Source organism: Narcine bancroftii, chromosome 4 (assembly GCF_036971445.1).
Source record: "Narcine bancroftii isolate sNarBan1 chromosome 4, sNarBan1.hap1, whole genome shotgun sequence".
Lineage (NCBI taxonomy): Eukaryota > Metazoa > Chordata > Chondrichthyes > Torpediniformes > Narcinidae > Narcine > Narcine bancroftii.
In genome coordinates, this window is record NC_091472.1 from 270219961 (window position 1) to 270364139 (window position 144179).

The 144179-nt window shown below is 40.4% G+C and overlaps 2 long non-coding RNA genes across 5 annotated transcripts; one reads left to right on the forward strand and one right to left on the reverse strand.

Moving 5' to 3' along the window:
- The first annotated feature begins 32359 nt into the window (after nt 1-32359).
- Nucleotides 32360-73026, forward strand: LOC138760127 (uncharacterized). Its single transcript, XR_011355444.1, has 3 exons — nt 32360-32463; nt 67875-67944; nt 72416-73026. It is a non-coding gene; the product is annotated as an uncharacterized lncRNA (long non-coding RNA).
- LOC138760126 (uncharacterized) lies at nt 43139-73889 on the reverse strand. Of its 4 annotated transcripts, XR_011355440.1 has the most exons (5): nt 73547-73889; nt 72318-72471; nt 46584-46725; nt 44961-45201; nt 43139-43724 (listed from the first exon to the last, which is right to left on the reverse strand). It is a non-coding gene; the product is annotated as an uncharacterized lncRNA (long non-coding RNA). The 4 variants fall into 4 exon arrangements; XR_011355441.1 differs by lacking the exon at nt 72318-72471; XR_011355442.1 differs by lacking the exon at nt 46584-46725.
- Between the last annotated feature and the right edge of the window lie 70290 nt (nt 73890-144179).

Below are 144179 nucleotides of genomic sequence, written 5' to 3' on the forward strand. Positions count from 1 at the left end.
CTGACTATTGTCCACAGATTTTTTTTTTAAATAACCAGACTAATTTGAGTGACATTAATATACATTATGAAACAAAAAAAATCCATGTAAACTAAACCATTGGAGCTCTTAGCTTCCTGACAGACATTTGGAACCCATGGGACTGTTGGACCAATTTAACAGCTTTTATGATAATTTTCATTCTTAAGCCACAGTCCAGAAAGAAGCAGATTTATTTAAGTTACTTTTCACACCTTCCCAAATGTAATTTGAGCTTCTGGCCATTGGTTGATGGCTGAGTATCATAGCATTGCACAACTACATTTTTAAAAAATTACACTTCAACAATAAGCTTTAGACTATGAAATCTGACATGAATCTGATCACTGTTTATTCATGTCTGGCTCCCGAGATTCAAGCTGGCGAGGCTGATGAAATCAAAGTCTCTTTGTTCTGATTCCAACAGTTCAATGTGAAATAAAGATAAAGATGCAGCCAAGTTTTTAATACTCTTGCAATCACAGCAAGACCACTGGCTGCCACTTGGTGTAACTTGGCATCCAATTTGTGTAGCAATTTTAAAAACAATGCCAAAAAAAGACTTCCAAAGCTGACCCATCTGTAAAATGTGTAAAATGTTCTCTTTCCCATCCTCATATATTTCACTTTAGATACAAGACATGCACAACATAAAAAAATGATTTAGCAGAGTTATCTGAAATTCAGAAAATATAATTCCATTCATCAGTTAACTTTAAGTGGAAATCCATCTCAAAATTAAATTATGAAGAAATTCACAATTTTTACCTTGCAAAAATTTACCTTTACTATTGATACACTTGGCATATTTAAATTTAAGAGTTCAGATTTTTGCCAAAGTTTGCAAGATCTGTGAACATGCTGAAATATGTTTGGCCAGCTAAAAAAAGCTCTTGCACACTGGCGTAACTACGGGGGCGCAGACTGCAGCAGCGATACCATCAGAGGGGGTGACACCAAAATAACTGTATATAAATTTCTTGTGCAGTGTTTCAGTAGAAATTTATTAATTTTTTATAGAAGTGACCCTGTAGTTAGTTATAACAACAAAAACATGATTTGAAAGCCCAGCTTACATGTATCAATATACCTAAAAGGCTAAAATTTGATACTAATTTACTTTTTGAACATTCTAATGCACTCTGTCAGAGCTGTCATTATTACCCAATTATAATGCTGCTTTGAATCACCTGGTTTCATCTACGCGCGCTACAAGCAAGTACTGTTGTTTTCGTTGCTGTTGGTGTTTTATAGTTGCTGCTTTTGTCAAATTTTCTGGTGTTTTAACTACAATATTGTGGTAATTAGTATTTGTGAACCCATATTAATAACTTTTTTGAGAAAGAAGTAGCAATTAAAGGAAAAGAAGAATAAATTTTTTTTAAAAGCTTTCGCTCATTTGCTAATAATGTTGTAACTATTAATGTTGTAATTCAATGTATAAAGATTTTGCTAGTTGTTTATTTCACTACTAATCAGTGATTTATGGGAATTATGATTTACAAGTAACATTAGTACAAAAAACATTACTAAGGATTCTGTATGCTCTGTTATGGGAGGAGGTCCATATGTGTGTGTGTGTGTGTGTGTGTGTGTGTGTGTGTGTGTGTGTGTGTGTGTGTGTGTGTGTGTGTGTGTGTGTGTGTGTGTGTGTGTGTGTGTGTGTGTGTGTGTGGGGGGGGGGGGGGGAGGGTGGGAGGGTAACACCATGAGTTACCGCACTGGACGACACCAATACTAATGATGCCACTTCTCTTGCAAGCACATCTGTAACTGATTTGTTTATACCTGGATTTCCAAAAGGCCTTTGATAAGGTCCCACATAAATGACTGGCATGGAAAATCAAGGCTCATGGGATTGGGGGCAAGGTATTGATGTGGATTGAGAACTGGCTGGCAGATAGAAGACAGAGAGTTGGGATAAACGGCTCATTTTCTGAGTGGCAGGCGGTGACCAGTGGGGTGCCACAAGGATCAGTACTGGGACCCCAGCTGTTCACAATTTACATTAATGATCTAGATGAGGGGATTGGATGCAATATCTCCAAATTTGCAGACGACACTAAGCTAGGAGGGGTTGTGAGCACTGAAGAGGGGGTCAGGAAGCTCCAGTGTGATTTGGATAAATTGGGGAACTGGGCAGATACATGGCAAATGCACTACAATGTGGATAAATGTGAGGTTATCCACTTTGGTAATACAAACCGGAGGGCAGATTGCTATTTGAATGGCAATAGATTGGGAGATGGGGAAGTGCAGAGAGACCTAGGGGTTCTTGTGCATCAGTCACTGAAGGTGAGCATGCAGGTACAGCAGGCGGTTAAAAAGGCAAATGGTATGTTGGCCTTCATATCAAGAGGGTTTGAGTATAGGAATAAGGATACCTTACTGCAGCTGTACAGGGCCTTGGTGAGACCCCACCTGGAGTATTGTGTGCAGTTTTGGTCGCCTTATCTGAGGAAGGATGTTCTTGCAATGGAGGGAGTGCAAAGGTGATTCATCACCTGGAATGACAAGAATGACTTATGAGGAAAGATTGCGCAATTTGGGATTGTACTCGCTGGAGTTTAGAAGATTGAGAGGGGATCTCATAGAGACATATAAAATTCTGTCAGGACTGGACAGAATGGATGCGGAAGGGATGTTTCCAATGGTGGGGGAGTCCAGAACCCAGGGGCATGGTTCGAGGATAATAGGCAAACCATTTAGGACCGAGATGAAGAGGAATTTCTTTACCCAGAGGGTGGTGAATCTGTGGAATTAATTGCCACAGAGAGCAGTAGACGCAGGTTCATTGAATATATTTAAGAGGGAATTAGATATATTTCTTCAGTATAAGGGAATTAGGGGTTACGGAGAGAAGGCGGGGTCAGGGTACTGAACTTTAAGATCAGCCATGATCTCATTGAATGGCGGAGCTGGCTCGAAGGGTCGAATGACCTGCTCCTATCTTCTATGTTTCTATGTATCTCAATATTCGCTGCACCTGGCCTTATGGGGATGGAATCTCTAATGTTCTTATTAAAGAGCAGTCTTATGGAATAATGTAGACAAGCTTGGCTTATTGACTGCAATATGCTTTCTGAATCTGCTACAAAGAATTGACATTTTTCTTCTTTCATCATCAAGTTCAGAGACTCTTTGCCTCCCTTCCAATTATGATAATTCAGTGGTTGATAATGTCAATGACTTGGGGCATGAATTTAAAATTACCATTAAAAGAGAGAAAAGAGAGGTTAAGTATAATATCTTGGACGTGAACTATTCGAGGCAGAGTTTGCGACAGAGATCTTAGAATGCTTTGAAAAAACAAAAGATAACTATAATTCCAACAAGTTCAGAATTGTAATGAATGATTAGGTTTGTAGTGCTCGAGTATAGACATTGCATAGACATGTAGACCCGAATACTCCATATTTCCTTGTCACATCAAAGATGGTAATTTGACCTAGTGAGTCTATGCTGGCTCACAGAGCAATCTATTCCTCCACTATTTTTCCTCTCAAACTATTCTCATATTCTTGTAAAATTCCCCTAGGAGCAAGCAAGTTTCTGTGGCCATTTAACCCACTAATCTACCCACTGTATCCAAAGGCAATCTATTTGCCCACAGGAGGATTGTGCAACCTCCACAAAATGGGGGTCAGGAATTGAATGGGGGGGGGGGTTCACTGGGACTGTGAGACAGAGGCTCTCTGAGCTGCCCTTCTCATCCTCAGCTAAGCAGATTTCCAAGCAACTTCACTGTGCATTTCAGCTTAGTCAAAGTCAATAGCAGTATATTCCACTGAATTAGACCACCATTTGTGAGAGAATCATTTTGGAGAGAATAAAATGTGCCACAAATGATACACTGAGGGAGAAATTCACCTTTAGTGCTAAACAAGTGTGAGACATCAATTAACAGTACCTGCTACTGACATTTGGTTTGTTTAATTTCAATGGTGCTGAATGTGTGGGAAGTGAAAATAAATGACAGCAAATACTTTTACACAAGTTAATGACAGAAGACCATCTTTTGAACAGGCATTTCTCAGACAAATTCCTTAAGCATATACTCCAAAACCATTCCTAATTGTTCTCAGATGGAAAATATTCTTACCAATTTTAAGTGCATTTTTCTTTGGAAAATATTGAGATTACAATCAAAACAAAATCCAGCAGATGTTGGAAATATTGAACAAATTCTGGAAGCACTCCAGAAGGTGCTAATTGGACTAATGAAAATAGGTGTCTCTACAGAAGGTGAAAGTTGGAATAAAGGAGGTCAATGGAGGTGGAGATAGAGAATTAACATTCAGTCAGAAAATTCTGGAAACACTCAGGCTGGGCAACATAAAATGCAGAGTTACACTTTTCAGGTCAATAATCTCACATCAGAGTGATGGTGGCATTATGGTCCAGGGAAGATAAGAGAAGATATGATAGATCTGGCAGTCATCTTCTGTAGGCAGAGGTTCATTGGCCAAACGAAATCTTCAGAATCAGAATCATAATTTATTGTCACGAACATGTCACAAAATTTGTTGCTTTGCAGCACCATCTCAGTGCAAACATTATATAGACCACCATACAAAATTAATAAAAATAGAGCAAGAAAAAGAAAAAAAATCAAATAAAGGCACTGTCTGTGATTCATTATTCATTCAGGAATCCTCCTGTACCTTTTCCCAATGGTGGCTGAGTGGAGGGCATGATCTGGGTGGTGAAGGTCCTTGAGGATAGAGGCTGCTTTCTTAAGACACTGCCTTTTGTAGATGCCCTTCATGGAGTGAAGACTGATGCCTGTGATGTCACAGGACATTTTTCTTGTCCTGAGCGTTGGCACCTCCATGATGCAACTCGCCAGAAGGCTCTCCATGGTACACATGTAGAAGTTTTCAAGAGTCTTCAGTGACATACTGAATCACCAGTACTCCAGACATGGATGCCATCAACACTCGGCATCCAAATCAAATAGTCTTATTGCTAAAACAACAGATGAGTCAATAATGATTCTGAACAAGGGAACGGTGAAGCTGTGAGGTCTAATCATTGATCACTGAAGGCAGAAGTTGAGACCATATGCACAGCATACAAGGTTCATTGTGGTGTTTCCATGGCAATCATATTATTTTAAACTCCAAACTTATTACCAGCAGTCATGTGTATGTGTGTGTGTGTGTGTGTGTGTGTGTGTGTGTGTGTGTCCACACCATGATTCAGAGTTACACTACTTCATCAGGTTGTTAATACGTACAATCAGATGACAATAAACTTTCAACTTGACATATACAGTGTGCATGTGTGCATGTGCATGTGTGTGTGTGTGTGTGTGTGTGTGTGTGTGTGTTTGTGTGTATGTATAAATACACACACACACACACACACACAGTATATGTCAAGTTGAAAGTTTATTGTCACCTGATTGTACATATTAACAACCTGATGAAACAGTGTAACTCTGAACCATGGTGTGGACACACTCAAACACACACACACACACACACACACACACACACACACACACACACACACACACACACACACACACACACACACACACACACACACACACACACACACACACACACACACATATATACATAGCAACTCAAAATATACATAAAAAGCCCAGGTATCCTACAGGAATTGGTAGATGCCAGATATGTGAATTTTCTTGCTTGAAATTCAATTTTACAATGTCTAATATACCAGCATTAAGAATAAACAGTTTAAAAGACAAAAAAAGTGCAAAATGTAAGTATTTTGAAAAAAAAAATCATTATTAAAGTCCTTAATTATGTTAATTTCACTTTCATCAGGTAAATCTTCCCCAAAGATTTATGTGTTACTTCAGAGAACATTTTCAATTTTAAACTTCTATCTATTTATTTATTTATGTCCTCGATAATTTTTTTGTCGGTTGGATGAGGTTGCTGGTTGCTTGAATTCTGGATAATTGTGGATTTTACTGTATAAAAATAATTTAGGGGTTTCAAGTCTAACTTCCTGCGGGAAGAGGCTGTTTCCCAGCCTAGGACCCATGCTTTTTATTATTCCTGAACCTCTTTCTAGAACATAGCATCTCAAGGATACTGCAGGCTGAATGGTAAGGGTCTTCAAAGATTCTCTGAGCCCTCATTAAGCACTGCTCTTGAAAGATTTCATCGGTAGGGAGAATGGAGACCCAGTGATCTTTTCTGCAGTTTTAATCACCATCCAAACTGACCTCCTATCTGATGCTTTGCGGCCTTGAAGCAGCCAGCCAGGACACTCTTTATTGTGCTTTTGCAGAAAGGTGTTAGGATGGTAGCTGGTAGCTTTGCCCTTCTCATACTCTTGAGAAAGTGTAAGCACTGCTGCATCTCCCTGACTAATGAGAAGGTGTTGTGGGTCCAGGATGGGTAATTATTTAAATGGACACCAAGGAACCATGTGCTCCCAGTCTCTACAACTGAGCCATTGATATGTAATTGGGAGTAGTCCTTCAACCTCCTGAAGTCCACAATGGTCTCCTTTGTTTTGTCCACATTGAGACTCAGATTGATGCCAACCATCATTGTGTCATCCACTAACTGTTGGAACGGAACCTGTCACAACAGTCATGAATTAACAGCATGAACATTAATGGGGCTGAGCACGCTAAGCTATGCCAGTGCTCTGTATGATAAGGCTTGAGGTTTTGCTGCCAACCCAGAGAGCCTATGGTTTTTCAATCAGGAAGTCTAGGATTCAGATGCAGAGAAGGGTACTGCGCCCCAGTGATGTCAATTTATCCATCAGCCTGTGTTGAACGCTGAGCTGAAGTCAATGAACATCAGCCTAGCATATGAGGTATTGTTCTCTAGGTGGGTCAGGATGGAGTGAAGAGTTCTGTACTCCTATATATTGGAGATTGTCTCCAATAAAATATAAGTAGGTGTAGTATTTGAGCAGGTTACATTTAACAAGCGCTAAACATATTCAAGTGTTAACAGCACGGCTACTGTAACAGTTAGTGCCATGCTGTTACAGCGCCAGCGATCGGGACTGGGGTTCGAATCTTGCACTTTCTGTAAGGAGTTTGTACATTCTCCCTGTGTCTGTGTGGATTTCCTCTGGGGAATTCAGTTTACTCCTACTGTTCGAAATGAGCGTTAAATTGGTGTAATTAGATGGCACAACCCATGGGCTCAAATGGCCTGTTATTGTGCTGTATGTCTATGTCTAAATTTAAATTTAAATTTGTGTATGTTGAGGGCCAGGTGATTTAAATACCTAGATGTAATTTGGGCGCTGCTGGCCTTGAACACCCTGGGTAAGAAGATCTTATGATGGTTTATAAGATTATGAGCGGCACATAGTGAATGTTCACAGGCTATTTCCCAGGACAGGTGAGCTCACTGCAAATGTGTAAGGAGAAAGGGGTGAGATTTAAGAAGGACCTGAGGGTTAACTTATTTACTCAGAGGGTCATCTGATTCTGGAGTAAACTGCTGAGGATGCTATTGGAGTGCATTACAATTACAACATTCAAAAGGCACTCGGATGGATTTGTGGATAGGAAAGGCTCGGAAGAATATGGACCAAAAGCAGGTAAATTGGATTTTCCCAGATTTACAACCAGAATAGAATGGATGAGTTGGGCTGAAGAGCCTGTTCCATGCTTTATGACTCTATATGGTTATTGGCTGGCACCAAATAAAGGCCAGTCGAAAAGAGAGTCCACTGGCAGATTGGGGGAAATCCAAGACTGTAAAATCAAGCTACTGTAAAATCAAGCTACTCCTAAATACAAACTCACTTTTCTTGGCTCCATGGAAATGAGTGAGTTAAGTGCACTACATGTACCGTTTGCTGATCACGGAATCACCCCTTTGCCTGCAAAAAAAAATGCAATGGCTTTTCTTCTTAAACCTGTGAGGATTAGGGAGATTCTGCTGAGTATGTATTGTTTAAAATCATCCCACCATGTTAAATCCAATATTAAAATGATATGCCTTTCCATCCTCCTTCTTGACTCTGAGCATGGTTTACCGAATTAGTTTTAAACTAGATCACTCATGGTGATCCTATGGCAGCAGAAACAATAATTCTCTGCATTTAATACGAGGTTGTTCAAAGACTAATGGTTGATGAATAATTTATGTATTCTTGTACAAGGAAACTGGAGACTGTGCAGCCTGAAGCAAGAGGCTGCTCTTTTTCATCAAGGGTTTTGCACAAAATTGGGTTTATACTTCTGGTTTCATAAAGAGTTTAAAATCTGTTGTTCGACCAAAAGTCACAACCTGCAATTATGCTGCACGTCTAGTGACTCAAGAAATCAATGCTTATGAGCAAAATGGGAACTTAGAGAGCCATAATATGACACCGGGGAGTCTGTGAAGAATAGTTCAAGATAGATTAGCAAGAGTTGAACACATCTTGATATAATGCTCTCTTCCCCCATTAGCCCACTGGCTGCATTTGTCAAATGCACATTTACTGTTCACTTACAATGTGACAATTGCATAAAGGTTGAGCTTTCTTATTTTTCAAAGATCCTTATTTTGAAGTTTCTCCTGCAGCTTTCTGTATGCTTTACTTCACCCAGGTCGAGGGCTAGTGCTTAATGTTTTCCATCCTCCCATTTACCTACAGGACACAGCTTACATTGAGATAAACAAGAAAATCAGCAGATGCTGGATTGCAGTGCAGTACACAAAACTGCTGGAGAAACTCAGCAGGGCACGTAGCAGCTTGGAGATAGCTTCATTGAGCACCTTCGCTGTGTCCATGGCAACAGCAGGACATCCCAGTGAACAACCACTTCAATTCCATACCCCATTGCCACACATGTCTGTCCATGGTCTCATGTATCGCCAAGTTGAAGACACTCATAAATTGGAGGAACAACACCTTATAATCTGTCTCAGCAGTCTCCAACCAGATGGCATCAATATTTACTTCTAAGCCCCCAACCCTTTCTTTCTTTCTTTCCCTTGTCTCCCTCCCTCTAGATCCCTACTTTGCTTCTTTCTCCTATCAGGCAGCTATCTTTCTAACCCTCTGCCCTCTCCCCTATCTTCTCAGTTTCTTTCTCTTCTACACTCTCACCTGTATCCACCTATTATTTCTCACATGTTAGACCATGTTGCTTCCCTCCTTCCACCCCACAGTTTTATTTGGGCTTCTGTCTGATTTTTCAGCACTTTGGAAGAAGGGCTCAGGCTTGAAATCTTGACTCTCTTTTACTTCTAAGGGATGCTGCATTGTCGGCTGAGTTTCTCCAACACTTTTGTGTCTTAACTTACACTGATGTCCTGGGAGCCCTTACCAGCAATGTAAACCTAATTATTGATGAGCTGGATGGAATATTTCAGTCGTACATCCTTGCAGAGGTGCTGCCCATTAACCCAAAAATAGTATGCAGAGCCAATTGAAACCTTTTAGCTTCCTTCTGGCTATGTTAACTTAAAATAATTCTCACAGATTTTGTAAATGTTAATAATGCATAAATTATTGGAAATTCAGTGCAGGCCATTCTGCCCTTGTGGAGAGGAAACTAAAATGAGAAACATTTTCTCTACTGAGAAAGAGTTATTAATGGGGGGGGGAGGGGGATTCTTTATGAATCCAGAACATGCTCAAGAATATGTGGAATGGTTACCGGATGTGCATCAAGAGTTGACCCAAACTGTGGACACTTGAATATGGGGAATTGCTTTACTTTGGTTAATGTAATTTGGAAAAGGTTTTGTCATATTGTAGAGATGAGTTTTTTATGCTCAGATGCTACTGAACCTTGGATGTTGTTTTGTGAATTTAGTCGCAACCTGTTAAATGGAGGGTGGTAGCATTGTCTAGGGGTGGGGGGAACTTTTCTAAATTTCTTACATTTTTCTTCTATGTATGCAATCAAGTATTATATTTACCACTGGATTTTATTTTTCACAAGAGATTAGTGAGGAGCTAGAACCTGATGAAGGGGAAATATCTTGGAGATCCGAATTGAGAAGTCTGTAGCTTCCAAATTTCGAGTACTATTATAAAATGACCCATTTACAATCTCTTTCTTCTCCTTTTGTGGAAGGAGAAAATGTTGTTTGGGCTAATATAGAAATGAAAAAATAGGTGAGTAAACAAGAACGCCTTTGGTACAAAAGAAATTGACCCTGTTTATCTTGAATAATATAAATTTTATTAACTGGCCAAGAAAAAAAGGAATAAAATCTATTAAAGATTGTTATCAAGGCGGATATAATATGAAAAATATAACAAAGTTAGATACAATTGTTATATATTATCCTGCAAAAACTTAATAGATTGAAATCAGACAGTTCAGAAAAGTGCTTTTAGCTGTAAATGGAATATAAATACTTCACATGGACATGCCCTAAATCAAATTCCTTTTGGACCAATTAATAGATTTTGTTTTCAGCATACAGTACAGAAATGTGAAGTTGTATACCTTTGGAAAAGAATACATATAATTTAAAGAATAGATATAAATTTCTGAGTATTTGGTTTTCATGTAAAAAATTAGTGTTATAATTTTATAGATAACATGTCAATACATTAAAATATGATAAGTAGTTTATTACTCCCCAGCTCTATTTCATTTTATTTCACTTTATTTGATGTTATTTGCATTTTTTTTAATATATATCTCTCTATATATAGAGATATATAATTAAATTTTGAAATGTGTCATATTACATAGTGGTGTCTTGCTTTACTATGACTTATATATTTAAAAAAAATATAAATGTAGTTGCAGTTATTAGACAAAATTAAGCTGCAATTTATTAATTAGATTATATCCAGTATTATGATAAAACTTGTCTATCTTTTTCCCTTTTTTATTTCTTTGCTTATTCTTTTCTCTCTTTTGTCTCTTTGTTTCTTCCTAGGGGTTTTTCTAGGTTGGAGGGAATGGGTGGCAGTGGGAAGAAAATGATACAAAAATGTATTGATTTTGATATGTAAGATTTCTTAGCTTTGCATGTACTTTTGATACATGTGCTAATAAAATAAAAATTGAAAAAAAAAGAAAAGAGTTATTAACTAGATGGTGTGTGGAAGGCTAACAGAAGTTCATTTTTAATGCAAGGTCCACTGCTGTTAAGTTATATTGAACACAAATCTCAGGATATTGTGAATAATGGCATTCAAACACAATATGCTCCCTTCCGTATTCAATCATCACAGAGAGAGACTACTAAGGAAAAGATGTAAATTGTGGCATTAGTGGAATGTGCTGACCACAGGCCACACACACATGGACAAAGATCATGGAAATGATTTCCAGGGAACAGCGGATTGCCTTAGAACTGAGGAATGTGAGAATGCAGACAGATAATTCTTTGAAAGAGGTGTCACAAGTAGAGAGAGCCATAAAGAGAGTTTTTGACATATTTGTCCTTTATGTAGCAAAGGCAAAGATATGTATCCAGCATTTTGTGTTTTCACTCAGGGGGTGTGGCATGAGCTGCCTGTAGAAGTGTTGGATGTGTGCTCGATTTTGACATTTATGAGCTGTTTGGATCGATACAAGAATGGGAGAGGTATGGAGTGCTTTGGTCCAGTTGCAGATAAATGGGATGAGGCAGAATAATAGTTCTGGCATGGATTAGTTGGGCTGAATGGCCTGTTTTGGAGTGGTGGTGTTCTCTGGTTCTCTGGTTCAATTTTTGGGTATTCACATTTTTTCCATCGTGTTTTTGAATATGGATAGATGCCAAATTTTTATGGCACCTTTGCAAGCTGCAGTAAACACTTTATGTAATCAAGCTTGATAACTTATTCACTATCAAGACACCAGAAAGTGTTATTGCCCCTGCAGAGTCTGGTTTAGGGAACATGGTACTTAACAGCTGTTGTCATTGACAGGGTGCTCAGTAGCTAATGAAATGAGCGAGTTATGAACATCACAAGCTATCACCAATAACAGTTGGAAATGATGAACCAGAAAGTAACTGTTGAACATCTGCATAATGAAACAAATATGGCAAAGAGCTTTTTTCCTGTTGTATCATTTTTTTCTCACACATTCTATCTCCCACCCGTTAACATTCACACCTTGTGCATATGTGATACATAGTCATGTCCCATCTTGCTTTTACATCGTTGAAAGGCAGTTTGCTGATTTACTATTTTGATTGGATTATGTCATTCTTCAGATTTTAGGTGTTTGGGAGGAGGAAGTTGGCAAATAAATTGTGCAGCTACTTCTAGAGATCTCGGTGGAGGTAAATGCAGCAAAGTTGGGTTTCAGGAAATGTACTTAAAGATGAGCTAAGGTGAAATATCCTGCCTTTCAGGAATAGTCACAGGTTATTAGGAGAGCAGGTATGCCACAGACAGAAAAAGCTTGGCTGAATCTTTCTTTGGATTCAGTCAGTTGAGGTTGACCATGGGTACTGCACCTCTGGTAGTCACTGAGCAGTGGCCTCTCCAGGACACAAGCCAGGGCAGAGTTGATAAGGAGATCTGCCTATTGCCCATGCAGTGGGACACCCCTCTCCATGCCAATGATAGGTCCAAGGAATGACAAAGGTCAATACAATTTGGTACCAGCAGCATCACAGGAGTTGCTATGCCAGTGCTGGCACAGCAGTTGGCCACCTTCGGGACTCCAACTCTGGATTTTTCTTTGACGTTTACTCCCAAAGCCTTTTTCATGAGTGTATTTAACCACAAGGCAGTGGAGGTCTGAAATCACACTTTTCCCTCTCCTAGATGAGTTACCATCTGTGATTAACAAGCCCTGGTTTCAAGGTGCCACTAACCCTACTTTGCCCCTTCTCCTGCAGTGAGAACAGCTCCACTGGGCACAAGAACTATGTCACACGTGAAGCCAGCAGTAGGATTTGGTCATCAGAGGCTGTTTGAGTCACATGGCATGAAGAGCATTTGTGCTCATCCGCACTGCCATCCTTCCACCGTAACAACTTTTAGAGCCTTTTATGGAGGTCAAATCCTATCATTCTTGCTATTCTGCTCCAATAATTTACAGTAGATAATAATTTCAGTCTGATTTGCAAATACAGTCATCTTACAGATGGTATAACTTTTTCCATCTTTCTTTAGAGAATTCGTATGCACACATGCTTCGAGTTTCTCTTGTCACTTTGAATGTTGCATAAGAAGATTATGTGCATGCATTAAATTAAAATATCTAATCAAACATGTTCTTATGTTGACACCCAATTGCATTATTAATATTTTCAAGCTGCAGAAGAAATAATTTATAAAACTGGAAACTTGCAAACCAAATAATTAATCCATTGGAATACTTTGTAAACCATACAGATAAAATAAAGCACAGGAAATAAATTTAAATGAAACAATCTTATTTTATTACAATTGCAGTAATACAGTTGAATTCATCTTTTAAAAAAGCACATTTTTATGCTTTATATTAAAGCTGAATTAATTTTAAGAGTTAACCAAGAAAGTATGCAGACTCTGATTGTAGTGCAATACAGAAAATGTTGGAGAAAATCAACAGGTCACGTAGCATCTATAAGTAACGAGCATTTCAGCCCTGAGCCTTTTGTTAAGTTATGAGCAAAAAACAGGCAAGCACCTGAATAAAAATGATTGGGGAAGGCACAGAGGAATGAAGAGAAGGGAAGAATGGGCAGAGGGACGAGAACAGTCTAACAGGGAAAAGGTCATAGGTGGATATGGATGGGAGGGTAGAAGAGAAAAAGCTGAGAAATTTTAAGGGGAAATTTTAAAAGATCCGGTTTATGATTGGAGTAACAAGTTCTTCATTTGATTCACAACATTAGCTTTAGTTACAGGTAGGTTGTGTCAATTATTGTTCTGGAATCCCTTTCCCTAATTTGTCTTCTTCTACTGCAATACTTTGGGGTTAGCAATGACTTGCTTCCACGCTGGTTTTGTGGGATCTAAAGAAGCTAATGAGGCTGAACTATAACATCTTCCACAGATGGGCCAAGAGGTGGCTGATAGAATTGGGTTAGTGGGTCATTTGTAAGGTAGAGTGTTCTGCACAGAGCCACAAGGGGCTTTTGTGTGCAATGCCTTGAAGTTTTCAACAGCAATGCTCCTCCTCTATGGTCATGGGTCAGAGATTCCTCACAGTGGGTAGGGAAACTTTAAACATGTTCTTGGTCTCCTGATCAGCTTCCACGACAGAATCCAGAATACTCTGTTTTTATATCAGCCATGGTGTTTGCAAACTTTCAATTTTTACTCCAGAATATCATGTCAATTTTTGAAGTCTGATGTTGGGTCTGTCCAATCTCCCTGACTGTAGTTAACTAAGGTCTCAGTACTGGGAATGTTGGCCCAGGAATCATACTGAAAAATAGTTCACTTATTTTTTTCAGTGAATTTGGTGGATTTTGCTGGTACAATATTGTTGATACAGTATGTATCCACAGTTTTGTGATGCCTGGTGCAGTAGTTCATGCTCACTGGTATAAGGATTGACAGGGATCACTGCTGTCTGGTAGGCTTTTGTTATATAGTCAGGATAATGTGAACTATTTTTTAATTGCATAAGAAAACACCCTTCTCACTGTAGTAACTGTAGGGCACCTTGGCCATGAAGTCGTTGTTGCCAACACACTTGAGCAACTCTGTCCTGTAGATGCGGCAAAAAACCTTCCCGTCTTCTGCCAGGCACATGGCTCCTTCAAAGAGCAGCAGGTGACACCATGACCCCAGGCTATAGGCACTACTTCAATAGCCTCTGTAGTCAGTCAGCTCAGTTGATGAAACAAATGATTATGTCCCCAGAGGGACCAATGGCTGTCATCCCACATGACTTCCTACACAACGGGAAACAGCAGGCAATGGCAGAAACGCTATCCAGTCGGAGACCGGTGCTGTGATGATGTCACACCTGTCGTCAGAGTCAGGGAGTGAATATAAACAGAGCCGGCAGAGCAATAAATCAGTCTTCAACCTTGACTCGACCATGGGTGTGTCATTCTTACTCCACACTTCACATAGTTAGACCTGAAGATATCAGATCAAGCTGCTCTCCATGCGGTCTCGCTAAAGCTGCCAACATTTTGGGAGTCACAACCACACGAGTGGTTCAAACAGGCCGAGGCCCAGTTCACCTTCGACAGATCACCAACGATGACACCTGCTACCACTACATAGTGAGCTCGCTCAACCAGGACACGGCAGTGAGGGTATTCGATTTCCTACAGCAGCCTCCAGAGTAAGGCCGGTATCATTAACTTCTACCATCGATTTGTATTGGCAGGAGAACAGATCATGCATCCCCTCTTCATGCTCATGGCAGAGAAATATAAAGTAAGGCAAAGAGCTACTAACCCACATTCTTGGGCTATCATGGTGAGAGCGCGCTGCCTGTTTGCTGCACATGGACGGTTTGGGGGGAACAGGGCCCCATCCACCTTCATGAGCGAGATGCTTGCACTCGCCAATGGACACAGGCCTTGCCTGCTCTTTGAGCAGATTTTCCTGGAGCAGTTGCCTGAGGATATCCAACTCCTGCTTGCCGACGAGAACTTTAGCGACTCAAGGAAAGTTGCAGCCTGGGCGGACATGCTCTGGAGAGCAAAGAAAGAAAACGGCACCTCAGTTGAATAGATTACCAAGTTCTGCCCCAGCCACCAACAAGGCCACAGCAGACAGAGAAGCAGGTGGATCCATGTACCCAACCATATTGCTACTATCATCAATGATGGGGTGCAGGGGCCCATCGATGCTGCCCATCCTGCACGTTTCTGGGAAATGGCATGGCCAAACCACTGTTAATGGCTGGCCAATGTGACAGCTCTCCCACGTGTGGGACTCTCTGTCAGGAAGGCAGTTCCTTGTGGACACCAGGTTTGAAATAAGTGTCCTTCCTTCCACAGCCTACGACACCCAGAATGCCAAGCTGGGCAGTGAACAGCACCTCTATGCAAACTTATGGCCTGCACCATGCCTCTATAATTTGCTGGCCGCCAATTTAAGTGGACTTTTACTGTCTCAACAATAGTGCAAGCGCTTCTGGGAATCAATTTCCCATGCGCCCACTGCCTGCTGGTAGACTTAAAAGGGTAGCGCTTGGTGCATGCCAGAACTTTTAAAATTATACCATTGGGGGAAGCCCACCTTGATTCCATCATGTTGTCTGATGACGCCTACACAGGCATCTTGGCGGAGTTCCCTGCAATCGTGGCACCACAATACTCCTCCGCAGAACTAAAGCACGTGGTAAGGCACCACATCCTCACTGAGGGCCCCCCTTGCTCCATATCAGGCCACGCCGCCTCTCGTCTGAAAAATTTGTCCTTGCCAAAGAGGAATTTACGAAAATGGAGGAGTTCGGGATGGTGCGGTGGTCAGACAGCCCCGAGCCTCCTCCCCCCGCACATGGTCCCAAAAGCAGCAGGAGGGTGGAGGCCTTGAGGTGATTACTGACACCTCAATGAGGTCACCACACCAGACAGATATCCCATATCCAAGACAATACCGCCAACTGACATGGGGCATGGGTCTTTACAAAGGTCAATTTAATCAGGGGTTATCATCAAATCCAAGTGCACACCAAGGACATACCCAAAACTGCCATAATCACTCCCTTCAGCCTGTTTGAAATCATGAGGAGGCCTTTTGGTCTTAAGACTGCTACTCAGACTTTTCAGCAGTTGATGGATACGATGGGCTGGGACCTCCCATTCATGTTCATCTACCTGAATGATATCCTTATTGCAAGCTACATTCAGAGCACATGGCCCACCTCAGACAACTGTTCATCAACCTGCAGGGGTTCAGGCTGACCATCAACTCCACCAAGTGTCAGTTTGGGCAGGACACAATTATCTTCCTGGGGCATTGGATCAACAGGTACAGAGCGAAACCACTGCCCAAGAAGGTGGAGGCCATTCTGAAGTTCACGAAACCTCACACCATGAAGGGGCTGCAGGAGTTTGCCGGTATGATTAACTTCTACCATCGATTTGTACTGGCAGCAGAACAGATCATGCATCCCCTCTTCATGCTCATGGCAGGGAAAAATAAAGATATTGCCTGGGGCTGGGAGGCCTCAGAGGTTTTCCAGAAGGCAAAGAATGCTCTGGCCAATGCTATCCTTCTCGTTCACCCCAGGCTGGAGGTGCTGACCGCCTTCACAGTGGATGCCTCGAGCACAGTGGTCAGAGGGGGTCCTCGAACAGCTAATCAATGGCCTTTTTTAGCAGGCACCTCCGGCCACCTAAACTTAAATAGAGCGCCTTTGACCAGGAGCTATTGGCACTGTACTTGGCGGTCAGGCCCTTCCGATACTTTCTGGAAGGCAGACAATTCAAGATCTTCACAGAGCACAAACCACTGACTTTCAACTTCCATAAATTGTCTGACCAGTGGTCAGCAAGGCAGCAGAGGCACCTTTACTATGTATCTGAATTCACCACGCACATCCAACACATCACCAGCAAGAGCAACATGGTGCCCGATGCACTCTCCTGTCCTGCCATTGAATTCGTCCATGCCCTATCCCAGGGCATAGACTATTCAGCCCTAGCCAGGGCACAACATGATGAGCCTGAGATCCTGGCGTACAGGACGGTGCTTTCCAGGCTGCAGCTGGTGGATGTTGTCATCATCTCTGCCAACCAGACACTCCACTCTGAAGTCTCCACCAACAAACCCCGCCCCATCATGCTGGCAGCATGGTGACAACAGGTCTTCTACATAGTGCACAACTTGGCACATCTGGGCATCAGAAGCACGTTAAAGATGGTGGCCAGTAGGCTCATTGGGCAAAGGCTTCACAAGCAGATCAGTCAGTGGGCCAAGACCTGCACGCTCTGTCAGGCATCCAAGGTGCAAAGTTACACTGAAGCACTTCTCCAGACTATTGAGCCAGTGTCCACGTCAACATCATGGGGCCACTACTGGTTTCCTGTGGAGCGAGATACCTCCTGACCATGTTTGACAAATCCACAAGGTGGCTGGAGGCAGTCCTGATGGCTGAAACAACTACAGAGACCTACACCAGGGTACTAATCAACACCTGGGTGCCCAGGTTCAGAGTCCCAGAAGATCTCACCTCCGACAGGGGAGCACAGTTTGCCTTGGGGCTCTGGGTAGTGCTAGCCAAACTGTTGAGAACGCAACTCCACCATACCATGGCATATCACCTGCAGGCACTGTAAAGCAGCCCAAATGACCCGGCTCATGGCCAATCTGGGAGGATGAACTCCCTTGGGTCCTTCTGAGAATATGCACCGTGCCAATAGAGGACTTTAATGCCTCCGCAGCAGAAATGGTCTCTGGCACACCCTTGGTAATCCAGGGAGAGTTCTTGGCCACTACCAAGAATCAGGAAACCCCCATGGTTGAACTGAAACAGCTGAGGGAAAGACTGGGTAGCCAAGCCCCTCCACAGCCCCCGCCGCACGGCCAACCCAAATCTTCCATCCTCAAGGACTTGCACACCTGTGAATATGATTTTTTCTGAAGGGGAATGCACCGGGCACTCCAACAGCCATACAAAGGGCTGTACAGAGCCATAAGGCATAATTGGTCAATATATGTATTGGATATTGTTGGCAAAGAGAAATCCTTCACCCTTGACTGCCTGAGTCGAGATTCAAACCCGTGATGCAGAGGTAAGCCACCAAAAGTGGCAATGGACACTCCGATTACCAGTTCTGGGGGGGGGGGGGGGGGGTGGAGGGAGGGTCATGTAGCAGCTCCCAAAACGAGTTGCGACCCAGCTCACAAAATGGCTGGAGATAGCAGCAATCGCAAGGGCCCTACAGCGACCAATGACCTTCATCCTGCGTAACACCCGCATGGCGGGATCTCCGGTCAGTCTGAGGTCGGTGCTGTGATGATGCCACTCCTGTCATCAGAGGCAGGGATTGAATATAAACAGAGCCGGCAGAACAATAAATCAGTCTTCAACCACAGCTTGACTCTGTGTACATCATTCTCACTCTACATTTTGTGTAGTGCGCACGCTACATGTTTTCAGTGACACAGAGGAAAAGGGTGAGTAACATAGTCATTATTGATGCTAAAATATTGTTACTGTCACTTTGCTATACTTATTAGGAATGACACTTTGATTTTGAAGGTCATGATCCAGGATATGAGTGTGTGCAAGGTCCATAGAATGAGGTCAATAATTTCTGTTCCTTTTGCCTAGCTGTAGAGTTTTATTGGATTCAGCAAGAACACAATGATAAACAATTTACTGATTTAACTACATATTTTATATCTAGGAACAGAAATTTAAGAATTTTATAAATATGGAACAGTTACTTCCATAATATCTGGTGGGTACCATATAAACATAAGCATTATTCATTTCACTGCAATAATCCCAATGACATTGCGGATTGACATAGTTATTGGAATCCATATACACACATATGATTAAGGAACAGGAGTAATGAGTTTATCGTCACACACTTAACAACAATGGACATATGCACTGAAATTCTTCCTTGCTGCAGCCATACCAGTACATTTTGTTTCAAAAAAAGCAATTTAAACCAGACATTAAATTAGTCCAGTATGGAAAGAGGTAATAAATATAAAAGATAGATAGATAAATAAACGTTCACCATTACAATTAATGCAAGAATAAAAGTGGCATTTCAATAGCATTGGCTTGGATCCTCTAGCTTGCTCCACTATTCAGTAAGTTCATGGCTGTTGTGATCATAACAACTCCACTTTGTTGTCTGGTAATGACCCATCCCTCCATTCATTAAGTACAGTAATTGTCTAACTCTCCCCTTAACATATTCAAAGCCACTGCTTCCACTCTCCTTGAGCATGAGATTTCCAAGATTCAGACTCTCTCAGAGAAATAACATCATCTCCTCTACTTATTTTTAAATAACGAACCTAGTTTTAGATTCTCTCACAAGAGAAACCACTTCTTCATTTCCTCTGAGAATCTTAAAAATTTCAGTCTTACTCTTCTAAATACTAATGGGTGCAAGCCTAGCCTATCCAACTTTCCTTCATTTTTCCCGTGACTCTTTGATCCATTCCTTTCTCCCAACCCATTCCTCCAGGAGAGGTGAGAAAAATGGAACGAGGGTTGGCACTTCCTCTGCGACTGCATGAGCTGCCACACTCCTCCTTCCCTCACCAACCAGTGGGGGATCAAAACAGCCCTTCCTGGTGAGTTAAAGATTCATGTGCTTGTTCATGAACTTGCCAAGGTATCAGTTAAAGCCAAGGGATCAATTTAGTGAGCCTTACTCTACAAACAGCCTCCAATGTCTTTACATCTTTTTGTAAATATGGTGTGCAATCCTCTACTTAGTACTCCTGATGTGTTCTCACCAGTGCCTATATAAATGAAACATTAACCCCTATCTTTTGTTTAATCCTTCTCACAATGAATAGGCACATGCTGTTCATTGTCCTCATTACTTTCAGTCCTATGCCCTAGTATTTTGGGAATCCTGCAGTAGGACACACAGATCTCCCTGCACCTCAAAACCAAAATGGTGCAACATTTCACCATTCAGAATTTTTTAATTTTCCAGTTACCATATCTAATTTGTCTACATCTTTTTGCAGCCACCTTACATCCTCTTCATAACTGACTTTCATACTTTATTTTATGAGTTCAGCAAATTTTGCAATCATACCTTTGTGTTTTCATGCCATCCTACCTTCTTCTCTGATCAAGTCATGATCTCTGTGAGCCTTTATTTTTCACATGGTCCTTTGGTGTTGTATTTCATTAAATAACTATCAGGATATCAAAACCTGCACATTATCTCGACCTGTAGCTCATACTACTTCTTCAAAGAAGTGGGTCAAACCCAATTTTCCTTTCACTAAACTATTATGTTTGATTACCTTGATATTTTTTTTCCAAATGCGCTGCTATAAACATCTTTAATCATAGTTTCAAATGAGTCTGCCATTTCCTACTTTATGTTCCTTCCATTATGAATAAGGGAACTGCATTTGCTATTTTGCATTATAATGGAGATTTTCCTCAATCCAAGCAATATTGGATAATTAGAGTGGATACAGCAGCTTTCTCATTCGCCACAAAGATGGCAAGTGATTGAAGTTCCAGTCAGGATTGCTCTTTTTAATGTTGTGGTTTCCTTGCAGGATTCATGAAATGCCAGGGTAGACTTGGGACCAAAATTTAGTTAAGCACTCTTTACATTTGATATGTGGTGGAGTGGGATACACAGATATACCTGCAAATTTACATAAACCTCAGTTGAAAACATAGGGATGAGGTACTGTTAGAGAACATGAACAGGGAGCCCAGTTTAAGGAGTGCCACAACGTCCCACGCAACAAGTCTTTAATTGCTTTGGAACACGAGAGGAAACTGGAGCACCAGGAGGAAACCCCACAAGAAGAATGTACAAGCTCCTTAAATTCTGCAGCATTGTGCTAACTGCCTTGTGAATCATGCCACCCTTAGCTGATGAATCATTTACAGAGGTTAAAGGTATCATCTGTTCAAGCACAAAAATTATTGCTTGTTTCATTCACAAAAATATGACCAACACCCTCCCATTAATGATATGGCTTTTTCATCATTTGGAAAGTTTTATAACAAAGTTTGGTAAAGTCCACCGAAACTAGAGTAATTTCCCTAGTTCCACTTACTATGTGCAGATCATCTTTTAGTATCTTTTGCAACTTTATCAGCTTAACTTACAAAGTAAGTTCAGAAGTCATAACTCTCCAAGTTCACATGAATTAATCAAGTGAGGTGAGTCCTAAAAGGGTGCAAGAACAGACAATACAGGCTATCTTACTTCTCCTGCATTACAACTCGATTGTTTTCAATCCAATTATGCAGTTCTCTGCGAACCCTTTGAAGAATTTTCGATCTTTGCTATTGTATTTGGTGTTGGTTTAACTCCCAGCAACAGCCGAAAATAATGTAGGAAACTCAACAAAAAGAGCTAATGCATGAAGTAAATGCGACAAAATGTGATTACAATTGCAAAAGAAAAATTGTTTCACTGACTCAAACAGTAATCTCCCTTTAAAAGGATTACCTGAGCCAATCTGGTCCCAGGGCTCCCATTTATAAAATGGCAAAGGAATGCCTCAAGTTGTGAGAATTGGCATGGGATCCAATTCAGCATTGGTGAACATCTTTTAAATAGATTTTCCACCATTCATTCATTTATTTAACTGATTCTTTCAAGCTGATGGCAGGGTTCCACTGTGTCTCCTGAAATGCAATTCAGAATACAGTATATAGCATGCAATGATTTTATGCTATTTTATCATGCTTATCAAGGCTTTCTTTTCCCTCTGAAGTTTTGTACGATGTATTGCTTTGTGCCAGAACTTCCTGAGTGATACAATGTAATCACTGATTCACTGGTTTAATATCTGTCCACTTCAAAATTCCTCCTTTCAGAGCTAAATATCTCAGTAACAAAGATGAAAAAAAAGTCAAATATTGCATGACAAGTGATGTGACATGAAAAGGGAATTTAACCCCTATTTGGATGTGGAAATTAAATGTATTAAAAGTGATGGTCTGCCTGAAACCTGGCCCAAATAGGAGCTTGAGATTGCATCTGGGAAATTCCAAAAGGAAAGATGTGTTGCCAAATTTATTATGGATATCATTCATTAAAATTCAATTGGTATGAAGACATAAGAGACAGTAGCTGCTGGAATCTGTTATTAAATATTGATTGCTGGAAGAATGCAGCATGTCAGGCAGATGATGCAGGTCCATGTTTCAGGCCAAGATCACGCCTCAGGCCTGAGGGGGGAGAGGTAAGATTGCCAGTAAAGCATGCAAGCGTTGGCCAGGACATTGATTGATAGGTGGAACCAGGTGCAGAAGGGATGATAGGCTGATTCCACCTAATTGACACATTTTCCCTTTTTCAGGAATCTACGGACTAGGGGCCCTAGGTCACTGTGTTCATCAACATTTCTCGGTGACCCAAGATTTAAATTCCATTTAAATTCCATTACCACCATTTAAATTCTCAAATTACATAATCTTGGACTTGTCAGGATTAAATTCCTTCTGCCAATGCTCCATTCAACTTTCCATTTGATCTATATCAAGCTTGGCCTTAGTTGCTGTCCACAATGCTACTACTATGTTGTGCACTAACCTACTAATCTTTCCTCCTCTTTTCATATTCAAGTCATGTGTTACAAACAGCAAAGGCCAGATTACTAGTCACAGATTTCACTTTCAATATATTTAGCCATCTTATGGATGGGTAATAACATTGGGCGAGTCGACAATGCCTAGATCACCAATAAGTAAGTTAAAAGTCTTCATTTATTTATTATTTTTTCGCACCTCAAAATGCCTGAATAAACAATGATCAGCAGATATGGAAACAATGACGAAAAATACTGGGAACATTCAACAGTCAGATAGCATTTGCGTAGAAAGAAATAAGCAATATTTTTGGTTAATAACCCTATATCAGATTGTTGTTTTCAGCATTTTCTGCTTTATATTTAATTTTTTAAAAATAATCTCTTACCTACTATAATCTGTGCCTTTTTCTGTCTAAACTTAAGACAGTATCGCAGAAGTGTGTTGGTCCAAGTAATAAAGATTTCCATTACATTTTATGTGAAAATGCATCTTCAGATTTAACTCCAAAATGATTAGATATTGTTTTACAATTATCCATTTTGCTCTTCCATCAAAGGAAGCATTTCTTTATTTATTATATCATTTTTTTTATCAATCTCAATGCCTCAGCATATTTTAAAAGTTTTAATCCACAGATCTAGAAATATTCATTATTTAACTTTTTTAGGTGGTAAATCTCCTCAAGTTTTTTTGCAAACTTGCATCTACAAGTCTATGTATTTTTGTTTGTATTTTTTGTCTCTTTTTAATTCTACTTGGAATCCTATTCTTTTTTAGTTGTTTTATTTTAAATAGAGTAGATGTTTAGCTGCAGCAAGTAACATTTTAGTGCACATGTACATTGTACAGTAGGTATATACTGTACAATTTGTATATGTGTGTGTACATGTGGCAGCCCTTCAAAACTTCCCCACGGGGCCTCACAAAATGAAGGATGAACGAGACGATCCATCAGGCTGCATAAGGCCCACCGCGCTGCCCTCCAACTGGCCACAACCAAAAGAGCTTAACTAGCCTGCCCGGGAAAGTGGATCACAAATATATCAATCAGTGCTGAGAGGGTTTTGACCACGCCCCTCATCTTGGGAATAAAAGCAGAGCTGTGAGCCCAATAAAGCGGAGTGTGTTAACTACAGTCAACTGGGGTTTGTGTCATTCTTTCTGGGATCAGCGTGTTCTTTTTGAGCTAACCTGCATACAGCTCTAACTTCTCCTGTGCTATGGGCTCTGCAGAGCCATAGCTTGGAGCAGCTAGCTACACACACACACACACACACACACACACACACACACACACACACACACACACACACACACACACACACACACACACACACACACACACACACACACACACACACACACGTACAGGTAGAACCTCTTTAATCCAGTGTCTTTGTGACCTGGCCATTGGCGCACCACAGAAAATGTCAGAAAATAGGTATTAACCCCTAAGGGAACCCCTATGTAAACATATCAGAAATAGAACAAAGCTTAAAACAGGAAATAATACTGTGGGTGCCATGGTTAACGTAGCAGTTAGCACAACGTCTTTACAGTGCCAGTGATTGGGATGTTAGCACAACGTCTTTACAGTGCCAGTGATTGGGATGTTAGCACAAACTACTTACAGATAGCACGAAACTCGAACCCTGGTCCCAATTACAGAAGATTCAACCTTTACAGCGGTAGCAATTGGGACCGAGATCTGAGTCTTGCACTATCTGTAATGAGTTTGTACTAATGGCGGTAGATTCAAATATGACGGACCATGCGATCACAGAGCACTGGACAATAGAGTTTCATCCTATATATATATGAAAAAAAAATGTAAATATATATTAATTGTGTCCTTACATAACAAAAAAAAACAACAAAATGTTATTCAAGTGATAATATAAGCCAAATGAGACTACTCTGCAAATGACTGGCATGCCATTCCTGATGCTGAGACCATAATTTTCACCAGGTATTTGATCAGTATATTCATATGCAGATGAAAATTTAAAAAAATATAAAAAACTTCCTTCTAAGTATGTTTATACATCTTAGTATGTTGTTCACAGTGTGGGGGGTGGGGGGAGACGCAAAGATTATTAAGGTAATGGCTCAAGGATTAAAAACTGACATAAAATGTCACACCAACAGCTCTCAATGGACCATGAATGATAAACAAGCATCTCTAGTTATTTTTTGAAAGGCTCAATCTTCTTGAAGTAAGGATTCAAGATAAAAAATAATGTCTATTCAAGATTCAAGATTCTTTTATTGTCATGTAATAAAATAGATGTAATATTACCATCAGGACTTGAAACCTTGCTGAGCTTTGGGGTAATGGCCCCAAAACAAAGGAAATCCTGAAAGCTATCAAAAATATGATACACATAGAAGACTTCTCAACTTTTATTGGGAAATAGTGGGATGGGATTTCTACCTTCACATACGGGTACAATACTATTGTATTGATTGTCTACTTTTTTGCTCTTTTATACCATTAATTTAATACAGTTCCATAACAGACAGATGAAACTAAAACTTTAGGATGGATTTATTAAAGAATTTTGAAAAGAAATATAGATCTTAAAATAATGAGGAATATTGCCATTTAAAACTAAATTTTTCCCCTTTAAAGAAAAAAATCATTTTTCATCCTCAAATGTTATGACAAATCTCCAGCTAATCTGTATATGATAATGATAATAAGTTTATTGTGATATACACTGTGAAATGCACAAGCACATTAACATTTTTATTTACTACAGCTTAACAGGTACTTTGTTTAAAAAAAAACTACAGAAACAACTCAAAAACAACTGCAAAGTATACTTTATAAATATAATATATGATGTTGTTAGGTGAAGGAAGAATTTTATCAAAAGTAGAAAATAAGAATTCCAACTAGGGAATAAGAACGAATACAGGATATGGCTTTATCAAGCTCAATACAACTGAAGCAATACACCTCCACACTTTTGCTTTCAAGACCTCTTTCAATTAAGGTTAGCAAACAATTTGCTTTCCCAAATTCTTGCTGTTAACATTCTGCAATTTTTTTTTAAGGGTATTCATTATTTACAAGGACACCATTAAACAAATGTTCCACCTTTCTTTTCTACCAACAATGCAGCACTTGGCTGCCTAAACATTCATTTAATGGGTGCATGCCTTACTCTCAGAGTGTCTTCAGAGACATTCAGTCCGGATGCCTAAGCACAATCCTCACATGCAAAGAAAATCCTACTTGCTGCATTTTCCCAGCTACATGAAACACACTCATAGCAAGTAAGTATAATGAGCACATAAGAAGAGAAGAGAAGAAAATAAATAGAAAGGTAAAATATATTCACAGTTTGTCATTAGTGCAAAAAACTGCATTGTATTAGGAGTATTGGAGGAAATTGAATGATTGAAAAATCATGCGGGTCCCACGATAGATGTTCATCACTAATGAGAGAAAGTCACATTTTCTCTGCTGAACAAAGGAAAGCATCTTTTATACCTTTATGCCCTTCATTCCTAAATGGCTATAGGCCAATATTGTTAACAATTGATTACATACATTAATGCATTCCAAATCAGGTATCTGATAATCTATAAGGGGAAGGTTTAACCTTATAGACAGTTAATAGACAGCTCTGGGTCATGCCATGATGCTTAACAAATACCCTATTCGCTGTCTCTGTGCCAGGAAAAACGTAACCCTTAGGAATGCTTTAAATCATTCCCCTATCACGGGAAACCTATGTTCTATAATTTTAGACTACTCTTCGCTGGAAGGAGACTTTGTCTATCTACCTATCTCATAATTTTATAAGGTCATTCCTCATCTCTCTAGGGAAAACTGTACCAGTTAATCTCCTCTAATTAAATATCAGAGCAAGTAATAACATAAGAACGTAAGAAATGTTCCACGGCCCGGACCTAATGCTGATGGCTCCGTACAGGCCTGTTAAAAGAGATTATGACATTTTTAAGTGGAGATCTGTGCTCAAGATGGCAGCATCTCGGGCAGTGCAGCAGACTGGCACAGAGCACAAGAAACGGAGAACACCCAGTGATATGAAGGAGAAGCAGAAGAGATGACTCTACAGGACGATGACCATGGCAGCAAACCAGTGAGGGGCTCAGTGGCTGAATGTGAGCCAGATATTGAAGGCTGGATTCGAGATGGTGCTGAAGGCAAAATAGGTTCCTGAAGGGCTTCGTGTGCTGAAGATTTCCTGATCATAGTAGAGGTTTGGATCTTAATCTTGGTATGCTGATGGATCAAACAGGAGTCTGTGCAGCTGGAGAGGCTGCAGGAGCGCTGGTGGGGAATCCACAGACACTCAGTGATTCTGAAGAGACTTTCTTTTGTTTTTCTTTCCCTCTTACTCTAAGGGGTGCTGAACAGCACTAACGGTGACTCCTTGAAGGCAATTTTGTATAATATTTGTGGTGGTTCACCACCGGCCTACTGCAGGGGGCAACCTCTGTACCTGCTGGAGTGTAAGGGGGACAGACAACACCTGGCTGGCTGTCAATCAGTCGACCTGAATGGATCAAGCCCCACCTGGGCAGGTGTCAATCACCCTCCGGGATATAAGCCTGCGCTGGCCTCTGAAGTCTCACTCAGAGTTACTGCAGCAATAGCCAGCCTGGCTTTTTGGAAGTCTGTTGATTAAAGCCTGTTGTACAGTCTTTACCTTGTGTGTGTCTGGTTGTGTCTAACAGTGCACCACAATATTACCTGTTCCATATTATTACATGACAATAAAGGAATCATGAATCTTGAAATAGAGCAGGTGTGGGTTATCTGTCTTGCTCTGCTATTCAATAAGATCTGGCTTTGAATTTAGCATAATTGTTCTCCTGAATTCTTATACCATTCAAAAAAAGGGGCTTTCAAGGGAGCTATAAGCCCACTTCTGCCTTGTGCTCAAGTATTCTTATCAGGTTATGGTTAGGTTATAGGTTAAAAATGAAACAAAGTATTAGAGGGTGCTCCTTCTGCAGAGGGAATGGCAGGCAATACCAGCAGTTAAGTATGATTGACAGAAACCACTTATTTTGGGCCTGAGCAATATTAGCCACTAAGCCACAGAGATGCTCCCAGGCAAAGCAAAAGCACCGTGACATTGTTGTCAGCTGGTGCCAAACAAATCTGGTCTCTGTATGGATGCCATAGGAATTAATCAACCTATAAACTGCCATTGCGAATGCTACATCAGTAATTACTTCTAATCTCAGAGAATGAATAGGATAATTCACTAGATTCTGACAATGGAAAAACAAAAACAGAAAAGTTGGTAAAAGATCTTAAATCATTTATTATAATTTTACAAATTTAGGTCAAAGGTATCAATGATAGTTTTAGTTTGAAAATATACTTTTTTTTTAGTTTCCTTCATAATCCTTTATATTTCTGTTCTGCAGGTAGATGACTGATAATATATTTTCAAGGCTTGTGATGGATTCATATCTTCAAGGCAACACAGAATATAACTCAATGATTCAGAATGAACTCTCTTTTCCTTCTATTTCTCTTTTACTGTGACACTAACGGTGGCTCTCTCTGCCTTACGGCAGACAGAAGACAATTTTGTGATTTGTATGTGCTTGGAAAAATTTTATAACAAGAGAATTAATTTTGCTCAGATTTAAGAAATATGCTGAATGATTTTTGCTTTGAGCCATCTCTAAAGATTGTCACAGGGAGAACCTACAAACTCCTTGCAGACAGCACTCGGGTTCAAATCCAGCTCGCTGCCACTGTAATATCATCATGCTAACTGTTGCACTAACCATGCCGCCTTATGCGAGTTGGAGAATCAAATCGAAAAGGACAGGCTAATAGTGGAAGTAAAAGATAGGAGAGAAGATAAGTGTGTTACCTGTATTTGTTTTTTTGCACATTTTAAGGTCCATTTTGATAAGCTTAGAAAGAAATATCCTGAAATGAAATCATATGGTCAATTTTATTGCATCAAATGTGAAGCTATCAATGTGACTTGGCAAATAAGATCCCATTAATCTGAAGACAATTTTCTTTGTTATGTCTACAAAGTTAACAGCAAATATAATATGTTTGATACTACCTTATTTTTACTTGAGGATAAATGATATTTCTTGCTATCAAGTTCCAATGCATGCCCAAAGCTCTCTGAAAATGTCTACTTTTACTGTCAAGCAATTCATTCATCTTTTGAGGAAAATTATAATTATTGCTATAAATGTGACAAATTGCCAAAATTGTGCAACTGTACTTACAAATTCAATATTTTAAAGAATAATTAACCATCTTGCCGGCAAGCATTGATTTTACTGATTTCATATTTAAAAAAATATATTTTTTACAGCCCACTGCTAATTCATATAAATTTAAGTAGTGTAGTGACTCACCGGAGGCTTAATTGAACCAGGTTGGGAGGTTCCAAGTGACATTATTTGGTATTTGCGAGGTTTTAAAAAGCTGCGTGTGACTGTGTTAGAAAACGACTTCTGAACTTTGACTCGACTACGTTTGATCATATTCTCATTCTTCATTTCACACTGTGACACATTTGCTACGTTGGTGACCTGACAGGTCTAAACAGATTTTTGACCTAACATGGACAACGCAAACTGCCTGTCTTTTGGATCACTCAACCTGAAGTTTGGTTCTGGCAGGCTGAGGCCCAGTTCCACATTCGCCAGATAGAAGTGGATGCCACTGAGTTCTATCATGTGGTAAGCACCCTCGACCAGGACACAGCTGGTTGAGTAGTGGATTTCCTTTGGGACCCACCAGCTCTCAGCAAATATGAAGCCCTAACAGCCCTCCTTCTCCAGATTTACAGTCTTTCACATTGCAAGCAAGCTGCACGACTCCTCCATATCGATGGCCTGGGGGACCACACCCCTTCAGAGTTAATGAACGACATGATGGTACAGGCAGACGGCCATAGGCCTTGCTTGCTTTTCAAGCAGTTGTTTTTAGAGCATATGCCAGAAGACATCGGCCTCATGTTGGATGACGAAGACTTTCATAACCCTCGAACAGTGGCCGCCCGTGCAGACATTCTGTGGCATGTGAAACAGCAAGACACAAGGCCCATAGAAATTAGTGTTGCATCACACCCAAGGGCCCATGCTCCATGAGTATAGGTGATGAGGGTGCACATTCCCCCAGACAAGCATGACTGTGACAATGGCTATGGTGGCTGGCCACTGTAATAGCCTACTCTATGTCTGGCACAAACTCTCCCAATGCAAATTTCTAGTTGACCTTGGTGGGGAGGTTAGTATCCTTCCTCCTTTGGGCTTTGACACCCATACAAGGAGCGTGGGTCCGGCACTCACTGCAGTGAATAACAGTTCGATTCATGCGACTATACCCCCGAAATTCAGCAACAATAAGTTCACATGGAAGTTTATTCTTGCTGCTGTGTCCCGGCTGTTGCTGGGTGCTGACATCCTCAGAGCTCACTTACTGATGGTGGACTTAAAAGGGCCACGCTGGTGAATTCGTTGAAAAAGCCAAACCACCCGCCCTACATTAGACACTGTGGAGTACTTGAACCACGAATTCGCCCAACTTCTTGTGAAGTTTCCAGATATTGTCACTTCCCAGTTTTCTACTGCCACACCCAAGGACCTCCTTTACACACCAGTGCCTGACGCCTCCCACTTCACAAGTTGAGGCATGCAAAACTAGAGTTCCACAAAATGGAGAAACTTGGAATTATACGCAGGTCTGATAGACTGTGGGCTTCCCCACTATATATGGTGCCCAAAGCCATGGGAGGCTGGAGATCTTGCGGGGATTAAAGGCATCTCAGCGATGCTACCACTGCTGACTGCAACCCTGTGTCCCAATTAGAGGACTTTACAGCTAATCTTTATGGGGCCAGGATATTATATAAAATTGACTTGGTGTGTGGGTTCCTGTCAACCTGGAGGATGTGCCCAAGGCCACCATCATAACACTATTCAGCCTCTTTGAATTTTTGAGAATACCTTTGGGCTCAAAGATGCAGATAGGGGCATGACATTTCTTTTCGTATACTTGGTCAACATACTCGTTGCCATCTACTTCCACAAAGAGCACCTGGAGCATCTGTGTTTACTCTGCCACCACCTACAGGAGTTTGGGCTAACTGTGAACCGTGCCAAATACAAATTCAGGCAGTCCTCTATCGAGTTCTTAGGACATCAGATCAATAGCCGGCGTGTCATTCCATTGCCTAGCAAGGTGGAAGCTATCTTCAAATTTACAAGGCCTGATAAGATCAAAGGACTCCAGGAATTTGTGGGAATGGTCAATTTCTATTGTTGCTTTCTACCCTTTGCAGCTCATATTATGAAACCCCTCTTCGACCTTGTATCCAGTGATGCCAAAGAACTCGAGTGGACAAAGGAGATGATGGTAGCATTCCAGCAGACCAAATATGGCCTAGCAAAGGCAACATTGTTGGTCCATCCACAAATGGTTACATCAACCACCTTGTCGATAGACGCATCTGATGCAGAGGTAGGTCTTGGAACAGTACACAAATGGACAATGAAAGCCTCTAGCATTTTTTAGTAGGTACTTCTGCACTCTGGGAGATTTTGTCATGACTGCTGGGAATGCAGCTCCACCACATGACAGCTTAACTTCCATAGGCACATGAAGGCTGCATTGATGGCCCACCTCCAGGGACCTGAATGGGCAAACGAGTTGCCCTGGATCCTCCTGGGAAAAATAATAGCACTCAAGGAAGATTTAAACTCCTCACTGGCAGAATTGGTTTATGGAGCCCCGCTCATTGTACCTAGGGAGTTCATGCCAGCAGCATGTCAACAGGAGGTGGCACAAACTGAAGTCTTAGGCAGACTGTGGGAGCAGCTTGGAACAATGACACCCTCCATCCTAAAGCAACTCTGGGGCTGTGAGTTTGTGTTTGTGCATAGAGGTGCACATGGGCCACCCTTACAGAGGCCATATGAGGGCCCCTTCAGAGTGCTACAAAACAATTGCCCAACTAGTGTACTGGTCATTGAGGGGCATCCAGAGACATTTGCAATTGACTGACTAAAGCCCTCTCATCTCAACCTTGATCGGCCCTTATCACGATGCCTGAAGCGAAGGCGTGGACGTCCGCCTAAGAATGGTGGACAATAATAGCACCAGAGGTTTAGCCTCCTATCGCCGGTTCTGAGGGGAGGGGGGGCATGTAGTAGCTCACTGGAGGCTTAATCAAAGTGGCTCAGGAGGTTCTGAGTGACATTATGACATCACAACGAGATGACGTCATTTGGAGTGTGCGGGGTGTTAAAAAGCTGCGTGTAACTATTTGAGAAAACTACTTTTACTGAACTTCGATTCAACTATGTCTGATCATTAATTACTCATTCTTCATTTCGCACTGCGACACAGTCGAGACAACAGCATGTTTTGAAGGGTAAATTCACAATTCCTTTATTTAGAGAAATTCAGAAAAAGATCCTTGCGAAAAGAGATGGAGAAATACTGCTACTGGCCCTCAGCGGCATGGTTAAAAGGCCCTAAATTTATCATAGTTTCCAACACCATATCATCTTACATTGGTTAAAGGACTCAGTAATTCTGCTCTCGGGCACCCACGGCAGCTCTTACAAACTTTTTTCTACCTCTATTCTGTTTCTTTTATGATCTACTTTCAGAAATATTTGTAGACTGTTTACTATGCGACATATATTTTGCATGGCATAATGCTAAGTTGCTATTTCAGATGAGAATTGATATCATCATGAAGTTGTGTTGTAATATTAATTAACTTCCATCATTCAAATTGCTTAAAATAAGCACGTATTTTGTGCTAACTGGTAACTTGATTCCAAACAGTGAAACTTAAACCAAGTCAATGACATAAGTCTTGTATCCTAATATGACTGATAAAAATCCACTGTTTCTCTATATGTGTCTCCATTAATCATCCTGTCCAAATATTTGATGGATCATCTCATGGGAAATGCTCAACACTCACACGATTGGAAATCTTCAACAATGCAACTATCTTAAATCCCAAAAGGATTTAATAAATATATTTAAGTCCAGAGCTTTTTTGGGAGCATGAATCACTTTAATTATGATAATATCAAATGGAAGTGATGCAATGATCCCTTCCCACTTACATAATTTCCACTGTTGTCTTGCAAATACTTTTAAATGACACAATCTGTGCGTTTCAATTGGAGGTTTTAAATCGAACAAAACTTTTTGAACATTCTAAATGCATCTTCCCAAAAATTATGTCACTATGTGGACATTATTAGGCCTGTTTATATTTTGATATCAAAATATATATGATTTATTTTTACTTTTCTGGATCTATCATACTAGTTTTATTTAAGGAACAGAGGCTGCAAATACTTAACAGACATTTTTGGAATTATTCAGCCAAGAGAAATAGAATTAACATTTTGATTTTGCTCATCTTTCATCTGAAAGATGAAAATAATAGCTTTTTAAGTAAAAGAGGAAGAAAGTACAGATCAAGATCTAGGACAAGAGATCTAGGACAAGAGATCTAGGACAAGAGATCAAGGACAAGAGATCAAGGACAAGAGATCTAGGACAAGAGATCGAGGACAAGAAATCGAGGACAAGAGATCAAGGACAAGAGATCGAGGACAAGAGATCGAGCACAAGAGATCTTGGACAAGAGATCAAGGACAAGAGATCTTGGACAAGAGATCAAGGACAAGAGATCGAGGACAAGAGATCTAATCAGATAATAAAGGGGTGATGGAAGATATAAAAGAACAAAATATTGTCTTATGGATATTTATCCTTCATCCATTGGTTTAACCTGAAACTATTGGGTAAAACCCCAAATGTCTCACAATCAGCATAATCTAGAATTATTCTGAATGTTTATAAAGATTAATTAACAGGCAAGTAAAATGCTAACAGTGCAAATAGTATAATATATGATTACCAATGATTGCTTGCTAAAAGTACTGCATAGCGTTGTACACTAATGTAACCTCTGTTTGCTGTACTTTTCAACAGGTTTGGTCCTTGTCAGTATTTATAATCTCCACTCGTATTACATTATCTGACTCTAAATGCAGCTCACTACAGCAATCATTTGAAGGCATTCATTCCCAATTGTGCACAGATCAACTCTGAGTTCAGTTCCCTTGCAAGCTGTTCTTCAACTTTAAATATAGTTCACTCTAAGCTTTAGACTATGTTTTTTTTGCATAACTTGCCCAGATAATTATTTGGATGAGTCTATCATCCATATGTCCAGTCCATTCCCTAATTATCTGCAGGTTGCCAAAGTTTGCCCTGAACCTTCATTATTTAATTTAAAAAATCACACACATTACACCTTTATTCATCAAGCCTCTTTGATTTTGCTTGCCACAGAACATCGAAGTGTTTCATAACAAAATATTTGATATGTGACCATTCCTGCAACAAATGCTCTGATTGGGCAATGTTCAATCTTGTCAGCAATCCAAAAAATTGTTGATATAATATTGAAATGAACAACCTTAAATCTACAATTTGATTGTTTTGCAGTCCTCATTTTACAAATTTCAAAGTTCAAATTTATTGTCAGAATACATATATGACATCACATACAGCCCCGAGATTCATTTTCCTGCCGGCCAGATAAAATTTCTAATTATCAGTAACTGTAAACTATATTCAAGAAGAAAGAAATGGAAACAAAATAAAAAATTGTTTACAAAGAAAGAAATGTAAACAAACTGACTGTGCAAATACAGAAAAATAAATATTCAGTAATTAATAATGCACAATGTAGGAACCCTTAAATGACTCTTTGAGCCTTTTGTCTAGGAGTCTGATTGTGAAGAAGTAACAGCCATTCCTGAACCTGGAGATACAAGCTTTGTGTAACAGCAAGAACAGAACATGTCCTGCATGGCGTGGATTCTTGATCATTGCTACTGCTCTCCGACAGCAAGTTCAGTGTAAATGTTCTCAATGGTGAAGAGAGTTTTGACCGTGTCCACTACTTTTTTCAGGCCTTTCCTCCCAGTATGGTGCCCCCCTGCATGGCCATGACGTAGCCGGTCAGTGTGGACTTTGCCGTGGCTTTTGATGATATTCCGAACCTCCGCAAACTCATTAGGCATACTTTCTTTACAATGGCATATTGTGATGGATCTAAGAAAGGTCCTACAAAATAGCAGTAAAATTCTGAAGTCTATAGATACCGTGGTTGAAGTACAAACACAATGTTGAAAAAAAACTCAGCATGTCAAGTAATATACTTTATACAGCAAAGTTAAAGATACATAACTGACATTTTGGGCTTGAACCTTTATCATTGCAACATAAAGGACATTGTTTGACCTGATGAGTTTCTCCAGCATTGTGTTTTTATTTCTCCAAGAGAGTGACTCTAAGGAATTTAAATTTGCTCACTCTTTCCACCTCCATGTGTCCAAATAGGAAATGGACAGGTTTTAGTTCCCAAAATGGATTTCGTCCAATTTGACAAAACAGCCATCTTCAGCAGGTATTAGCTCTTTCTCTCTATATGGATGATGTCTGACTTGCTGAGAGTTCTAATGTTCTTTACTTATCTCAGATTTCCTGTATCCACAGTATTTTCTATCGGTGTAGCATACACCGGCACCACCTATGGCTCCTAGAACGCTTCCACCAGCGTTGTCTCCGCTCCATCCTCAACATCCATTGGAGCGCTTACACCCCTAACGTCGAAGTACTCGAGATGGCAGAGGTCGACAGCATCGAGTCCAAGCTTTTTCACGTCTCCAGAATGGAGGACCATCGCCTTCCCAAGATCCTGTTATATGGCGAGCTCTCCACTGGCCACCGTGACAGTGGTGCACCAAAGAAAAGGTACAAGGACTGCCTAAAGAAATCTCTTGGTGCCTGCCACATTGACCACCGCCAGTGGGCTGATAACGCCTCAAACCGTGCATCTTGGCGCCTCACAGTTTGGCGGGCAGCAACCTCCTTTGAAGAAGACCGCAGAGCCCACCTCACGAACAAAAGGCAAAGGAGGAAAAACCCAACACCCAACCCCAACCAACCAATTTTCCCTTGCAACCGCTGCAATCGTGTCTGCCTGTCCCGCATCGGACTTGTCAGCCACAAACGAGCCTGCAGCTGACGTGGACTTTTTACCCCCTCCATAAATCTTCGTCCGCGAAGCCAAGCCAAAGAGAGAGAAGAAGAGAGCATACAGTAATTGTCAAAAAAAAAATCCCCATTCAGAGCAGGGAAAATTATGAGCTGAAGAAGTGATCAGACAGACAAATAAAAAATATTGGATTTTAAGGGCAGTGCAGTTAACACTGTTAACTGTTGTTAACTCACTATGCTATTACAGCAGCTGCAACCCAGGTTTGAATACAGCACTGCCTGTGTGGAGTTTGTTCATTCTCCCCGGGTAGTCTGATTTCCTCCCATGTTCTAAATACATAGAGGGTTGATAGATTAATTGGTCACATGGGTATAATTGAGCAGCATTGGCTCATGGGTTGGAATGGCCTGTTATCGTACTATATCTCCAAATTAAAATTTATGCATTCTGCAAATAATGTACCAATGTATTTTTGAAGGGCAGAAACCAAGACGACTTTGAAATTATGCATTTGTCCATATAGGATCTTTACATTTTGTCTGCTTTTACATCTTTTATACTCTTTAAAATATATATAAAAGATGTATTTTCTAAATATTTAGTTTTTGTATTGACTGGAATTCTAGAACATTGGACTGTATTCAGGTTTTTACCTTGACACCGAGGGCAATTTCTTTTTCAATTTACAAATTATTGCTTAACCAGCGTTTTCCCCAGAATATAATCTCTTCATAAACTAAAGAATATTATAGATTCCAGTATGTCATTTGGCTGTGAAACTCGAAAGTCTGCAGATGCTGCGATTGCAGTAAAAAAATAATTAGTTGTTTCAATAGCTCTGCCATTGTCATTGGCAAAACTGACATATTGCATGGCTAATTATAGCTTCATATTTTTCTTAGTATAACCTTGAAATTTCTTATGATCATAGAAAATTATTAAATATGGGCTATCATTGCAATAATCTGTTAGAGACCAAGGGTGAATTGTCCTGATTTAGAACAATAAAACATTAAGTTCAAATATATTATCATCTCTGGACCCCTGTGTACACACACAATTCATACATATTATATAATAATGACCTATATTTATAATTTAAAATACATTTTTGAATATTTTGGGATGATTTTCTCATATACAGGATACTGTTCATCAATCTCACAGCCTGTGGGAAGAAGCTATCTCCCAGCCTGGCAGTATTGATTTTAATGCACTTGTACCTCCATCTCAAACATTGAACATAGAAGTAAATAGTTTTCTTTGAACAAGCAACAAAATTTTGTTTTTCTTATAATTTAAATTCATTTTTATGTATCTTAAATCTTATTTCTTTTCAAAGGCTTTTATAATTTTGAATGAATAGCTTCTTATAAGAGAAGCTGGCAAGACCAATTATAACATTTATACTTTTCCAAATGCTTATCTTGGTTCGAATGAACATTGATCTTTCTTCCTACTTTTCTCATTGTCCAATATCAATATTTTTGCACTTCTTCCATAAAAGTGGTTAAGACAATTAATATTTTCCTTTCTCTTGTGTGGAAGTGTCTTCACTGTGCCCATAATTTAAAACCCAACCCACAACCCCAGCCACCTTTTCCTTCCAATATATCCTTCATAGCCACCCAGCTCTGCAGCATTAAATTCTGGGATTCCCTTCATATATATCTCTTCCTCTCCATAACTGTCCATGCTTTATATATGGGAAAGCCTATCTTTTTGGCTGAGCTGTTTGGTTTATTGCTTAATGTGTCAAAGTGTCAAATTTTGTTTGTCTTTTAACTAAAGCTATTGCATAAATGCACCAGGGTTACAAATATTGTATCATGTGGGAAGTCAGAAATAATGCTCAACCTGTTAATCTCACACACAGCCATCAAATATGTTTTATGATTTTATTAGATTCCAATAAAATTTCCATTAGAATCTTAACACTGACATAATCCTTCTCTGGTGAGATTTGTCGCTTATCACATACAGTGTTAAAAACACAATTGTGTAAAACTTCATTTTCAAGCTCAAGTTGTGAAATTAACATCTGTTGCCATGTTCGCTCTCAGCCACAACTGAAAATGAGTGCTTGGAAAATGAAACATCACAAACTGAGCTCTCTCCAATATCTTGAGGTGACTGATGTTGGTTGTTCAGGCTTCAGAGCTTAAAGAGGGTGTGGTCACTACTGCTTGGGAGGCCATGAGTTTTGTGTCAGGCTTGAAGTCTCAATCTCCAACCACCATTTTTCTTAGGTAAATATGGAAGTCTGCAGACACCATGATTGAAGTAAAGCCACAATGCTGGGGAAACTCAGCAGGTTGAACAGTGAACTTTATATAGCAACAATAAAGATATATAACCAATTTTTCTGGCTTGAACCCTTCATCTACCTTGATAAAGGCCTCAAACCCTTAAAGTTGGTTATGTATCTTTATCTTTGCTATATAAAGTACACTATTTGACCAGCTGAGTTTCTCTAGCATTGTGTTTGTCCACCATTTTTCTTAATTGACAAAAAAAAATGTTTACACACTGAAAATGGTGAATTTCCACACTGATCTCTTATTAAATATATTAAAAATATGGGAAATCTTCCACACACACCAAAGTCTTGCAATCTTTATTGTCATTGGGGAGTGTAGTGTAGCAGGGGGAGGTTGGTATGGAATTTCATCTTGTGGATGTTGAGTGGACGGCCTATTCTCTCCCATTGGAAGTATCAATCAATGATGATGGATCTAGACCTGTGAGGGTGCAAATGTGATGATACACCACTACCTTACTGGAAGGGGCGACCACTGTACCTGCAGGAAGATCACTGGAGGACAGACAACACCTGCCTGGCTGTCAATCAATCGACCTGAATGGACCAAACACCACCCGGTAGGCTGCCAATCAGCCACCCAGGATATAAGACATATCCAGCCCCTCTCGAGGTCAGTTACTTGGGAGCAGGGCACAGCTACCCACAGCAGAGTCTAAGGTGCTTTGAATCTTGTGTCAGCTTACTGTCACTACAGTGCATCACAGCGAACAAAAGTATAAGTGCCTCCACATTGCAGTTCAACTACTGCCCTCTGATCTTGATTCTGGGTTGAACACTCCCCAAATAAGAGAAGATTAGCTCCAGTCTAATAGGTATTTATTGGTGAAGAAAGACAACGCTATAGAGAAAAAATGGAAAGTGTTGGGACAAGGAAGCAGCCCTCTTTGACACTGGTCATCAATGAGAATGGCTCGTTTGCAGGCCCATTGATTAGAATCATGGCTTGCATGCAGTTATGGAGCCAATGTAATTCCCCAAATTTGCAGAGGCTGTTTCAAAATCCCATGTAATTAATGAAGTCAAAGGCTTTATTTCAGCTGACAGTGCAGCAGTTGATATTGCTACCTCCAAATTTCTTGGTATTTTTGTCACTTCCTCAAAAAACTCAACAAGGTTTGTCAAACATGACTTTCCTTTTACAAACCCATGTTGGGTGCCCCTAATCAATCCCTGCCTATCCAGATATGCGCATATACTATCTCAAAGAATACCCTCCATAACCTTCCCCACCACCGAAGTCAAACTTACCGGTCGATAATTACTTGGCCTACACCTACTGCCTTTTTTGAACATTGGAACAACATTTGCAACCCTCCAATCCTGTGGTATCACCCCCTCCTTCAGTGATCTTTGAAAAATCACTGTCAGTGCCCCCACTATTTGTTCCCTGACCTGCCTTAAAGTCCTGGGAAAAATTCCATCAGGACCAGGAGACTTATCCACCTTAATTGACCCTTGAAGCTCCAAAGCTCTTGCTTTACTAATCCCTATCCTTTCCATAACTAAGCCATTTGCCTCACTTATCTCATAGTCCAATGTCCCTTTCCCTCGTGAATATGGACGAGAAAAAAATTGCTCAATATTTCTTCCATCTCATACGGTTCCCGACATAGTTCACTGGCCCCATCATCCAGTGGACCTATTCTATCCTTAACCCTCCTTTTACTGTTCACATATCTGTAAAAACCTTAGGATTAACCTTGGCCTTATTAGCTATGAACTCCTCATACCTTCTTATTGCCTTTCTAATTTCCCTCTTAAGGTTTTTCCTGCAATCTAAGTAACAACCATACACCTCCTCAATTCCTCGTTTTTTATATTTGGTATAGGCCTCCCTCTTGTCCTGAACCAACTTCTTAATTTCACCAGAAAACCACGGCTCCCTTGAACCTTTAGTCTTCCCCTTCAGCCTAACTGGAACATAAAGATCCTGTACTCTCAAAATCTCACCCCTAAATGCCCCCCAAATTTCCTCTACATCCTTTCCAGCAAAAAGATCACCCACACAACTCTCTGCAAATCTCTTCTCATTTCTCCAAATCTGGCCTTCCCCCACTCGAATACCTTCAACCTCGGACCCGACCTATCCCTTTCCATCATTAAGCTAAAGCTAATGGACCCATGATCACTGTATCCAAAGTTCTCTCCAATGCTTACCTCCATCACCTGCCCCATTGCATTCCCAAACAATAGATATAACACCGTTCCCCCTCTAGTTGGCATCTCAACATATTATTGCAAAAAGCAATCCTGAACACAATGCACAAACACTAAGCCATCCTTCCCTTTTATTGACTGCATTTCCCAATCTATATTTGGAAAACTGAAATCCCCAACGAACACCACCCTATTTCTTCTGCACATCTCACCTATTTCCTTGCACATTTGCTCTTCTAGTTCCCTTTCCCCATTTGGAGGCCTATAATATACCCCCATAATAGTAACCTCACCCTTCTTATTTTTCAGCTCTACTCACACTGCCTCCCTCGATGAGCCCTCCAGTCTACCTTGCCTCAGCACTGCTGTAATATCCTCCCTGACAAGTAATGCCACACCTCTCCCTCTTAATCCACCAACTCTGTCATATCTAAAGCAGCAAAATCCTGGAACATTCAACTGCCAGTCACAACCTTCCTTCAACCACATCTCGCTAATGGTCACAACATCATAATGCCACATGTCAATCCACACCTTTAGCTCATCCAGCTTCCTTACTATGCTCCTCGCATTAAAATAAATACATCTCTGGGATCTCCTACATCCTACCTTCTGCATATCCTCCTCTCTTCCATTCACACAATTTTCACTACAACATCTTTTTACTACTTCTTGCTTTTCTTCCCTCAGTTTATTCAAACTTGTCTCTTTCCTCAGCCTACTGTCCTGCCTAAAGCCATACTAGTTTAAACCCCAACCCCCCCCCGACAGCCCTAGCAAATGCCCCTGCCAGAAGACTGGTCCCTCTGGGATTAAGATGTAACCCATCATTACAGTATAGGTCCCATCTTCCCCAAGAAAGGATCCAGTGGTCCAAGAACTTGAAACCCTGTCTCTTACTCCACCCCTTTAGCCACATGACCTCCACCTAATTCTATTTCTGTCCGCACTGTCATGTGGCACAGGAAGCAATCCAGAGATTACCCCCTTAGTGGTCCTCCTTTTAAGCTTCCTACCCAAATCCCTATACTCATTTTGCAGGACCACTTCCTCCTTCCTTCCAACATCATTGGTACCAACATGTACCACAACCTCAGGCTCCTCACCCTCCCCTTTTAGGATGTTCTGAACGTGCATAGTCACATCCTGGACCCTGGCACCAGGGAGGCAAATCACCATCCGGTTTTCCTTATCGCGTACACAAAAACCTCTGTCTGTCCTCCAAACCATTGAATCCCCTATAACTATCGCCCTTTTCCTTTTATCCCTACCTTTTTGGGTCACAGAGGTTGACACCACACCTCTGCCCACCATAGTCTGACTATCCCCCTCCTCAGTACTCAAGGTGGAATACCGATTTCTGAAGATTACAGACTCAAGTGCTTGTACATGAACCTGACCCCTCCCTTTCTTTCTCCTAACAGTAGCCCACTGCCCCTCTTCCCATGGCCCCTGTGCTACCCCTGTAGCTCTTGTCTACGATAGGCTCATTCTCCCTAACCAGAGTGAGGTCATCGAGCTGCAGCTCAAGTTCCTTGACCCGATCCTTCAGGCCACACTCCTTGTCTGTGATGGCCTCACTCTCCCTAACCAGAGAGAGGTCATCGAGTTCCCTGACTCAGTCCCTTAGACGCTGCAGCTCAGCCCACTTTGTGCACACGTGGATGTCCGAGAGACGTGAAGACTCCATGACTTCCAACATGTGACACTGAGAGCAGAAAACTGCCCTCACACTCATCCTTCCTCCTTCTCCTCACACCTTACAAAGTAAAAAATAAACAGATATATATTAAATTAACTGTTAGTGTCTTACCTTTAGTCCAGCACGCTCATCCTCAGCCTCTGCTCGCCTAAGCCTCTCGAGCCCAAGCCTCTCGAGCCCAAGCCTCAAGAACCCACTCTTTCACTGTGCCACTCACTCACTGGGCCACTCTTCACTGGCCACTCCCTTATACTTACCCTCTTATTGGACCCTTGACCAATTTAACCCCCTCACTCTCTCCAAGCTCCTCCTCCTCCAGATAGTGACCCGAACTCCAGTCACCGCCTCCTCTGACTCACAGCCCGAACCAAGTAGGCCCAAGCCCCGGTAAGCCCTGGAATTTAACGTCTTACCTGCCCGTCACTCTCTCCAAGCTCCTCCTCCTGCAGATAGTCGCCTGAACTCCAGTCGCCGCCTCCTCCAATTCAGAGCCCGAACCAAGATAGATCATGAAATACATGTTCAATGTTCTGTTTAATGAAAAATAATCAAAACTGCTACATATTTTCTTGTTGCTTGTAAAAATCTTGCTTTGCTGTTAATCCTTTGGACTCCATGTCCTGGATTTCAGGGATTACCAACAAGTACATATACTCTGTGTCCCCATTTTCTGGTGCTGGTTTTATACCCAACCATCAGCTGGTTCATACTGTAGTTTACCCATAGACCCAATCTGGAGTATATAGTGTGAAAGGTTAAAAATGGCCGGACTCCAAAGTGTTAAAATGCTGGAAAAGTATTTGTTGAAAAATTGAAGAGGCTTGACTTGTTTCATAATAATCGATTGAGTCTTTTTGACTGAAGGTGCTCATCTTTAATCCAGTAATATATCTCAATTCATGACATAAAAGTGAATCATTTTAAAATAATGGAAAATCTAATCTGAAAACAGCAAATGCTGGAATTATACAAGAGGTGAGGCTGAACATGGAATAACAAAAGCCAGACACCCTTTGAATAGTGGATGTCTCTACATTATTCTAGCAATGTTTAGACACAATAGTACAGGTAGCCAAGAGTATCCCTGTGACCACCTGAAAGTACAGTTGAGAATCGAACAATTTACAGACCTCAGCATCATGGGCATCAATGTGACTGGATACATTTCCATGGGGTTGAAGAGCTATGGTGAACTGGAAAGCCCTAGACCATCTCCATTCTGAAATCATACTGTCAGAATGAAAATACACAAATGTCACACTGTAGCTGAGACCAACGATTACAATGCCACATTGCTTGGAACTTTTCCAGGTAGGAATCTATATGGTTCTAGATCTTGTTGATGCCAACTTGAGTTTTATGTTCATCAATGACCTTGATGGATGTAGTCAAGAAGAGGTATATGATCTGGAAACAAAAGGATAATTAATCTCTGTATAAATATTAATGTCATGAATTTTACAGCACAGAAACTGGCCGTTTGGCATGTCTCTTCTATGATGAGCGAAATACCTACTGTTGCTAATCCTATTTCCCTATATTTGGTCTATATCCCTCTATTTGTTTCCTACCCATGTATCTGCTTTTTAAATATTTTATCTGGCAGTATCTCTTTCTCTGGCAGATTGTCCGTGTGCCTCCTGACCTCTGTGTCAAAAAGTTGCTCCTCAATCTCCTTTACACATTTCCCTTCTCACCTTAAATCGATGTCCTCGAGTTTTAAACTCTCTACCTTTGGAAAAAGACGGTGACTATCCATCCTATCTATGTCCCTCATAATTAGATAAATCCATTTTAATGTCACCTCCCCACCTTAATGCACTCAAGTGAAAAATATCCTAGCCTGTCCAATCTCTCCTTGCAATTAAAGACCTCAATTCCAGGTAACATCTTGGTGAATCCTCTCTGAACTCTTCAAACACTCCCATATTCTGCCTATAGTGTGGTGACTGAAACACCACACAATATTCTACGTTTGTCCTTGAACAATTACAACATGATGCTCCAAACTTTATACTCAATACTTAATAAGCTTGTCTAGGAAGGCAAGCAAGCAAAATGCCTTCTTCACTACCCTATCCACCTGCATTGCCAATTTTAGAGAGATTTCAACTTGAACCTCAAGGTCTTTCTGTAAGGTGCTAAGGTCCTTTCTGCCTGCTCCATCTGTCCTGCCAAATGCATCACCTCTTACTATTCTGAATTAAGTTCCATCTGCGACCACTCTGCTCATATTTCAAGCTGATCAAAGTCCCTTTGCACCCTTAGGCAGCCATCCTCACAATCTCTTTGTAACCAGAAAGCTTACTTATCCATGTCAATGACAAACAACATAAAGGCCAGTTAGAAAAAAAAACTCTCCACCATTATCTCCTTACAGCAAGCCAATTTTGGATTCAGTTTACAAAAACCCTTGGACCCCATGTGCCCTAACTTTCTGGACAATGAAAGATGATAGGGATAGAAACTACGGTAAAAGTCGTAAAATCCAGATCATTCGAGGATTGGTTCGGTCCAGATTTTCGGATTTTCCAGATTCTTAAATTTAAAGGAGAATAAACAGGTAAATTCTGATAGTTTATTAATGAAACATTTTTCATATAAAATACAAAGTACATAAAAACAAATAAGTTTTTTTCTTACCTTTCTGCGACTTCTGTGTGGTCACTTGTTGCCGCTGTGGACCTGTAGTGCTTATACATGTACACATTCAAGCATACAAGCATGCACGCAAAAGCTGAGAGATTTCAAGAAGACTGGATTCTTGGTTGGTCCGGATTTCAGGCAAGCGCTTTCGGTAAGCCTGGATATTCGGGTGATCTAGCTTTCTGGCATCGCGATTTTGAGACTTGTACTGTAACCTCATGTGGTTTTAAAAGATTGCCTGCGTGAGGTGGATGGAAAAAAAATAGGCAAGAGTAAGAGAGCCTGTCACATTCTCCACTCAATTAAATATGGCACAGGCAGGCGTGTATATTTTTCTTGCTTGAGGCCCCTCTTTACTGAGCCAAGATCAGTCACATGCCACCCATTTCATTCTTGCTGAGAAGAACAGCAAGTCTTTTTAAGACTAGGACTTTGTTTTGCTCCTTTCACTAGCTTCAGAAGAGTGGAAAAACAACTTGAGGGCAAATGAAACACAGAGCAGAAGTATATCTATTGCCCTGTTGGCTGTTTTCCAAAAGAAAATTGATGAAATTCCTGGTCTTGACAACTGATAAATTAGTGACTGCTTAATGTAAGTGTGCACTGCAGTGATGGTAACACAGTTGATGCACCATCTGCTTGAAAGTAGCCTTCTTCATTAGCACTTAGCCCTTGTTAGTCTCTGCAGTGACTGTTCTCACAGTCACTGACAAAGGAATCTCAGTCAAATTACTTCTTAAAACTGACTGTTGTTTTGTGGCGTCATTTCTGATTCTCCAGATGGGCAGTGTCGGTAGACTGGCTCGTTTATGGTAACTTGGCTCTACTTATATGACAGGTAGCAAAAAGAAATGATTGAATGGAGTGTCTAAAGTGTAAATATATTTGACAGACATGTGTGTTTTGATCCTTCTCCTTTGAGACATGCAACGAGAGAGCCTTGCCCATGGGCATACTAACAGCTGCCTAAAAGATCTTATTACCAAGTTCATTTGCAATAATCAACACAGAAGTCCAGGCAGGGAATTAGAAAGAATCTATTCATGTAAGTTTTTAAGCATAAATAGGGCAATACACATGACCCTGGGGATGTTTAAAGTGTTAAACTTTTGTCCCACTGGGCAACAGTATTTGACACATAATCCTAATGCCATGTGATTTCCCCAGGGTATTTTGGACATGTGATGATGTCATTTACTTGTTATTTACTTAGTGGCACAAAAAATCTACAAGATTATGAGAGGCAATAGATAGGGAGGACTGCCAGCACTTGTTTTCCAAGGCAGTAATATCAAACACCAGAGGACATGTGTACAAAGAGAAGGAAGGGAAGTTTAGGGGAGACATCAGGGGTAAGACTTTTACACAGAAAGTTGTGGGTGCCTGGAATGCCTTGTCAGGAATGGTGATGGATGCTGGAACAGGGGCATTTAAGGCAAGCACATTGATGGAAGAAAACGGTCAAGACTGGGCCTATGTTGGATAAACGTTTTTTTCGGAGAACTGGTCATTTAAAAAAAAAAGCCCAGTAGCAACAGAAAATCACTTGTAACAGTCTTTAAAATACATCAAAGAACAAGGAAAGGCTCTTTAAGCATTAAAATAATGTTTAATTCTCACCACTCTTGCCAGGAACTTGAGGTCAGCACTCCTGCCAGGACCCCAAGGTCTATGCTCCTGCCTGCAGCCTGACGTATCTGCAGTCGCCGGCAGCCTGATGTCCCCAGTCAGTTCTGCTTCGAAAAATATTTTTTTGGATATTCTGGTTTATTTGAAAATTTTAAAATATTAGGATAAATGAGGATATCAGAGAATCCAATTTCAGATAATCAGAGGTATATTGTATATGGGTTGGCACAGTATCGAGGCCTGCAGTGTTCAATGTTCTATGTTTTGTTTATAATCTGTGTCATAAACCACATTCCACATGGAGAGGTTCATGCTGAAAGTAGTGAAACTTGCAGTATTTAAAATGCCTCGCCATACATTGAATGTTAATACATTGAAAGTCACACTTTGTCATTTATATTTGTAAATCACTTTGTTATTGGCAGGTCTTGGTAAAGTTTGTGGGTTTTAAGCTTTTATGAGCTGATGAAAATTGTTCACTGATCTCATAATCTGTTATCAAGGTAAGAGGGATGCATTTACTGCACTTACCCCTACTCACCTCTGTATTGTGCAATTCTCTTTCTCCCCATACTGACATGATCTCCACTGTAGCCCATATGTTTTGAATTTCAACATGCCTTAAAATTATAAGACCACACAAAGCATAGCAACACTCACCTACAGACAGGGTTCCCCATTTTCACAATTTTTCAATACCTTCTTGTTTTGATGTTAGTGTTAACTTTCGCCCATATTCAGAGAACCATAAATGTGGGCAATCAAATTTCTAGGCAATAAATCCATTTAAAGTTAAGGTACTGACCTGTTATCCAGGAACATACAGAATACAATTAGTTCAACTCCCAGTGAAGTTGGTGGGGAATTGAAATGCAAGTTATTAACACATTGAAATGAAAAACTAGTATCAGGTAAAATGACTATGAGATAAGAAGTTAGCTGTTAAAAAGTCCATAGGATTATGTTCATATTTTTTCTGATACACTAAAGTAATTGATTTTTAACTGCTCTGTGAAATGGCCCAGAAAGTAACTCTGTTCGATGGAATTAGGAATAAAAGCATATTGGCTTTGTTAACAAATGAGAACAAATAGGAATCACTTCTGATATTCAGGAAATGATTAAAGTACAATAAAGCAAGCAGAACATGCAATTCTTGGAACATCTAAAGCCATTTAACTGCTCTAACCTGGGACCTTGTCTATGAAGCAATATTTTAATCCCTTGAAAAGGCAGGCAACATTATAAAAGACCCCCATCACGCTGGTCACAACCTCCTCTCGCTGCAATCTTTGGAAATAAGATATATAATCTTGAAGTTAAGCAATTCCAAGCTTAAGAACACTTTACCTGTGAACCTGTGGGAGTCATCAGTTATGACCACCTCAATATCAGAGAGACTGTACACAGACATAGTTTTCTAAAGCATTTTCGAACTGTCCCCTACATAGTAATCAGGAATTAAGGGATATGGGGAAAAGACAGGTAGGTGGAAATGAGCCTATCATCAGATCAGCCATGATCTTATAAAATGGTGGAATAGGCTCGACAGGCCAGATGGCCTACTTCTGCTCCCATTTCTTATGTTATTATGTAATAATGGATTTTCCAGTGGCCAACCATTTTAATTCTACACATTATTCCTGCACCAACTTGTCCATGCTCTCATGCACTGCCAACCAAGGATCTATTTGGATGGTTAAGATCTACTACTAGAGGTGCATCTAGCTGCCTGTGCACAGGATCAAAACCTGCCAATGCAGTGGTAGCAGGGCAGAGGTAGTTTTCCTTGCATCAGTATTTAGCTTTAGGTTTGTCTCCTCTATTCCCTACTCCAACAGACACTGATCAGGATCTCCACATCTAATAGCAATGGAAGATTGCATCAGGGTAGGATCATTTTCTGCAAGGATTCACACTCTGAAGGCCCTATTAAAAAATAGAATAAGAGCAGGAGAGGTTGAGGGATTTTGCACTCCAAATTGTAGTGCATTGTCATTGGAACGAGCAGGAAACTAGCTTGCATTCATTGTATGATATTGAATGCTAAAAATATATTTGGATTCAATTGGTATCCATTCTCATGAATTATGCAGGTGTCTACATTTAAACTAGCGTTTGAAAAAAAAAAGAATGTAGATAAAAGTGCTACCCAGGCCTTCAATCCTTCTTTGGAATTCATCAAGATCATGTTTGATTGTCTTCCTCAGAACCAATTATTATGCCCCATACATTTATTAAGTTCTGTTTTGAATGAACTCAGTGGCTGAAATGCATAGTCCTCCAGGGCAGCAAATTCCAAATTTTCACTAATTTCTTAGTGAAGACATTTTCCTCATCTCAGTCCTAAATGTCTTACCCCCATTCTGAAATTGTGCTGTTGCATCTAGCTCCTTAAAAATTGAATAAACTTCAATGAGATCTTCTCTAATTTTTCTAAAAGACCATAAGACCTTAAGAATAAAAGACATAGGAGCAGAAATAAGCTATTCAGCCCATCTAATCTACCCAACCATTTAATCATGAGCTGATCCATTTGTCCACTCATCCCCTCTGCCTGGCTTTCTCCCCATAATCTTTGTGGCCCTGGCTAATCAAGAACCTATCAATCTCTGTATTAAATACACCCGATGACCTGGCCTCTACACCCGTCTGTGGCAACAAATTCTGCAGATTTACCACCTTCTGGCTAAAGAAATTTCTATGGATCTCTGTTCTAACCAGATGCTCTTCACTCCTTGTTGTACCCTCTTGTTCTCGACTCTCCCATCATGGGAAACAAGCTTTCTACATCTACTGTATCCACACTTTTCAACATATGAAATGTTTCAGAGATTCTCCTTATTGTAAATTCCAACAAAAACAGGCCAAAAGCTGCCAAATGCTCCTCATATGATAACTCTCTTCCCCAGAATCATGGTAGTGAACCTCCTTTGAACCCTCTCTAATATCAGCACATCTTTTCTTAAATGAGGATCTCAAAATTACTCACAATACTTCAAATGAGATCTCACCTGTGCCTTATGAAGCCTCAACATAACATCCTGGCTCTTATGTTCTGTTCCTCTTGAAATGAATGCTAACATTGCATTATCCTTCTTCACTACTGACTCAACATGTAAGTTTACCTTCAGGCCAAGTTCCTTTACAACTAGGTGTTTTTAATTTTCTCCCCATTAAAAAAAAATAATCTGCCTGTTTATTTTTATTCCCACATTCTGCCCATTCTCCTAATCTGTTGAAGTCATTCTGCAGCTTCCATGTTTTCTCTATACTTCCTCCACTTACTTTCATGTCATTTGTAAACTTTGCCACAAAGCCATTCATTCTGCAATCCAAATCATTAATAAACAACATAAAAAGAAGTAGCCCCAAGACCGAACCCTGTGGAACATCACTAGCAACTTCCAGCCAACCAGAATAGGATCAGCCTTAGCCACAGATGATCAATTTCTTCTCACACTGCCTCACAGACTGGGGGCAGTGGTGGGGGGCTGGGGGGGGGGAGGGGAGTTGGTGGTGATGAGAGGGGATAAGGAAGAGGTTGAAAAATACAGCAGCAAGAAGGGAGATTATGGGAGAGGGAAGTGTTGGGATACACCCTCTCTCACCTTGTCATAGAGAATGGGATCTGTGAGTGAATAACTCCCATAAGCTCTCAGAAGCCTCAAATGCATTAGACTTGAATTAGACTGGCGAATCTTTGCAACATTCCCTCTATGGCAAATTGAAATATTTTAAGGTAAGGGGTGAAATATATATACAATATTTCAAATGTGGTCTCCCCAAGGCCCTTACAATTACAGTAAAACCTCATAACACTCATTTTAAAACATGGAGCTCATCAGTTTCTGATTATATGATTCGATCTGTAAGCTGCAGAGATGAGGCGGCTTCAGGGCTGGTAATAAATGTCTATAGAAAATCCATTGTGAGAGACAGACAGAAAACAATCAATGAAGAGAAATAAATCAATAATTTCAACTTGATCCAGCATTTGCACAGGTAAAAGTCATTGGTGATATTAATTGCTTATCTTCTCTGTGCCACTGCCAAAATGATGGGAAACACAAACTGGCTGGTTAGAGGAAAGATAATGGAATTGATAATCAAAGAGATAGCCTTCCTCTTCATAGTTTATATGTTGGAAAAAGTGGAAGAGTAACAGCAGGCTCTGATAACCTAGCTTTAAAGCAAAGTTAAAAGCATTCTTCATTGACTGCAACAGAAATATCCTCTCTGCAACAAAACTAACGTTCTTCAGATAGTATCTCCCCGCTACAGTTCCACCTCCTGTTGTTGTTTCAATATCTGATTTTTCCATCTTTGATCTCCAACAGTCACATCCTTAGCTTCATCTCTTTATGTCCATATCTCAGTGAATCCTGAGCTTGGAATGTTGAACCCTTCTTTCACTGAGTTCGTTTCCATGCCTGATTTTTTTCTGGCCACTACCCTTTATCCCAAAGTGTGCAATCTTTCTCCCATCTTCAGTATTCTCTGGTAGGGCTGAAAGTCTCTTCCCTCTGCCATCTGGTGTCTGATGCTCTCTGGACCTATCCCTTGCTAACTGTTGACGCAAAGTTGACCGTCTTCCTACTTCTCTCTTGCAGTCCGAGCTGACCCCATGCAGAACTTCAGCACCAAGAGCCAACCATGACATTCAGTGTGAGTTATAATCCTGAATGTAATTAATTTTTTTCTTCTGTCAGAGAATAGAAGCTTGTCCAGAATAAAAGCAGGGAGTAAGCAAAGGAGAGGAGAGAGCATCAAGCTTTCAGTGAAGGTGACTCAGGAATGTTGGCCTTCTGGAACTTATGTAGGTTGCTGATTGCCTCAGAGGAAAGATTGCCAAAAAGATGGGGTCAGGGTGGGGGGGGGGGTGATGTGGAACAGAGAGAGTCTGTTTTAAATTGAACATTGACTGCAGGAACAGCTGCAGGAAAATGGCTCATTGATTACTGAACCCTTTTGTCTCCTGAACAATAACTACAGAGTCTGCCTAATGTGGTTAGGAAATCACGTGCTGCTCTAAAGGTGAATCAGGACACTTCAGCAGACCATCTGGGATTTACACTGGACAGTTTCAATCGAGACTATAAAGGATATAAAAACCAGCCAAACTGAACAAGTGATGCTCTTTATAGAAGAAGCTGGTCAGCTGCATCTCCTCTTATGCACCATAAATGAACTGATCTCTCATAAGTATCGGCTTGTATCATACATGCCTTAGTACTGACAAGGTCTATCAGTAGGCTGGTCAAAACATAGAAGTAAAAACCTATGGGATCCAAGGGAGTGTCAAGAATTGGATCCAAAATTCACTCAGTTGCTGAAGCAAAAGCGTTATGATGAAGAATCCCTGACCTGAGATGCCATAGAGCCATGGAACATGGAAGGAAATTCTTTTAAATTGAAATGTAGACATACAGCACGGTAACAGCCCTTGCTGCCAAATTACACCCAATTAACCTACAACCCCACATGTTTTGAATGGTGAAAGGAAACCAGAGCAGCCAGAGGAAACCCACACAGACAAGGGGAGAATGTACAAACTACAGACAGCATGGGATTCAAACTTTGGTACCGGTCACTGGTGCTGTTGCAGTGTTGTGCTAACCACTGCACTAACCATGCCATCCATATCTCACTGAATCTACACTGACCGTAAAACACCACATATTAATCCTACAAAATGCCATAAATCCAAACCAATTTGCATCCTGCTAAATTGTGTTAAGTTGGTTTGGGTAAAAAAAAATATTATATACAGACTTAAAAACTGAGGTTATATTGTTTTATATTCTGTTAATATATTAATTAGAATTTAAAATAACAAAAACATAAGAAAAAGGAGCAGGAAGAGGTCATCCGGCCTATCGAGCCTGCTCCACCATTCAATGAAATCATGGCTAATCTGATAATAGGCTAATCTCCACCATCCTGCCTTTTCCCCATATCCCTTAATTCCCTATACTATATACAAATCTATCCAACCTTGTCTTAAATATATCTTCTGAGGTTGCTTCCAGCACTTCAATGTGCAGGGAATTCTATAGATTCACTACCCTCTAGGAAAAGCATCCTTACTCTTGAGGCTCTGCTCCCTAGTTCTGATCTCCTCCACCAGTGGAAACAATTTACCTGTGTAATAGTCAATTCCGCCCCTCCTCCATTTTTGGCTCCAAATCACGTTTTCCATATGACCTATGTAAAAGTCAACTCCCTATTTTTGGCCCCAACCTTCCATTAATCCGAGCAACAGATACTCTGACTTCCCACAAATTTGAGCTCCTGACGCCCGACTTCCCACCCACTAGAGTTCCTGATGCCCAAACATGGATTCATGCCCCGGCCACCTGCCCATTGTAGCTCCCGACACCCCGACCGCAGACCCTCACCCTAGTCACCTGTCCATCAGAGGTCCCGGCACCCACAATGCAGGCTTACCACCTGGCCCTGACTATCAGAGCTCACTATGTCTTGAATGCTGCAGGTACTTACTATAGTCAAAAGTGTGACCCGTGTAAAAGTTGACCCCCCTTCCCCAAATCTTACTCGAAAAATTGGTTCAATAAACTCAAATATGGCATGAATATATACGGGACCTCTATTTAATCTATGCCTTTCATAATTTTATACATTTCTATAAGATCCCCTCTCATTCATTTAAATTCCAGCGAGTACAGTCTCAGACGACTCAATCACTCCTTATAGGCAAACCCCCTCATCTCTGGGATTAACCTGGTGAACCTCTTTTAAAAATCCGATATGTTGAATATTTGAAAAATTAAATGCAATTCATGCAAAGATTAGTTACAGTATTTAAGACAAAAAAAACTCCATCAAAAAAATGTTAAATGCTATAATTGAATCATCTGTTTGGATTTTGCTGTCAAGTACAAGGATGTCCTGAAATTGTGGTGTGTGGTCAAATGTAGAATGCTTCAATACACTTGGCAGTGGTAGGCATTGTGTCTAAAAGAATACTTTATTACTTGGCTTCCCATGGAAGTTCATCTTGCTGAGATTCAAAAATCTCCAGATGTTGGAATTCTGAAACAAAAACCAGGAGTTGCTGGATATCATCCATAGAAAAGGAAACAAACAGTTAACATTTGAAGTTGAACCGTCTTAACGGCCTGATCTGCTATGATTCCAGATTTCCTTTTCTAGTTTTGATGATCTGTGTAATAATTATAGACCTATAGAACTCAAACAGGAAAGCAAGTAGATATTTAAATTTCTTTTTTTTTCTTTTTCTTTGGCTTGGCTTCGCGGACGAAGATTTATAGAGGGGGTAAAAAGTCCATGTCAGCTGCAGGCTCGTTTGTGGCTGACAAGTCCGATGCGGGACAGGCAGACACGGTTGCAGCGGTTGCAGGGGAAAATTGGTTGGTTGGGGTTGGGTGTTGGGTTTTTCCTCCTTTGCCTTTTGTCAGTGAGGTGGGCTCTGCGGTCTTCTTCAAAGGAGGTTGCTGCCTGCCAAACTGTGAGGCGCCAAGATGCACGGTTTGAGGCGTTATCAGCCCACTGGCGGTGGTCAATGTGGCAGGCACCAAGAGATTTCTTTAGGCAGTCCTTGTACCTTTTCTTTGCTGCACCTCTGTCACAGTGGCCAGTGGAGAGCTCGCCATATAACACGATCTTACTTTGGTATTAATTTACGCTTTCAATAATATGTAAGTGCTTCTTAGTATTTATAGATCGTTTTGTAAGTCTTTAATTGTTAAATTAATTTTGAATAATTTTTAAACCGTCTCTGAATATTAGTGATCTTCAATGAGATTTTTTTTTTAAATTCTCATTGGTATAACAGCAGGTGGTAATTTTTTGCCGGCTATTGAAGTATTTTGATACATTTTGGGTGAAGGAATACTTCAATGCAGCATTATCATTCTCTGGGACTGTTCATGCCAGTGAGTTTGGCCCTCGACATCCAGACCCGATCACATGAGGGGGTTTGCCTATAAGGAGTGATTGAGTCGTCTGTGGGGTTAAAGCTGGGTATCAATTCAGGGTAGTTGTCTAGTGCCAGTAGTAAATGTTATCCCTCAGGTTCCTGTTAAATCACTCCCTCCTCACCTTAAAGTTACGTCCTCTGGTTACGGAGTTCCGAACTCTGGGCAAAAGACTTGCTACGTTGTCCCGATCTATTCCTCTAATAAATTGAGATCACCCCTCATCCCCCTCCACTCCAAGAATAAAACCCTAGCCTGCTCAACCTTGCCCTATAGCTCAGGTCCTTGAGTCCTGGCAGTATTCTCGTAAATCTTCTCTGCACCCTCTTCATCATGACAACATATTTCCTATAGCACAGTGACTAAAACTAAACATGATCCCACCACCAGATGCATCTTCCCATCGCCACCTTCTGCAGGGACCACTCTCTATGTGAATCCCTCCTCCACTTATCCCTTCCCACCAATTGGCCCCTTGGTACCTACACCTGTCATTGCAGGAAATGCTACACTTGTGCCCACACCTCCTGCCTCATCACCATTTGGGGCCACAGACAGCTTTTCCAAGTGAAGAATGCAGGGGTCATCTACAGCATCCAGTTTGCTTATAGTTGCCTCCTCTACAATGGAGAAACTAAATGCAATCTGGGAGATAACTTAGTTGAGCTCCTCTGCTCTGTCTGCTGTAATAGTGGGGATCTCCCAGTGGCATCCAATTTCAATTCCCTGCCTCATTCCCATGCCAATGTCTGTCTATGGTCATGCGTTGCCAAACTGAGACCACCTGCAAATTGGAGGAACAGCACCAATGTTTTTATTGATTTTAATAAAGAACTTATATAAACAAAAAGGGTACAATTCAATAAGATAGTATGGACAATTGCATAAACTAAATAAGATATTCTGTATATCACTAACATACATAACTATTAAATCAAATCCATAATTCATATTCTAAATAGTATATACATTTCTTGAGAAAAAAAACTCTAATAATATAAAAAAAAGTGGAAAAAAGAAAATAGTACAGGAGAAAAACTCAAACTCCTTTCCTAACCATGTTACCAGATGTTACTGTAATTAAAAGAAAAATGTAGGTTAAAACATTGTAAGGAATGTGGAAAAGATTCAAGTCTGACAATTTAATTACATTGGAGTAAAATTATAAAGTAAGATAGTGAGTCATAAATGACTCCCATAACTTCTGGAATCTTGTATCTGAATTATTAATTGAATAATGAATCTTTTCCCGTTCAAACAGGACATTATTTCACGCCACACTGATCTTGAATTGGCGAGGCAGCATCCTTCCATTTAAGTAAAATCGCACACACATGCCAAAAGAGAAGCAAAATAAATGGCACGACTCAGAACCAGAGATAAAGAAGAATCAGTTCTTCCCGTTGTGTCAAAGAGGGCCATCAAAGGATTTGGTGTTACATTTAGTTTGAAAATTCCCCCCCTAAAATGTTTCTAATTCAGTCTGTCTTGGTTCTTCACTTCCATTCTCAACTAAGTTCATAGATAATCCAATTGTTAAATTTTCTATGAGAATTTGAGCACAATATAGAAAATATTTTGAATTTCATAATTTTTCTCTCTCGTCCTATTGTACCCAATCATTTTATTTCAACTCTCTTTACATGACGATATTTTTCAGAGATAATCTAAAGAGGTATTCGAACCTTTAAGGATCTGTTCATTGATGGATATTTTGCATCATTTGAACAGATTACTGCTACATTTAACTTGCCCAAATCTCAATTCCTTCGATATTTGCAAGTCTGACATTGTTTTGAATCACGTTTCTAATTTCCCAAGAAAGTTTGAAATGTAGATGAGATTTTTAGCTTTATACCTTCTCAGAAGGTTAAATATTATTATTTATGAGAAATTGTTATGTTTAAATCAGACGTTGTTAGTTAAAATCAAAAATGCTTGGAAACAGAATTTAATTTTGACTATATTGGATGTGGATTGGTTAATAGCTCTTCATTATGTGCTCAACCTTGTCTAAAACAATTCAATGTGGTACATAGAGTACATTTGTCTAAGGCTAAGTAGTCTCACTTTTATTCCCATATAACTCCCTGTATGACAGGTGGAAGAGCGGAGAAGTATCATTGATTCATATGTTCTGTACTTCTAGTCTATAAAAATACTGGAGAGATACTTTATCAAAATATTTTATCAAAAATTTTCAACATAGATTTAACACCTCATATTTTAACTGGGTGCCATCCAATCAGATGGCATTAACTTCTCTGATTTCAATAGGCTCCCCCTCCCCCATCTCTTTCTCTTTCCTCCAGTTCCCCATCCTCTCTCTCTCTCTCTCTCTCTCTCCCTATTCCTTCTTTCTTCCATTCACAGTTGTTGATAGAATCACAGATGGCAATGAGGAGGAGTACAGGATGGAGATAGGTCAGCTCGTTGACTGGTATAATGATAACAACCTTGCATTCAACATCAGTAAAACCAAGGAAATGATTGTGCACTTCAGGAGGAAGTCAGGGGAACATGACCCAGTCCTCATTGAGGGCTTAGTAGTGGAGAGGGTCGTGAGGTTCAAATTTCTGGGGGAGAACAACTCTGAGGATCTGTCCTAAAGCCTCACATTGATGCAATCACAAAGAAGGCTCGCCAGCAGCTCTACTTTGTGAGGTGTCCAAGGAGATTCGGCATGTCACCGGAGACACTTGTAAACTTCAACAGGTGTACCGTGGAGAGTATTCTGACTGGTTGCATCACAACTTGGTATGGAAGTGCCAACTCTCACGACAAGAATAAACTGCAGAGGGTTGTTAACTCGGCCTGCGACATCACAGGTACCAAACTTCATTCCATTGAGGATATCTACATGAGGAGATGCCTTAAGAAAGAAACCTCTATCCTCAAAGACCCCCACCACCCAGGCCATGCCCTCTTCAATTTGCTACCATTAGGAAAAAGTTACAGGAGCCTAAAGACGAGCATTCAATGGCACAAAGACAGCTTCTTCCCCACTGCCATCAGATTCCTGAATAATCAAATAATTTCATGAACTAAATATACTGTCCTACTTCTCAAGCGTGTACTTTTATTTTTTTTTCTTACAGTGATGCAATAATATGGTATAAAATTAACATACAGGTATGATGCTGCCACAAAACACTAACGCACATGATAATAAATTCTGATTCTGATTCTAATCTACCCCTCCCTGGATCAATTCTCAGCTTGTTTCTTTCCTGCTCTCCTATACATGTCCATCTATGGCCTCTTGCCCATTGGCCTGTGCTCCTCTCTCTCCCCCTTCTTCCCTCCACCACCCCCTCCACCTTTTTATTCAACCCCTGCCTGCTTTTTGCTCATACTTTGACAAAGGGCTCAGGCCCAAAACATTAGTTATATATCCTCTGGCCGCTGCAGTACCTGCTGAATTTCTCCAGCACTTTTGTATATTGATAATAGGGGTCTCACCATGACCTTTCAATGTCTATATTCAAATCACTGATTGATGAATGTCAATGAGTTGCAAGCCTTTTTTGATATGCTATCCACCTGTGACTTCAAGGAAATATGTACCTGTACTTCTCACTCCCTCTGCTCTTCAACCTCTTCTTAACTAAGATGATTAACCAGTGCAAATTGGAGATGTTTCCTATTAAAGCCACTGTCCAAGGTTGGTGGAGGAAATGAATGTTTTTAAGGAGATGAATAGACTACCAGACAAGCAGGCAGTGTTATCCTTGGTGATGCTGAGCTATTTGACTCATCCAGAGTGTGGAGAGGATTCCATCAAACTTCTGATTTGTGCTTTGTAGATGGTGGAAAGGTCAAATGGTCACAGGAAGGGGATCAGTTGTCACAAAATACCTATGCTCTGCCTGACCTTTCCTTGGAGCCACATATTTATGTGAAGGACAAATTGACATTTTGGTCAACGTTGATCACCAAAATATTGGTAGTGTGAGGCATGGTGATGGCAATGCCAATGAATGTTAAGAGCAGATGAAAGACTTCCTTATGTTGGAGATGGATATTGATTGATACTTTTGTTACTTGTCTGTATCAATTCATGCCTGAGTATTTTCTAGATTCTGGTGTATGGAGGCAAGAGCTTCCTTGTCGGCTGAGGTTTTATGAGTGCAGTTGAACATTGTGCAATCATCTGAAAACACTACACCTTCTGATGGAGGTGATGGTGATTGCTGAAGCAGCAGAATATATTGTGGCTTAGGACACTGCCCTGAGGACACTCTTTCCAACCCTGTTTAACGCTCACTAAAATCGTGTACAGTACGGGTTGGCATAGCAGTTAGTGCAACACCTTTCCAGCACCAGCAATCGGGACAAGATCAGGGTTCGAATCCCACGCTGTCTGTAAGGAGTGCCATTCCATTTTTCCACCAGCAGTCTGTAGAGAATCCATAAAGAATTCTTCCACTTCTTTGTCCAATGTGTGCACCTTGCTCTTGTCATCCCTTGGTTTGCAGCACTTTGCAAAATGATTCTTCTTCTCACATTTATTGCAGGACTTTCAATAGGTAGGACACATCTCTGGAATATGTCTACCTCTGCAGTGCTGCATTTGGTGTTTGAGCTTACCACTTTGTTTTGTCATTGCTTTGGAAAACTCTAGTGCTCTGCTTCTCTGTTTTCATTGCATGCACTGTTGTGTCTATATTGTGAAGCTCCTTAGCTTGTGCTTGTCTGCTGTCTATTCCCCTACACATATTCACAGCCTTTTCCAGAATCTTTTTTTTTCACGCAACAGTCTTTCTCTAAGTCCATTATTTGGGATTCCACAAACTATCCTATCTTTAATGAGTGAATTTTTCAAATCTCCAAACTTACAGTGTGTGAAGCTCAGCTGAGTATTGGTCAAAGCTCATACATACCTTATTTGGGGTCACAAGAGAAAAAATTGATCTCTCAAATATGATGCTTTTAATTAGAGTGCAATATTTATCAAATGTCATCAGAGTATCCAACATGAAAGTTGTCTCATCAATTTGAAAATTGCTGTAGATGTCCAAGGCATCTTCACCCATCATGTACGGAAACAATGACACTTTCCATTTTCCATCGGTCTCCCCCATTCCACTAGCTTTTAAATAAATGTTCAATCACTATTTGAAGCATTTCCAGTTATCAGCTCGACTGCCGATAACCTGCATTGATGTGGGAGGATTTAACTTATCCATGACTATAAACTATTGCCTTCTCTTACTTACTCAGACACTTCTGACACCATGTTATGCTTGTTCTTTCAAGAAGAATGACTTTACATGGGCTTAACTCAACGGGAATCACGGCATTGTTGGTTGGGAGCTGGTTAAAGTTGATTAAGAGTTAAACCCATGTAAAGTCGTTCTTTGAGAAAGAACAAGCATAAGAACACCGGTGACATGAGGCGCATGTGGAAAACAATCAAAACCATAACAGATCACAGGACAGCCTTGCAAGTTAAAGACAACAACACCTTGCTTCCGGACAGACTGATCTTCTATGCATGGTTCAATGAGAAGAACAGGTTGATGCTGAAGAACAGTTCATGTTACCCTTCTAAATGGGCTCCCTGCATTGCCACTGCTGAGGTGAGGAGAATTCTATTCAAGATGAATCCACACAAGGCAACATACCTGGTCAGGTACTAAAGGACCAAGCAAACTGATGGAGGTCTTAATGGATATCGTCAACACCTCACTGCAGCAGTAGATTGTCTCTGCATGTTTCAAGACAGCCACCATCAACCTTGTACCAAAGAAGGTGATAGTAACAGGCCTCAATGACTACTGTTCTATGGTACTGACAACCATCATTATGAAATGCTTTCAATATCTGGTGATGGAATACATCAAAGTATAATTCCCAGAGACACTGGACCCATTTCAATTCATCTATAGGAGAAACTGTCCCACAGATGATGCTATAGCCTTGTCCCTGCAGTCTGTCCTGACCCACCTGAACATGCACCAGGTTTCAGTTCACTGACTTCAGCTCAGTATTTAAATACTATCATTCCCCATAAGCTGGTGGAGAAGCTGTCCTTGCTGATAGTCAACACCCCTCTCTGTAGCTGGATTCTGAACTTCCTAATGGAAAGACCACAGTCCGTGTCAGCAGCTGAACATCGAGCACCATCACGCTGAGCAGTAGCACACCTCAAGGTTGTGAGCTCAGCCCACTCCTGTTCACGCCACTGACGCATGACTGCAATGCCAGATCCAGCTCCAACAGAAACATCTATTTTGTATATGCCACAACATTAGTTGGCCTCTTCAATAAAAAGATGAGTTACACAGCAGAGAAGAGGTGGAAAATCGTATAATATTGTGCGAGACTAACAATCTGAGTCTCAAAGTAGACAAGATGAAACAGATGATTATGGACGTCAGGAGGACCAGGAATTACCACTCTCCACTACACATTAATAATGGTAGTGGAGAGAGTAGAGAGAACCAAGTTCCTTGGAGTCCACTTAAGAAGTGACTGATCTTGGACACACGCCTTCACTTGTCAGGAAGGGACAACAGTGACAGCACATCCTGAGAAGAATGAAGCAGGCAAATCTACCAGCCACCATCATGTCATCCTTTTATAGGCACTTCTGATTGGCTGCATCACAGAGTGGTACAGTTACTGTAGAGAATTGGAATGGAGGTCAATCTACAGCAGTAGTTCTCAATCATTTTCTTTCCACTCACATACCACTTTAAGTAATTGTTATGTCATTGGTGCTCTGTGATTGGTAAGGGATTGCTTAAGGTGGTATGTGAGTGGGAAGGAAAGGTTGAGAACCACTGCTCTAGACCCAATTGTTACTGAAATATTTTGCTTGCGAAAAATTGTCATTGGCCCATTTCCTTTGGAGTTATGTGCACATAATGAGTCATTTAGGTATGATTAAAACAGTAGTTTTCAAACTTTTTCTTTCCACCCACATACCACCATAAGCAATCCCTTACTAATCACAGTTCATCTATGGCACAGGGAATGCTTAAAGTGCTACGTGAATTGAAAGAGAAAGGTTGAGAACCACTGATTTACAGGATCATAACGGTGGCAGAGGGGATCACCAGAGTCCTTCTAGTGATCTACTGATCAACGCTATCTACTGGGCTCATTGTCTGAAAAGGGCATCCAAAATCATTGAGGACCCCTACCACCCTGCACTCATCATCTTTCAGCTTCTCCTGTTGGGAAAGAGATACAGGAGTAACAGAACCAGCACCATTAGGCTGAGAAACAGCTTATTTTCCATCAAAGACTGCTTTGCTGGGTTGTACTTGTGGAATTGGGTGATAAATGAACTTGAAATTTATGGAGTATTTCCATGAAAGTTATTGCTTGTTAATTAACCAAACTTGCATGTTTCAGATAGACCAAGAAGTCTTGGGATGTGCAATTATTTAAAAGCCAGGTAAACTCTTGCACGATTGAGTAACTGATGTAGGATAAATAGGCCACCTGCTTTGCTTGAGTAAACAGTGGAGTTTAAAGTCCCCAAACTTTAATTTGCAACCAAAGCCTTGAATTCAATCTGGTCAAAATTCCTCTTCAATGCTCACTAAAATCATGTAAAATGTACATTTGCACATTAAGCATACATTCATTGATTATGGATTCAGGGCTTTTAACAGACTAGGATGCTTTGAGCACTTCCCTTATTGCACTGAATTTCCTGTGGTACTGCATTATCTGCAATAAATTGTGTACTATATCGTTAAAAGTGATAAAAATAAAGCTGAGTATCATAAAATTAACAACTAAGTACAGAACCAGCAAAATCTGCATTATTAATTTGTTTGTACACTTCTAAAACTCAATTTATTGGTCTTCAATGTATATTTGATGCGTAAATATTTAAACTATGAATATAAGCTTTAAATTAGGCCTCATTGCATTTGTGCATATCAAATGCTTTCAGTTATAACTTCATTATGAATAATCGGCCTAATTTTTTTTGCAAGGATAAAATTTCCTCATAAACTCTTTCAGTTCTTTTGATGATAGTAATTAGACTGACTTGTGGAAATTATGCTAAGTTTCAGAGTTTCTACCTGTTTTGTGCACAAATGGAGTGTGGTAACTTGTATCATGGTAATAAATATTACCATTTATTGCCCTCAATTAAGGATGTTCTATTTTAGCTCAACTTTTATTTATTTGGCTACAACCTGAAGAATCTACTCGGTCGAAGGTGTGGCAGAAAAAGCTGAAGGAAGCATTCTTGCTGAGGTGTTTTAATACCAACTGAAATACAAGCATATAAAGAAATTAAATAGCCAAATTTAATACGTGAAATTAAGAGATCTTACTTAAAACCTCATTGCTAGCTAGTTGCAGTTTGATTCCATAGTGCTGAGAGGAAAGGTTTGTAACATTGATCAGTACAATTTAGTCACTGCTTCACCATGGGTAATAACATTGAGTGGTATAGGGACACATCTAGTGCAACTGCTGTGTCATAGTTCCAGTGATCTTGGTTCAACCCTGTGGAACTTTCATATTCTCCTGTTATTGACTGGGTGATCCAGTTTCCTCCCACATTCCAAAAATGTGCAGGTTGGTCAGTTAATTGGCCACTGTAAATTGCTCCTGGTGTGTAAGTATGTGGAATCTGGCATGAATTGATGAGGTTTCAGAGAGAATAAAATGGATTGCAGGATTAGTGACTGTAAACCTGCTGTAGGATTCCCTGAGTCTCAGTGACTCTAAGAATTTGCTGATATGGCAGGTAAAATGTGACATAACAGATTGAAGCAGTTGCTCAAGTAGCAGAGACCAGGAAGTTGGTTCAAATGATACCAGATAAAGTAAATGGTGTGTTGTCTTAAAACTAAGGAAATAGTACTTTAAGGAAATAATTAATTCTGTTTCTATTTCTCGGTAGTACTGTGCAAATTTTAATTGGTTAATCATCTTTTATTTCTAAGATACATGTGTTAAAATTTATAATGTTGCAGGCCTGATGTTGGGGCAGATCTGACACATGACAGATATTTGTGGATATAAAATCCATGGACATAAAGCACGTATTTGCATACATATGTTAAAGCAATCCTCATGGCATATGATGCCTCCTTCATCATAATTAATGAAACACCTGCCTGAACATGTTCATTCTGGGAACCCAATTCAACGAAATACACTTAGTTAAAAGTGTTCCTCCTGGTTCTCTCACAAGCCTATCCTTTCAATCTCCACCACCTCTGACTGCAGCAGGTGCACTCACAACCTAAACTTAGCCTGATTTCCGTCTCTCCCCATCTGAAGAATAATGTGATTACCCCCGAAACCTGGACTTGGTGCACTTGATTTTACTACATGAGTCCATTTAAGAACTTCTGTCAATTCCAGACCTGCTGTTGTTCAAAATCTTCCAGATTTCAGAATCATTTTGATTTCAATGCCTTAATGCCAATGCATCGATCCTACCCCCTGCAGTCCATCCCCCCACAGCTGTGGAAGATGGAGGTGATGGGGTGGCCTGGGAGTTTGACCAAAAAGGTGGCCAGCATTGGCTGCTTGGATCTGGCAGCCATGGGGCTGAAGGCTGGACACGAGGTGCAGAACTACAGATGGAGTGGGCCATCATGGCAGTGGAGTTGAGCACGAGTGGCTTTCAGGTGTTCCATCAGCTCGTCGGGCCGGCCATCAGGCACACTCTGGCAGCTCAGTGTCATCTGTCAGCCCCTTCTCCATCTAACTCCTGATGTGGCAGCAGGGTTGCAGTGCTGCCAAGCCCGGAGTCCACGGAGAACCATACTGGATCGTGGTAATGGTTCAATGTGTCAGCAATGGCTGTCTTCATTACCCATAATCCTGCAAGCAGCTGCTCCCTTATTGAGCCAGTTCCTGCCTGCTACTCTCCCACCAGACGTAAGAGATGGTGCCCACAGTGGCGGGGATGGGAACACCGGGTACTGGGGGGAGGGGGCCGTATCTCTCTGAAAAGGGAGAATTTATTACCGGAGATTAATGTTACTTATGAGTAATGTCGTCAAGGCAGATTTTGGAATCGAGCAGAAATAACAGGGTTGTTGTTGTGGGAGACTTCAACTTCTCAAATATTGTCTGGAACCTCTTTATTGCAAGATGGATAGATGGGGTAAAATTTGTCGGGTAGATCCAAGAAGGATTCCTGACCCAGTATTTGGACCTGCCATCTAGAAGAGAGGCCATAATGGATCTAGATCTGGATCATGAGTCTGGTCAAGTAACAGACCTCACAGTGAGGGAGCATTTTGGGGATGGTGACCACTCCCTGAGCATTTATATGGACAAGGCAGACTACATGGTTAATGGTAAGATACTTAATACTGTGAAAGAATAATAGGATTTTGAGGCCCAAATACACTGATCTCTCAAGGTTGCTGTGCAGATTAATATAGGACAATTAACAAGACCTATAGTATGCTGGGCTTTGTTAATTGGGGGGTATTGAGTTTAGGAGTCATGCAGTAATATTAATAATAAATCTCTGATGTGACTGAACTTAGAATATTGTGTAAGTTCTGGACATTACAGGAAAGATGTGAAAGCAATGAAGAGGGAAAAGAGGAGATTACTGGGATGTTGCCTGGATTGGAAAATATGTATTATGGGGAAAAGTTAGCAGAGCTATGTATTTTCTTTTTGTTCTGAAGGAGGATGAGAGGTGATTTAATGGAGGTCCATAAGATTATGAGAGGCATAGATAAGTTGGACAACCATCACCTTTTTTCCAAGGCAGGAGGGTTAGTTTTTTGGAAGGTGTATATGGGTAGGCACCACATCATGGACTGAAGGGCCTTTACTGTGCTGCAATGTTCTATGTTCAATGGTACCGGGACTATCCCATTAAAAGGACATTTGGCTCTCCATTCTCTTCTGGATCACCTCGAAAATAGCAACTCATACATACAGCTGCTCTTCATTGACTACAACTCGGCCTTCAATACCATTGTTCCTCAGTGCTGGTCAAGAAGCTACAAACTCTAGCTCTCCATACCCCACTCTGCAACTGGATCCTTGACGTTCTCATCGGAAAACCACAGTCAGGACAAATTGGAAACATCTCCACCTCATTGATTATCAACACAGGTGAACCCGAAGGATGCATGCTTATCCCACTGCTCTACTCATTAGACACCCATGACTGTGTGGTCAGGCACTATTCCAATGCTATCTACAAGTTTTCTGATGACACCACAGTTGTCGGCAGAATCACAAATAGCAATGAGGAAGTGTGCAGGAGGGAGATAGATCAGCTCTTTGAATGGTGTAATGAGAACAACCTAGTGTTCAATATCAACAAAATCAAGGGGATAATGGTGGACTTCAGGAGGAAGTCTGGAGAACACAACCCAGTCCTCATTGAGGGCTCAGCAGTGGAGAGGATTAAGAACTTCAAATTCTTGGGTATCAACATCTCTGAGTATTTGTCCTGGAACTTCCACATTGATGCATTCACAAAGAAGGTTCGCCAGTGGCTATACTTTGTGAAGTGTTTGAGAAGATTCAGTATGTCACTGAAGACCCTTGTAAACTTCAACTAATGTACTGTGGGGAGCATTCAGGCTGATTGCATCACTGCCAGTATGGAGGCACCAACTCTCAGGACAAGAATAAATTCCAAAAGGTTGTTAATACTTGGCCAGCAACATCACAGGCACCAGATTTCACTCCATTGAGGATATCTACATGAGGCTGTGTTTTAAAAAAACAGCTTCTATCTTCAAAGACTCCCACCACCAAGGCCATGCCCTCTTCATTCTGCTACCATTGGGAAAGGGCTAAAGGAACCTCAAGATGAGCACTCAATAGCAAAAGGACAACTTCTTCTCCACTGCCATTAGATCCCTGAATATTCAATGACCTAAAGACAGTGTCTTACTTATCATGCACTATTTTTTATAGTAATGTTGTAAGATGGTTATAATATCAATGATTGCAGTATGATGCTGCCACAAAACACTTGTTGATGATAATAAATTCTGATTCTGATTCTATTTCTGAGTAAAGGGCAGGAGATTTAGGCGTGACATCTAGGTTAAGGTTCTTACATATAGTTGTGGATGCCTGGAATGCCTTGTCAGGGGTGGTGGTGGAAGCTGGAACAATAGGGGCATTTAAGATCATCTTAACAAGCACATGGAATGAAAAACAAAACGGAGGGCTATGAGGCAGGGAGGGTTAGTTTTTTGGAAGGTGTATTTGGGTCGGCACAACATCATGGGGTGAAGGGCCTGTACTGTGCTGCAATGTTCTATGTTCAGTAGTACGGGGGCTATCCCACTAAAAGGATGGACAGTTTCAAATTTCATTATAATTGCAGCGGCAAGAATGTTCCAAAATTTGACACTGAGGTATGATGGATATGTTGGAACAGGTTGCCAAGTGCTGAACTAAAGTTGTAGATTATGAAGAATGTCAAGAGATTAGGGAGGAAATTGCAGATTACAGAGACCATTAATAATAAAGAAGAAACATAGATGGTAGATATCTATGCACAAATAATGATGACAACATAGTAAAGAGTCACAACGTATTTGAGAGCCACAGTGTAGGCAATAGTGATTACAAATAAAATAATTTCTTTTATAAAGACTTGAAATGAATGTCATTGATGTAAATGTTTCTTTTAAAACTCCTCTGCAGCAATTTGTTATGTTGCAACATTACCATAAATCTTTCTTCAAGTGACAACTATTATTTCTTTGCTCTCTATTTCATTCCTATCCATCTTAATAGGTTTCACTAGTAATATCCTTGCACAGAATCAACAATTTAAAAAGAAGTTACTATATATTATTTTATAAGACATTCTTGAGAATCGTTGTCTGGATTCTCAAATTAAACTGTAATCTTTATAGTCAGTCATTTCAGGAACTCTGACATTCTGCATTGTTTAATGCATTTCCTTAAATATCTGTCTTACTGAACCATTATGAAGACCCAATATGGGAGCCAGGCTGGAGATACTCAAACAATGATTTATAAATGATCCCAATACTAAAGGGAGAAATCTGGTCAGGATTCATAATTAGAGGAGCTCAGAGGAGGAAGAATAATTGGATTATGCTTGTAAGATGCAGACTTACTGCCAGAAAAGAGAATAAAGATGGATGACTATCATTTTAACATTAAAAACAAAATAGGGGAACATTTAGTAGAAACAATGGCAGCAAATGTAAACTGCTGTAGACATTGTTTCATTTTCCTTAACTCCAGCCACAATTTGCTATCTTCTATCATCTTTTAAGATCCCTGATTAACAAATAAATTTGCTCTGATTTTGTCTCCACAAATGATTCTCAAACATTTCTATCATTTTCTGTCTTTATTTCAGATAGCTGGCATCCAGAAAAATCAAAGTAGGATGTAACAATGTGCCATTGAAAATCAAATTCAGTAATCAGGTAAGGTTGTTTTGAAAATAACTCAGATTAAATCAGTGTTGCTTCAGACTTAAATTTCTATTTCTTATTAATATTACAGAAAACTATATCCTTTTGAATTGAACCGAATTTAGATGTTAATATGAGAAAATATAATGTTCAGAATTTCAGAAGTCAGAGGTGGATAGTCGATGGAATGCATTCTGCCTGGAGGTCCATGACCAGTGGCACTCTGCGGGGATCTGTTTTGGGACCCCTGCTTTTTGTGATTTATAAAAATGTAAGATGAGGATATGGAGGGGTGGGCCAGTACGTTTGTAGATGATATGAAGGGAGAAGGTGTTATGGTTGTATATGTTACTACAGAATATAGATAGGATGCAGAATTGGTCAGAGAAGTGGCAGATGGATTTCAATCCGGATAAGTGTGAAGTGATGCATTTTGGAAGGTCGAACCTGAAGGCAATGTATATTATTATTGGCAGTATTTGTAACAATGTGGAGGACAGAGGAATCTTGGGTTCTAGGTCCACAAATCCCTCAAGAATTCCACACAGATTGATAGGCTGGTTAAGAAGGTATATGATATGATGGCCTTCATTAGTTGGGGGATTGAATTCATGAGCCGTGAGACAATGTTGCAAAAGCTTGGTTAGATCACACTTAGAATATTCAGAACAGTTCTGGTCACCTCATTATGGGAAAAATGTAGATGCTTTGAAGAGGGTCCAGACGAGATTTATCTTGATGCTGGCTGAATTGGAGAACATGCCATAAGAAGCAAAATTAACAAAGCTAGAGTTTTAAGTTTGGTGCGACAAAAGAGGGGAAGTGACATAATAAAAGTATACAAGAGCAGTGAACTGGAATTCACTGTCTACTCTTCCCCTGGTTCCACCCTCACCTACCCCAATATAAACCTTGGTTTCCCCGGCTTAACTCAGATTCACTTGAGGACTATTGTGTCTACTGGCCATTCATTGTAAGCTATTAAAAGCTTGTTTATACTCCTCACTTGTCTCTGAGTGCAATCAGTCGCGCTACAATTTTAATTGCTTACTTGGAAATGGAATGGAAGCTTTGTTGAAGCCAGGCATGCTCCAAATACACCCTCAGTCCCCTAAGGCCCCGGAGGAATTAGCCTACTGGCTGGAGTGCTTCCAGTTCTACCTGATGGCTTCATGACGTCTTCAACTCGAATAGTCTCCGGAGATCGGTACTTCTCTTTTGAGTCAGCCCCAAAGGGTACACTGTCATCAGAGACTGTGCTACCTATGAGTCGGCCATAGAAGGTTTGAAGGCCCGCTAAATGAGACCCCAGAATGACTCTCTCAACGTCAGCAGCATCTGGGTGAGTCGCTGGACGACTATGTTCTTAAACTGTGGGCCCTGACCAAAAATGGCACTATGAAGTGGCCATGGCTTGGGTAAGAGTGGAGGCACAAATCTGGGACACTCTCATGGCAGGAGTGAGGTTCAGGTACATGAGGCAGCGACTGCTAGAGTTGGGGAAGAAAGACTTGGACAGCATCCTGGAGCTGATGAAATTGCTCGAACAGGCCCAACTAGGAGCTGACAACCTCATGGGTGAAAGCGACACCTTTTCAGAGTACATGGTAATTGTGGCACCTGTGAGCCCCACAACCCCAGCACCGACAACTGCAGCCACGTGTGACTGGGGATACTACTTTTGTGGATAGACACAGCACCCCTGCACCTGATGCCCCATGAAGGATTCTGTGTGCACAAGATGCAAGAAGCAAGGGCACTGGGTAAAGGTCTGCCGGGCTAAAGGGATCCAAAGAGGGTGACCATGTGTGCAACCCCTGAATCATTGCTCGACCTTTTCCTGAGTCCCAAAGGAGTGACCTCAGCCTCTCCATGCTGTTTCCCACAGAGTCTTGAAGTGCCTCATGGCGGGACTCGCAACCAGAAGTGAAGCATCATGGGAAGCCACAGTGGCCATCTTGCCGCATCTCAAGGTCGGTGCCACCTAGTACTTCATTGGATCAAGATGGAGGGCAGTCATCTTGCTGTGCCCTGTGGTTGACGCCATCTTGTCTGCCCGTGGGCCAAAGCGGAAAGTGTCAACAACAGCATTGGGAGCGATGGCGTTTCCGGAGCACTGGCATTGGTCATCCTGGATCAGGCAATACCTCACCAATTGAATAACTTAATGATGGAGGTGAGGGTAAACAGACATTTGACTGATTTCTTAGACACTGGCTCCACGGAGAGCTTTATAAACTCTGCGATGGCTCTGTGGTACAACTAAAGTGTGTACCCATCAGACTATCATATTTTCCTAGATTTGCACTCGCACTCTCTGACAATCTAGGGGTATTGTATAGTACATCTAACTGTAAAAGGGGGGAGGGGAATTTTGTAAGTTCCGATTGTACATACTGAAGGATTTGTGTGCTCCTGTGTTGCTCGGCCCAGACTTCCTGTGTCACCTTAAAAGCATGACCATGGAGTAAATTGGCCCACTCACAGTTTGGAACAGAAGATCCTAAAAGCCAGATTCCACATGTAGTCTTTCCACCCTAAATATTAACCCCCCCCCCCCAACTTTTTCCGAATCTGACTCCCGATTGCAAAGCAATAGCTACAAAGAGTAGGCAATGCAGTAGAGGGGAAATCGGGAATTTATTAGAGCTGAGACACAACAGCTGCTCAAAGAAAATATCATTGAGCCTAGCAACAGCCCATGGAGATCCCAGGTAGTAGTGAAAAGGGAAGAAAAGTCCAGGCTAATGATTGACTATAGCCAAACAATTAATCTTTTCACAATCCTAGATGGCCTCTCCCTTGAATTTTGGACATAGTAAACAAAATTGCTTCATATTGGGTCTATTTGACCATCAACCTGAAAGCTGCATACCTTTAGTTACCGATCCATTCCGAGGACCACCCCTACACAGCATTTGAGGCAGATAGAGGGCTCTATCAGTTCCAGAGTGTTCCTTTTGGCATCATCAATGGAGTCTTGGTCTTCCAGAGACAGGTGGACCAAATGGTCGATGAATACAGATTGAAGGCCACCCTCCCTTATCTCGACAACATCATCATTTGTAGACACTCTCTGGAAGACCATGACGTTAACCTCTAGAGTTTTCTCCACATGGCCAAGACACTAAACCTAATATATAACTCCAGTAAGTGCATGTTCCGGTCAAAGCATCAGGTGATCCTGGGATATGTGGTGGAAAATGGCGTCCTTGGCCCTGACCCCGATCAAAGATGCTCCCTGTTAGACCTCCTGATCCCGAGGACCATGAAAGCCTTAAGGAGGTGCCTGGCTTCTTCTCCTACTACGCCCATTAGATCCCTCATTATGGGTCTGACCCCCTCTTAAAGTCTACCTCTTCCCATTGTTGGCTGAAGCCCAGGAAGCTATTAACTACATTCAGAGCTACATCACAAAGGCCACCATACATGTGGTGGACGAGATTGCACCCTTCCAGGTGGAAAGTGATGCCTCTGACATAGCTCTGGGCGCTACTCTTAACCAGACGGGTAGGCTGGTTGCCTTTTTCTCCTGCACCCTACAAGGCCACAAGCTTTGGAACCCATCTGTGGAGAAAGAGGCCATCAGGCACTAGAGGTATTACCTGGCCAGCAGAAAATTTACACTACTCTGAGGAAGATATCGGAGGTGGCATTTATGTTTAATAATGCAAAAAGGGCCAAAGAAAAGAACGATAAGATCACTAGGTGGAGGTCAAACTCTCCACCTATAATTACAATATAGCATACAAGCCAGGTACCTTCAATGAACTTCCGGATATCCTGTCAAGAGGAAGCTGTGCCTCTGCACATACCAGCCAGTTGCAATCACTGCACGATGAGTTTTGCCACCCAGGCATCACCCACATGGCTTATTTCGTTAAGGCATGTAAACCTGCCCTACTCCGTTAAGAACATCAGGAAATGACCAGGTCCTGCCAGGTCTGTAAAGAATGCAAGCCACATTTCTACCACCCCGACAAAGCATACCTGATAAAAGCATCCCACCCCTTCAAACGACTCAGTGTTGATTTCAAGGATCCCCTCCCTTCCGTCCACTAACAGAAATATATACTTTCTCAATATCATCGACGAGTATTCACATTTTCTGTTCGCCATCTCCTGCCCAGACATGACCACTACCATGGTCATCTGGGCCTTCAACTCTATTTTCACTCTGCCTGGGTATCCCAGTTATATCTATAGCGACTGGGGTTCATCATTTATGAGTGAAGAGCTACGCCTGTACCTGCTCGTAAGGAGCATTGTCCCAAGCAGGATGACTAGCTATAATTCCTGGGGGAAGTGACAAGTTGAAAAAAAAATCATTACTGTATGGAAGGCCATGAAATTGGTTCTCTGGTCCAAAGCCCTTCCAGACTCACCCTGGCATGAAATCCTATCCACAGCGCTCCACTCCATAAGGTCGATCCTCTGCATGGCGACCAATGCAACTCCTCATGAGCTTATGTTTTTGTTCCAGAGGAAATCAACATCCAGACTACACTCCTGGCTTGGCTGATGGCATGAGGGCCAGTCCTGCAGAGAAAGCACATGAGGAGGAGCAAGACAGACCCGCTGATCGAGGGGGTCCACCTGCTGCATGCCAACCCAAGTATGCCTACGTTACATACCGTGATGACAGAGAAGACACCATCTCAATCAAAGACCAGACACCTGCCAGATCTGAGGAGCCACTGCTTGGGAAGTGGACCAATTCACTCCGCAACCAGAGCCAGTGCCCTGTACCACAGGGGGTCCAGGAAGTTCGGGAAGCCCAAAGTCCTCCAGTACTGTGGATCTCGACCAGAATTACCAGCCCCCCTTGACAAACTTAATTTGTAACTATTTGTAAAGTATTCGATTTTTGAATGAATGGTCTCTGTTTTCACCCACATGCTCAATTCTGAAGGAAGGGGTGAATGCAGTGAACTGGAATTCACTGTCTATGTAGTGTTCAGATGGCTGACTCCTCCCCTGGCTCCACCCTTACCTACCCCAATATAAACCCTAGTTATCCTGCCTTACCTCAGATTCACCTGAGGACTATTGTGTCTACTGACCATTCATTGTAAGCTATTAAAAGCATATTTGTACTCCTCACTGGTCTCTGAGTGCAATCAATCATGTTACCATAAGATTATGGGGGGCATAGCTAAGTTGTACAGCCAGCACCTTTTGTCTGGGCCGACATTAACAAAGACCAGAGGATATCTATTTAGGGTGAGTGGAGGAAAGTTTGAGGAAGATATCAGAGGTGATTTTTTTTTAAACAGACAATAGTGGGTGCCTGAAATATTTTGATGGGTTTGGTGGTGGAGGATGGAACAGCAGTGACATTTAAAAGACTCTGATAGGCACAAGAAAGAAAGAAAAGTAAAAAGTTATTAATGTGAGGTAGGGAAGAATTAAATTGTTGGAGAGCAAGTTTTCATTGGCCTGCACAATATCATGTAATCTGCTCTAATGTTCTCTGTATCTATGAAATGTTTAGGTCCTTATGAAATAGTAAATTTTTTACTCTTTCACTAAAATGAGAAACAGAATACTGGAAGAACTCAACATGTTAATCAAGCATTGTGAGTCAATACACAAAAGTGATGGAGAAACTCACCATGTCAAGCAGCATCAATGGGGCGTAAAGGGTAACCAATGTTTTGGGCCTGAGCCCTTCATCAAGGTATGATGGAAAAAAAAACAGGTAGGCACCTGAATATTTAAAACCAATATTTTGGTCAAGTATTGGAACTGAGAGGGAAGAGAATAGTTTGTCAGTATATCAGAAAAAAAGATGGGGTGATATAGAGGCTGGTGGGTGATAGGTGGAACCAGATAGGGAGGAGATATTGGGCAAATAAAACCAGTTGAGGGGGGGTGGAGGGGAGAGAAGGAGGTGAAAAAGGAGAGAAGAAAACTTGATGGATGGGTGAATGTGTGTTGGAGGAGATCATCAGGTATGTGGGTTACCTCAAACTAGAAAATTCAATTTTCAAACCAGATTCTAGAACAGTGGACACAGTAGGACCATTCACATTCCACTATAAGTATTTCCGATGCCATCAGTGTTCTGTGGTTAATAAGGGATTGCTTAAAGCGGCATGTGAGTGGAAAGAAAAAGTTTGGAAAACACTGTTTTAATCATACCTAATTGACTCGTTATCCGCACAGTTTTGTAGCTCCTAAGGAAATGGGCCAATGACAATTTTTCTCAAGCACAATATTTCAGTGACAATTGAGTCTCGAGCAGTGGTTCTCAACCTTCCCTTCCCACTCACAGACCACCTTAAACAATCCCTTACAAATCACAGAGCACCATACAAAGGTCCATTCCATACTTAAAGTGGTATGTGAGTGGAAAGAAAAAGGTTGGGAACCACTGGTCTGGTATCTGGATTATTTTTTGTCTTCATACCTTTCCCTCCATTTTGCTTACCTGAGCAAAGCAACAGAATATGCTTTAAATAAAAATCGATGTATTCACATGGTCAATGTGCCTAGAACGAAGCATGGCACAAAAAAAGAAGGTATCTTACATCTTAATGATGCCAAAAAGTGGAATGGAGATTTCCTTTAAAAGGGAAATAACAAAAAAGGCATTATTATCTCATCATACAAATGTTCAGTTTTAGTTTAGAGTGATATAATTTGAGTCCAGCTAATCTTGCAGAAAATATCAAGTAAAAGTTCACCAGATATACAGTATATCGAGTGTTATGCATTGCATTAAGTGGGAGGGAAGGTGAAGGATGGGGGCAGAAATGGGGAGGTGGGGAGGGGAGGTGAAAGGGAAAAGAGAGGACTCAGCAAACAATGTAAAGGGGAGGATTGTTCCTCTATAATATAAGTCCATAAAACTATAAATAAAATTTTCAAATAAAATTAATTCACATATTGTAGCCACGCTACTTGAAAGAAGACACACACAAGTTGTGCAGTCAGGTTAAGTTCTGAGTTTTATTACGGCTCAGGCCTGACTTTTATACTTTCACTCTTCCCTCCATGCCCCCCACCCCCCCGGCTGATGTCACAACATGCATAACAAAAGTGGGTTTCCCATGCGTGGGTACTTTCCTGCATAACAATGCCATTTTTCACCACACGCTGTCCCTGTCTGTTGGCCATTTTGGGGTCGTTGGCCTTTAAGCAGCCCTTGCCATTCACCCACTGTTTTGCTTGTTAGGGCCAGTGCCACTGTGCGGGCTGCTGGCCTTTGGTTGCACTTACTGTCTGGAGTGCCGACTCGATCGCCGCGGCAGTGGCCGACCACATAACTCATCACTCACCCTCCCCCCCCCAGAACCGGCGATATTATCCTTGGTGCCCAGACACAAAGTCTCTGCAGCCTTTGGTGGTCTGCCTCCTCGGCATGGTGCTGGTGTCTTGACTGGTGCTATGGGTCCAGGTGTGTCGGCTTTGCCTTGCCTCCTTCCTCCAGCTCAAACGTGACCCCGTTGTTGCGGATGACCTGGAATGGACTCTTGTATGGCCTCCAAACCGGTGGACGATGTGGAGACCCTGCGAATGTAAATATACTCACAGTCCTGCAGGTCTTTAGGTATGTTGTTCTGTGTCTGTGTCTGGAATCGGGACCAGGTTGCCGACTCTTTCCCTTAGCATGCTGCGAAATGCTGTAGAGTCGTCCTGCTGTCAGCCTGGGGATGATACAAATTCTCCTAGGACCAGCAGTGGAGCTCTGTAGATGAGTTTGGCTGAAGAGGTGTTGAGGTGCTGTGCGGATGCCCAACAGCGCCCATGGTAGCTTATCTAGCCAGTTGGGTCCTTGGAGTCTGGACGTGAGCAGAGGTGCCTGTGGAAGCGCTCCACCAACCCATTGGACTGTGGGTGGTAAGCTGTTGTGTGATGCAGATGGGCACCCCACAGGTTGCCGAGGTCAGACCACAGACTGAAGGAGTACTGTGACCCTCTGTCAGATGTAAAGTGGGACGGTAACCCAAACTGTGCCACCTAGGACAAGATGAGGGCCCTGGAGCATGAGGTTCTGGATGTGTCTGCCAGAGGGACTGCTTCTGGCCACCTGCTGAAGGGGTCGACCATCATGAACAGATAGCGGAAATCCTTGGATACTGGCAAGGGTCCTACTGTGTCCACGTGGGTGTGGTCGAACTCTCATTCTGTGGGCTCGAAGTGCTGAGGTGAGGTCTTGGTATGCTGCTGTACCTTGGTTGTTTGGCACTGTGCGCATACATTCACCCACCTGTTGTCCTCTTTCTGCAATCCATGCCACACATATTTGATGGCAACCACCTGGACCATGATCTTGATCGATGAGTAAGCCAGTCTTTGGACGGAGTCAAAAACCTGTCATCTCCAAGCCACCAGGACAATGGGTCTGACCTGAGTGGTGGCCAAATTTCACAGGAGGGTGGTGTTACCTGTGCTGATGAGATGTCCTGGAGCTGCAGTCCCGATATGGCAGTCCTGTATTGCCGCATCTCTTCGTCTTCCTGCTGCACTTCCTCCGGTGCCACTGTCCACTCCCCTTGAAAGCGCTTGAATAGTGCATTGACCACCATGTTATTCTTGCTGGGGATGTGTCTTACATCTGTGGTGTACTCTGAGATATAATACAGGTGTCATTGCTGGAGGGCCGACCAGAGTCCGAGATCTTAGCCAAGGTGAAAGTCAGGGGCTTATGATCAGTAAAAGCTGTGAAGGACCTGCCCTCTTGAAAGTACCTGAAATGGTGAATGGCTAAGTAAAGCACCAGTACCTCTCTGTCGAAAGAGCTGTAGTTCAGTTCTGGAGGCCACAGATGTTTGCTGAAGAAAGCCAACAGCCATCAACTTCCTTCAATCTGCTACTCCAGAACTCTACTGATCACCATTCCTGAGGTATCAACCGTCAAGGCCGTTGGAATGTCTGACCTTCGATGTGCCTGGAGAGCGGCATCCACCAGGACTTCCTTGGCCTTCACAAAGGCTTCCACTGACTCCTTGTCCCAGGTAATGTCCTTTGCCTTGCCTGCCATCTGGGCGAACAAGGGCCACATGATCCAGGCAGCTGAGGGGATGAATCTGTGATAGAAATTGATCATCCCCACAAAACCCTGTATTCCTTTGGTTGTGTTGGGTCTGGGGAACTTCTGGATGGCCTCCACTTTACTGGATAGCAGTGTGGCTCCTTCCCTGGTTTTCCTGTGGCCCAGGAAGTCGATGGCCTCCAATCCGAACTGGCATTCAGCTGGGTTGATTGTCAGGCCAAACTCGCTCAGTTGGGTGTAGATATTGTGGAGGTCCGCCATATGCCCTTGTTGGTTCCTGCTCACCACCAGGATGTTGTCCAGGTACACAAAGGTGCTGTCTAGGTCTTGGCCCACAGCGTCCATGAGTCGCTGGAAGGTCTGTGTGGTGTTCTTTATCCCAAATGGAATTCAGAGGAATTCAAAGAGGCTGAATGGGCTGATGATGGCATTCTTGGGAATATCATTGATGTGTACTGGGATCCGATGATATCCCCACACAAGGTCCACCTTGGAGAAGATTCTTGCCCCTTGCAGGTTAGCTGCAAATTCTTGGATGTGTGGCACAGGATACCAGAGTTGTGGCCTTGTTGAGCCGGTGGTAGTCACCACATGGTCTCCAGTCCCTAGATGCTTTGGGTACCATGTGCAGGGGAGAAACCTATGGGCTGTTCAGCCACCGTATGATGCCAAGCTCCTCCAGCTTCCTGAATTCCTCCTTCGCCAGCTGGAGCTTCTCTAGAGGAAGGCATCTTGCCCTTGGGTGGAGTGGTGAGCCCTGGGTCAGGACGTGGTGCTGTACTCCACGTCTGGGCATCACCATGATGAATTGGGGGGGTGAGCACTGAAGGGAACTTGGCCAGGACCCTGGCGTACTTGTTGTCTGATCTCTGTATGGAGTCCAGGTGGAGTGCTGGGAGCCTGGTGTCTTTGAGGGGGAAGGTTTGAAAAGTCTTGGCATAGACCAATCTCCGTCCCTTGAGATCCACTAGCAGGTTGTGGGCACGCAGGAAGTCTGCCCGAGGAGCATCTGTTCCACTGTGGCCAGCTTGAACACACACAAGAAGAGGCTGCTTCCCAACTGAAGTTGGTCCTTGTAGATACCATAGGTTCAAATCATCCTGTTGTTGGCAGCATCAGCCTGATTGCCTGTTCCTGGTGCCCTGTCCCAACAGGGGCAGGATACTGACCCCTGCTCCTATGCCCACGATGAAACATCCTCTGGACTGGCAGTCCAAAACATACAGAAGGCTGTCCTTATGGCCAGCCGATATGAACAAATGAAAGCATTAAAAGAATAATTGACACTAGAATTAAGTGAAATGAAAAGTACAGAAGAAAAAGTGAGTAGAATAGAGCTGGTCATAACATATGTAGAGAAAGGATTAGAAAATGTGGAAGATTGTGTAATGGTGTTAGAAATGGAAGTGAACGACTTAAAAAGAAAATTGGAAGAAAGTGACAAAAAAGTTGAAGAAACACAAGAGTTGTTAGCTCAGAAGATGGATATAATGGAAAACTATAGTAGTTGAAACAATATAAAGATAGTGGGCCTTAAGGAAGATGAAGAAGACAAAGATATGAAAAAAATTATAAAAGAATCGATCCTAAAAGTCCTGGGAATGCAAGAAATACAGTAAGGAATGGAAATAGAAAGGGCACACAGAACATTAGCCCCGAAACCACAGTCACAACAAAAACCAAGATCCGTTTTAGTAAAATTTCTGAGATACACAACAAGAGAAAATATATTGGAGAAGGCAATGAATAAAATTAGAAAAGACAAGAAACCACTGGATTACAAAGGTCAGAATTTTTTTTTCTACCCAGATGTAAGTTTTGAGCTCCTAAAGAAGAGGAAGGAGTTTAACGTAGCAAAATCGATGCTATGGAAAAAAGCTATAAATTAATGTTAAGATATCCAGCGGTGCTTAAAATAGTTATCCTGGGGCAGCAAAACAGACTGTTCTCAGATCCGGAGAAATCACGAGAATTTGCAGAATGCCTGCAAGACAGAAAGAGAGATGAAGAGATGTAACAAGAGCAAAGAATGATGACAAACTAACTATAAAACTAAAAATAATGTATAAGTAAGAACTAAAAGAGAGAAGAAAAGGGAAGTAAGGGAGAAGGGTTGAAAAAATAAAGAGTGTGTGTGTGTGTGTGTGTGTGTAAAATAAATAAATGAATAGATAGAAAGAAAAAGATAAGAAAAGAGGGGAGCTTTGTTGTAATGTGAAGATAAAAGTCTTTTCTGGAGGGGGTTGGATGGGAGAGAATAACAGTTACTGCGAAATCAGTTGACACTTGCGAACAGGTTCACAATCCAAATGGAGAGGGGAATTGTGGTTGTCCGTCAAGGGACAAGGGGCGACTCAGAGACAGGGGTGGGGGGCACTTGAGGTTAAGAGAATTTTAAATGTGGGAATGGTTGAAATATTTTGTTTTAGAAGAGTTGTCATACAGTGCGTTCAAAAAAGAAAACTGAGAAATGAAAATGGGGAAAAGGGGAAAGGTGGTGGTGAGGAAGCAGAAATGAGATGTAAACAGAGTATGAGATGGCCATGTTGAACTATATGACTATAAATATTAATGGAATGCATAACCAAATCAAAAGGAAGAGGCTATTAAATTTACTGAAAAAAGAAAAAAATAGATATAGCATTCGTGGAGGAAACGCATCTAAATTAGGGAGAGACTGGGTAGGGCACGTAATAGCAGCATCATATAACTCAAAAGCCAGAGGTGTAGCTATATTAATCAATAAAAATGTACCAATCAAAATAGAGGAGGAAATAATAGATCCAGCAGGGAGATATGTAATGATAAAATGTGAGATATATTCAGAGCTCTAGAATTTGGTCAATATATATGCACCTAATGAAAAGGATCAAAAATTTATGCAAGATGTTTTTTTGAAGATTGTAGATGCACAAGGGAATATATTGATAGGAGGGGACTTTAACCTTAATTTGGATTCAAAGATAGATAAAACTGGACAAAAAACTAGCAGAAAGAACAAAGTAGCCAAATTTATGGTTAAATCAATGCAGGAAATGCAACTTTTGGATATATGAAGGAGACAACACCCAAAGGAGAAGGAATACTCATATTATTTGAGTAGACATAAAACATACTCAAGGATTGACCTGTTCCTGTTGTCAGCCCATATCCAAGGGAGACTTAGGAAAACTGAATATAAAGCTAGATTGTTATCTGATCATTCACCCCTGTTATTAGCAATAGAACTGGAGGACATCCCACCAAGAACATATAGATGGAGATTAAACTCCATGCTACTTAAAAGACAGGATTTTAGAGAATTTATTGAGCGCCAAATCAAAATGTACTTTGAAATAAATATGGAATCAGTGAAAGACAAATTTATATTATGGGATGCAATGAAAGTCTTCATCAGAGGGCAGATAATAAGTAATGTAACTAAGATGAAAAAGGACTACAATTGGGAAATAGAACAGCTGGAAAGGGAAATAGTAAGTACAGAAAAAGAACTAGCAACAAGGGAAGACACAACAAAAAGAAGTGAATTTCCGGACAAAAAAATAAAATACGAAACATTACAAATGTATAAAGTGGAGAAGAACATAATGAAAATAAAGCATTACAAGCTAGGAGGAAAAAACACACAAAATACTAGCCTGGCAACTTAAAACAGAACAAGCTAAAAGAACTGTATTGGCATCAAGGAAAAAGGACAAACATAATACATATAACCCAACAGAGATCAATGAAAACTTTAAGGAATTCTACAAGCAATTATACTGAACTGAGAATGAAGGGAAAGAAGACAAAATAGATGAGTTTCTAGCTAAAATTGAACTTCTGAAATTGGAAGGAGAGGAGCAAACAATTTGATAAAACCATTTGAAAAAGAGGAAATACAAGATATATTAAAAAAGCTACCAAACAATAAAATGCCTGGGGAGGACGGACTCCCAATAGAATTCTATAAAACATTTAAAGAGTTGCTAATTCCTCCTTTCCTGGAAGTAATGAACCTGATTGAAGAAACAGAAAACTTGCCAGATTCATGTAAACAGCAATAATTACAGTAATCCCAAAGACAGGGAAACATCCACTAACACCAGCATCGTATAGACCAATATCTCTACTTAACTCAGATTATAAGATAATAGCTAAACTATTAGCAAACAGATTGGCCGACTGTGTACCAAAAATAGTAAAACTAGATCAAACTGGATTTATTAAGAAAAGATGAACAACGGACAATGTTTGTAAGCTCATTAACTTAATCCATGAAGTACAAGGAAATAAGACTCCAACTGTAGCTGTTGCTTTAGATGCAGAGAAAGCCTTTGACAGGGTAGAATGGAATTATTTATTCAAAATATTACAGAAGTTCAACCTACCAGAGAAATACAATAATTGGATTAAAGCATTATATAAGGGTCCAATGGCGAAGGTGACAGTAAATGACAGTAAACCAATTTATATTAAGCAGGTTAACTAGGCAGGGATTTCCTCTATTTCCCTCACTGTTCACTTTAGCTATAGAACCACTGGCAGAACTGATAAGAACAGAAAATAAAATAAAAGGGATAAAAATAAAAGAGAGGGAATATAAAATCAGTCTATTTGCAGATGACATCATAGTATAGTTAACAGAACCAGAATTATCAATAAAAGAATTACATAAGAAATTAAAGGAATATGGAGAAATATCAGGGTACAAGATCAACGCAAATAAAAGTGAAGGAATGCCAATGAATAATGCGGATTTCACAAAGTTTAAAAAAGAATGACCATTTAAATGGCAAACACAAGCAATCCGATACCTAGGTATTAGACTAGATAATAATCTAGGCCATCTATACAAATTAAATTATCAGCCATTAAAGAAGAAACTGCAAGATGACTTAGAACATTGGAAAGATTTACTACTAACACTGATAGGAAGGGTAAATTGCATTAAAATGAATATCTTCCCAAGGATACAATACCTATTTCAATCATTACCAATTCCCTTAACAGAGAAATTCTTCAATGAGCTAAAGAAAATAATAAGGAAATTCTTATGGAAAGGAGGGGGGGGGGGGGTTGAAGCAAGGATAGCACTAGATAAATTAACAGAATGGTACAAACAAGGTGGTTTGCAGCTACCAAACAAATTACTATAGAGCAACACAATTAAGATATCTATCAGATTTTTATCAAACAAGGGAAAAACCCGATTGGACAAGATAGAGCTAGATAAAATAGGGGAGAAGGTACCAGAACATATACTTTATAAGTGGGATGAAAAACTGGTGCAATATAGAAGTTCACCAGTACTGCACCATCTGCTCAACACTTGGAAGAAGATTCACGTAGAAAGGAAAAAAAAAACAAATGACCAACTACCAAAATTACTATTGATGCAAAAATCAACTAATCCCTTTCAAAATAGATAACCTTTCCTTTAGAGAATGGGAGAGAAAAGGGATTAAAAGAATAGAAAATTGTTTTTTGGGAAATAATTTATTATCATTTGAATAAATAAAGTACAAATATGGAATAACTCACAGTGCAATGTTTGCATACCACCAACTGAAAACCTTCTTAAAGGACAAATTGGGAAGCAGACTGAGGTTACCAGAAGGAAGCAGGTTTGAATATGTGATTACAGACACAATGATAATTAAAAGATTTATAACAAAATTGTACATCAAGCTGCAAGAGAAAGAAAATAATGAAATAAGCTATAAACCCAAACAAAAGTGGGAACAAGATCTAAACATAAAGATAAAAAATAAAAAATGGGAAAATCTATGCTCTGGAACTATGAGAAATACAATAAACATGAGGTTACGCATGATAAAATATAATCGGTTACACAGGCTATATATCACACCCCAAAAGTTAAATAAATGGGATCCAACATTATCAGATAGATGTTTTTGCTCTAAGAAGGAAACAGGAACAACAGTATATGCAATTTGGGCATGTGAGAAAGTGGAAAAGTTTTGGGAAGGTATTCAAATCAGGTATTAAATAAAATCACAAAAAGCAACATACCAAAAAATACAGAGATCTTTCTTCTAAGTAATACAAGAAGTAAAGAAATAGGCCACAAACTGGATGAAGTGCAAAAAAGATTTATTATGATAGCCTTAGCTGTAGCAAAAAAATGTATAATGTCAACTTGGAAATCAGAAGAAAGCCTGTGAGTACAGCAATGGTACATAGAAATGAATAAATGTATTCCATTGGAAAAAATAACATATAATTTAAAAAATAAAGTCACATTAATTAAATAAATTTGGGAACCATCCATGGAACACAACAGAGAGGACCTACTTCGGACCTCCACCCCCTAAAATGATAGAATGAGCAGAAGACGAAATGAACTGACCCAATGTGTAACAGTAGATGACACAATTTTCATGTTTACTTTCATTGTGTGATGACTTTGTTTAATGGGTTTATTGTATTGTATATGTTGAACATTTAATGGGTTTGGAGGGGGGTGAGAAGGAGGGAGGGAATTGGGGGAAAGGGGAGAAAATGACACTGTATATTCAAGAGGGAAATGTTTGTGTGTATTTTGATTAATATGGTTCATAGTGTGAAAAATAAAAAAATTAAAATAAAATAATTACAATCAACCATGATAGCAGAATAATGTCTTCTGCAAGGAATAGGGTGACCACCAGCTGGCATAGCTGTACTCCTTTAGAGCCCAAAGGAATGGAAACAATTATTGAAGAAAAATATAAAGAGGATAAAGTTTTGTCTTTGGGATCTACATCAGAGAGACTGGATTCAGGGTGGCAGATGGGTTTGTTAAGCTCATTTCAGTTCACCACAATAGTGTGGATCTCTCAATGGCCACCCATTTCAATTCTCCATCCCACTTCCTTGCTGACATGTCTGTCCATGGTCTCATGTACTGCCAGACTGAGACCACCCATAATTTGGAGGAACAACACCTAATCTTCTGACTGGGCACCCTCCAACTGGATACCACTAATATTGACTTCTCTGGCTTTCATTCACCCCCTTACTTCCCTGCTTGTCTCTCCATTCCTTGTCTTCTTTTGCATGGGCATGATAAAATCTACTTTGTCCCTTATCACATCCAATTAATGCCTTTTGTTGGTCTGGATTCCTCCCCCATTGTTTTAATTCTGAGATTTTCTGATATATCCCGCATTTCTGATTTTTCCTTGAAGAAGGCCTCAGGCTCGAAACGTCGGAAATATATCTTTATCTCCTTTAGATGCTGAAAAGACTAGCTAAGTTCCTCTTGCATTTCAGTGTTTTTATTTCATTGAAGATGCGGAGGATGTTTTGATAATTGTGGAGGCTGGTGAGGAGACTTGAAAATAAATGGGAAATCCCTTGTGGTTCTGAGAGGAAAGGGAAGGTGTGAAAGGCTCAGGGAGGAAGACTCTCTTCTTGGTGTTGATAAACTCTCCAACTAGATAGGAATTTCTGACAGACTACAATATTCAAGTGAATTTTCATTTATTTGTTGGTTACCAATAATATTTCAATGCAGATAGACTTTCATTTTTTCTTTTTTTTCCACATCTCTGAATAAATTTGACAATGTACCAAAACAAATCTCCTTACAGTATCTGTAATCACTGAATCTTAACAGGTACTTTCTTGTTAATCAAAATAGCTCTTTTTGCTTTAGAATTAAACAAAGAAGCTACCATTTGACCAACCCAATTTCTTTTTGATTTTTGATGTTCTTTTTTAGTTGGGTGTGTTTCTTGCAAAAAATTTTTTAATATATGTCAAAACATTTTTCCTCTTAATTTATTATTGCCCATTTACATTAAAACTTTCAAATTTTAATACATTATCACTTGCCATTTCTTCTCCAAAAGTTAAAGAACACTTGCCACCCATTCCATTGGACTCCAGCTCCATAAAAACTTCCAATTAAATTCAACATCTCCAAGCAAAGAGAAAGAGAAAGTACTGATAACGTTCAGTACTACTTCCCTCTACTGGTCGGGAAGTCGCCTTCGCCACACGGAAGGAGAATACAAAAGGTCTGCCTCCCTGGGCAGCATATCGATTACTTTAATCCAACTGTTCATTTATGTATAAAAAGCTTCTTCGAGATCTATATTCATTTGATCATCACCACTCTCTAACAACTCGTGCTGTTTTGTCATCTGTTGCAGTTTTCTCTTTCTCAGGCTGACCTGCCAAACTTTGCTGAGTAGTTTGACTCTAAGCATCCATATGTTGATCTTGTTTAATATTCAGAAGAAAATGTGCAAATTTCTAACCTTCACCATCATCAGTAAAGAAATGTGATTGATTTTCACCAGAAAACACTTTAAGTGAGGCTGGGTGTTGAAAAGAAAATTTATATCCTTTTTTCCAAAAGAGAGATTTTGCAGGATTAAATTCCTTTCTTCTTTTCACAATTGACATATTCAAATCCGCATAAAAAATACTTTATTATTTGCCATGACTAATGGACCTTGATGTTTTTGAGCTTTTTGAACCACCAATCTTAATATAATTTCTTTATCTTGATAATGTGAACATCAAATCAAAATCGAGCGTGGCACTTGTCCCAGAATTTTTTTTTTCTCTATTATTCCTGTGGCTATGATTTTCCAATACATCAATCTTTTGTAAAATTTCATTCATTTGCACATCTCAACCCACAAATAAAATCTTCCATTTTATTGACTGCATCTTTACATTGTTCTACATCATAAAGATAATCTTGAATATCATCTTCAATTTTCTGGACTTGAATTTTAACTTTGTCAACAGTTTCAGTATATTTTGCCATTTCTTTTTTTAGTATTTTTCATTTCACTTTTAACATATTCAAATTGTGCTTTGGCATCAGTTCTGACAGATAAAAATAAGCGTGTCCATATGTTGACACAATAACTGCATTTGATTGATAATAATAGAATTTTTTTGATGAACTTCTGTACCTTTAATTTCAGCTTTAGGGTACTTACATTGTATTGGTTCAAACCCTTGAATCAGTTGGTCTTCTTCCTTTTCATATACTCCTCCTGGTCCCTCCAAACCTTTCTTCTCTGTATCTTGATGATCTTCTTTTTGTCCATCTGAATTACTTGAAGATTGTCCTGATTCAATGCTTAATTGAATCAACAGATGAATGTGGGTCTGACCAGCAACACTAGTAATCTGAGACTTAGTCGGTTCTATTATTTCCCCATAGGAAGCGGGCTACTCCGTTGTTCCAGCAACATCTCCAACTCGATTGTCTTCTTCTGACTCCAGCGCCATGTTCAGGGAGAAACGGCGCTGGAGTCACATTAATCTTTGTTGTCGCAGCATGCGTCACTCTGGATGGAAGAGGAACTTGAGCCCGAGGATCCATCATCAAGGTAGGCCCAACTTCTTCAGAAATACTGACCTCTTTAGTAGTCATTCTCTTAGTTGTTTGTGTTTTCCCTTTTCTTCTAGTCATTGTGTATTGATTGATGAACAAATCACAAAGCTCTTAAGTTAAAGAAAATTTTTAAAATTCTATTTTTAATCAGGTTTTAATGTATTCCACCGGGAGAGGTGTACTTCCACGTCTCCAACCAATGCCATCGCAACATGCCCCCCCCTCCACTCCCCACCGCAGTTAGACTTACTTAAACTAGGCACTAAAACAACAGACATTGCAGGAGAAGCAACGAATCTCTAGTCTCGATCATTTTACTTTTAAAACAGAAATAAGTACAGATATTGGAATTCTGAAGTAAAAATAGAAAATGTTCAAAATATTTCAAACGTTTTCTTTTTTTATTTGTGCTTAGCTTTCCATTTGTGTTTAATTTTCTTTTCAAACCAATCCTTTTTTTATGGCACCAATTTACATCACTGTTATTACTCTGTTCATTGTTTTACTTTTCAAGGTCCTAATATTCTCACTTCCTTGTTGGAGACCAGCTATTCTTGGCTGATAATTGCTTTCTTACACTTCTTCCAAGGGGCCATTAGTCTGTAGTCTCTAGAGACATTGATCACTGTTAGGTATTTAAGCGTGAGAAAAGGTAGCCATATTCAATCATCACTCAGCATTTATACACGCACATCTTCTGGAAGCAGTGCTCAGAACATTGTGTGGCACTATTCCAGCAGAGAGCTGTTTCCTTAACCTGGAACCAGGGACTAAACTTAACCCTCCTCAACTTGATAAAAAGAACCATTGGAGGAGCCATTCCTGTAAATTCTTTATATTTTCACAGATAATAGTTTGGTCAGGTGCTTTCTTTCAGCTGTTTGTGCAATTTTTTGAAATGCCGACTGCTCTTCCAAAAAAATACTGATAATTTCTGACAATCATTACTCAGAGAAGAAGGGAATACACTTTCAATAAAAGAGAATGGTTTTTCTTTTCAAAGGTAACCTTATACTGTATCCAGCATATCTAATCTTGAAACAATATATCTAATTTCAATGATCAGGTGGATGGTGGAATCCTTGGGATAGATGGCTGTGAATTGAGGAGAAAGACATCAGGAACTCAGGCAGAATGTTGCAATGCATGCTCTCCTCAACTTCTCTCAGTTTGAATTGTTAAAATTGATTGGATTATAGAGTCTGGAAACATTTTGAGAGATCTGAATGGACATAATGTAAATGAAAGTGTCTTATTAAATTATTTACATTTTGAATGACCTTCAGTAAGTTTTAATTTTAAGATCTCTAATGCAGTGTTTGTTGGCAAGTGATGGAAGTGAAAATTCAGTTAGCCTCTTCACACCACCGGTGTGATGGCAGGACCTTTCGGGTCTTTCACACCGCAGTCCAAATTCCTTCTAATTTGTCTTCCCTGGAAATTTAGGAGGGATCCTGTCCCCAGCGATGATGCGTTACACACTCACAGGAGTAAGAGTATGAATGTTACCCCCCCCAGCCATCTGTCCATCCATCCATCAGTCCCCCCCCCACCCCGACCCTTATCCGTCCTTTGCCCCCCTCGCCTCTGGCTGTCTGTTGTTCTGCCTGCCCCGCCTCAGTACCGCTTCAGGATGTCTTGACAGCAGCACAATGCGGGATCAATGGCCAACTTCATCACCCATAATCCTTCACACAGCTAGAACTGCTCTGACAAATGCAGAGCTTTTCCATCTGCATGGGGAATTATGGGCAATTATCCCACATTGAGCCGCTGTCACGACGTCCCGAAGCAGCCACAGGTGGTATGATTCTTTATTTTAATTGGGAGGAGAATCAGTGGGTTATGGTTAGGAGAGAGAAAGGGAAGATACAGACACAAGAGAGGGCCCCTGTGACTGTAGCCCTCAACAATAGATACTCCTCCTTGAGTACTGTTGGTGGAGAGAATCAGGCTGGGGAAGGCATCAGTGGCTGTACCTTTGGCACAAGGTCAGCCTCTGTAGCCCAAGAGAGTAGGGAAAGGAAGAGGAGGGGAATAGTTATAGGTGAGTCGATGCTTAGGATAACTAATAGAGGATTCTGTGGAGACAATAAGAGAAACCGGATGATGGTTTGCCTCCCTGGTGCCATGGTTCCGGATGTAACTTCTCGTGTACATGATTTCCTAAAGGGGGAGGGTAATGAGCCAGAGGTCGTGGTCCATGTTGGTACCAACGACATAGGGAGGAAGGAGGAAGGAGGAAGTGGTCCTGAAAAATGAATATAGGAGTTAGGTAGGGAGCTGAGAAGAAGGACCGCAAAGGGTGTAATCTCTGGATTACTTCCTATGCCACATGATAGTGAGGGCAGGAATAGTATCAGATGGAGGATGAATGCATGGCTTAAGGGATGGAATGAGGGGCAGGGATTCAAGTTCTTGGATCACTGAGACCTATTCTGGGGGAGGTGGGACCTGTACCAAATGAATGGGTTGTATCTGAATCCAAGAGGGACCAGGATCCTGGCAGGGGTGCTTGCTGGGGCTACTAAGGGGGCTTTAATCTAGTTGGGGGAAGGCATCCATATCAGGGAGGACAGCAGAGAGAAGGTTTGTTGGCAAAGAAAGAAGACGTAAACAAAATTTGTGGATGGAAGGGCAGTTGTTCAAGGAGAAAAGGGATTAGTGCAATGATGGATGGGGGATAATTGTGATAAATAATAGAGTTGACTGTAAAGATGGGGATAAGCAAAAGGTAGGTTGTGGGAAATCTTTAATGCTAGGAGTATTGTAAGGAAGGTGGATGAGCTGAAGGTGTGGATAGACACTTGGCAGTATGACATGGTGGCAATTAGTAAGATGTGGTTGCAGGAGGGATGTGACTGGCAGTTAAATATTCAGACTTGGAGGGTAAGGGGAGGGGCTGTGGCATTACTTGTGAGGAAAAATATTACAGCGGTGCTGCTGTGTGATAGATTGGAGGACTCGTCAAGGGAGGTGGTGTGGGTGGAATTAAAAAATAGAAAAGGTGAGGTGACCACCTAGTGGGGAGTGAGAAATAGAGGAGCAAATGTGCAAGAAAATATCTGAGATGTGCAATAAGCACAGGGTTGTGTTAGTTGGGGATTTTAATTTTCCTAATATAGATTGGGAGACGCATTCTTTGAAGGAGTTGGATGGATTAGACTTTGTAAAATGTGTGCAGGATAGTTTTTTGCAGCAATATGTTGAGGTACCCACTAGAGAAGGGCAGTGTTGGATCTACTGTTGGGGAATGAGATAGGGCAGGTAACTGAGGTGTGTGTTGGGGAGCACTTCGGATCCAGTGATCATGGTACCATTAGTTTCAACATAATTATGGAAAGAGATAGGTCTGGTCTGACGATGAAGCTTTTTGAGTGGGGAAAAGCCAAATTTGATGAAATGAGAAGGGATTTCCAGGGAGTGATTGTCATGATAATGAATATGTATGATATGTATGCTATCTGTCTGATGTTTCTCTTGGAATAAGAGGAACAGAAAGGAACTCTGTGATAGCCTGAAAGAAAGAGGTTATCTGGAGAACCCTGATGGGGCAGTTTCATCAGCAAGACATTGAAGTGATTAATGGTGGTACCTCAGTTGTGGAAATCCTGGAACCACACATCTCTGCAAACCTACGAGAACTTTCCTGAGTGGTTACCATTTACCTATCGAGCACCAAAGCCTGATGAACTTGGTACGTTAAATTTTGTGCCTGCAACCAGTGAAGTTGGAAGAATGAGAAGTGAGATTGAACTGTGAACCAAAGAACTTTTCTTAAATTTACACACACATGCGCTTAGAATTAGAAGGGGGTTAAGTTGGGCTAGTTAAGTTAATAGTGATAAGCTAAAATTTGATTCTGTTTTCATGTTTAAAGATAATTAAAAACAACTGAGAAGCGACGACAATATCGCAGGCAGGCTGAAACGAAACTGGAAACCGCCCAAACGATACGAAGATTTTGTGCCATAGTTTTAATAAGAACTTTGGGACAGTATTTTAATCTTATATCATAAAGTGCATGTATGAGTGCTGTAGGAAGTAAACTTTATGTAGTAGAGTTATAGTATTACCATTAGTTACGATGTTTGTATGTTTCCGAGGGATATTGGTAAGTGAAGGTAAAGTTTATTTCTGATTAAAGGAGGGATGTCATGATAATGAATATGTATGAGATATACCAGAAGTCACGTGGTATGAGAGAGAGAGATAAGAGCACAAGTAGGAGAACAAAGGAAACCGGAGAATAAAAAGACACTAAGAAGTTTACCTGATAAACTTGTGTTTAATGTTTTATTAACTTCACATTTCGGGCCATAAATATGACAGTGATGTGGACTAATTTGTTTTTTGGGAAGGAGATAGAGGAGAATTGGAGGGCATTTAAAGGTGAAATTTTGAGGGTGCAGAATCTTTATGTTCCTGTTAGGATAAAAGGCAGAGCCAAATGTTTAAGAGAACCATGGTTTTCAAGGCAGATTAGGAAATTAGTTCAGGATAAGAGGGAGGCCTACATTAAATACAAGAAACAAGGTATGAATGAGATGCTGGGAAATTGGATGGATTGTAGAAAGAAGCTTAAGAAGGAAATTAGGATAGTGAAAAGAAGGTACAAGGTGGCTATAGTGGACAAGGTGAAAGTAAATCTGAAGGGTCTTTACAAATATGTGAATAGCAAGAAGAGAGTGAATGATAGAATTGGTCCACTAGAGAATCAGAGTGGGCAAATGTGTGAGGGGTCAAATGAGATGGGGGAGATATTGAATGAGTTCTTCTCATTGGTATTCATTAGTAGCATTAGTGAGGCAAAAGGGGTAATTATGGAAAACATAGGGATAAGGAAAGAGGGGGTGGTGAACCTTCTGAGGCATATAAAGGTGAATAAGTCTCTGGGTCCCGATGGGATTTTCCCCAGGACCTTGAGTGAAGTCAGGGAGGAAATAGCAGAGGCTCTGACAGTGATTTTTCAACAGTCACTGGAGGAAGGCATGGTGCCAGAGGATTGGCATGTTGCAAACATGGTTCCTCTGCTTAAAAAGGGCTACAGGAGTAGGCCCAGCAATTATCTGCCAGTAATTTTGATGTCCATGGTGGGTAAACTAATGGAAAGTATTCTTAGGGATAATATGTACAAGTACCTAGAGGGGCAGGGATTGATCAGGGACACTCAACGTGAGTTTGAGCAGGGAAGGTCATGCTTGACGAATCTTGTTGAATTTTTTGAGGAGGTGACCAGAAAGATTGATGAGGGTAGAGCAGTAGATGTAGTCTATCTGGATTTCAGTAAGGCTTTTGATAAGGTTCCATATGGAAGTTTGGTGAGGAAGGTTCAGGCACTAGGGATTAATGTTGAGGTCATCAGATGGGTTCAGTGGTGGCTAGAAGATAGGAGACAGAGAGTCAAGATGGATAACTATCTGTTAGGATGGAGGCAGGTGATGAGCGGTGTGCCTCAGGGATCAGTGTTGGGTCCTTTGTTACTAGATACTCACGTTGGTCTGCCTGAGATTAATGAATAGATGCATTTTCTCCTATGATTGGTGGTTAATGACCTGATAAAATGCATTTAATTAACATAAATTAAGATTTGTAGCAGATCCATAGAAACAACTGCATCAAGAAAAGCAATCATCTTATGCTAAATTAGATTCCGGACTTCTTTGATGGATGCTGTGCATTATGTCTTATCTCTTGTTTACCTTGTTTATCACTCATACCATGCCAGCTTCCTCCTTATTAAAGTTCAGATAGTATTTCCTATTTCCTCTCTCCTGTGATATTTTGGCTTCAGGTTTGCATATAATTTGGAAGCAATGCCTTTCAAGTACGAAGGAAAGCATCATTAAGATGCAATAGCATCTGTTATTTATGTTTAACTCAGATTGATTTCGCAGTTTTTTGTTGAATTTTTCTTACATCAATATGAATTTCTCAAGGTCTTTGAATTTTACTTGAACGTATCCAAGGTGTAAATCTCAAAAAAAAAATAACAAGAATGAAAGATTTTCAAAGAAAAGCAAATCTTAGCAATTACTAATGTGTTACGTTGTATAAAATAGCAATTATTTGCCGCAAAGCCAAAGCATTTTTCTTGCATTCAGCTGGATAGGAAATTGGGATCTGGCTAGTCATAGATAGCAAGGAAAACTATCTCATTGTTACTATTTTTCACTTAAAATCTTTTAAATGTTTATACTGATGCCAGTCGAATTGGATTTTCTGTGGATAAATACATGGGACTGTTGAAATTAAAATTCCAAAGTGCCCATGGCTGTTCATTGTGATCTTGTCCTTTAGGGATCAACTAATGCTATTAGGATGTCGCTTTAGTTGCCCATTCAGAGCCAGCTCTTCAGCGCTTGACGTCCTGTTTTGCGGAAACTGCCAAAATGTTTGGCCTGGAAGTCAGCCTGAAGAAAACTGAGGTCCTCCATCAGCCAGCTCCCCACCATGACTACCAGCCCCCCCATATCTCCATCGGGCACACAAAACTCAAAACGGTCAACCAGTTTACCTATCTCGGCTGCACTATTTCATCAGATGCAAGGATCGACAACGAGATAGACAACAGACTCGCCAAGGCAAATAGCGCCTTTGGAAGACAACACAAAAGAGTCTGGAAAAACAACCAACTGAAAAACCTCACAAAGATAAGCGTATACAGAGCAGTTGTCATACCCACACTCCTGTTTGGCTCCGAATCATGGGTCCTCTACCGGCATCACCTACGGCTCCTAGAATGCTTCCACCAGCGTTGTCTCTGCTCCATCCTCAACATTCATTGGAGCGCTTTCATCCCTAACGTCGAAGTACTCGCAATGGCAGAGGTCGACAGCATCGAGTCCACGCTGCTGAAGATCCAGCTGCGCTGGGTGGGTCACGTCTCCAGAATGGAGGACCATCGCCTTCCCAAGATCGTGTTATATGGCGAGCTCTCCACTGGCCACCGTGACAGAGGTGCACCAGAGAAAAGGTACAAGGACTGCCTAAAGAAATCTCTTGGTGCCTGCCACATTGACCACCGCCAGTGGGCTGATATCGCCTCAAACCGTGCATCTTGGCGCCTCACAGTTTGGCGGGCAGCAACCTCCTTTGAAGAAGACCGCAGAGCCCACCTCACTGACAAAAGACAAAGGAGGAAAAACCCAACACCCAACCCCAACCAACCAATTTTCCCCTGCAACCGCTGCAACCGTGTCTGCCTGTCCCGCATCGGACTTGTCAGCCACAAACGAGCCTGCAGCTGACATGGACATTTACCCCCTCCATAAATCTTCGTCCGCGAAGCCAAGCCAAAGAAAAGAAAAGAAATGCTATTAGGATGAAATACCGGGAAAACACAAAATATATATTTTTGACACCTGGATTCAGTATAATTTGCTCATTCATACTATAATATTGCAGTCCTTGGACTAGTGCTACCCATAGTAAAGTTGACACTCAGGAAACTACTTCTACTTTTAATAGTTCTGCAAAGGATAGGGAATGGATGCTGGTGATTTAATCAACTGAATTTCACAAAATATTGAGAAATCATGCGAGCTTCATTTTGCTGCACATTGTAACAGAAAACAACGGAGCTGCTTGTTCAATGTTCTCGACAGAGGTTAGTAGATAGAACCTTGATGATATAGCAGGAGTAACTCAACTGTTCTTTAAACTGATCTTCTAATTTAGTTTTGACTAAATTAGAATACATTTGTCATAGAAGAAGTGACTGTACTATTATTTGAGCAATCTAGTGTCCAGTGATATGAATGTGTAACTTCTCAGCTAATCTCTCCTCTCCTACATTCATGCTATTGGCATTGCTGATTTTCAGAAAGTATATGTGACTGCAAACGCTGAATATCGATTGAAAAAATACTGCTGGAAGAACTCAGTGGGTGAGAGAAATTTTACACAATTAGGTCTCCGTTTTGAATAGAAACAGAAAAATGCAAGAGGATTCTTGTTTCAAATGATACATAGCATTGCAGATACAATTAGTGGTAAGAACCTCATTTTTTTGTCTTTTTCAACCATGGCTTTTATTGAAAGCTAACACTAATAGAAAAAAAGTAGAATGGAGTCTGCAGATACTGGAGGACGAGAACAACTCATAAAAATGCTGTAGGAACTCAGGCATTCACATATTATGTAAAGTAGCAGGCAGTTGACGTCTCAGGAATTCCATTCCTGATGAATGGTTTGGGCCTGAAATATCAACTGCCTGTTGCTTTCCATGGATGACTTGCTGAATTCCTACAGAACTTAAGTGTATTGTAGTTGTAATGGAAGATTCTAACCTGCTTTTTTAATTTGCAGCTCTGGGTTCTGCAAGGCTGAGAACCTGCTTGTTTTTAGAATCATGAGAACCTGCTTGTTTTTAGAATCAGCAGACATAAGCTAAATTCCACCGAGGGGCCAGAGATGCTGTTATCTGAAGAAAGGACATCTGTGTACCAAGAACATTTAATCTTCCTGCTTGTTTTGGTCACAGACTGTCAAAGGCCTAGCCTTGATGCAAAATAAACCATTGTATTCAAAGTGATAAGCTGAAAATTATGTTATTTGTTAGAAGCCTAACATGGTAGCTTGCTCACTTATCTTTCTTGCTATGCTGGGAATAGGTGCTTGGGTAAGCAGTTTTTGGGTAATATAAGCCATGGTCCCGCTGCTGAAGTTTGAGACTCTCCGAGAGGTGGCAACATCTCTCAGCAAGAAGAAGAACTTCTAGAGTCCAGCCAATGTCCCGGTCAGGGGAGGTGGAGAAGCTGCTACCGGCGCCCTGACAACCTACTACAAGTGTGCAGTTGTTGCCTCGCTTCGGCAGTTGTGACCAGTCCAAGCGTTGATAAGTATAGTTGGAAAGGGCTTGCATATTGTAGTGTGAAATCAGCTTTTCAATTTGTAATAAACATTTGTATAAACTGAACTGCTCTCAGTGTGTGTGTCTATTTTCTTTTGGTAGCTCAAACACTGTGACCAATCTAAAATGAACAAAATGAGAGGTATAAGTTTACCCAAGACAGTAGTAATAAAAGAATACAGGCAAAACTACAAAGTAATTAACTTTATGTGTTTTGATATACCAAGCAGAAACTATAAGATCTAGAAAATTAATTATTACACTGCCAGTGACCTGGGTTAGAATCAGGCGTGGTCTGTAAGGAGTAATATCTCTTCTCAGTGACCATGTGGGTTTCCTCCAGGTGCTCCAGTTTCCTCATACATTCCATAGATGTGCAAGGTTGCGAGGTTATTTGGTCACATGGGTTTTACTGTGCTGTATCTCTATATTAATAATATTAATATTAATATTAAATAATGTATTATATATTTCATCAGATGCAAGGATCGACAACGAGATAGACAACAGACTCGCCAAGGCAAATAGCGCCTTTGGCAGACTACACAAAAGAGTCTAGAAAAACAACCAACTGAAAAACCTCACAAAGATAAGTGTATACAGAGCCGTTGTCATACCCACACTCCTGTTCGGCTCCGAATCATGGGTCCTCTACCAGCATCACCTACAGCTCCTAGAACGCTTCCACCAGTGTTGTCTCCGCTCCATCCTCAACATCCATTGGAGCGCTTTCATCCCTAACATCGAAGTACTCGAGATGGCAGAGGTTGACAGCATCGAGTCCACGCTGCTGAAGATCCAGCTGCGCTGGGTGGGTCACGTTTCCAGAATGGAGGACCATCGCCTTCCCAAGATCGTGTTATATGGCGAGCTCTCCACTGGCCACCGTGACAGAGGTGCACCAAAGAAAAGGTACAAGGACTGCCTAAAGAAATCTCTTGGTGCCTGCCACATTGACCACCGCCAGTGGGCTGATATCGCCTCAAACCGTGCATCTTGGCGCCTCACAGTTTGGCGGGCAGCAACCTCCTTTGAAGAAGACCGCAGAGCCCACCTCACTGACAAAAGGCAAAGGAGGAAAAACCCAACACCCAACCCCAACCAACCAATTTTCCCCTGCAGCCGCTGCAACCGTGTCTGCCTGTCCCGCATCGGACTTGTCAGCCACAAACGAGCCTGCAGCCTACATGGACTTTTACCCCCTCCATAAATCTTCGTCCGCGAAGCCAAGCCAAAGATTGATAGTCCTTTGGTTTGAAGAAGTCAAAATTAATTAAAAAGTATAATTAAGAGATAACTACTCATTTGATATTTTGCTGCATATGTTATTCCTTGCATAATTTAATGCCACTTACTTATCACAAGTGAATGTTAAATAGTTTGCTAAATACAGTAGATTTGAATTCTTAGCATGAAATCTGCTGGAGCTAATTTTAACATCTGACTTTGAAGTTGGTGAAAAAGGATTTTAAATTTATTGGCACAAAGTATATAAATTTTGCAACAGTTGGATAGTTCTTAATCATGCATTCTCTGCAGTATTGTTCACTTATGCAAACTCAATCAAAAATCAATGCATGTCATTGCTTCAAATGTGTTATATCAGGATTCAGAATCACAGGAGTTATTGCAACATTTGTTTTATGTTATATTTGTGCATGAAAATTGACTGAAGACACTGGCACCTTAAATGGGCTGACTTGATATTATTTTGACAGTGCATCGTTGGCATTTGTTTTCAACATTCGCAGTGAATGGTGCCAAGGAACTGTTTTAACATATCTAGCAGAGTCCATCAAAAGAGGAAGTGAGAGCATCTCTAAGGAGGTCTCATTTCCTTTCATTTCACACCACTTGCAGTGCAGCTTTGGAAGAAGTGAGGTTATTTTTTTTTGCTTTCAAGATGTCGACTTTGGTGCATACATCATAGCCTAAAAATGATTGTTAGCTGCATTATAGAACATAATACCTTGTTGAATATGAGGTTAACTCTTGTGTTGAAATAGCAGATGGAACAAAACTCTGCATATCCAATTAGCATTAGTTTATACTTTTCATTCGCCATCATTTTTGCCTTTATGAAAAATAAATAAGTATTAATCGTTAATATTTTGTATCATTACGCATATTACAATAAAAATAAAATCTTGTCCATGAAATTTTACATTTTCCTCTATCATTTTAATTTTTAACAGTGTTTGGTAATTTGCTTTGGGAAAAAGATGGGTCAGTTTTCGTCTGTTCCTGTGATAGACCCAGAGACCCAAGCTGATGATATCATGGAATTTGCACTCATAAAGCACTTGAAGTAAACTAATCCAAACATTATCAAGAAAGTTCAAAGCCAGATTTTTTATTAATTTAATTTTAATGATACATTACGATAGAAAGTCCTTTTGGCCCATGAAATCTATGCCGCCCAATTACACACAATTAACCTATCAACCCGCATGTTTTTAGAGCGGGGAAGTAAACTGGAGCACCCAGAGAAAAGTATTTCCCAGTATTTTTTTTAGTAATTCTCATTAAGACACTCACAATTTTGTAAAGGACTAACAGTGCGAGTGGTGAGAGGCTGTTCCTGGAGTCAGCGGACATAGAACAAGGAGTTACTCTTTTGCAATGTGGAGATGAGAATCCTTGGATTTCATTATCCCAGAAGTTTCTTGGTCCTCAAAATTTTACCACATTGAACACAGGGTGGATAATCATTTGGAAAATCTTGGAATCAAAGGATATAACATTCAAGTTGAAAAGTAGATTTGAGGGAGAAAAACATCCATTGTGAAAGTAGCCCAGGACTGAGGGTTTCTACCACCAGTCCTATTTTGGTATTTTATATGACGCTCCTTTTGGCATTCTTCAACTCTCTTTATACTTCTTTATCATTGCTTCAAACAATAGAGTTTTACTGCATGGAAACAGGCCTCTAGCCCCAACTTATCCATGCTGACCAAGTTGTCACCCCAAGATAGCCTCAATTTTCTGCATTATACTCAGTCATTCCTATCCATGTACCTGCTTATATGGCTTTTAAATGTTACCCTATCACCTGCCTCTGACAGCTAATTCCACATCCCCAGTACCCCCTGTGTGAAAAATATGCCCTTTTACATCTTTTTTCCTCTCACCTAAAATCTATGCCCTTGAGTTTTAGAGTCCCCTCCTGTGGAAACAAAATATTACTGTAAAGCATCATGTTATATCCATAGATGAAACTTCTTAGGACTTATTTTCCAATTTGAATGTATACATATTTCATGAAAGAACATTACAGAATAAATAGTCGAGTAAACTTATTGTCTAAGTCAGCAGAGGCCTGGACCATTCATCTGAAGACTTGATTTTAAGCCTTACTGTAGCACCTTGCTAATTTAAATTCAATTAATTAAATCTGGAAAAGAAAATTTCAGGGATGGTAACAAAAGTTTTAAAATCAATTTGGCTCACTATTATCCTTAAAGGAACACAAACTAAATGCAGGATTTGTTAGCAATAGATAAAATGCAAACACCATTCACCAGGATATTTTCTTGAGTGAAGAGCTTTAGTTAAAGATGGAAGAATAAATAATCTGGGTTTATTCTCACTGGAGGCTGAGGAGTGACTTAATAGAGGCTATTAAAATCATAAAGGGCATAGATAAATTGAATGTCCATAATCTTTTTTCTCCTCAGGGCAGGGTAATCTAGCGCAAAAGGGCCCATATTTAAGGTGAGAGGGGAAAAATTCAAAGGAAATCTGAGAAGTACATTTTTCACACTGACTACAAGCAACAAGCTGACACAGAAAGTGGTAGAGACGGATACAATTAAGACATTTAACAGACATTTGGACAGGCACCCAGACAATTGTAGAGCTCGTCGAAAGAATCAAAGACTTGTTGATCCAAACCAAGGCTTTTATTAGCAAAAGACAGGAGCTCTTCACAGGTGGCCGACCAGTCCGGAATGATCCGACCTGGCTAGGGACACAACCCTTTAAGGCCCAGACAGTAGGCGTGGCTTAGCTCTCAGCCAATCGCTGTAAGCACAGTCTAGATACTGTAACTATATACACTATATACATTGGTGATAGATCTGTACTATCACAACAAGATATGGTCGCAATATAGATAATGGGATTAGCATGGACAGTCATTACAGTTGGCATAGATAAGGTGGACTGAAAGGATCTATTTCTGCCCCATATGGTTCGATGATTCCCATGGCCTGATCTATATGTGACCGATGAATTAATTGGACTCTTAATTGTCTTAAAAGCTCAGTGGATAATGAAATATGGACAATAAGTGGCTGTGTTGCTGGCAATACTACATCCCATGAATAAAGTTCGAAAGAAGGAGAATTCTATAGTTTTTTTCCATAGAAATAAGATTAATATAAAAACTTCCAAGAAGGTATGAGGAAATTGTGCTGCTGTTAACCTTGAAAAATTTCAATGCTCCTGATTTATCAGTGAATATTTCAGAATTTCCATTCTCTGAGATGCTATTTACAGTAACTGAGGAGAAAAGGAGGTACAATTTAAGCTTCCATCCTCCTCACGGGCCAAAAGAAGATGTGACATAGAGCGCCAACCTGTAACATTGAAAACTCTGCTTTAACATCACTTTCATTTTATTATTTTATTGTACTGTCGGAATTATTTATATTAAAGTTGTGTTACAAGAGGTCTCTGCTATTAAAACTGAAATTGTTAAATTAACATTACAGCTTTTATAATAGCTATATTCATTTCTGAAAAATGTATAACATGGTTTTCAAAACACAACATCCATATCAAAGGTGTGTATTCTGTTATGACCCTAAAGGACCCCAAAACCCAGCAGCAATAGACATTCACCAAGACAAGTGGTTTTCAAAACAAAAGTTATTTTTAATCAACTTCAAACATGAAAATAGAATGAAACATTAATTTAACTCTATACTTATGCTATACTATATACTAACCCAAATTACCCCCTTCTAATTCTAAGCGCACGTGTATGTAATGTGTGTGTGTGTGTGTGTGTGTGTGTGTGTGTGTGTGTGTGTGTGTGTATTTAAGAAAAGTTCTTTGGTTCACAGTTCAATCTCACTTCTCCTTCTTCCAAGTTCTCTGGTTGCAGGCAATCACCATACTGAGCACAGAATTTAACATGTATAAAGTTCACCAGGCTTGGTGCTTGAAAGGTAAATGATTACCATTCAGGAAGGTTCTTGTAGGGTTTGCAGAGAGAGATATTTGTTGCTCCAGGATTTCCACAACTGAGGTACCACCACTAGTACTGATGAAACTTGCCCCATCAGGGTCTTCCAGATGGTAACCTCTTTCTTCAAGCTACCACAGAGTTCCATTCCTTCCTCTATTTCAAGAGAAACATCAGACAGATAGCACTTCCAGCCATCTACTGCTCTGGAACTTGCTTTCATCATTTTCAAACAGTTTTCCCTGGATTGCACTTTTCAGTTACTTGTCAGTGTCCCACACACTGACTGACTGACTACTGAGCTGTTAACTCAACTCTCTCTCTTTTCCAACTGAAACTCCAAAGAGAGCATGTGATTCATGTCTTGCAAAACTCCCACCTTCTCCGGCAAACAACAGGAGTTCTTTCTTCTTCTCACGTTGTTATCTTAGGTAAACGATCCAGGAGTGATCTTTCTGTGCACTCTGGCAAAACCCTTGAAAAGAGCTTCCATCAGCCAATTCCAAACAATGGTCATTCATTTTAATTCATTGAATTAACACCTACTTGTGAAAGGTGCTTACATTCTCCAGAGATCTTCAGTATTTCAAATAAGATCTGTTTTAAAATGTGTGTATATATGTGACCTACTTCTCCCCAAATATTAATATTGTTACAATACACTTACATTACATTTAATATGTCAGCTTCTGCTCCAACTTGTCATGTCCTGCTGCTTTTTAATTCCATCCAAATTGTTTGGTCCTGTCAATTATAAACTCCATTGTTAATTCCTGCCTAATCTCTCAACTCATCCCTAAATTGGACATTTATTTTGTGACTCCAGACACTTCTGTCAATTTACAACCTGATATTGCAATGTCTGCCTTCTTCAACTCTTCTGTAATGAATGTTTATCTCAACAGACAAATTGGCTGATATTAAAGAGAGTGAAACACAAAAGTCTGCAGACAATGTGATTGTGGTAAAAACATATGAAAATGCTGGAGGAACTCAGCCAGTCTGTCATCGACCATAAAAGACAAAGATATATTGTTGACGTTTCGGGCCTGTGCCCTTCTTCAAAGAATAAGCAGTAAAGAGATGGTATCAGGCTATGCTTGGAATGTCACAAAGTTACTGCACTCACAAGACTAATGTAAACATAGGATGATAATTAATGGGTTCAAGTTTGCATATTGCAGCCAACATAATCTGTCAACCTTGCATCCCTTTAAGACACAATTTATGACTAGGTTGGGTAGTTTCCCACTGGAATATCTTTCCTTTCCACCCTTTGGTCCATCACTGTATCTGTCATGAATGCTGGAGAAGAGGATTGCAGCACTTCCTGGGAACCTTTGTTAATGGAAATGAGTTAGAGGGATACATGAGAATTCCTCCTCCATTTTTTAATGGAAAAGGAAAAGAAGCTTAAAAAAAAAATGAAGATGAAGAGCTAGCTTCACATTATACCCTTTGTAACAGATTTGCTGCATGCATTGTTCAAAATAATATTTATAATTATATTTGTATCAACAGAATTTTAAATGTAATTATGAAGCTAAATGTATGGGGGTACCAATACTGCTGAGTGGAAAGCCCTATAAAAGGTAATAGACACAACCCAGTACATCAAGGGCAAAACTCTTCCCACCATCAAGAACATCTGCATGGAACACTGCCGTCGGAGAGCAGCATCAATCATCAAAGATTCACACCTTACAGGACATGCTCTGTTCTCACTGCTGCCATCAGGAAAGAGGTACAGGTGCAAAAGTCATACTACCAGGTTCAGGAATAGCTGCTGCCGTTCCACCATCAAATTCCTAAACAGTCACAATCAGACCCTAATTTAAAGACTCTTACTTTGCACGTTATTTACTACTGATTTTTTCAGTATTTGCACAGTTTGTTTACATTTCTTTCTTTTGCTTCTCTCTGTTGTATACATATATTTTTTTCTTGAGTACAGTTTAAAGTTACCAATAAATAGAAATTCTGCTTGGCCTGTGGCAAAAAGAAGTTCAGGGTTGTATGTGATGCCATGTATGTACTCTGACAATAAATCTGAACTTTAACATTTGAAATGTGACATTTATGACTTTAGAATGGGAATTGTTTCAATTAAGTGTCTCCTGTTTAAATCATCCCTCATCCACTAACTTGGCTTCATCTGAAAACAATTTCATAGTGAAAAGTTGAGAATTCTGAATAATAATGGAGGAATGTAAGCAAAAAAGGTTGCAAATGCTGGAAAACTGGAGCAACACACAAAATGCTGTAGGAACTCAACAGGTCAAGCAGCATCCATGGAAGGAACAATATGTTTTGGGCTATATCCCTTCATCAGGAATAGCAAGAAAGGGGCAGGAGTCTGAATAGAATGGGGGGGGGAGGGGTGAGGGCAAGGGGGAGATGCCTGAGTTAGCAGGTGATAGGTGAATGCAGGTGGGAGGGGGAGGGAGAAGAAATGGGACAAAAGTAAGAAGCTGGGAGGTGATAGGGAGATGAAGAATAGGACTGAGGAAGATGCCTCCAATGGGAGGAAGAAAGAGATGGGGGTGTGGAGCTGGAGGAAGGATGGCATGGGTGCAGGACAGATTGAGTTCTTCCAGCATTTTGTGTAATAGCACCTTTTATATTTAAAATACTCATTGCACTGTCATTTGTAATGTCAGTTTTGTATAACGAGTTATCAAAATATGATTCCATGTACTAAACTTCTTGCTACCTTGAGGTTACAAACCATGCAAAATTATGGAATCATACACATTGTTTAGTTTGCTCTTTCTCATTTAGGTCCTGTTGATCCTGAATAGCACATATTTGCTTTCAATATTTTCTATTTTATTCAGTAAATCTGTTGAACCATTACTTCCCTTATTAAGCACCAGGCAGTATATTACCTCATTTTTTCTCTATAGTTCTTAAAAAGAAGAATATGAAGAAGAAATTTCAATTCATACCATTTCCTACAGGTCTATACAGCTGTTGCTTTTAATATAATATCTCTGACGTCTTCTTCAGGAACTTGCAGCTAAGGCCATTTATCGGTCGCATCTTGTGACAAATGGGGATAGAAAAATAATTTCAGCTCTGAGAGTCGACAAGAATGACAATGGTCCATTGTTCAATATTATTTGTGAACTGTCAAGAATGGGCAATACCAAGCACAGATGATACTGAAAACATTTTTTAACTTCCAATTATTTTCACATCCATAATCATATTTTATGAACTACCATCAATATGTAATTGCACATCTTAACCAATTATTATAAAAGGAAATTATGACACAAATATTATACCCAAGACTTCTCAACGTATCAAGATTTCAAGATTCAAGTTTCAAGATTCAATTTATTGTCATGTGATAAAGACAGTCCAATATTACACAGGATTTGTTTTCATCTGCTATCTTCTTCTTTGGCTTGGCTTCGCGGACGAAGATTTATGGAGGGGGTAAAAGTCCACGTCAGCTGCAGGCTTGTTTGTGGCTGACAAGTCCGATGCGGGACAGGCAGACACGGTTGCAGCGGCTGCAGGGGAAAAATGGTTGGTTGGGGTTGGGTGTTGGGTTTTTCCTCCTTTGCCTTTTGTCAGTGAGGTGGGCTCTGCGGTCTTCTTCAAAGGAGGTTGCTGCCCGCCAAACTGTGAGGCGTCAAGATGCACGGTTTGAGGCGATATCAGCCCACTGGCGGTGGTCAATGTGGCAGCAGATAGATTCACCTTCAACAGAAATTGCCTAAGGTATCTCTTACAGTTGGAGAAAGAGGAGCAAAAGCGAATCCCCTCAGCATCTGTGGATTTAGTTCCAGTGCTTTCGTAGCCCCTGTAACCACAGAGAGTCCATCCAAACCATCAGTAGCCCATGCTCCAGATCTGAACCTCCGATACGATTTGGAACCCTTCAGCACCCTCACCACCCTCTCATATCCCAGTTCTGATATCTGGTACCCCTTTAGCCAGTCTCCAGCAGTCTACAGGCCAGTGTGGAACCCTAGGCTGCAGTTGCCAGCAGCCCACAGCCTGTGTGGAATCCTCACCTTGAATCATCAACAACCCCGCTGCTTGTGCCTTTCTTCAACTGCAGAACCCCTCGCTGATCAAAGAGAAATATTGTCCTTCACCACTGTGAACTGTGAAGCACATTTTCTCATATCAATGCAACATTTTAATGATTTGAATATAATGCAAATTCAACAATATGTATGTGAACAATTATGTGGGTTTCTTAAAGGTATGAATACATGCAATAACAGCTTATCTCTTAGTCATCAGTCAAAAGATGAAGAGAAGAAGTGACCAGTTCTGGTGAACCTGAAAAATCTGTCGAGCTTGTCATGTTTAAGACAGCAATACATTTCAAAGTTGTCATCAATGTCAGGAATGATAATTAAATGTTCTGTCAGTTGCATCTAAATATTTCAGATGGTGTACATCTCAAATACATCATAGTTCTCTTATGTCATCTTTTGAAAATATGTGTGTTCAGAATTTATTTCCTTTCCTAAGCATTGGACATAGTGACATGCTGACAGATGTAATTTGTATTCCTTGTGGAAAATGTTGGTATGTTTAATCTTCTCGAAGCACAAACGAAAGTGCACCCATTGTCACAACTGATTGAAACTAAAATGCGATTAACTGAGGGATACAATCAATGGTGGAAAAAATTAATCTCATGGGAAACTGAAGAAATGTGAACAAGCTGTGGAGGAGGGAACTTACAGCAGAGATATCAATGATGTTGCACATTGAGTGAATCAACCCTGGCTGCTATTTATATGTCTCTCCCCCCACCTTACTACTGTACCTTAACCCAGACATTACTGTATTCTCATTCCTATGTGCATGATTGCCACCACACCACATGGTCTTTCCCTAATTGGTGGCAGAGCAACTTCAGCCACTTGAGCACAAAAATCTTCAGTGCAATATTCAGGAAGTGTTTTACATTGACCACCGCCAGTGGGCTGATATCGCCTCAAACCGTACACCTTGGCACCTCACAGTTCGGCGGGCAGCAACTTCCTTTGAAGAAGACCGCAGAGCCCACCTCACTGACAAAAGACAAAGGAGAAAAAACCCAACACCCAAGCCCAACCAACCAATTTTCCCTTGCAACCACTGCAACCGTGTCTGCCTGTCCCGCATCGGACTTGTCAGCCACAAACGAGCCTGCAGCTGACGTGGACATTACCCCTCCATAAATCTTCGTCCGCGAAGCCAAGCCAAAGATTTGCCATATCATGTGCATGAAATTGCATTAAATCATCTTTGATGCTATTACTGAAGAAGAGTAGACAAGTGTTTCAGTAGCTTTCTATCCCTCAATTAATTAGCTGTTTATTAATTGACTGTCATGTGTGGGAGATTGCTCTGCAAAAGTTCCTGCCATGTTTTCTAAATGGTGCCAGTGACTTGTGCTCAAAAGTGCATTGAAATAGCCTTAGGCTGTGGAAAGTGATATGTAGAATCACTGAGCTATTCAGAATGGAAACAAGTTCTTCAGCTCAACTAATCCATGTTGACTGCTGTCTACCTGAATTGATCTAAATTTCCTGTATTTCAAAGTTCAGATTTATTGTCAGAGTACATGATATCACATGCAAGTCTGAGATTTTTTTCTTGCAGGCGAGGCAGAATTTTTATTTATCGATAGTGGGAAAAAAAACTGTACTCATGGATATCTTTACTCTCTTTGGCTTGGCTTCGCGGACGAAGATTTTTGGAGGGGGTAAAAAGTCCACGTCAGCTGCAGGCTCGTTTGTGGCTGACAAGTCCGATGCGGGACAGGCAGACACGATTGCAGCGGTTGCAGGGGAAAATTGGTTGGTTGGGTGTTGGGTGTTGGGTTTTTCCTCCTTTGCCTTTTGTCAGTGAGGTGGGCTCTGCGGTCTTCTTCAAAGGAAGTTGCTGTCCGCCGAACTGTGAGGCGCCAAGATGCACGGTTTGAGGCGATATCAGCCCACTGGCGGTGCTCATGGATATATATGTATGCAAAAGAGACAAATGTTACAAAGAATGTAAGAAGATCATGTTGCTTTATATAGTGAGAAAACCTGGGATTATTTTTATGCTAGAGCATGAACATGAGCACTGTAAGAGCCACATCACACTTGAGAGTGGTGCATGTGTGGTGAGAAGCATTGAATCTATACGTGACTCAGTAGCTGGATGTGAGTAAAGAAATGTGCTGTTAAGCTTATAAGCCTTTCTAATGTTTATTAAGACCTCTGATGGTACAACTGGGACACAATATGGTGACAGCAGTGGGAATGCTCAAAACCCACACCATATAGAAAAAAAATTGAAATAAACACGGAGAGAAGGAAAGAAAGAAAAAAGCATCATTATCTGATTACAAGTGCTGGAGAAGGAAATGGCTGCAGGAGCAACATTTGCAAGGTCAAAGAAATAGAAGAGAGAATAGTAGGCCAAATAATTTGGGGAAGAGCTCATCCTGAAGTGCAGAAAGCTCTCATAGGGAAAGATAGCTTGAAACTAGCAGATGCCGTAGTAGATGCAGCTAGGAGGCAAATGCATTCCCTCTCCATGCAGGCCAACACACAGCACAGTGATAGAAGGATCTGTGCCATAAAGCGAACATAGAGAAAGCCGCAGACATCTGAGAATTATAGGAGGGGCAGCAGACTACATCCCTTCGATGACAGCAAGAAATACCCTGCGTATGGTTTGAAGTGCAGGACCTGTGGGAAGGTGAATCACTGAGAAAAGATGTATAGCTCTGCCACGAAAAGGTAGAGAAAACAAGAAAACAGAAGGAATGTACATTACATCGAGGGAAGCAATAGCAATGACTCCGACATAGTGACGCTCGATATCGAAACAATACTCCTCCATGAGATATCGAAGAGAGGGAAGGGAGGAAAAAAGTGAATTGCACACCATGATCCCAAATGAAGAGAAATATCAGAAACAAACTGACAATATTCAACTTGAAAATAAAGTTGGACACTGGATCACAAAGCAATGTTCTCCCATTCAGACTCTACTGTCAGATGTTCCCCAAGAACATGATGAATGGGTAACTAGAGGAAGGCACACTAGAAACTGTAAATATCACGCTCACAGCCTACGGTGGCCCCGTAATTAAATAACTAGGAAAAGTCCAGATAAAAGGCAGACATAAAGGAAGGAGCATCATATTGCACACTCTTCATGGCTGATGCAGACAGACCAGCAATCCTAGTCAGGAATTATAACTAATCTCTGTAAACAATGAGATCAGGGAGAAGAAAATGTCCAAGAGGATCAATAGCGACATCCCGCTCGAGTAACGCCCTCCGATCACAAACAAGGCTGAGCTCATGGACATGTATCCTGAATGCTTCAATGACACAGTTGGGTGCTTTGGAATTTTGAATACCATATAACTGTAGACCCAGAATGCAAACTAATAATTCATGCTCCATGGGAGGTGCCAAAAGAGTTAAAATAAAGGTTAGAGCAGGATCTCGAAGAAATGGAAGAAAAACAAGTGATAGCAAAAGTGGTCGAGCGAACCGACTGGGTGAATTCCATTGTAATAAAGAGGCCTTGGGGCAGCATTGGTACCAATAGCCAATATTAAAGGAATCTGTTGGCAGTTGTATATGGATGCAAAAAATTCCACAAATTCCTCTATGGGAGACAGTTTGTGGTAGAGAGTGATCATTGCCCACTGGAACACATCCAGAAGAAGAACCACAGCAAGGCACCAGCCAGATGACAGAGGCTTCTCCTCCAATGTTATGATTTCACCTTGAAGTACAGGCCAGGGAAGGAAATGGTGCTTGCAGATGTCTTGTCATTTCTTTCCCCAAATGAAAAATACAAAATGAAAGTCATGGAGATCAAGATACATCACCTCAACAGTGTGACCAGTAACGAACTAAACCTGATTAAAGAAAAAACCGCAAAGGATGAGGTGCTGCAACTGCTCTCACAACAGGTGATATAGGGATGGCCAGAAAGGATAAAACAGGTGCCGCCTACAATACATCAGTATTGGTCTGTCAGGGATGACATAACCCTGGAGAATGGTGCACTGCTGGCAGGATCTCGTCCTGACAATGCAAAAAGAAGTTCTCCAGAAAATACACCAAGGCTACATGGGAATGGAGAAGTCAGCAGTTTACTGGACAAGCATGTATAAGGACATTGAAGGAATGGTGGCTATATGTCCAGCAGGCCAGAAATACTGAAATACACAACAAAAGGAAAAGATGATTCCCGCTGAAATACCCGCCGGGCCATGGCACTCTGTGGGAGCAGTCCTATTCACAGAAAATCAGGAGTGGTATCTCATTGTGTCCTGCTACTATTCCAAATGCCCCTTCATCAGCAAAGTGAAGGACCTGAGACACCAATCATCACTGCTGCAGTACGTGCACTCTTCACAGAACAGTGGATATGTGAACAAGTGATATGTGACAATGGGACCCAATTCACATCATGTGAATTCAGAGAAATAGCTGCAGAATATGGGTTCACTCTTACTACATCATCACCATATTACCCCAAGGGCCATAGATTCATTGAGAGGCAATTAAATGCACTCTCACTAAGTGTTGAGAGACAAAGGAAGACCCTTACTTTTCTCTTCTGTCACTGTGAGCAACACCCTTGAGGGCTGACATGAAGTCCCTGGCAGAGTTTCTGAATGGCAGAAACTACAAGACAACCCTGCCAAGCAAAATCTGTCCACCAGATGACCAAGAGGAAATAAAAAGAAAGTTGACTAACATACCAGAGGAAAGTCATCAACATTACAACAAACATGCACAAACATTACCAGAACTCTTCACAGGGCAGCATGTGCATGTTCAAGAGCTGGTGATAAAAATCTGGAATCCAGCAAAGATTGTTAGAAAAGCTGTGACACCAAGGCCATACATAATTGAGACAGAATCTGAGAGGCAGCTGAGACGAAACAGGACCCACATTTGCCCAACACTAGATCTGACACAAAATGCACCAGCAGCTTCTGTAATTTCAACAACTTGTGAGGGAACGTGAGGCAAAACCCCAACCAACAACATCGCAACGACTACACAGCAAGCAGCAGGAGAACCACAGAACCAAGCAATTACAATAAGGTCAATGAGGTGGAGAAGCAACATCCTATAACCAGTGCGATTCCGCTGAAAATAATATAGAACTGCAAATGTGTAAGTAGCCAGTGACAACTTGTTTTTAAGAAATTGTAGTCTTTAAAATATTAATAACAATTTTTTTAGAAGGAGGGATGTTATATACTGAAGAAACCTGGGACTATTTTATGCTAGTGCAGGAATACTAACACTTTAAGAGCTTGAGAGTGGTGCATGCGCAGTGAAAGGCATTGTATCTATATGTGACCCAGTCGCTGGATGTCAGTAAAAATATATGCTATTAAACTTACAAACCTTTCTAGTGTTTATTTAGACCTCCAAAGGTCTTTCTTTGGCTTGGCTTCGCGGACGAAGATCTATGGAGGGGGTAAAAAGTCCACGTCAGCTGCAGGCTCGTTTGTGGCTCACAAGTCCGATGCGGGACAGGCCAATGGTATAACCCAGACATAAGTGTATTAGAGAAAAACAAATCAGTAATAAATGTGCAAAGTAAGTCTTTAAACTAGTCTCTGATTGAGTTTGTTATTTAAGAGGCTGATGGTGTAGGGGTAACAACTGTTTCTCAACCTGGTGGTGTGAGTATTGTGGCACCTGTGCCTATTTCCTGTTTGAGGCAGCGAGAACAGGATATATCCTGGGTGGTGTGGATACTTGATTCCTGCTGCTCCCCAGTGGTAGCATTCTATGTGGATGTTCTCAATGGTGGGAAGAGTTTTGCCTGTGATGTACTGGTCTGTGTCCACTACCTTTTACAGGGCTTTCCACTCAGAGATATTGGTGCCCCTGTTGCAGGCCAGGATGCAGCTGATCAGCACACTTTCCACCTCACAAGTTTATGATTGCCATACTGAACCTCTGCAAACTCGAGAAAGTAGATGAACATTTTTCACGGTGACATTAGTGTATTGGATCCAGAAAAGGTCCTCCGAGATAGGGACTCTCAGGAATTTAAATTTGCTCACATTTGGTCATATTCCTATTTTTTTTTCATATCCATATACCTCACTAAATATCTTTTAAACATCATAATCGCAGCAATCTCTGCTATTTCCCCTGGCAGGTTATTGCATGCCCAATACCCTTCATCAGCCTATTATACCATCACTTTTCTTGTCATCTACACATTTCATAACTATGTTAACTACTAACCCGTGTGATCTTGTTCAAAGCCTTGTTAAACTCCATGAGGACAATATCTTCCACCCTGTCCTCATCAATTTATTTAGTCACATCTTCAAAAGATCATTTAAATTTATGACACAAAATACCCCATGCACAAAGCCATGCTGACTATCCCAAATCAGTCCAAATGCAGATAGATGCTGTCTCACAGTATACTTTTTGATCACCAATCTTCCTTTTCAGTTTTTTCACACGCACAACCCTACCATCCCTCTCTCTCTCATTGCTGCTGTTCCCTCCTTCCTTTTGCCTATCATCTCCTGCCCTTTTATTTCCCCCCCCCCCCTTTTGTTCTGACACTTTCCAGCATTTTCTCATACTTTGATGAAAGGCTAAAGCCCCAAACATTGGTTATGTACCTTTACCTTTGCTACATAATGGACACTGTTTGACTTGCTGAGTTCTCCCACATTTTGTGTTTTTACTTTAACCATGGTGTCTACAGAATTTTGTGATTTACTTCTGTCTTTTAAGCTCTCACATCAATTTTGTGCCCTTTATTTGTATGGCTGCTTCCCTTTCACTGAATCTTTGCTGAACTTCCCATTTCATTGCCATGCCAACTTAAACCCTCCACAATAGTCACAATAGTTGATCCATATCTGTTATGGTGCAGCCCATCCAGCCTGCCCTGGACCCATGTTCCACAGAACTGATCTCAATATTACTGGAATCTGCCTTCCATCTGCCCCATGTCAACGAGGAAATGCCGACTGGAATGCCATTCCCACAAGTAGAGGGGGCTGTCTCAGTAGCCAGCCATTGTAGCCATTAGCAATGACTGGCCCAGGTGTTTCTCGGGTGTGAGCAAGATAGATGGAAGTGGTGCGCCACAGAACCCCTATATCTGGTAATAGTAGCACCATTGCTCCTTTTACAGGCTTTTGTCCACTGTAGCTGTCACCATCCTCTTCTCCAGGGCAGGGAACAACTGACACAGCAACTTGGCCGACGCCTGCCCAGTCATATTGCTTGGTGTGCTATAGGACGTTAGCATGGGCCGCCAGCCTATGGGGGTCGCTGAAATTGTCGCCTGATAGGAGCAGACAAATATCCTTCGGCATCTGCTCTAGGAATATTTGTTCAAACAGCAGGTCGGGTTTGTGGCCATTTATAAGTGCCAGCACGTTGTTCATGAGGGCAGATAATGTTCGGTTGCTTAGGCCATCTATGTGTAGCAGCCGTGCTGTCCGTTCACGGCAGGAGAGTGTGGATGAGGAGTGCTTTAATAGTTTCGTACCAGTCAACGGCAGGGGGTTGATGCAGGAAATCAACAATTCTTCCAGCGCTCTCTTGGTCAAGTGAGATGACCATGTAGAATATTTTGTGGCATCCGCGGTATCTGCCTGACATGGAAATGGCCTCGGCCTGCTCAAACCAGACAACAGGCTGTGAGGTCCAAAAGGTAGGCAGTTTCAGTGAGACTGCACATTGTTAATTAGTCTTGTTCATCATGGGGTCCAAAATTGCCATTTGGGCCCATCAGGGTCACCACAGTGGTCGCGAGGATGTGCAGCAAATAAACCACATCGGCAGCCATGAATGAGCTAGACCAACTGATTTTAATCAAACTCTTGCGCATGTGTTTATACCTCCCAGTTCCCGACAATGCTTGCAACTCCGGGATGGAAATGATGTCAGCCCTGAGGCCTTGAACCATGGTCAGTACATTGGAGCTCTCTGCCTGCACCCCTCACCCCCACTCCCCACCATAAGTCCTCAGTTCAGTAACCCACTTCGCTTGCAGAGTGGCTCAGCCCACCACAATGTGATACATTGATATTTCTGTTGTCAGTCTCACTGTAGTAAACTTGCCGTTTTGATTTTCTTCATCTTGTTTGTTACATTGCTGAAGTGCAATTTCTCTTTCTTTCTGTATTTTCAGTCGCTGATTCTTTCAGTTACGTTCTTGTTTATTTTCTGTAGTCAGCTGTTTTGTTATTAACCAATGGCTTGTCTCTTTCAAAAGATGGATCTCTTCCTCCAACCTTTTGCATCTTGATAAGGCTGAATCTCTATCCTCAATAACTGTATTAATTTCTTCAGCAGTTATTCTCTTCTTTCGTTTTATGACTTTGCAAATTTTATTTACAATTAAATCTTTATTTTTGTCAAACTCTCTCTGGACCTTTCCCTTCATCACTTTAGAAACCAAAGAATCATTGATTTCATGTTCATCCTTTCGAAAATGAGTTTTGTTTCCAAGAACAAAGTTAAAATCTTTCCATTCACTGTTTTGTGGTTATCCAATATTTTTTTCATTGACTGTAACCTCCGAGCTACAAAAGTCACTTTCAAATTTGTTCTCAGTCTTTTGTTTTAGTCCTGCCTCTGATTCAATTGCACAGGAATAATCACCAGTAGTATTTGCAACATCTTCTACTATTTCATTTTCATCCATTTATGATGAAAATAATTCCTTCAACGTTGTTTTAGATGCCTTTGATTTATTTTCACATTGATCTGTTTTCTTCAGAAGTGAATTTCATATTTACTGTCTTTTGCTGTTCCCAGAACTCATCAAATTTCACAACTGAAATCCTATTGACCCTTGTTGTGAGCTCTTCCTGAGCAGTATTATTATTTTCTCCTAAAGTTCCATTAATTATCCATCCAAGCAGTTCTAACAGCATAAGGTCCATCTCCCATACTCCGTATTACATCTAGTAATTCCAAAGCCTTTGGTACACCTAAACCAATCAGCATCTCTACCTCAGAATTAACTTCAGGTATATAAACCTTCCACAGATAAGACAGCTGATGGATATGATTTTTATGTGGTATATTTCCTTCGTACACCAGGCATAATCTTCTGAATGTATAAAATTGGAAGATCTCAAAAATCCTTGCATGTAATCCAGCAATGTCTAAGCCAGAAAAAAATGCTGGTTTCAATGACCTTTTCTTGTCCCATGGTTTTTAACATAATCTTCGACTTTCTTCAGACTTTTATCTGAATAAAGCCTGTTGTACAGTCTTTTGAGTTTTATGCTTGCTTGCTGCTACCTCAGTGCACCACAATATGTATTATTGCATTCCCATTATTGATCTTAACTTGTACAGGCACTGTTGAGAGTTTGTAGTTATCCACATTGGCCCCAGTAAGACCATTTGCCTGTACCAAGACTATAACGCTACTTTCTGATGTTTCCTTCATTTCTGTATGCTCCTTTCATTCCTTACTCCTTTGATGGATATGCAGTATTCTAGGTTACTTAAAATTTCATGTCACTTCTTGCAGTTTTCACTGATGTGCCCTTTACACAGATAGCTAAACATATTCCATTTTCCTTTAAAAAAGCAATCTTCTCATTATGTTCCTTCTTTTCCAATGCTAAATATATTTCCAAAGCATGCCCACCTTTATGGAACAATCAACTCTTCTCAGTAGGTAAATTCTCCTTTTTCTTAGTTACTTTATCTTTCACTTTATTTATAACTGACACAGTAGTAGCAAAGGTACTCCTTTTCAATTTCAGACTAGGCTATAAGTTCCCCATTGAAGTGTCCTTGATATTTTCATAATATTGGATCTGTTTCAATGTGCACCTGTCCTTCAAGAAAATCCACCAAGTCATTTAAGGTAGCACTTTGATCATATTTTTTCCTGAAAAATCACAAACCATTCTTCTCCAACTATCCCATATCCAGTAGCGTAATTAATTTAAGATGATTTGCATATTAACAGGCATGTCAAGCTCATGAATATTGTTGATACCTTCCATGGCATTAGAACATACTCTTAAAAAGAGAGTCTATGCTTGTAGAGGTTTTACATCATTCAGTTTTATTGATGACCATTTAAGAGCTTTATCTATATAAGCTAAACCAATTTGATGCTTGTTGCCAAAATGCTGTTCTAGTAAAGACTTAGCTCTATCAAATCCTCTATCCGAGGAAAAATGTTGACAAATCTTTTCGTTCCCTTGGCTGTCCTTCTATGTACATTTCCAAATAATAAAGACAATCTCCAGGGTCTTTGCACTTGTTTTCAATATTGAGACTAAATAATCTCATGAATGTTTGGTACTGAAGTGGGTCTCCATCAAAAGCTTAAATCTCCTTCTTGGACAAAGAAGAGAGAGACTGTAACTGGATCAATGATGCAGCAATTTCATTGTTTCTTCTCATGGATGATAGCTCATTGCTCTGTTCCTCGTCTCTTGTAGAATGTATTGTATTTGGAAACCTCCCATATTTCTGATGCTTGACTCGAATGCCAAAGAAGTGGAAGTGTTTGACTGAACACAAGCTGCAGCTCTGTCTGTGGATAATGCCACTGGTACATCTGACTTGATAACACCATGCTCTGGGAGGATTTGTCCATGTATATGCTTGTCTTCTACCTGTGATATTAACATATTTGTCTTGTCATTTCCTTTCCTGTTGCTCTTTCTCAAAATATGACTCCATACCATCATACACTTTAGATAATTTACTTCAAACACCAGATATCATTGAACCTTCTAGTATAATCCCCTTGGCCTTACTAACAGCAATTCTTGTTTCCATTTCCAAATTATCCTTTTTCCTCCTTATCTGTTCCTTTCCCCTCTGTAGCTGATTTTCATTCTGCAACTTTTCCCTCTTTAGCTGCTCCTCTTGTTCTTCCAAGGTGAATTTTTCTTGAAGCAACTCATGTGTACAACAAGAGCAGCCAATTCAGCCTGGTTCTTTAAATGTGCAAATGGTGTACTGGAAACTTTGGAGCTCATTTAAAAGGAACTTTGTTTGCTTTTCTGCCTTTCAACATTTGAACGCACTATCACTTGATTTCATTTCGTGCTTCAGGTCAGATGTTGTCTTCTTCCTTACCTCTTTATCCAATTCAACTTGTACTTCTTTTTCATCTTCATCCTCTGTTTTCTTTATCCTTTTCATTTTCTTTATCATATTTTTGTGACACATATTCAGCCATTTCCACGCTCCTGTCTTCAAATTCAGTTGGTGTCTTCTGCAATGGATTTGCAATGTTTTCATTCTCATCAACCAAAGCAGCCTGTTCCTCAATTGCCTGCTTCTTTGAAATGAGAACACTTTTATCACCACTCCTTTTTCTTCAATCGCTTCAATTCTTTGTTAATACCTGCAATCTTCATATTTTGAATACGTTGCTCCCTAACAGCAAAATCAGCAGCTCCTGAAGCCATTTTTACTCATCTTGTTTCACCGTCTGTTGAACACACACAACACAAGCTAACTCAACACTCCCCAGTGGACTAGCAGCAGCAGACTCCAAACTGTGTTCAAACTTTCCACAAATGCACAGGAGTTCACAGACGTAAGCCTACTGCTTCTGATGGTTGTAACTTTCTGCTATTACCAAATGAGTTTCCACCACAGCATCCGTCAAAATATCACTGACTTTCAAGAAAAGGCTTCAGCTTGTCTATAGAACACTGCATTTAGATTTGAAGCTTTAAATCCCTCTCTAGCTGTTACTTATGATGGATGGATGTGGATTACAAACTGCCCCCAACTTGAGCAATTTCCAAGATGGTCACCATATAACTTTCAATATCAATGCAAATCACAGAGAGTTTCTTTTATATCCTCTATCCTTCAATTTTCTGTTCCCAAACAAAATTTTCATTGACTAAAATAGTCGCTTGGAGGCTAGGTGAGACTCTCTATGACACATTTTCAATTAGTTCCAATACAAGTGCAAATGTATTTAAATCCTTTATTTTAAACTTCTTTAACATTCAATGAAATATCCATGATTAACATCCATATAAACATCCAATAACATCTGTATTAAACTCCTTGAATACTATGCAAGCAGTCAACGAAAATTATGAGTGTTTTCTCCTGCCGCCATGTTGTATTATATAATATATTCTATAGCTCACGATTCATGCTCTGCCCCACCACACATGCTCCAACTGGCACTCTAATATACAATCACATCGCACATGCTTCAACCAGCACTGTAATACACAAAAGCACTGCACAGTCTCCTGGAACTTGCACCTGCGCACAAGAAAGATGGCCATGCCCAGCTAATCAAACCTGGGACACCACCATTGACCACAGGAAACAATGGGACACCAACCTAACAATGTAAGTAAACAAATTACTCATTTTTAGCCCCTACACTTGCAATCTTATTGTTATTTTTCCTGAAGGTAGGTGAACAAAACTGCACACAATACCATACAATTTCAACATTAAACCCCAACAGCTGTACATAAAACTTTGATATTTGAAGGCAAATGTGCCTAAACATAGGGGGGGGGGGGGTTAGTGGGTTAATTGGGTATAAATGGGCAGTTCAGGGTTCATGGGCCATAAAGGCCTTCTACCGTGCTGTATTATTAAAATTTAAATTTAAAGCATTTTTATGATCCTATCTAGCTGTGATGCTACAATCAATAAAATATGTATCTGTACCTTCTGTTCTGCTGGACTCTACATTTCCCCTAACATATGCTGTAAAAGACCTACCCTGGTTCGTCCTCCCAAAGTGCAACACCTCACACTTGACTACATTAAATTCCATCTGCCATTTTTTGAGGTTCTGACTGTCTACCCTGTCAATGCTTTTCATAAATATATAAAGTTCCTACAGATCTTTCCTCAGCCTCCAACATCCCATAGAAAAACAAAGAATGTTTGTCCAACCTCTCCCTGACATTCATACCCTCCAATTCAGGTAACGCCCTGGTAAATCTTCTCTTCCAGTATCTCCAAATCCTTCCTGTAATGGGGTGATCAGAATTGTACACAGTATTCCAAATGTGGCCTAAGCAAAGTTTACAAAGTAGTTTTAAATGGTAAGATATCGTTCAAATCGTACGTGTAGAGCTCATTGAAAGAATCAAAGACTTGTTGATCCAAACCAAGGCTTTTATTAGCAAAAGACAGGAGCTCTTCACAGGTGGCCGACCAGTCCAGAATGATCCGACCTGGCTAGGGACACAACCCTTTAAGGTCCAGACAATAGGCGTGGCTTAGCTCTCAGCCAATCGCTGTAAGCACAGTCTAGATACAGTAACTATATACACTATGTACATTGGTGATAGATCTGTACTATCACATTCACCCCTTCTTGGAGAACTGACCCTGGAAAAAAACCCAAAAAAAACGAGGGATCAACAGCCAGGAGTTAAAGGCTTTGAAGGCTGTAGCTGACTGTGGGTCGATATCAAGTTTTTCTGGCCGAGTTAAATGCTCCATCCCTTTCAAAAAAAAAAAATTTTGCTAATAAAATTGTAGAGCTCGTTGAAAGAATCAAAGACTTGTTGATCCAAACCAAGGCTTTTATTAGCAAAAGACAGGAGCTCTTCACAGGTGGCCGACCAGTCCGGAATGATCCGACCTGGCTAGGGACACAACCCTTTAAGGCCCAGACAATAGGCATGGCTTAGCTCTCAGCCAATTGCTGTAAGCACAGTCTAGATACAGTAACTATATACACTATGTACATTGGTGATAGATCTGTACTATCACAGTACGGTATCAAGAATTTCAAGATTTTTTAATGTTCATGTCTAAAAGACTAATTCAGCCTTGCAAAATAATGCTCCAATGGAATTTTAAAAATTGAAGGTAAATTATCATCAGAATTTGTTCAAGAACAAATTCCACAGGAATTGGATAGTCTTGTATTTTCCTTTGATTCAAGTAACATTGAAAACCTGTTATCAGATTCCTTGCTCTGGAAATATGTTTGATGCGGCAGCTTTCCTGAATGGTCTGCCAAATTTTACCATATGTTTCCTTTAAGTGTTGTGCTCATGTTCCCAATAGAGCAGCCTGATCGGCATGTGCAGGCTAAATGGATGGCAAGGCTGCTCTACAAGGGTGAATTTATGAAAGCAGGAGGTCCATCCATCTGAGCAAATGAGAGATGCCATGACTTTCAGGAGTTAGGGTAAGGGAGAGGGCATGATTCATAGGAATGAAGACGCTGACACTGAGAGGGATCTGATGTTGAGACAGTGGTGCTCTACTCTCTACTCACTTTACACCTAGGACTGTGCGGCTTGGTACAACAACAACACCATCTACAAATTCGCTGATGATACCACAGTAGTGGGTTGTACAAAGCAGTGATGAGACTGCATATAGGAGGGAGATTGAAAACTTGGCTGAAAGGTGCACCAACAACAACCTCGCACTCAATTTCACCAAAACTAAGGAGCTGATTTTTGACTTTAGGTAGAGAAAACCAGAGCTGTACAATTCAGTGATCTTTGGAGGATCAGAGGTGGAGAGGGTGACAAAATATAATTGATTGGGAGTCATTATTTTGGAGGATCTTTCCTGCATCCAACTCACAAATGGTATTGTGAAAAAGGCATGTCTACGCCTGTAGTATGGATTGAGGAGTGTCATGTGACCTCTGTAATTGGAAGTGACCTCACCTGCTAATCAAGGTTAGATTTTCCCACTTATGAGGCTGCTGTGTGATTGGTTCTTGCAGCTGACGAGTGATTGGTCCTCCGGATGTCTGTCAATTGTTAGATTTGCCTACAGGTGAAGCTGATGCGCGATTGGTCCAAGCAGGTTATGCGATTGGGCCCTGCATCGAAAAGCCATATGTGGAGCCTGTTTGATCTCTTTTTGTTGCTATTTTAAAACCATTGCTATAGCCTAGGCTGCCAGTCACAAATGGACATCAGCGGGCTGACTGCAATTGGCTTGTCCTGGATCCAGTGCTGTGGTCAATGCTGGAAACCAGGTTCATTTGACATACTTGTTAGTTGTAATTAACTTACTATTCATTGGTATGCTGTACCTGTGGGTGGATGGGCATTGTGTGTTTTACCCTTGCATTACCAATCGAGACGATGGTCCTCCATTCTGGAGACGTGACCTACCCAGCGCAGTTGGATCTTCAACAGCGTGGATTCGATGCTGTCGGCCTCTGCCATCTCGAGTACCAGTTTGGCGGGCAGCAACCTCCTTTGAAGAAGACCGCAGAGCCCACCTCACTGACAAAAGACAAAGGAGGTAAAACCCAACACCCAACCCCAACCAACCAATTTTCCCTTGCAACTGCTGCAACCGTGTTTGCCTGTCCCGCATCGGACTTGTCAGCCACAAACGAGCCTGCAGCTGACGTGGACATTTACCCCTCCATAAATCTTCGTCCGCGAAGCCAAGCCAAAGAGAGAAGAGACCAATCAAGAGTTCAGAATGTTTAGCAGTGATTTACTTGCACCCGATGTGTAGTTATTTGTGTATTATTCCAGGTTAGTTTGTGAGAGTGTGTGCCCCTTTTGTGAATTCTCCTGTGCATAAATAAAACCCACTGTTTGTTGATAAAATAGATCCAGCTTTGATTCTCTTTGAACCTAGTGAACCTATTCTTGAACACAACAGCACCTCTACTTCCTTAGGAGTTTATGGATGTTTGGTATGACATCTGAAACCCTGGCAAATTTATACAGATATGTGGTGGAAAGTGTGCTGCATCACAGTCTGTCATGAGGTCAGTAATACCTCTGAGCATAAAAGGTAGTGGACACAGACTAGGACATCAGATTGAGAACATTTACAAGGAACATTGCCATTGGAGAGCAGCAGCAATCATTAAGGATCCACATCACCCAGCACACTATTATTGCTGCTACCATCAGGAAAGAGGTATAGGTGCCACAAGACTCACAGCACAAGTTCAGGAACAGCTGCTACTCCTCCATCATCTCATCAACAAACTCAGTCAGGGACTCATTTAAAGATTCTTACTTTTGCACTTCATTGAATTTTTCTCTCTGTATTGCACAGTTTGTTTATATTTCTTTATATGTTTACATGTGTACATAGAGTACAATTTTGCACTACCAATAAGTGACAATTCCACTTCGCCTGCAGGAAAAAGAATTTCAGAATTGTGAATGATGTCATGTACGTACTCTGACAATAAATCTGAAATCTGAATCTAGGTGGAAGGATAAGTAGTATGGATGAAGGAAACAGATCTAGATGCGATGATGTTTTTCCTGGCTAAATTTTGGTTTTGGAAGAAACACTCCTTTCCCTCTTCACTCGCAAGAGGAGCGGGAATGGTCCTCTATGAAAGATGATCCCATTCATTTGACTAGTTACAGAAGCAAAATTATGAACTAAGAACTAATAGGAAAATAATGTAAACATAGATCATAGAATATTTACAGATACACCTTAGGCAAATTGAGTCCTTTTCTTGTAAGACAGGTGGATTCATTGGTATTTGTTGAAAAATGATTGAAAGAGAAAAGAGCCTTAAAGTATCAGTGATTTTATTTTGCAGTGTACAAAAGGAGGAACTCAGCAGGTCACACAGCATCCATAGGAAGTAAAAGGCTGTCATGACTCTCCTGCTGGAGGCTCAGGCCTGAAACTGCCTTTTACTGGATACTGGCTGAGTTTCTTCAGTACCTTTGTCTATGCACTAGGTCCCAGCATCTGCAGAATTTCTTGTTACCACCAGTGATTTCAATGCAACAGTTGATCTTAGAATAAGCTTAGTTCCTTTAAGAAAGTTATAATAAAGTTTGAAACAAGTATTCCAATAAAGTGGAGCAATTATTTAACGTCAAAAAGGACATAATAGTTCAATTGAGAAAGAGAAAGTTCATTGTGCCCTTCAAGTCTGAAGACATGATTTGTAAGAGCTGATAGTTAGTTGAATCCATTAGCTCTTTCCCTGCAGTTCTTCAATTTTTTTTTCCCAAAGTGATTACTCAATTTATTGCCTTCCTTAAATCTACTTTCATCATTCTCTTCAGGCAGTGAATTTTAGATCATGACTACACACTGCACCTCCTAGTATTTTACAACATTTTTCAAACATACATATTAATTTAATGAATAAATGTAGAAATTTTGTTAAAATATAAAGTTCAGGTAGCCAGCATGCAATTACCAGAAAGCTGTGAACCAGGAAAATCTAACTTGCTCCAAGGTCTAGGACCTGTGTTTATGGAAAGCCTGCCTCTCAACTCTTCTTGGAGGCTGAGATAAAGATTGGCACATTCAGTTCATGTAATGAATGATCTATCCTCTGTTCCTGCCTCCATCATTGGTGTGAATCATGTGACACAAAAAGAGACCATTCGGCTATGTACTGGTTTCTGTTGAATAAATCCCATCAATTGCACTCCTTAGTTCTGCTCTCATAGCCCTGGAATCTATTTTCATAAGGTTAAGTTCCATATCATCCAGTAAAGCACATAATATTGGTATCAGTCGCCACAGGCACTGAACTAAAAGCATAAAATTGATTTGGCATTTATACAGCCTAGGAAGTTACTTGTATTAGTTGGCAGAGATAGACAGCCAATGTAGAAAGAAATTTAAGGTAAGGCCGTAAGTTTTTATGGTTTTGAAACTCTTTTGTAGTTGCAACTTGTCATGTTGAGAAGAGTATCAGGTTTGGCGGGTTCACAGAGATGAGTCTGGACACAAGTGTTACAATCGCATGTAACTTTAATTAACACATGGGAGACAAACAGAGGAGAACATTGAATAGTACTTGATCACTATTTCACTTAAGCGATGATATAGACATTCACCTCAGACTTCAGTTGGATTCCGACAATGGTAAAAATTTTCGACCCATGCACACACTTCAAACAGGGGCTCTTACACACACACACACACACACACACACACACACACACACACACACACACACACACACACACACACACACACACACACACACACACACACACACACACACACACACACACACACAGAGTTCCCTGACTAATGGGAGGTATGGATCTTTACAAGTATTCATCTATTGCAATATCAGCTTCAATGTAGTGCACACCTGACCCAAAACATTTCCAACAATGCTCACAGTAGTGACCTAGTGTGGACTGATGTCCACAAGAGGCAGAGAGAGAGAGAGAATGTGTGGTGCATATGTTAATCTGTGCTTCTAGCCAATAATGACCCTGGGTGATTTAAATTAGCCAACGACAAGGTGTACACTAATGGGTGGCCAGAGTCCAACCTTGATTGACAGATAATATGACTTACAATTAAGTTTCAGACAGGGTGGACACTTGACCACCTGCAATACACACATTCCAAACAGGTAGGGAGATCACATATCCTCCACAAACAACACAACTGCACCTGGGACTCTAGCTTTTCAGAGGTCAGCTCCTGCATTGTGCTCTAACAGCATCGTCTAGAGGAAGACAGTGTAGTGGTTAATGCAATGGTATTACAGCAACAGTGATCCGGATTCATATCTGGCGCTGTCGGTAAAGAGTGTGTACATTCTCCCCATATATGCATATGTTTCCTTTGGGTGCTCCGGTTTCCTCCCACTTTCTAAGGAGATATAGGTTTGTCAGGTCAATTGGTCACTTAGATGTACTTGGGCGGCATATAATATATTTGGCAACGGTGGAACAACCACCAAATTTGCCTTACTCTAAAAAAATTACTGGCACTGTTATTTTGTACTTATGTAACTACAGTGAATATAAATTAAGTACTGCTGTGATAGAAAATGTCACCTTAATTGTGCACTGACTCAGGAAGCAAACACAAAAAAAAACCTTGAATCCTTAAACCTCTATAATCTTTCTTTAAAAGTAATTAAGTGAACTAAAAGTTTTCATATTCTCAGAAGTTAAACTGGTTTAGTCATTTCTCTTGAATACACAGTGGAAAACAGTAGAAATATGAACCATGAATTGAATCTAATGAACCATCAAAGCATTTTGTGACCAGAGTTACATAAAATAGCATTAAAGTGAAACTGAATTTGTGTCTAACTCTATTTTACTCAGTGTTAAGAAATGAAACATTTAACAGCACATTCTCCAGCTATGGTGCTTTTGTTGCATTGTTGTACCTTACATCATTGTCCCTATGTTCCTTTGTCAAAGCCTCAGGTTGTCTTTAAGGGGATGCAGGAATTCAAAGATCAATGGTTTTTGTGTGGATTAAAATTTAACAGCATTTTACATAAAGCTTAATTAAAATATGATAATATATTTCAAAACACATTAATAGCACCAAGTATGATTTTCTGAGTAATTCTGACTCTTCCTGCCCATCTGGAAGTGACAGATGCTCTTTCTGGCCTGATAATCAGGGAAAGGTAGAGTGTTGGATATGAAATCCGTATATAAGAAACAAAACTGTCATGGATAGCAAGTCATTTTTTTAATAGACATTAAGGATATCTGTAAGAGGTTTCTGATGCCAGTAAACAAAAAAATAGCCTAAAATATCAAGAAATAAGATTTCAAATTTTACTAATTACTCAGACTCTAACTCTTCAGGGAAGTTATATTGAATGTAGACTCAAAATGCTTCTCCAAAAATAGTTACTGATCAATGTAGCATATTAACTCTTAATTTAATGTTGTCCATCCACCCAGTGGTGATAAAGATTAAAGGATACATTTCATCAGACCACACTAGAGGAAAGGAGAGGGTCAGAGGAAATGGGTAAGTACAAAATGAGTAGGTTACATCAGCAGTTTCCAAGGAGAATAACATGGAAAATTGTGAGAACAAAGTGCATGTTAGGATTATGAGGGAGATGGTACTGGGTCTGTGACCACTGATGTTCCATATGGATCAGAATTGGAACATCTGTTTGCGAGAGATTCTGTATATGTATTTATTTATGAAAATGAGCTAGTAAGAATGAAAATTATATAAAAATTGAAAGATTTGTGAATATAGAGTGGCCATTCTCAACTTTTTTGGCTAAATGGGCTAGGCAGGGACATTATAGCACAACAAATAGTTTTAAGATACATTTCTTAGGACTCTCCTCAAAGTAATGGGCCTGCTTTCCTGTGAAGAAGTCAAGTTTTGGTTTCTTTCAAAATTCTCCCCTACTAACTATATATATATATTTAAATATTTGTTATGCAAAGTTAAAAGAAAACAAGGCTTTTACTTAAATGTGCTGTTGCCATCACAGGAGCCGTAGAGCCTCTTTAGAGATTGGCTGGTATACAGGGTTATCAAAGAAAATAACAGCATATAGATCAGTTACAATTATGGGCAGAAAAAAATGACCGAGTGAAATGAATCTGGACAAGTGTGAGGTGTTGTAGTTTTGGGAGGTCAAATGTAAGGGGAATGTAACAGTTAATGGCAGGTCTCTTAAAAGCATAAATTTTCAGATCTGGTCAAGCGCAACCACCATTGGTTGGTTGGGATGCTGTCTCGATGCATTATCAGTCTAAGAATATTATCAGACGCACATCTATTTGCCAAAATCTTAGCTATTATTTTATAGTTCACATTTAATAAAGATATTGGTCGATATGAGGCTACATTCAATGGGTCTCTATCTTTCTTTGGAATCACAGTAATAATCGCACTTGATCAAGATTCTGGTAATGACTGATCATCAGTTATTTGTTGAAGCACATCCATAAATACAAAAGACAAATCTTTATAAAACACCTTATAAAATTCTACTGAAAATCCATCATCTGGCAACTTTCCACTTGGCATCTCCTGTATAGTTTCTTTAATCTCAAAATCTATAAACGGAGCTTCCAATTCTTTTACTTCTTCCTCTCCCAAAACTGGTAAATGTAACTTAGATAAAAAGGATTCAATAAAACCATCATCCTGATTTCCCTCAGAAGTATATAATTTCTGGTAAAATTAATAAAATTGGCCATTGATTACCTGAGGTTTATAAGTAACTATTGTATTCTTTTTAACAGCATTAATATTTCTCGATACCCGTTCCATTTTTAATTGCCAAGCTAATACCTTATGAGCCCTCTCACCTAACTCATAATAACGTTGTTTAGATCTTTGAATTAAATGCTCATACTAATACATTTGTAAAGTATTATAATGGAATTTCAATTGAGCTAATGCTGCTTTCTTATCTTCTATAACCTTCTTCTAAAATTCCTTTTCCAACTCAGTAATTTGCTTCTCCAAAGCTAAACTTTCCACCAAATACTGCTGTTTTAAAAACTTTTGTAGAATAACTAATAATTTGACCATGTAAGTATGCTTTTAAAACATCCACATAACAAAATTACTACTAACTGAATTAGAATTTTCAGCAAAAAATAAAGCAATCTGTTCCTTAACAAAAGTAATAAACTCCAGTTTCTTCAATAACATTACATTAAATCTCCACCGATAAGTTCATTGCATCACTTCCAAACTAACACAAGATATAAACAACATAGAATGATTAGATATAATCCTACTCTTATATTCAGCCTGCACAACTAAATGCAAATCTTTCATCAAAGACCCCATTTGTGCTGCCATCTTTGATTTCCTTACACTTTTTGGAGATTTATCCAATAATGGATCCAAAACACAATTAAAATCCCCTCCAATCAAAATATTCTCATTAGCCTGATTTAATGTTAGAAAGGCCTCAGTTATAAATTGATCATCGTCCACATTAGGCGCATAAACATTCAATAATGACCACGATTCAGCTCACAAGACCCTGCCACCCAATTTACATACAATTAACCTATGCCCCTATATGTTTCGAATGATGGGAGGAAACTTGAATCCTTGGGGAAAACCCACACAGACACTGGGAGAATGTACAAACTCCTTACAGACAGCATGGGATTCAAACCCCAGTCCCAATCTCTGGCATTGTAAAGGAGTTGTACTAACCACTACATCAACCATGCCATCTCCAAAGTGGCCAAGTAAGTAGATTGGGTGGTAAGGAAGGGATATAGCATGTTTTCTTTTATTGGATTGGCATAAAAATAAATAGGTCAAATTGCAGTTGGTCACTTTGATGCGTTGTTTGCAATTCTGGTCACCACATTACAGTAAGCAAAACCTTATGAGCCCCCTCGCCTAACTCATACTAACCAGGATGTTGTCTGAATTTGTGGTTATGAGCTATGGGGTTGGACAAACTTCTGTGTGGAGCATCAGAGGCTGAGTGGTGACCTTACAGAAGTTAATAAGGTTATGAGTGGCATTTGTTATATAGTCAGGATAATGTGACATTTGCTGTTTCCAATGCTCTGTTTTTTCTATACCCTTTTATTATATTCTCTGAGAACATCTAGCAATAGAGTCTGAGTGGAAGGACATTGCTTGTAATCCAGTATCCAGCTTCACTTTTAGGTTAAATATTGTAGGCTTGTTCTGGATTGCCCTCTCGCTTCTTTATTTCATCTCCCCTGACATCTCATGAAGGTGTATGGATTCTATGTTTAGTATCTGGGTGTCGGAGTCCTCATTTTTGTTTCCTTTTGAGGTGGATCTTCTTCTTGTCTTTTTTCTTCACTGGTATCACTGTTTTCAGACTTGCACATCTTCGCCCAATGGTTTGCTTTACCACAGGCTCTATATTCAGAACTGTATGTGGGATATTTGTTTTGGTCATCGAAGGGGTGTTGTCTGCCACTCTTCCTGCAGGTCTTGGGGGTTTGCACTTTTGTGATTGTGTTCTTTAGAGCATCAGTCCTTCCTTCTCATTGCTGTGGGTGGGTCTGCATAGATAAGGATTTCATTTGTGTCCTCATGGTTTTGAAGGCTCTGGCTGTGTTTATAGCTTCGGCCAGCTTCAAGCTATCCTTCCCTATAAGGGACTTTTGCACTTTGGGATGGGCACTCCCCCATATTAGGTGATGAACTAATCTTTCCTTAAATCTGCATTTTGAAGCAATAACTTTTAGTCTAGTGAGGAAGTTATCAACAGTTTCATCAGTTGCTTGCATTAAGCCTTGAAATTCATAGCATTTAATTCTTAGTTCAAGATGATAAGCAATCATTGCAAAATCTGCTCTGGATCATTTTTCTCCACCTCTGTAAGCTTTCAGCTATTAAATAAGTCAAGGCCTCACTCCCCTGCCCACAGAAGTATATAACTAACCTTCTCCTCTGCTGTTGCACTTTCAAAATAGCTTTTGAATGCTCAATTGCACTTCTGCTGAAACTTTTTAAATGATTCAACAATGTTTTCATCTGGATCTCATAATTGACAGAGATCGATTTCAACTCCCAGCAGCTATCTAGCCGTAGAATTGCTGGTCCGTCTGCATCTACCATGCAAAATGTACAGAGGATGTTTTTCCCTTATGGTAGCCATTGATCTTGGCTTTCCCAAGCTGCTTGATCCTGGGTACACCAGTAATCCAGATATATAACAACACTGATAGGGTAGGCAGTCAGAATCTTTTTCCCGGAGAAAACAAATCACATACTAAGGGACACATGTTTAAAGTGATGAGGATGGTGGATGTTAAAAGGGGATATGAGGGACTTTTTTTTTTACAAGAGGTGCCTGTAGAGCTATCTGGGGAAATGGTTGGAGCAGATATTAGAGATCCCAACCACACTGTTTAGGACCATAAAATGTTAAAATGTGGAAGGAGGCTTATCTGCCCATGTCATCTGTGATGCAATGGGTTATTTAAATATATGATTATAAAAGGGATTAGGTTAGCTGCTATGTTGCATGCATTTTACAGGCAGAACAATGCCTGGCAAAGTCCAAGGGCAGGTGCAAACAGAAGATTTTGGGCTTTAGCAACATTTGTAAGCATACCCCAGAAACTGAAACATTTGCAGAGAGTTGGGGTCATGTGTTTTTTTTGTAAAGCCTGAAAAGTGCAACATTTGCAAACTGAAACCAAAAAATAAATGCCTGGAACATCAGGAGGGGAGGGGCAAAGAATGAGAGAGAAGGAGTCAGCAAGAGGCAGTCTGAGAAAAGGCTGGACAGAAGAGGAGCCTGCTGAAAAGGCTTCCTTTTTTCAAGACTAGACAGAGTTCTGATATGGTAGTCTGAGTGTACTCTCTGTGGAAATCAGGAGTGGTGGCTAGTCTTCCCAGTGTGGTGAAGACGAGAAGAACTCTGTAAGAAGAACCTGGAAAGAAGACAAGTTTCTTCTGGAAGACACTCCTGTTTGGGGTGTCCAAAAAGCAACAACCATCTCTCTGTAACCCTCCACAATTTTCCTGCCTGGAAAGTAAAGCACCGAAGTTTGCTTGAATGTAATGACTGTCTGATTCTGTGAACAGGATTGAAGATGACTGGAAACTGTAGCCTTATAAACGTGGAAAGTGGAAGATTGGCCAGTAAATAGCACTTTCTTGAAAACACATTTCACACACTTGTGCTAAGATTAGGTTGGGGGGAGGGATTGCATGATAACTTAGTGTTGATAAATTAGGGGTAGATCTTGTTGTTCTATACTCAGAATTAAACTAATTTGGTGTAAGGAACCATTGCTTTGGTGTATTTCTATTGCTGCTGGTATATGGGGTTCACTGAACTCATAACATTGTGGGGGCTGGTCCAATTTTGAATCTTTCTAAACTATTTGCAGTTTTGGGATTGTAAACTTTGAGTTTTATGATTTATTGCTAAATTGTTTTTCCAAGCTATTTTAAAGCTTGTAAGGGGAAACCGCAGCAATGGATATTGGTGACTTTATGAACCAACCATCTTTTGCTGACCTGCAGAAAATGAGCAAACAAGATTTGATATTCATTGCAAGAGAATTAAAGCTTGATGAAGTAAAAACTGGTATTAAGAAAATTGAAATACAGAGAATTATAGCAAAATATTACATAAAGAAATATTTGAAAAGGAATGCTTAGACAATTTTCCTGTGGGTAGCTCTTTTGTTCTGCAATTACAATTAAAAAAATTGGAGCTGGAAGAAGCTGAAAAAACTAGAAATGTGAGGAAGCTGAAAAAAATTAGAATGTTTGAGTTAGAGAAGATGAGACGTGGGATGCAGGGAGAGAATAAAACTGAAGCTGTATCTTCTGCAGATAAGATTATGGCTAGTAGAGGGGTTCATTTAGTTCCTCCTTTTGATGAGAGGGATATTGATACCTATTTTCAGCTTTTTGAAAAGATTGCTTATAGATCAAAATGGCCAAATGGAAAATGATCTCTTATGCTTCAATGTGTATTGAAGGGAAAAGCGCAACTGGCATATGCTAGTTGGAATGTAGTGCAAGTTGCAGATTATGACAATGTTAAAAAGACAATATTAAAGGCTTATGAGTTAGTTCCAGAAGCATATAGACAAAAGTTTAGGTGTTTGGGAAAAGTATAGAACACCAATCTGATATGGATTTTGCTCTTGAAAAAATTGGATCTTTTGACCATTGGTGTGCCTCAAAAGATACAAACAATGATTTCAATAGTTTGAGAGAATTGATTTTAATTGAAATTAAAAGGAGTATGCTGAATGAGATCAAATTATATCTGGATAAAAAAGATGTAGCTACATGGCAATAGACTGCTTGTATAGCTGATGAGTATTCATTGACTGACAAAAACAAATTCTAGTATAGTGAGCCTTTTCAGAATCAAGAAACCAGGGTAAGGGTAATTCAGAAAAGGACAGAATTTCAGGTTTTGTCTATTATTTCAGTAAGAAAACTGGTCACATTTGGTAAAATTGTTTATTATTAAAAATAAGAAAGAAAGAGAGGTATTACCAGAAGCTTGTATTCAGACAGTGGAATGTAATGAGAACAAAGTTTTCATGCCTGGTAAGGAGGTTATGAATGTATTCAGACCTTTTGTGTCAGAAGGTTTGATTTCTGTGAATGAAGGAACTTCACAGGTACCTATTAAAATTCTCAGAGACACGGGGGATGCCCAATCACTTTTGTTGGTGAATGTATTAACCCTTGATCAGAAAATTGACACAGGAGAGACAACTTTGATTAGAGGTATTGGAGGAGAGATAGAATCAATTGCCCTACACAAAATAGTGTTGAATTCTGAAATAGTTAAAGGACTGGTTGTAGTAGGAGTTATTTCAAAGTTACCCATATGAGGAATCTCATTCTCATTAGGAAATTACTTAGCAGAAGATAAGGTTGGGTCAGTCTTGAGATTAACCAATAAGCTAAGATGAGGTTGATTAAAATTGTGAAATATATTCTGCATGTGCTGTGACAAGGTCTTTGTTTAAGAAGATGAAAGCAAAGGAAGATCCAGTTGATAGAGACTTGCCAGTACTTCTGCAATAGAACAGAAGCAGAAAGAACAGGTTAAATTTGATAGTCAGGCCTTATCTTTGTCAAGGAAAGATTTAATTGAACAGCAAAAGATAGATGTGGATCTTGCTGATTTGAGGAATAAGGCTGTGAATGAGGAGGAAAGTAAGGAAATGCCCTGTGGATATCACTGGAAGGGTTAAATGTTAATGAGAAAATAGAGACCGTGTGATGTGCTGCAAATGAGGAATGGGCAGTGGTCCATCAAGTGGTCATTCCTAAAGTCTACCAGAACAATTTTTTTAAATTTGGCCCAAGGCACACCTTTGGGAGGTCATTTAGGTGTGAAGAAGTCCATGAATAAAATTTTAAAACAATTTTTCTGGTCTGGTTTTAGGAGGGATGTTATAAATTTTTGCCAGACATGCCACATTTGCCAGGTTGTGGGGAAACCTAACCAGGGTCCTCCAGTAGCTCCTTTAAAATCTATGCCTGTGGTTGGGGAACCTTTTACTAGAGTTATCCTGGATTGTGTGGGTCCCTGCCTAAAATTAAAACTGGAAATCAGTTCTTGTTAACAATTATGTGTTTGGCATTAAGATTTTCTGAGGTTATACCAGTGAGGAATATCGAAGCAAAAACTGGTAAAGGCTTTGCAAAAATTTCTCATACTTCTTGGGTTACCTAAAAAGATCCAAAATTATCAAGGAAGCAATATCATATCTGGATTGTTTCTAGTCTTCCCGGTGTGGAAAGAAGACAAGTTTCTTCTGGAAGACACTGCTGTTTGGAGTGTCCAACAAGCAACAACCATCTCTCTGTAACTCTCCATAATTTTCCTGCCTGGTAATTCTAAGTAAAGCACTGAAGTTTGCTTGAATGCAATGAATGATTCTGTGCACAGGATTGAAGATTTCTGGAAACTGTAGCCTTGAAAACATGGTCAGTGGAAGATTGGCCAGTAAAAAGGACTCTCTTGAAAACACATTACACACACTAGGGGGGAGGGATTATAACTTAGTGTTGATAAATTAAGCGTTGACCTTGTTGTTCTAGACTTAGAATTAAACACCATTGCTTTGGTGTATTTCTATTGCGGCTGGCATATAGGGTTCATTGAACTCATAACACATCCTTTGATAGTATTTTAAAACTATTCCTTGTGTTATAATGTCTCTGGATAGCCTATTGTGTTCACAAATTCAAGAGCACCATTTCAATTTTTCGCTCAGCAATGAGTGTCAGTGAAACCTGTTTATGCAATCCTGGCCGTCTCACATGTTCACACTCTTTACATCACATCAAATCAGAAAAAAACTGTCTTAGAAATAATTTGTTTCATTTCTAAAGGCTGATTGATAAATACTCATTAAGAAGTATCTGATATTGAATCCAGTGACTTCTTTACATTTATGCCTCAATATGATATGCATTTATTTTGACGTTGACAACATTAATCAAAGAAATTTGAGATATGTTGGACTTTCAGCTCTGTGCAATTCGAGGAAGAGAATATTGAAACCTCACAACAGTGGTATAGTTATAATGAAACTTTCCAGGAAATTGCATCAGGAAACATAGTTAAGGGGAAACTGGTAAGACTGGAACTTTTATGCGATTTTGCTGGAGTTATTTCAACTGAAGTCTAACAGAATCCAACAAACAAGCTTTTTGCCATAATTCAAGTGAATTACTGGCAATGTAAAGAATGTTGTAATTTTATAGCACATTTCTCAGATTTATTGTCAGAGTACATACATGACATCATGTACAATCCTGAGATTCCTTTTCCCTGCAAGTGCGATAGAATTACCACTAACTAATGGCACAAAAATAAACTGAACACAGTGTAAACATGTAAACAATAAAGAACTGTAAACAGATAATGAATGTAAACAACTTGACTGTGTAAGACAGAGAACAAAAAGAAAATCAATAGAGTGCTCAAGAAAGATTCCTTAACTGAGTCTCTGATTGAGTTTGTCATTGAGGACTCTGTTGGGGGACGGGTACCAGCTGTTCCTGAACCTGGTCGTTTGAGTCTTGTGGTACCTAAACCTCTTTCCTGATGGTATCAGCAAGAACAGAGAATGTGCTGGGTGGTGTGTGTCTTCGACAATTGCTGCTGCTCTTTGACAGCAGCGTTCCCAATAGATGTACTCAATAGTGGGGAGGGATTTTCCTCTGATGTCCTGGGCTGTCTCCACTACCTTTTTCAGGGCTTTAGGCTCAGGGGTATTGGTGTTCCCATACCAGACCATGATGCAGCCGGTCAGCAAACTTTCCATTATACCTATGTCGAAACTTACCAAAGTTTCAGGTCTCATACCAAACCTCTGCAAACTCCTGAGCAAGTGCAGGTGCTGACATGCTTTCTTTATTATGCAATTGGTGTGTTTTGTCCAGGAGATATCCTCCGAGATAGTGTCTCCCAAGAACTTAAGTTTGCTCACCCTCTCCACCTCTGATTCCCCCATTGATCACTGGATTGTATACCTCTGGCTTTCCTTTCCTGAAAAGAACAATCAGTTCCTTAGTTTTAGTGACATTGGGTGCAAGGTTGCTGTTGGTGCACCATTCAACCAAGTTTTCAATTTGTGTGCTGACTCATCTCCATCCTTTATACAACCCTTGGTATCGTTGGCAAATTTGTAGTTGGTGTTATTGTCGTACCAAGCTACACAGTCGTAGGTGTAAAGTGAGTAGAACAGGAGGGTAAGAACACACCCATGTGGTGCTCTGCTACTGATGGTGGAGGAGAAGTTCTTACCAATCTTCACTGATTGACATTTGGAGGTGAGGATTAATGCTCAGCTTTAATTTTTAGTTCAAACACAAAAGTTGATGGGCTTCATGTGGTTTCAATCACCCACTTTACTGTGAATTATGTAGAATTATTTCAACCACAATTTTATAAATTGCAAAAATTATCAATCATGTATAGTTCATAATCATAGTCTGGAACATAATTCTTAACTCTGCACTAGTTTCCTGACTTTCCACTTAGTCATTTACAAAATCAAAAATTTTGAGATCTTTCATAAACCAGTATAATCCAACATTGCTTTGGATTTTAAATACATTTTGTTGCATAAAAAAATGTTCCTTCATATATTTAAGTATGGTACATACTTTTTGAATGCAGTATTCAGATGAAACCTTGAGAATCAAAGTGGAGCTATTCAAAATGGAAATAAAATTCATGATTCCTAAACATGTGCTTAATTTGGATGTGCCTGAAATTTTGAAGATAGGTAGCTTCCTACAGAATCATGGACCAATTACAGCACAGAAACAGGCCACTTTGGCCTCTCTAGTCTGTGCCAAACCACTTTTTTTTGCCTAGTCCCACTGACCTGCTCTCAGTCCATAGACCTCCATGCCTCTCCCATCCATATACCTGTCCAAATTTCCCTTAATTGTTAAAATCATACCTGTATCTACCACTTCAGCTGGAAGCTTGTCCACACTTCCACCACTCTCTGTTATGCTGCATTTTTTAGAACACACAATGTTTCATAAATCGGGTTTGGTATTGATTGGCATAAAAACTAAGTGTCAGGCATATCTTTATCCAAGCTGCTTCATCCAAAACTGACAGGATTGAACCTGCTGTCTGACACCCCACAGATCTTATTTACTGCTAAAGTAGATGAATAGCATATGATCTAATCCCATCATTTTCCTGCTTGATAGATTAAAGTAACATTTCCATGTAATGCTTTCAGCATGTTATTTCTGTAGTATTTCTGGAAAAAATCATTTCAAAGTTATAAGTGTCAATATAAATATAACATTCTGTACTTTAGAGTGAGACTATATTGACAAATAGATTTTTATGATGCAAATTACTTTCCCTAAACTTTCTGGACCTAAGCATTAAAAGGAGTCTCCCATTGGGCCCATTGCATGGACCTCTCCTCAGATTGTAGGATCCGATGAATTAGGCCAAATGCATGAAAAATCCTTCTGGTGCTGGGTCTCATAACATTCAAGTCTTAGTGGTGGATTAACTACCACCTGGGCCCAAGACTGAGCTTTAGTAAGGCTTGCTTACTCCATGGCACCTCCCCCCCCCCACCCCTTTCATTGAATGAAATAAAGGATGGAAGAGAAGGAGAATTCTGTTGCTCAGGCTTGGTTCTCTGCTCTGGAAGTAGTTTTGATGCAATCAAAATGGTGGCAGGGCAGTCCAGCTCCCCCCCACCCTCTCCCCCATTGTTACACACCACCCCTGAGCTCCAATCTACAACCACTGGGCACAAACAGGAGCCAGTAATACAGAGGTTGTGGCTGCGAGCAGGGGCATAGACAGATTAGAAACACAAGTGAATGTTAAGAGGAGATCTGGGAGAGAGCTTCTTTTGGTTGTAATCTGATTTGCACTGCCTGAGGAGATGATGGAGGTAGGTACTCTCAGTTTATTCAAGAAACATTTGGAAAATGGTTGCATTTTCAGAGGGTTGCTCTCTACACACCTTAAGCAGGCAAGAGTAAATAAGTAAATGTAAACAAAGATGGAGAATTTTCATTTGCTGTAAGACTCGATGATTTTCTGAGTTATCATGACCCACGTGACATAAATGGACATACCAGGGTTTTGGACAATGCAGAAGCATAGGATAGAAATCCAACCAACAGCACACATACCCAGGAAGAAGGGCATCCCATCACCGCCCTCCAAAGGCCAGAAATTCAACTCAAGGTTGTCATGGAGCAGCAAGTCTATGGGAGTGAAGGCAGGCAGGGTGATTAAGAAGATTAGGGGAGTGTGATCGACTTGGGCACAGATTACTGCAAGGCCAGGTACACGACACCAGGCTGCCCCTGCCCATCGTGCTGCTTTCCTCAGTGTTGGGTCAACCCATGCAGGTGAGCACCCAATCAGACGACAACCTCCAGGAGAACCACATGAGTGAAGAACTAGCCTGGTCAACCCGCTGAGGCACGGTATCATGGTGGGTTGGGTAGCTTTCTTTGCTCGCATTTTCCACAGGGCCATGAGGATCCCTTACCCTTATGGATTTTAACACTTACACATACCAGTCTGTCCTCTCATTCTCCTCCTATGGCCGCACCACCAGCTGTGCGGTGGAGTGCTGCCATGGAGTTACCCATGTGGTGCCCTTGCACAAAGGCTACATCATGCCCAATGTGACCAGTGAAGGCCAGGGCTGACTACGGCGGCGCCAACCTTGATGACTAACTTCTGAAGCTGCTCAACAGAGCGTGCCACCAGTTCACCAAGAGACAATTTTATTTCATTCATTCTGGATATATTCCTTTGTTTCTATCTCATTTTATTTCTCGTGTCACACTTAATATCATACACTATATGTATCTTGTCGAAAGCAAACTTTGATTATAATGGGCTAGCAGTAACTGAAACTAATGGTTCAACAAATACAAAATATTTCTCTGACATACAGCATTTCAAGTTCAAATTCAAGTTTATGAGCATCTGATTGTGCACATACACCCTGACAAAAAAGCATAAATAATACTAAATACACGGTGTTATGTTTATTCTTTGAAGAACAACAACTTTGCGTAGGTTTAATACTTAAACAACTTTATTTTTCGAGCTGCTTGAACCAACAATGTACTCAATCTCTATTGTCTACTTTTTGTTCCTGTACAAACTGCAGGCATTGCCAACTGGGAAATTCATTCTTTATTATCTTCTTTCTTTTTCTTTGGCATGACTTCGTGGACGAAGATTTATAGAGGGGTATGTCCATGTCTGCTGCAGGCTCGTTGGTGACTAACAAGTCCAATGCGGGACAGGCAGGCACGGTTGCAGCGGTTACAAGGGAAAATTGGTTAGTTGGGGTTGGGTGAGGTGGGCTCTGCGGTCTTCTTCAAAGGAGGTTGCAGTCCGCCGAACTGTGAGCCGCCAAGATGCACAGTTGGAGGCGAGATCAGCCCATTGGCGGTGGTCAATGTGGCAGGCACCAAGAGATTTCTTTAAGAAGTCCTTGTACCTCTTCTTTGGTGCACCTCTGTCTCGGTGGCCAGTGAAGAACTCGCCATATAACACGACCTTGGGAAGGCGATGGTCCTCCATTCTGGAGACGTGACCCACCCAGCGCAGTTGGGTCTTCAGCAGCGTGGATTCGATGCTTGCGGATTCTGCCAGCTCGAGTACTTCGATGTTGGTGATTAAGTAATTCCAATGAATGTTGAGGATGGAGCGGAGACAGCGCTGATGGAAGCATTCTAGGAGCCTTAGGTGATGCCGGTAGAGGACCCATGATTCAGAGCCGAACAGGAGCGTGGGTATGACAATGGCTCTGTACACGCTGATCTTTGTGTGTTTCTTCAGGAGATTGTTTTTCCAGACTCTTTTGTGTAGTCTTCCAAAGGCGCTATTTGCCTTGGTGAGTCTGTTGTCTATCTCTTTGTCGATCCTTGCATCAGATGAAATGGTGCAGCCGAGATAGGTAAACTGGTTGACTGTTTTGAGTTCTGTGCGCCCGATGGAGGTGTGGCGGGGTAGTCATGGTGGGAAGCTGGCTGATGGAGGACCTCAGTTTTCTTCAGGCTGACTTCCAGGCCAAACATTTTGGCAGTTTCCGCAAAACAGGATGTCATGCGCTGGAGAGCTGGCTTTTGTATGGGCAACTAAAGCGGCATCATCTGCAAAGAGTAGTTCACGGACAAGTTGCTCTTGTTTCTTGGTGTGAGCTTGCAGGCGCCTCAAATTGAAGAGACTGCCATCCGTGCGGTACCGGATGTAAACAGCGTCTTCATTGTTGAGGTCTTTCATGGCTTGTTTCAGCATCATGCTGAAGAAAATAGTTTATTATGCATTCTTTATTTTACATGTTTACTAACACATCCCATTTTTTTTAAAATGAAAAAGAAAGAAACACAATGCCAAGTCTACATAACAAGGATATCTACATTCCATGTCCAGTCTATTTTCACTTAGCCGGTTTCAATCAGTCTCTGAGGTGATTTAACAGTCCTTTCTGGTCTGGTATGTGTTTCCACCACTGTATTTCTTGCAGCAGTATTTGTGTCTGTGAACTCTGAACAACACGTCCCTTGTCTACATGTGCTTGCGTCTTTTGTGTACTAACAGGTGCCGGGTCACAACCATGGGTTGGAGCTTGTGGTCATAGGTCCACGTGGTTCCTTCTCAGGTGACCCTCCCTTTGACTGGATCTGGTAGGAATGTGGATCTATGTCCTTGCATGGACCACGTGCCAAAATTGTGATTTCGGATTTGCACTCCAGGCTTCAGGACTGGGAGGCTTTTCGCAGTCTTATCATGATATACTTTCTGTTTTACTTTCTCTTCCACTTTAGCCTGTTTGACCTTGTGGTCCTTTAGGTGTCAACAGATTTTCATGCATTGGAAGGTTGGTACGTACATGTCCACCCATCAGCATTCGAGCAGGAGAAAGGCCATTCTGCAGTGGCACACTTCTGTGAATTATTAGACTTCTGTGGAAATCCTCCTGTCCATCATACGCTTTCTTCATGAGGCTCTTCACCACATTGACAAAACCTCTGCTAGGCCATTTGACTTAAGGGCTATGTTGACATGATTTTCACCATGTGGGTTTGAAGTTGTATGCCGAACCCCCCCCCCCCCACCCCCAAGTATTGGCAAAGGACTCAAATTCACTCAAAAATTGTGGACCATTGTCTGATATTATTACACAAAGAACTCCATGCCTTGCAAACAAATTTTCCTTGAAAGTGATAACTGGATTGCTGGATGTTGACTGCAGAGTTGCTACCTCTGGGTAATTGGGAAATAGTCTGTTACTACTATAAGACTTTTCCCATTACAGTCAAACAAATCTACTCCAACTTTGAAGTATGGCTTGATTGGAACAGGGTATGGTGTAAGTGATTCTGCTTGTTGCATTGTTGCAGGTAAGGCATGTTTCACAGCCAGGGTCTGGCTTCTGTCTTAGTTCATTCTTGGCCAGTACATCACTTCTCAAGCTCAATATTTGGATTTTTCCTCACCAAGATGTACTCCATGCATCTTCTTAAACATTTCCTTGTGTAGCAACACTGGAATCACAAATCTATTCCCTTCACAACTGACAGTCCATCTCTGCAAGTCTAATAACCCTGAATACCCATTGGACAGTCATTCTTAGCTGCTGGCTATCCTTTCTGCATTGAATCTTTGAGCTCTTCCATCTGTCTCTGTTGTTTTCTTGATTTGCTCTGTTCTATCCCGGGATACTGGAAATGAGGAGATAATCATGTCAACATAGGCCTGATTCTGGCACCCATGCACTCAAACAATGGGATTAAATTTGTAGTGATATCCTTTTAGCCCTCTAGCATTCTAGTATGTTTATGTTAGAACTGATAATTTGTATTACACAAAATCTCTCTCTGCAATCCAAAGACCTTTTATTCCTTTTCTTTTCTGTTTTCTTTTTATACCTATATAATTATGTTTACTTTTTTCAGTTTGTATACTTCTTTTGTGGGGTGTGTGTGGGGAGGTTGGATATGAGGGAGGGGTTTCGGATAGGGTGAAAACCATCATGTATGTAATCAATTTGCTATTTTTTTTGTGTCTGTAGTATTGTAATAATTGTAGTTACTACATGTATGGAATATTAAATAAAATATTTTTAAAAACAGGCCTGCATCTCCACATCAACACTAAGGTCACTCTTTTCTTTCATGTCAATTGCTTGAGAAAGTGCATCAGCTGCAAATATGTATTTTCCTGGCATATTTCACATCATATTTCTGCAGCCTTATTCATATGAGCTGTACTCTCATGGGATGGCCATTGTGATTTGGACATAATTGAGACCAGTGGTTTATGGTCTGTCTCTACTTCAAGAGCTTGTCCATGAATATATTGATGGAACCTTTTACATGCATTTGTACTGTCAAGAGGCTCTTTCTCTATCTGTGCATAGTTGGTTTCTGTGCTTGTTAAAGCCCTTGATGCATAGGCCACAGTTTGCCATGTGTCCTCATGCTGCTGCAGTAGTACTGCTCCAAGGCCATGTCAGGATGCATCAGCTGAGATCTGGGTGTGCCTATTAGGATCATAAAATTTTAGTACAGACTCTTCTGTTAGGACTTTTATTGAGTCCCTAGAAACACTCTTCTTGCTTGTGTGACCATATCTACTTATTTTACTGCTCAAGGACTGACCTAAGTGGTGCTGTCAACAGATGAGGGATAAACTTGTGCAGGTAAGTCACCATTCCCAAGAACATCTTACTTCCTCTTTGTTTTGGGCCTCACAAAGTTCTCAATGACTGATGTCTTTCTCAGATCAGGCTTCACTCTCTGTTCAGATATGACATCTGCTGCAAAGGTCAGTGTCTTTATGCCAAACTCGCATTTCTCCTTATTTAATTTGTAATTCACATTCCTTGTCAAGTCAAGCACTTGCCTTAATCGTGTATTATGTTCATTCTTGATGGACCCCCATACAATGATGTCATCCATCATGGTCTCAAATCCAAGCACACTTTCAAAAATTATGTGGATGGTTTTATGGTAGACTTATGGTGCAGACAAGCTCACATGTGGTAGCTGAAGAAAGCGGTATCTTCCTTGTGGAGCAATGGAAGTGCATAGTCTCAAACTTGCTTCATCTGCCAAAACCACAATGATGTATTGAGCTTGCAAACTGGGTCATGCTCACCTCCCGATAAATCAATTTAAAATGCTCTCTCTTGATGATTTTATTGAGATCTCTTGGGTCCAGACTTATACGTGATGCTCCATTTTTCTTTTGCACAAAGACCAGTGAGTTGACTCAATCTGTAGGTTCTTAAATTTTCTTTGACTTTCCATGAGAACTGGTTCTTGTCTAAATTTGTCTCCAAATGGAAATGGAATTTTACTGCATGCATGGACATCAGGAGCCACTATCTCAACCTCGTAGATCTTGTATACATCAGGTAAATATCCAAGCCCCTCAAAGACATCTGTGTATTCATTCATTAGTTTTGTGTGTGCATCTTCGGTTTGTGAAGCCAGTATGAAAATTATTTTCACCAGATTGAGCTCTTCACAGGCACTCAGACCTAATAATGTCTGTTGTCTCTTTTCTTCAGTCAGTAGCTGTAAGTTTAGAAGCTGCTCTTTCTGTTTGAAGATCACCATACAGCCCCTCTTTACTGGAACTTCCTTCATTGTAGCCTAATTATTTTTAATTTCACTGGAACAGTCTTGCTCTTTATGGTGAGGGTCTTGTAATCATCTCTAGATAACAGATTCACCTGGATTCTAGTGTCTAGCTTATATGGAATTGCTGTCTTTTTCAGAATCACTGGAACAATCCATTATGTCTGCAATGAATCCACAAAGAATTCCTCCATTTCTTCATCCACTGTGTGCACTTTTCTCTCAGTAGCTCCTGCTTTGCAGCGCTTTGCAAAATGATTCTTCTTCCCAAATTTATTACAGGACTTTACATAGGCAGGACACATTTTTGGACTACGTCTACCTCCACACATGCTGCATTTGCTGTTTGAGCCTACCTCTTTCCCTTGCTGTAGGTTTTCACCACATGCACTGTTGTATTTATCCTATGCAGCTCCTTAGCTTGTTCTCAAGTGGTCTCTGCTGTCCTACACATATTCACAGCCTTTTCCAGTCTCAAATTTCTAACACAAGTCTTACTCTAAGGGATATGGGATTCCACAAACTATTCTGTCTCTCATGAGTAAGTTTTTCAAATCTCTCAAATGTGACACTTTGAATTGGAACTAAATACTCCTCAAATGTTGTCATCAGAGTGTCCAATGTGAAAGCTGTCTCCTCAATTTGAAAACTATTATAGATTCCCAAGGCATCTTCACCCATCACGTGTAGAAATAGAGACATTTTCCATTTTTAAAAATCAGTCTCTCCCACTCCATCGGCATCTAAATAAATGTGGAATCCCTGTTTGAAGCATTTCCAGTTATCAGTTAGATTTCCGGTAAACTGAATCGGTGTGGGAGGACTTAACTTATCCATGTCGGGAACTATTGTCTTACTTATTCACACACTCTGGCACTTTTTTATTTTTCTCCTTGAAGAACAGCCTTGCATGGGTTTACATTTAAACAACTTCAATTTTCAGGCTGCTTGAACCAACAATGCACTTGACTTCTGTAATAATCTATTTTTTGTTCCTGCACAAAACACATGCATTGCCTACTGGGATATGTCTTTCTTTATTATACACATAATAACACTCAGTACATAAAGATCAAAATAAATATATAAAAATATTTGTATGACTTTCAGGGTTATAGGTCTCACAGCTTGTGGGAAGTAGCTATTCCTCAGCTTAGCAGTCTTGATTTTGATGCTCATAATTTTCTTATCAATGGTAGTGGGATGAAGGTACTGCATTGGATAGAAAAGGCCATCTATAATTCTTGAAGCCCCATTTAGACAACACTTCCAGTAAATGCCATTTATCATGAAATGGACACCCCAGTGATGCTCTCAGCTGTTTTAAATATCATCTGTATTGACTTCTGGTCTGATGTTTTGCAGCTACCACACCACTCAATCATGCAGTCAGAAAGGCAGTCTCAATTGTGCTCCTGTGAAAGGTTGTCAAGATGGGGGACTGGTAGCTTTGCCCTCCTTAGGTGCTGTAGGCACTGTTGCACCGAGCTGACTAATGAGGAGGTGCTGTGAGTCCAGGATAGGTCACAACTTGTATACATGCCAAGAACTTGGCCCTCCCCACACGTTCCACGATGGAATAATTGATGTGTGGTGGAGAATGATCGATCTTTATCCTTCTGATGTCCACCATCATCTCTTTTGTCCATGTTGGTACTCGGGTTGTGCATTTCTATTTTAATTTAGGCATAAATGCTCTTTGCCACAGTGTTCTCTCGACTTAGATATTTTTCTTCTGCATTCATACTGTCCCACAAAAGTTAATCCTGATGGAGAATATGGAAATTAAGGTTGTTGCAGAAAGTTGAGTTCAGAATCTGTCTCTACACTGCTGCTTAAATCTATATAAGGATTTTTTTTAGTACTAGGATCTGCTTTCTATTAACATTATTATTAATTCCACTGGTAATGTCCCTACCAATATTCAATAAAATAATTCAGTTCCTGTTTGCCTGATGATCAACTGAAGCTGTAACAACAATAGGTCATTAGATAGTGTTGGGTTCAGATGCTGGGCAACATTGCCAGTGCTTGTGTCTAGCACTGAAAGGAAACAGACTGTATAGCACTTGACAGCTCTTTCAATCTGACACTATGGGACCATGTCTATTGCCTAAGGTTTAACTACTTGAATATGACTGCAGAACACAACATTCAATACCCAGGGAAATTATTATTAAGTTCTAACATCTCATTACATCTAAACTTGAAAGCAATCTATTGTGAACAAAATGCTGTGGTGGCAACTAACATGACAACTGTCTTCAAATTTTCAAGCTTCAGGGTTCTTAGCAGCCACTGGGGATTTGACAAGAGTGAGCTATTCCTTGAGGCTCCAATGCATTCACAGGAGCATCAAAGGACAAGTAATGAACGTTGAGCTTTTATTGTGCAAACTGAGTGCCAGTGACCGACTGGTGAGAGAATCTCTCTGTAAAATGTCCACCAAAGTATGGAGTGTTCTGGCTGATATGTGAGCTCTTTTGTCCACCTGAAGAAGCTGAATGAATTGGAGAGCAGAAATGTTCAGTGAGGAGATCCCTAATCTTCAGGCTGAGCCAACACAAGGAATGACATTCACTGGTGTTACTGCAGCATTCAGTCAACAACCTGCTATTTCAATATGTTTATGTCTGAATTCTTAAATTTAGAATATTGTTAATGCAATGGCAATTTTTTGAGACATGATAGAGCATAGAAATGGAAGAGGGCAACACAGGAACAGGCCTGTCAGCCAACATGTCTGTGCCAAATATGATGACCAAATCAAACTAAAACTCTGGTTCTTGCACATGATAGATGTCCCTCCATTCCTTCCAAATTCCTTTGTCTATCTAGAAGCTTCTTAAAAGCTATTATTACATCTGGTTCTATTACTACTCCTGGCAGTCCATTCCAGGCACCCCCCCTAGTCTATATGTTAATTTAAAAAAGTTGCCTTTTTTATACTCCTTTAGGTTTTTCCCCTCATCTTAAATGCATGTCCTCCGGTATGCGATCCTTTAACCCTGGGAGAAAAAAAATATGTTCAGACTGTCTATCTCTCATGATTTTATAAATGTCTAGTAAATCTCTTCAATATCCTTTCCAAAGCCTTTACACCCTTCCTGTAAAGGGGATACCAAATTTGCACACAACATTCCAAGAGCAGCATAACCAAAGTTTTATATAGCTACAGCTAATTGAACATAAGTTTAATTATCTTCAGTCATAGAAATTAATAATATGAGAAATTTATAGGACTAGGCATGTGGCTTCTCCATGGACTGCACACTGTAGAACAGCACAGCACAGGAACAGGTCCATTGGCCCATGAGTATGTGCCAAACATGATGCTCAAATCAAACCAAAAAATATGCAAGCCTGCATCTGGCAGATAGCTCCCCACTTCAGAATCATGTGTCTATGAAGAAACTCTTAAATTTTGCTATTGCATCTGATTCCACTACTACACCCGGCAGTCTGTTCCACTCTCTGGTTTTTTTTAAATAAAACCCCACACATCACCATAAAGCTTCCTCCCTCTCACCTTAAAC